We start from the raw sequence: 135,633 nt of genomic DNA on the forward strand, positions 1-135,633 counted from the left end.
TGAGTGTGCCTGCTGGTCCTTTCCTCAGCTTCCTCAGCGGGCACACCTCCTTAACCTCTTTGGGGGGCGCTTGTGTGTGCAAGTACGCTCTACCTTAGGTTTTGAGGCAGGGTTTCTCACTGAACTTGGAGCTCACTAATTCAGCTAGTCTGGCTGACCCGCAAGCTTCAGAGACCCTCCTACTCTCCCAGCCCATTCCAGCTCCAGGGTTAAAGATGAATGTGGCCTTGGGTGGCCTTGGGTGGAGATCCGCACTCAGATTCTCATGCTGGCATGGCTCATACTCGGCCAAACTGAGCTATCTCCCAGCACCCTCCCTCCTTGACCTGTGAGTGTTTACATTTAGTCCTTTCTCTGGACTTACAGGATTGTTGTAGGTTATGGCTGTTGGCCGAGGGTGTTGAGAGACCAGCGGCTATGGTCATCACAGTCAGGTTACTCGTTCTCTGAACTCCTATGCTGTACTCTATTGACGGCACTAATGCTGTGTCTCTGAAGAAAACTGACAAAATGTTCGGCCCTCCTAGGATGGCTCTCCACTGAGGTAAGCAAACACAAAGAAACATCGGCAAGCAACAGGTGAGCGGCACAGGATCAGAGTGTACTCCGTGTACCAGACGATCTCCTGTGTACGTTTGAGGGATGAGGGTTTACTCTGGCTCCTGGCTGAAGAAGGGGTACTGTCCATCATTGCAGGGAAGGCGTGGCTGAGGAACCCGAGGTCATGCTGCGTTCGGTGTCATTAAGATGAGAAATTGAGCAGAGTGCCGTCACTTGGCTCAGAGTCTCATTTTTATTAATTTCAGGACCCCAGCCCGCATAGTGGAGCTCATCTATATTTAAGGTGGGTTTTCTATGCCTAGATAAGATTTTCTGGAAGACACTCTCACAGACATGCCCAGAGGTATGGTTCCACAGTGACTCCAAACCCAGTCAGTTTGAGAACAGTGGGTAGACCACCATGAAAGATAATTTCCGCAGAGAATACTAGGTAGGGGAAGTGGACAGAGGATATCAGAGGGCACGGGTTCTGTGGACATCATTGGCTAGGATGCCTTGCTAGACCAGTGGTATTCAGACAAAGACTCGAAGCCTGTAAGGAAGTGAGTCAGCTGTGTATAGCGACAGAGGAAATCAATGCAAGCCTTGCCTTCTCTGTTCCTTGTAATGGCAGAACGAGCAGGGCCAGCACCCATGGCGCAATAGAGGAGGAGCAGATGAGACCAGAGAAGCCAAACCCTCACAGGAGCAACAGCCGCCTCAGCACCGGCCTGTGCTCAAAGTGTTACCCGTCACTCAAGGGAAAGAGGGCTCCCACGGGTAATCAGTGATTCTGGTGCTGCGGCAAGAGATGGACACTTTTGTCCTACTGGAAAGCAAGGATGCTTCACAGCCCTGGACTGTATCCAAAAGCCCTAAGTTAGGAGCCAATGGAAAGAGACTCCCTCTGTTCAAAGATGGAATAATTTGAGCATCTGCAATGGATTGAAATAAATCAAATATGTTAAAAATCCATGAGTTTATAATTATATCGGGGGAAAAAAATCATCTCATAGGTCACCTTTACAGGTTGCTAGGGAACCAACTCATTTCTCTGAAAACTAGCTTAAAAAGGGAAAGAAACAAGCATTTGTCTTTTCTATATGAGCGGTATTTTGGGGTAGCTAAACTGTTGTTGAGGGAAAGGTCTCCTTTTAGAAACAGTTCAGCTAGCAGATGAAGGAGGAATGGGAGGGGGGACCAGGAGGCCACGATTCTGCCACTGCTATCTCAGTGGATAGGAGAGCTGTCAATAGAAGGCAAAATCACTACAGGCTGATGGTGGCTCTGTGCTGGGTGGGCCAGGCTGGCAAGATCTGAACCCACTAACCAACCTTAATATTGGAAAGGCAAGACAGAAAAATAGCACGTGTCACTGAGGGGCTGCACCTGCAGGTCAGCCCACTCCCACCTGAGAAGTACTACCAGGAAAATCAAACCTAACAGATCAAGGCCCTAGACCGATTGGACATTTCAGGCAATCCAGGGCTTAAGGAAATGTGTTGAATGACACCATAGGGATGCAGTCAGCCGAATCTAGAATGCGGAAGCTCAACAGGACAAATGACCCAGTTTCTCCAACAAATAAATTGGAAAGGGAAAGAAAAGAAGGCAGGGAAGCGTGTGATGAAGAGAGACCCGGGGGACGTGATTAGCTACCCGCAGTGTGGGGCTTATGTGTGGATATTAATATAAACAAACAAAAAAAATGTACTGGACAAGGGGGATGGCGCAGTCAAAAGCATGGCTTACACACACAGAGGCCTGGATTCTATCGCCAGCACCCACAGAAAAAGTAGAGTGCAGCCGTGTGGGGTTGTAAGTCCAGGACTGGGAAGGAGGAGACAGCCTGAGGGTGTGGGTCAGCTACTCATGCCAATCATCAAGTTCCAGGCTCAGTGAAAGACCCTGTCTCAAAAATAATGTCTTAGTTAAGGTTCTATGGCCGTGAAGAGACACCATGACCACGGCAACTCTTATAAAGCAAAACATCTCATTGTGGTGGCTTGCTTACAGTTTCAGAGGTTTAGTACAATATCGTGACAGGGAGCCTGGTGGCGTGCAGACAGACCTAGTGCTGGCTACATCTTTATGAGAAGGCAACAGGAAGCCAATTGTGACACTGGGCGTAGCTTGAGCATAGAACTCAAAGCCCACCCTCACAGTGACACGCTTCTTCCAATAAGACCACACCCACTCTAACAAAGCCACACCTCCTAATAGTGTCACTCCCTATGAGCATATGGGGGTCAATCACATTTAAAGTACCACACTAAGGTATATAGCAAGTAAGGGAGATGCCTGACATCGACGCCCCCACAGACAGACATGCATACACACATGCATGCATGCATACAAAAGAACTGGGGACATTTTGTGCATTGATGGGAGTGAGTTTGCAGTCTTAAGGAAGTTTTAGTCATGGTAATGAGATTGCGGTTATATTTCTAATGGAGTCCTTGTTTTAGATACAATTTACAATGTGTGAAAGAAATAATATAACGTAGGTTGTCCATCTCCAAATGGTCCAACTGAGTCAACAGAGGAATGAGGGGTAAGGACTGGGAGGAACGGGAGAAGCCAGGTTTCCATGGTTGGTAACTATTGAGGTTAGTGACAGCCAGAAACACTATTTCCTATTTTGTATGTATTAGAAATGGTACATTATGTAAAGTTAGAAAAGAGAAACAGCAGCCTGTGGAAGGAGCCAACTACACACCGGAATCAGAGAGCAAGTTTTCCTATGATAAATCACATTAATGGTCCCTATCTTCCAGCTTCATGGTTTAACAGGTAGGTCATCTTTCAGCCCCACTTTTCTATGGGAAGCTACTAACTAAAGGTAGACCGTACAAGAACTGGAAAGGTAGTATTTCTTTCCACAGTCAGACGGCTGAAACGCTGGGATTTGCCTTGGAATTTGATTTGTTGACATGTAGATAGACTCTCCAGGTCTCTCAACAATGACCTAGTGTTGTGTGGCAACACTTTTCTTGGGGAGGCGCTACACACATGTAGTGGACTCACCCCAGATAGGGAACCCACAATAAGGAGCCCCCAACAGACCAAGGTACGGATATCACCTAAGTCCCGCTGTGCCGAGTTTTACTGTCTGGAGTCTTCTTTGCAGTTTGACTTGCTGAGAGCCACTCTCAGCAGACTTTTTATTGCTTACTTTGGGAGGGAGCGGCCTAGTGAATCTGATCAGTTTCAGGGACTTCCTGAAGCTGTTTTGAGTCACTACCTCCATACTTACAGAGCTTCCCTGCAGTAGGGGATGTTTTAATCCCAGAGGCAACTGTTAGATAAGGGACAAGGCACTGGATGAAGCCATGACATACAGGGCTTCTGTGTCATTCTTCTCCCTTTCCTAGTTCTTCCTGATGGATGTCCCCCACCCCACCACTGTCCTGCCTCAGGAGCAGCTACTTGCTCAGGCACGTAAGCTATGCACCACACAACTTCAGAGGACTGTAGGATGGCACTTCCTGGATTTGTGTGGGATAGCAGCACCTAACAGGAGTCCAGTCTTTGGTACCATCTCTATGTTTGGACCCCTCTGTCCATCATCAAGTTCCTGCTAAGGTTAGTGGGAAATGACGACCTTCAAATATTAGGTTTCCAAATTGATGCTTGTCTAGTGTTTCTAACACCAGTGTTCTGTAATGGCAGCATTTCTATATTGGAGTATGCTGACAAACCACTTGCAGAATTCAGTAATTTAGCAAAATAAAAAGGTTACTTCTGGTCTAGTACGGGGCTTGGGAAGAGTGGGCCTCTGGTCCCTTGTGCTTTTGAGTTCCTTCCAGCTAGCAACTCTGTGACCACTTGAAGTTTATCATTGGGTGCAAAGGAAGAAAGAATAGAAACTGTCATCAGCAGAGGGACCTCTAATGAGAGGTGGCAGACATCACTGCTGCCACAGTTCATCTGTGAGGGCAGGAAAGGGGTAGGTGCTCTGATGCTAACCAGCTGCCAGTCGGCCTGGGCTGCTCCAAGTGTGGGAACAGCACCGGATTCCATCGGAGGCAACACAACTCTGTCTAGAAGCCCCAACACCAACAGTAGGAATCCCGGCCTCTCGGAGAAGCAGGGAGCTGTGGTTTTGATATGAAGTGTCCTCGACAAAGGCTCATATATGGAGGACAGGTGGTGCTGTCGGTGGAGGTTGGTGTAGCTTTAGGGGATGAGATGTAGGCGGAGGAAGCAGGGCTGTCTATGTGGATCCTTGGGGATATTGTCTACTCCCCCCCGCCCCCCCTCCCGCTTTCTGCTCACCACAATGTGAACAGCCGGTTCCACCCCATGCCCCTGCCATGAAGTTCCTCCCAGCTGTACAGTGCCAAAGGGCTAAGCAACCACGAACTACAACCTCTGGAAGCCCAAGCCCTTCTTCCCTTGAATCGTTTCCTCCTGGAGTTTTGTTCTGGGCTGGAGGCCTTTCTGGAACTTCTGTAACTATGAGGAATTGTTCTCAGGGTGAGGCCATTTGGAGAGGAAATGGGCTTATCCTTTTCGCTAACCAGAGGCCCAGGGGATTTTAATCCGAGGGAGCAGATCTTCGGGTATGCTCCAAATTTTGGGGAGTCCATAAAATATTTTTTTTTGTCTGTGTACAATTTCCTTGGGAAGGGGGTCCACAATTTAGCACACTTAAAGAATCCAGGAAACATTCTTTCTAAAAACTCACAATGACATTTGCAGTAGTCAGGGCTTTTCCAGAGAAGCAGAGCTGGTAGGGTGTGTGCAGAGGAAGGCAGGTTGGAGGAGGAACTGGCTCACATGGTTAGGGAGACTGGCAAGTCCACGGTTTTCAGGGCATGCCAGCAGGCTGAAGACTCAGGAAGAGTCAATGTGGTGTTGTTCAAATCCAGAGGCCTTCCAGGCTGAGAAACTCCCTCCACTCCAGTGAAGATGGGTCTGAGTTCCTCCCAAGCCTTGGGCACCGTTATTAGGGAGGACCAGGTATGTGCTTAATTCTAGTCCACCAATTTAAATGTTAGTCCCTTTCAGACACCTTCACGGACACATCAAGAGTAATAGTTGACCGTGCATTTGCACAGTTCAGCTAAGTTGGTGTAAAAACATGTCTTAGGACCACTGAGGTTAGAAACTACCACTCTAAGAAAATGTCCCTACATGTGTGTCTCCAGTCCACCTCCACAGCTTTCAGGGGCTCTTAGCCAGGTCCTCTCCTAGCTTGCAGACCTTTGTGACATGCAGATTAAATTAAATCACTTTCTTCCTGCAATTTCCAAGTGTTCCACACTGAAAGAATTGGGGCAGGACTCCTCAACTCAGCTGTAGTGAACGTTAATGTTAAAGCATAATACGTCTCTGGGAGACTTTAGAAATTTACAAATAGTTTGGTAATGCTGAGGACTTGAATCTCTTTACCCACCTTGAACAAATAGTGTAATTGGTGAAGTTCTATTGTGATCATCTTACGGCCTGTTTCTCGTGTTCATCTCAGAGAAATTCCCCTGCAGATGAACTCTGCTGACCTCACAGCTTACACCTCTTGCTTTGCAACTCTCTGCAGGGAGGAAACTGCCAACCCCCCCCCCCCCCCCCCCGCCTCATTAGCTAAAGCTGTGAGCACACTACTCTGCTGTCATCCAGAGTAAAGTGTAGTTCAGCCAGGAGTCAGCACAGCGCAAATGTTCTCGTGTCGGGACTGTCCCCTAACTTGGGACTGTTCCCTAACTCGGGTTCCCCTTGCTTTCACTGCAAGCATTGCACAAGCAAACGTCAGAAGGAGGCAGGGGAAAACAGCGTCCTCCTTGTGGCTGATTTGAAGCCTGTCTCTGTTTGTCTTTGACGCCTGCTGTGCCCTAGCTCTTTCCTGGTTTTGTCTCCATCTTCCTTTACTTCACATACGCGAATGCTAATGGTTTGGTGCTGAAACTCTTCCCCTCCCTTCGGACAAGCTGATTTTCCTCTGCAGGAAAAGGCTGCCCATCATTCCGCAGTGCCCCCAGTCCATTTCCCATGCTGCACTGCTGCTTCCCTGCCTCAGAAAGAGAGGCCATTGGGTTGTGTCATTTGGAAAGATCTCAGTGGGCCAGCAATGCTGTGTTGGAATAAGATTAGACTACTCCCAGGTCGTGCCCACTGTTTCCGGTAGTTTCCTTGAAATGGTAATGAAATAGGCAAACAGCAGTTGTTCCTCTGGTGCTGGCCTCACACCTGAGCCCTGGGAGAAGTGTGATATTGCTGGTTATAGCAACTGCTTTCTTGTCTGGCCACAAACCTTCCTAGACTTCATGCGAAAGAAGTTAATAGGTTATATTACACTATAAAGGAAAATTATGTTATGAACTTTGCAGGTAAATGGATGGAACAAGAAAAGATTGTCCTGAATGAGGTAACCCAAACCCAGAAAGACAGTACCACATGCTCTTCTTCATCTGAGGCTTCCAGTTCCAAATCTTCAGATGTGAGCACGTGTCCTGGAGTCACTGAAAAACCCGGAGAGTAACAAGGGACCCTGGCCAGGGCAGTGGGACTGGGAAGCAATAGGGAGGAGACCAGCAGGGTACAGTGACCTGATGAGGGATATGGGACACAAAGGTGGGCTCTAATTAGGGGTGGTAGTGGGATAAATGCAGAAGGAAGGAAGAGGCTGTCTGAAAATGTCATAAGGAAGTGTACTATTAACTATCTTTTAAAAGCCTGTAATACACGCCATTCAATGTATAAATATACATATATAGTTTAAATGAACTTTTCTCATCTGGACTAACAATGCTTCCTCTAAGAACCATAGACCATCTAACAAAAACCCCAACACCCAAGCATGAGAAGCCTTCTTTTGAGGTGTTAGTTGGGGTTATTCAAGAGATTCCCCTCAAATTACAAGCTATTGCTGTTGCCCTTGATTGAACCCAGAGGTGGGAGGTAAGTCCCTATTGCTAACGACACCATGTCCTTCAGACATCCAGAGGTCCTTGAGATGGAACTGACTTAAAGACTCTTCCCTGAGGACTAGCTTTTATGATACCAGAAAATACCATGCAAGCTTCCAGATGAGAGAAGCAACCAACAGGCCTACCCAACTATGATGCCTCTGAGTCCTATGAATGGCAGAATAACCCAAGAGTGAGGTAGTGGCGTGTATACCTTGGGGGTAACCAACAGCTCTCGAATTACATAGACTTAAGGCCTGCTCAATGAGAGGAAAACCATGTGTAGTACTGGGAACCTAGTCAATCACCTTGGGCTAGTGAAGTCATGGATTTTGGAAGAGAACCTACAACGACCACTTTACTAAACCAGCATAATCCCTGATGTGGGATTCCCCTCCATGCTCTGACTATGTTTAATTAACACTGGTTAATGAAGAAGCTGCTTTGGCCTATGACAGGGCAGAATATAGCCAGGTTGGAAGAGACATATAGAGTAGGCAGAGTCAAGGAAACACCATGTAGCTGCTGAAGGAGAAAGATGCTGGAACCTACCGGTAGGCCACAACCTTGTGGTGATACACAGATTAATAGAAATGGGTTAATTTAAGATGTCAGAGATAGTTAATAAGAAGCCTGAGCTAATAGGCCAAGCTGTGTCTTAATTAATATAGTTTCTGTGTCATTATTCAGGTCTGGGTGACTGGGAAACCAAAGCGTAGTCTGAGTTTATACCTGACAACAATCTAAACATTTGTCCTTATACCTACAGATAAGTGTTGTCCTCATCTCTCATCAAGAAAACTTCTTTTCACAACAAAATGAGACCATTATAGAAAGCCACAAACAATCAAAATGCAGAGTTGTGGAGCCCAGTGTCAATCAACACATCGATGAAACACCCCTATCCCTAAGGCTCAGGGAAGATTGTGGAAGAGGGGACAGAAGGGTTGAAAGGGTCAGGAGATAAAGAGAGACTGCTGTGAATTGTCTCCTAGTAATCTCAGAAGCTACACCCTTTCGTTCTTATCAGTGTGACTGCTTAAACATGAGCTGACCAAGGACAGCAACAGACAGGCTAACATGGAAGGGTGAAAGCCCATGGGGCTTCAACCCTACACGAAGAACGACAGGCAACTAAGGAATGCCGGCAGTGGGAGACGCAGTCCTCCCCAGGGAAGAGCACTCCAACTGGTTATCCAGTACCAAATGGTCAGCCCTGCAAACATGCACACAGGTAACATTATACAGAATGAGCAGGTTGTAGTTCTCCATTTAGGAATGTGTGTGTCTGTACATATACATATATGTATATAACAACAATTAGTGGAAAAGAAGCCATGAACTGAAAAGAGAGCAAAGAGGGTTATGGAAAGGTTTGGAGGGATGAAAAGGAAGAAAGAAATAATATAATTAAATTATAATTTCAAAAAGTAAAGGAAATGATTAAAAAATGAATAAAGCTAATTTAAGAAAAGAAATTAGTAGATGAAGTCAAAGCCCGTTGAAACACAGACAGATTGCTTCAATCTAAAGTGAATCTTACTATCCACAGCATGTCTTTCCGGCACGTCTGATTTTCAAGGCACCCTGGAACTTTCTCTGTGGAGGGAGGGAAGAGGGCAGGGAAAGGGTTGGATTGAACAGCATGAGTCCCAAGCTCACTGTGCATCAGTTTCCCAGAGGAAATCTGGGAGAAATCTCTATCATGTGACTGTGAGCAGAGGTCTGAGAACTGGCATTTCTATGAGCTGCCTGGGTGTTGGGAATCGAACCTCCTCTGCAGGCACAGCGAAGGTTCTAAACCACTGAGACATTTCTTTAGCTGGGTCTGAATTTTTAGGAAAGCTGTTTTTCTTTCTACTAGTAGCTTTTATTGATTTTTAAATTTGATTTGTTCTTTTGGTTGTTTTTACTACTTTGCTGAACATTTAATGCAGGGCTCCAGCATGCTGGGTAAGTTCTGTAGCTATCCCCAACTTTGTTGTTGCTGTTTCTATTTTTGGCAAGCAGCGGTCTTCTTTTGGATCCTGGATATAATCTTTAAATGCCTTTCCTAGAAAAGCATGCATTTCTTGAGACTGAATTTCCCAAAAGTTACTTTGGTCTGCATTCTGACTTTGCCAGTTAGGAGGTGAGAAACTCCAGACAGTTGTTGAACCTCTCGGATCTTTATAGTCTACACCTTAGAAACTTACATCCTGGGGCTGGGGAGATATTCCAGTCATGACAATGCTCGCTGCTTTAGTATGTGAGCCTGAGTTTGAGCCACAGCACACACTTAAAAGCAAGGCATGGCAACACACCTTTGCATCTTTGGCACTTGAGAGGAAGAGACAGGAGAATCCCTGGAGATCATTGGGTAGCCAGCCTAGCTGAGTCAATGAGTACTAGGTTCATTGAGAGATTCTGTCTCAAAAAATAAGGTGGACATTAGCAGATAGTAAGACTCTATTGCTAGAGACACATTTTGGTTCCTGGACATAAAGAATTCAATCTGAACTGCCCTGAAAACATTTAATCTGCTGGCTAACTTTCATGGCGCCAGAAGGTGTTATGCAGTCTGCTGGGGGTGGGAGAGCCATGAATGTCTTACCCAGAGCTGGACCCTACATACCACAATACTAACCTACTAGGTGAGATCTGCCGTTGGGGCAACAGCGACATTACTATCACAGGAGTAACCAACCACTTTCTGCTTGACTATGAGGCCTGCTCTACAGAATGAAATGCGTGCCTTGAACTTAGAACAGAGTCTATGGCTGGATGGGCATAGCTCCAAGGGTGGGGGAACCTTCTGTTGTTGCTCTGTTAAATGTTCCTGTCACTAAGCTATCTTTTAAGTGTTTGTACGTATATACGTAAATTAGCGCTGCTCTCAATGTATGTCAGAGAGGCCTCTTTTGTAGTAGCACGGTTAATTCAGAGACCTGCAATCGGTCAAAGTGCTAAGAATAAATGACGATGAGTCCTCGTCTCTAAATAGGATGCTTACGTCAACCTTCCTTCCTCAGGGGCTCGGGGGACATCAAAGAAGAGCTGTCAAGTGGGGAGGCGTGCTCTGAAGTGCTCTCTTCTGGAGGGGATATGGCTGTGCCACTCTTGAGCTCTCTCCAGCTGTGGCTATCTGCGTATGATCAAGCAGTCAAAATCCAACAGTGGGTGGGGGAGGAGCTCGTGGGGCTCCTCTTCGAGCTGAGGAGCTGTTGGCAGTTGACTGCCACTGTGGGAGGGAGAGTTATTTTTCTTTCGAACTGTGGCCAGTAGGTTGCCCATGCTCCCGTGGATGGCCCCGCACCCAAGTGCCAATGAACTCTGCAAACTGAACACGGCTTACAAAAAAAGGAAGAGGACATGAAGTTGGCAGGGGAACATAGATTTGGAGGTGGGTTAAGGGAAGGTGAAGAAAGAATTGGGGGTGAATATGATCAAATACACTGTATACACACAGAATTCTTTTTTTTTTATATTTATTTATTTATTACGTATACAATATTCTGTCTGTGTGTCTGCATCAGATCTCATTTCAGATGGTTGTGAGCCACCATGTGGTTGCTGGGAATTGAACTCATGACCTTTGGAAGTGCAGGCAGTGCTCTTAACCTCTGAGCCATCTCTCCAGCCCCACACACAGAATTCTTATAAAATGACTACAAAATGTGAAAGTAAAATTAGCAATCAATATTAAGGTGGAGAGAAATCAAGGACATTAGTCAATGTCAACTTCTGCCTTCTACATATGTTCACCACACAAAGGATACATGTGCCACACACATATGCACAAATGTATGTGTGGAGGGAGACCTAGAAATAAAAAGAAGGTGCTGAGAACGGACCTCAGTTGGTAGAGCGTTTGCTTATCCTGTACCAATCCCTGGATTCCATCCTCAGTGTATACCTGAAATCTCAGTGCTGGGGGCAGTGGCAGGGGGAGCAGCAGTTCAAGGTCATCCTCTGCTACACAGTGGTCTTGAGAATAGCCCAGGCTGTGTGAGATTTTATCTACAAATTAATAAGGACTGGGAAGATGGCTTAGTGGGTAAAGTCACTTACTCATGTGCCATGGAGCCTCCGTTTGATCCCTAGATTCACAAGACAGAGGAGAGAACTGACCCTCAAAAGCTGCCCTGTGACTCCACATGGGTACTGGCACTGTGGCACACAAATCCTGCCACACACACACACACACACACAAAATAAAATAAAAAATAATAAAGTTATGGGGAAGAGTTGGTCCGTTGGATAGGAGCCTCCCTGTAAAAGCTAGAGAACTTGAATTCAGGTCCCCAATACCCATATTAAAAAGTGCCATGGCCACAATGATTACGACTCCAGCCTCGGGGAACTGAGACAGGACAGCCCCTGAGACTTGCTAATCGTGCAGCCTCGCCCAAATGGTAACTTCAGGTTCAGTCAGATTCCCTGGTTCAAAAAATAAGGTGGTGGCTGGGCATGGTGGTACCATGTACTCTGGAGGCAGAGGCAGGTGGCTCTCTATGAGTTCAAGGCCAGCCTGGCCTATGCAGTGAGTTCCAGGCTAGCCAGGGCTATGTAGAGAGACCCTATCTAGAAAACAAACAAGAAAAAACAACAACAAAATAAGTTGGAGTACAGGAAGAAGGAGCCTAATATATACTTCTGGCCTCTGCGCATGTTCCCATAGGTGTGTGGTAGCACACTCACACACAATTTAATGATAATGAGAAGAAGGAGAATTAAAATAGAAAAGAATGAGCCCTCTAGCTCACATGGTTGATGGAAGCTTTAAATTGGGTAATGTATTTAAACCATTATATTATCTGAGATAACATACATAAAGCCATGTACAACCATTGCTTCATAAAATAGGCTCAAAATTTAAAAAATACTGAAACTGACATTTAAAACTGTCTATTTTCCCCTTGCAAACCATCTTGAGAGGCTTTCCAAAGCCCTTCCTTTTCCCCTTAGCCTGCCTTGTTTGATGGAACTTCTGAATTCCTCCTGGTTCTTTCCTCATGACTCAGGTTCTTGTTTTGACCCTGAGTGACTGCACTGTCCACGAACCTAAGATGACCTAATGCGGGGCTTTCCTGATATCTAGCCTCTTGTCCCTCTGCCCACTACCATGCCCACATCCTCTAGTCACATGCTCATAATATCACTGAACACACTGAAGCAAAGCTAATTTATTCAGCTCCGTGGCCTGGGACCCCCTTCTGTGGTTCCCAGGTGTCTTCTGCAGAGTAACATGGTCTGGGTCCTACATGGCTGTGTAACTGGCACTTGGCATTTTGTGCGTATTCATTCAGACATGGGCATGCGTCCCCAGCTGAATGCTAAAAGTGCTGCTGATCTATTTTAGCTTTCCAAGACAGCCAAGGACAGAAACTGCATTCCTCCTTAGACCCGAGGATGAGTTTTAGTTTCCGCAAGGTCAGGAAAGTATCCCCTTTCTGGTGGGGTTTCAGCCCATCCTCTTCTCTTTGGGCCATGGATAGGGCTGTTCAGTTTTCTTTGACAGCAGGGTCATTTGATGCAGGCAGCCTGTGTACATGTACTTATTTACAACTTAGTATTGTGTGTGTGTGTGTGTTTGCAGATGTGTGCATGAACATGTGGAGGACAGATGTTGACATATGGGGTCTTCCTAAATCACTTAGTACTGTGTGTGTGTATGTGTGTGTTTGCAGATGTGTGGATGAACATGTGGGATCCAGATGTTGACATACGGGGTCTTCCCAAATCACTTAGTACTGTGTGTGTGTTTGTGGATGTGTGCATGAACATGCGGAGGCCAGGTGTTGACATATGGTGTCTTTCTAAATCACTCTCCACTTTATTTTTTGAGACAGATCCCCTTACTGAACTTGGAGCTTGTTGATTCGACTAGACCAGCTGGCTGTCAAGCCACAGGGTCCTCTGCTCTGGGATTACAGCTGTATCACTATACCAGGCTTTTTGTTGTTGTTGTTGTTGTTGTTGTTGTTGTTCTTAATGTGGATTTTGGGGGATCGACTCTGGGTCCTCATTCTTGGGCATCAAGCACTTTCTAGCTGCTCAGAGTTTGTTGTTAAAGACAGGACCTACATAGCCCTGGCTGGCCTGGAACTCTCTATGTAGATCAGGCTGGCCTCAACTCACAGAGATGCACTTGCCTTTTCTTTTCCAGTGCCAGGATTACAATCATGCACCACCATTGCCAGGCCTTCTCAGTATCTGAACACTGGGGAAGTCATTTCAAGTACCTCTACACATGAGTTTTGTCTCTGTTCGGGGATAATCCTCAGCCTGATAGATTGTTCTAGTTCTTCTCTGTAGCTATGATAAAAAAAATCTTGACTAGATGATGTGGGATGCCCTTTTGTATGCTGTGACTATGTTTTATTACCATTGATTAATAAAGAAGCTGATTTGACCAATAGGCAGGCAGAATAGAGCCAGGTGGGAAATCCAAACAGAGATACAGAGGGAAAGAAGGTGGAGTCAGTCGCCAAAGGAATAAGATACCAGAGCATTAATGGTAAACCACGGGGCATGTGGCAATACACAGATTATTAGAAATGGGTTAATTTATATGTAGAGCTAGCCAGTGAAAAGCCTGAGCCATCGGCCAAATAGTTTGTAGTTAATATTAAGCCCCAGAATGGTTATTTGGGAACTGGTAGGTGTGAGAGAAACATCCAGTTACTACAAAAAGCGATATAAAGGTAGAAGGTTGTCTTGGTCATTGTTCTCTTGCTTTGAAAGACACCGTGAATTCAGCAACTCTTTTTTTTTTTTATTTTTTATTTCGAGACAGGGTTTCTCTGTGGCTTTGGAGCCTGTCCTGGAATTACTCTGTAGACCAGGCTAGTCTTGAACTCACAGAGATCCGCCTGCCTCTGTCTCCCGAGTGCTGGGATTAAAGGTGTGCGCCACCATCACCCGGCTTCAGCAACTCTTATAAAAGAAAGTATTGAACTGGGAGCTTGGTTACATTTTCAGAGGGTTGGGCGTGATTGTCACATCGGGGAGCACACGATCATCATGGTGAGGAACATGGTGGCACACAGGCTGGCACGGTGCTGAGAAGTAGCCAAGAGCTACATCCTCATTCACTGGCAGCAGGAGAGAGAGAGAGAGAGAGAGAGAGAGAGAGAGAGAGAGAGGGACCAGGCCTGGGTAGGCCTTTGAACAAGGGCACTCCTAGTGACATAGCTCCTCCAACAAAGCCACATCTCATAATCCTTTCCAGACAGCTTATCAATTGTAGACCAAACAGATAGATATGGGAGCCTATGGGGCCAACCTCACCCAAACCACCCCAAAGGGCATATGTAGCTCACAATCATGCCTCCATCATTTTGGAGGCATTAAGGCAGGAACTTAAAACCCCCAGGCACAGCACATCCATAGTCAACAGCAAAGCTAGAATAAAAGCATCTTTTCTTGTTTGCCTTCAGCTATCTTTATCCTTTTTTTTTTTAAAGATTTATTTATTTATTATGTATACAGTGTTCTGCCTGTGTGCATACCTGCACCCCAGAAGAGGGCACCAGATCTCATTACAGATGGTTGTGAGCCACCATGTGGTTGCTGGGAATTGAACTCAGGACCTCCGGAAGAACAGTCCATGTTCTTAGCCGCTGAGCCATCTCTCCAGCCCCCTATCTTTATCCTTTTTATATGGTCCAAGACCTCTGTTTAGGGAATGGTACTACCCACAGTGGGTTGAACCTCCAACATCAATCGTCAATCAAGACAATCTCTCCTCAGACATGCCCATGGGCTAACCTGATCTAGATAATTCCTCTTTAAGACTCTCTTCCCAGGTGACTCTAGGTTGTGCCAAGTTGACAGCTCAAACACAGGCTGTATGTGTGTGGAAATGCGGTAAGGCCACTTCTGGGACTTCTCCTGGGAAGGAGCGTTGACATCCTCTGCTTTGATCCCACAGGCACTGCAGGAAGGGATGGCCTCTATGAAGCCTTCCCGAAGAATAAAGAGTACGCCTGAATGACATATGGGCTTTTCCCCTTGCAGAGTATAGCGGTGTGCCGCTGCTCCGTGTGCTGGAGACTGACAGCTCATATTTGTGTTTTGAATGGATGGAGGTACTATCTTGGGGAAGTTATGAAAATTCTAGGATGTGGTCCCTAGTTGGCAGATGTTTGTTACGAGGTGCTGTAGTTGACTATTTTTTTACTCTTTGGTCTTTGGGGGATACACCATCCAGCTCCCAAATAATCACATGGAGTCTTAGTCTTTCTTATGAATGCCTGGTCTTAGCTTGGCTTGTTTCTAACTAGCTTTTCTTAACTTAAATTGCCCCATCAGTCTTTTGCCTCTGGACTTTTACCTTCCTGTATACCTTTCTTCTCACTAAGTGGCTTGCTGTGTTGCTGGGTGGCCGGTCCCTGACATCCTCCTCTCCTTCCCTCGGTCCTCAGTCTCTCCTCCCCAGATTTCTCTTCCTACTTATTCTCTGTGCCTGCCAGCCTTACCTATCCTTTCTCCTTCCCTGCTATTGGCCATTTAGCTCTTTATTAGACCAATCAGGTGTTTTAGACAGGCAAAGTAACACAGTTTCACAGAGTTAAACAAATGCCACATCAAAGAATGCAGCACATCTTTGCATCATTAAACAAATGTTCCACAGTATAAATGAATGTGACAATCTTCAACTAATATTCCACAACAGGGTAGGCTCTTTAAGGTTATGCTTGGGCCCCTGATGTTCAGATATGTGAAGAGCTTTGGCCATAGGCTCCCTCTGCTATGAACTGGGCTGCCGCACCATGGCTTCTCTGCCAAGATCAACTAAACCCACTGAAACTATGATTAGATATTTTGGTAACGTCATGCAAGTGCGTCTAATATTATTAGCTTTCCAGTGGCTATTATTTCTTCAACTTTCATCCTTGTGGCCGGAACCCAGAAGTCTAAAACTACAACATACCTTTATTATTATTATGGTATGAGCACGCAAGTCAACCTCAGCTGATGAATTCATATGTACAACTTTTACAGTGTTTCTGGGGAAAGTTTTTCTTTCTGATGTCGGGAGGGGGCATAAGGAGACATCTTCCTCTTCCTATCTGTAGATATATGTATGCATATGTGGATATGATTCTTACAGTTGTGGCAATCTTCTTGTGACTCTGAGGGATAACTCTAAGGATAAGAACCAACTGGCTGGAGATGGTGCACTGATTTTTTTTTTTTTTTTTGGTCAACTTGACTCAAGCTACAGTCATCCGAGAAGAAGGAGTCTTGCCTGTGGAATCACCTCCATCAATTGGCCCATAGGCAAGTCTGAGGCATTGTTTTAAGACTAATGTTAGTAGACCTTGCTCACTGATTTCTGCCTTGAGTTCCTGCCCTGACTTCCTTTGATGGCAGACTAGATCCTGAGAGCTGTTAGCTGAAATAAACCCTTTCCTCCAAAGTTTTGAGTATGTATAAATATGCGAATGCATGAGTGTGACTGTGTATATGTGTGTATGAGTATGTATATATATGTGTGTGTGTGTGTGTGCATGTGTATGAGTGTGTGGATGTGTATACTAGTGTGTGAGTGTGTGAGAATGAGTGTGTCAGTGTGTGAGTATCTTTGTGAATATGTAGAAGCACGAGTGTGTGATTGTGTATATAAGTGTGTGAGAGAGTGTGTGTGTTTGTGTGTGTGTTTCCAGAGTCAATTAGTTCTGAGATAATGACTGAATTTATCCATTGATGAGTTTAGAGTATGATGGTATGAATGAGAGGTAGTAAAAAGGAAGAGATTCTAGGGGTCAGAGGAAGCGTGTCCCTGGGGCTGTATCTTGTCCTGTTCTAGGGTCAGAGGAAGTGTGTCGCTGGGGATGTATCTTGTCCTGTCGCCTTCTTGTAGCTCTTTCTTTCTTTCTTTCTTTCTTTCTTTCTTTCTTTCTTTCTTTCCTTCTTTCTTTCTTTCTTTCTTTCTTTCTTCTTTCTCCTTCCTTCCTTCCTTCCTTCCTTCCTTCCTTCCTTTCTTTTTCTATTTTCTGTCTCTAAGTGAGAACCCTTGCTACTGTACACCAATGCCATGATCTTATACCCAAGAACATGGAGGCAAGTGGTCATGGACTGAGTCCTTGGACACTCTGAGCCAAACAATTCTTCCAACTCCGTCATCAGAGTCAGGCATTTTGGCCGCAGTGATGAGGAAGGTAACTAACATGCTTAATAAATTTGGGGGGCTCATGAATTGTTTGGGGGGACTGCAAGGTCTGACATTAACCAAGTCTGGTGCCTTATGGGAAGAGGGTACCCGAGAATGATGGCACTTTGAGGTAAATAGGCAGGAAGTAGCTATGGCCCTGTCCCATCACCGTGACTTTTGCTTCTGATCCACAGCTGGAAAAGAAGCAGAATGCTCATGGTGGGGCTGAACAGGATGAGCCAGACCCAGGGGCTGGCTGTGAAGGGAAGACTGCTATCCAGGCTTAACGAAATGGGGATGAACAGATACTGACAGCCACCTTAGCAGGAGAGTGGGCGGTGTCTCTAGGGACAGGGCCTGAGGGCGGGTCTCCGCTACTAGAATGGAAGGCATGTCTAGAGTTAGAATAGGCTCCACAGAACTCTGACCACTGAAGCGTGGATGCCTGAACTCTGACTAGGAAAGTCCTGGGTCCAGATCCCAGGCTGGTGCCAACTATCACCCGTGATCAGAAGAAGGAAGCTGTGTTAAGTGGTATATTTGCACGTGAATATGATGGGTACCTACATAGTAAGTTTTCTGTCTGCCTTTGTTTCTTTCTATCTGTGCTGGCTAGTTTTATATCAATTTGACACAAGGTAGAATTATCTGAAAGAAGGGAACCTTACTTGAGAAAACGCCTCCATAAAATCTGGCTGTAAGGCCTTTTCTTTATTAGTGATTGATGGCAAAGTGTACAGCCCATTGTGGGTGGTGCCATCCTTGGGACCTGGGTTCTATGAGAAAGCAGGCTGAGCAAGCCAGAAGCAAGCCAGTAAGCAGCACCCCTCCATGGCTTCTGCATCAGCTCCTGCCTCTGAGTTCCTACCCTGTTTGAGTTCCTGTCCTGACTTCCTTCAGTGACGGACTACAATGTGGAAGCACAGGCGAATAAACCCTTTCCTCCCTAACTTGCTGTGCTTATGGTGTTTCATCACAGCAACAGTAGCCCTTACTAAGACACCCTCTTTATGTGTGCATGTCTTGGTCCGGTCTTTGTTGCTGTACGAAAATCCTTGAAGCTCAGCATAGTAGCACACAACTTTAATCCCAGCACTAGGGAGGCATCTCTTCGACTGAGGTATCTTCTCAGGTGAGTCTAGGTGGTGGCAAGTTGGCAATAAAAACTCACCTGGTTGGTATGTGTCTACCTGCTGCTCTTTTGGTCTTTCTACCACAAGGATTTTGTGTCCTGGGTTTGGGGAGGAAATCCTCCTGCAGCCGTCTTGAACATGAAGACACAGAGACAGAAGCAGAATCTTCACTTGGGGGATGGCAGACTGCCTAAGTGTGACGTTAGTGGTTCTATGAGCTTCATGCAAGGAGCCATAAGTCAGTCAGCACTTTCCCTGTTTGTGTGTTGGAGGTTGGGGCTATCCCAAGAGTTGCTGAGAGGATCTGGACTTCTTTTGGCGCTGACTGCCGACATTCCTAACCAGAGCGTGCCCTTCTGCCGGGGCTGCTCATTGAGCAGTTGGGCTACAATGCTCGCACTCCTCCCTCTCAGTTTTCGATGCTGATTCAAAGGAATGGATAAGGTGGGGTATAACTTATTTGGGTTTCACTTCCAAGAGAAACTGGGGGGTGGTGGCATGAGTTTTGCCTCCATGTTCTGAAATTCAAACCCAGACAGCTGACAGATTTCCTCTGTGCGAGTACAGACATTTGCTAAACATGTTCCAGAATTAAATGTCAGGAATGATTTGGGAATCAAGAATCTTCTTGGTCAATTAATGGGCTTAAGCTTGAGATCTAGTTTCTCGGAGACAATTTTTTTTATTTGATAGAAGGAAGAAACAAAAACATGCAGATATTCTCTACTACCATTTTATTAGTCAACTCATTAATTGTTTTAAAAGCAGTCTCATAATCCTTCTGCCTCCCCATCAGAGTGCTGTGATCGCAGGCATGAACAACCGTGTCCAATTTGTACGGTATTTTAAATGTGGTTTGATGGGGGGGGGGCGATGTCCAGCAGAGTTTGCTGAGCACTGAGGATCTAAAGGTAAAGTTCAGGTCTAAGTTGAATCTCAAAAGTTTTACTGGTTTGTTGTTTTGTTTTTGCTTGTTTTTGTAGTTTTTCCAAGACAGGGTTTCTCTGTGTAGCTTTGGAACTTGTCCTGGAACTAGCTCTGTAGACCCAGCTGGCCTTGAACTCACAGAGATCTACCTCCCTCTACCCCGTGAGTGCTGGGATTAAAGGTGTGTGCCACCACCGCCCGATCTCAAAAGTTTTAAATAGACTACTTTTTATTTATTCTTTAACAGTTTGAAACATAAACAATGAATCTTTACCACAGCAACCTCCAACTCTTCCCTTGTAGTCCCTGTAGTTACCGCACAACATGTCCCTCACCCTACTTCATGTCTTCTCTCTCTCCCTCTCTTCTTTCTTCTCTCTCTGTCTTAGAAGCCCCATTTAATCCAACCGTGCTTCCCTTTGATGCTGGCTTGAGCTTGTGTAGATGACCCTCGCAGCAGTGAGCTCAAGGGTGCAATGGCCGTGTTATGGCCAGAAGACAGCGCATCACAGCACTTCTCAACGTCTGTCACATATTCTGTCCCTTTGTTGTCAACGTCCCAGTTAGGGATGAGCACTCAGCCGTCACTTTTTCTTAGCACTTTGACTAGTTACGAGTCTTTGCTGCGCTTACCTGCTGATCGCTGGAGAGGAGCTTCTCTGGCCAAGGCTGGGAGCAGCCACTAATTTATGTGTACACACACAAACATCTGGAAGTCAGTTTGACAATAGGTCTGTTTAGAAAGACACAGCAATAGGTTCCCCTCTAGGGCTTTTGACTAGACTTACAGTACCAGGCAAGAATTCTTTCCCGTGGAGCAGACCTCAAAGTCAATCAAAGGTGGTTGGTGAGCGACCCCTAACATAACGGTCATGCCACTATTCCTCCAGTGAGCACATCTTGTCTGGCAGGTTGGTGCTGTACGGCGCAGAGGTCACCAGGGGGTGAGACTACTGCTCTTTTCTCTCCCGTTTACCTGTGTTGCACCGTCTGGCACCATGAAGGCTAGCCAGTGGGGACAAAGTGTTCAGGTCAGTCCCAGCTTGATTTTTCTATGTTCCATAAACAGCATGCGGTGCCTTCAGCAATAGGGTCTAATCATTTAATTCCTGGGGAGACCAGGAGCAATGGCAATAACCTATGTTATTTTGGGGGTTCCTGAAAAAGTTTGAATTTCTGACCTTTATTCATTTATAATTTATTAAGCAGTTAAAAATGCGTTGGGCATTATGCCAAACACTTCACAAGTATTCGTATTTCTATTTTATAGCTTGATTGAAACTTTGAAAGAGTGTCCATTGTTGAGAGTCTAAGAAAACATGAAGCAGGACAGAAAAGATGAGGTTCTTTCTGTCCCTATACCTGTGTTCTTTCTAGGGCGACCATAGAGACTGCTCTGCTGTCCAATACGGTGGGCATAATACGGAGGCTAGTGAACACTTGAAATGAAACTAGTATCTTGGAGGAGCTAATTTAATTTTAATTAATTTAAACATAGCTAGCCATAGCCGGGTACTAGCTGCCATAGTGCAGTGCAGAGAACATGCCATGCCTAGGGAGGCACATCTGAGCAAAGAGGGAGGGGAGGGCGGAGCAGCTGGAGAAAAAAAGTAACATTTTTTATCCATGTCAAAGCCACTTAACCTGCATACTTTAAAGGGAGAGCCTCAAAACTAGATGTTAGGTTGGCAAAATTTCTCCAGGAAAATGTTCATTGTCTGTTCACTCCAAGACGACCAATATGGCGATATTGACAGCCCAGACAGTGTGTGGAAGAACAGAGCAAATGTATGCAGACTCACTGCGGGCGCTGTTCCTTCAGTCCTTAGGTAGCTCCCCCCCACCTGGGAGGTCCCGTTCCCTCAAGTAGTACAGAGGACAGGAGTGTGTGCATAGTGAGGCTAGTCAAGCATCCTGCTTTGATTTTCATACTCAAAACAAGCTAAGAAAACAAATACAATGTAAAGAAACGTCGTCAGGAGCACTGTCAGGTCAGCGACAGGCAGGGGAGCAAAAGGGTCATTAACAGCGCAAGGCCCCACATCTGAGGCCTTGGAGGCGGTTATTTTCCAGAGTTGAAGGATTCCAGACCCGCTGGGGGCTAGATGAGGCAAAAATCTGATGAAGTTAAGGATGATGAGAGACACTGGAACCAGGGTACATAATGTGTGGGACAGATGCTGAAGTCACCAGGACAATGCCAAGAAGTGAAAATGAGCAAGTTAAACCTCAACCAGAAGGGATCCTGCTTTGGAATTTGCTTTTCTGTGACATTTGGTGGCAGCCCTCCCCCTGGGCAAAGCAATTCTTTTTTTTTGTTGTTTGTTTGTTTTTTTGTTGTTGTTTTATTCGAGACAGGGTTTCTCTGTGGCTTTGGAGCCTGTCCTGGAACTAGCTCTTGTAGACCAGGCTGGTCTCGAACTCACAGAGATCCGCCTGCCTCTGCCTCCCAAGTGCTGGGATTAAAGGCGTGCGCCACCACAGCCCGGCTTGGGCAAAGGAATTCTATGGCACTAGCGTAATCTTTGGTTTACCAGGGCACTAGGATTCTGTGCTCAAATAGTCAATCCCATCCTCAGTTCTTAGTCTCTCTGGGTAAACCCACACAGACACACTCAGAGGTGTGCCTCACCAACTTCCTGGGTGACACTAAGTCCAGGCTAGTTGACAAGATAAAATGCCCACAGGAAACACTGTTCTTGGGCTGCTGACTTGGTCACATCCAGGTCTACTCCAGCGGCATTCTGAAACAGAATCGTAAGTCAGGAAACTTAAATTCAAGCCCAATAAGGGGCATATTTGTCAGTTTCTGAAGTCACATTTTTATTTAAGTCTGTTAGATTGTTTCATAGCTTTTAAGCACGTAAACATGGTGTTCACTTGCTATCTTGCTTAGAGACCCGCAAACATCAGGAACATGTGAGAAAGGGAATCTTTCGTGGGCCTTGGGCTGCTTTCCCAATGCCTACCACACCACTGGGCTCATTGCTGTTTTATCATCTTTCTTTTCTGGCAAAGAAGAAGTCAGTTGGAGGCTGTAAACACGTGGCTCTATTACCTGGGGATTCTAGCCTTAGGGCACTGTCTGACACTTGGGAAGCACTCACTAAATGTGTCCTAGGTAAAGAGAGGTGGCAGAGGAGATAAAGCCCTCACAAAGGAAATCCTGGCAAATGATAAAGGAAACTGCGCTGTGGTGCACGTTTTCCTTCCAGTCAATCGAGAGTGGCAAACAAAAAAGTTCCACTACTGAAGACTGAGCTGTTATCGTCATGCTAACCACAGGTAAGTGTTTTTCCCACCTTTCTTTATTTTGTTTTGTTGTTTGTCTCCTTCAAATGAGTGATCGGAACAGGATCAAAGAAGACCAGTGAAAAATTTCAATTAATTTATTTTTTAAAAAAGAAAGAAATCAAAAGAGGAGAGTACAGTTAAAAATAGTTTTAAAAAATAAAATAGAGAAAAAAGAGAACAGTTTTTTGTTTTCCCTGAGAAAGCACTTCTGGCATCACACTCCAACAGGGCAAAGATGGTGTAAAATCTTTACATGGGCTTGTAGTCACCAACTGACCACACAACTGTCCACTCACAAAACAAATGCGGGTGACAGCTTGACCACTAAGGCCTTTCAGTTCCTAACCCTTGGCCCCCAGGTTCTTTCAGGTCTCTTTCTTTTGAAGATTATCTTAACTGAATTCTTTATGGTATATTTCTACCAGACTGACCCGGCTCATTTCCATCATCGGAGTATAACACTGCACACGGGCTGACATCTGCAGAGGATTCTGAAATGTATATTCTAATACATAAACAAAGTCCACCTGCTGAAAAAAAAAAGCTGTTATTGTTCCAAATTTCTCTCTATTATTTCTTCCATGACGCTAAAGGGAGAAGAAGGCAGAAGGCGAGCCGGAGTCTGCTGTCACAGGGCCTGATTATAGCCGGAAGGCTAGATTATGTGTTAAGGTGGACTGCGAGGCGCAGAACACAGGAAGGTTGCACAAGGATGTTTGGGAGAAATCAGGGCATGCTAGAACTCTGGTTTTTTCTTTTTCTTGAGAGAACTTACTAAGTACTGTGTTGATTTGGCAGATTCTTTTTTTCTCTTTTGGTTTTTTCAGACAGGGTTTCTCTGTGGCTTTGGAGCCTGTTCTGGAACTCGCTCTTGTAGACCAGGCTGGCCTTGAACTCACAGAGATCCGCCTGTTTCTGCCTCCCGAGTGCTGGGATTACAGGCGTACGCCACCACCTCCCGGCTTTGATCTGACAGATTCTTGAGACCAACAAAGTCTGTGCTTTGTTGAGCTTCTTAACGGTGCGAGCAAGGTAACCCAAGCATAAACACACACATCACACTGTCATGTATCTGGGGAGTGGAAATAGGCATGCTATTTATAAAACTGAGGCAGAGCAAGAGAAAAGGGTTTGGGGGTGGCTGCTATTTGAGGAGACCCCAAAGAAGCCAAAAGCGCAGAGCACGCGTGGCCGTTCTTTTTCTAATTTTCCAAGCGGTAGGGAGCAAGGTGCGCCCCCGGGAGCCCCGCCTCTCTTTCCCGATAGGCCGCAAGGTGCCATCGCCGGGGAAGCCCCGCCCACCACTCCGCCCAGAGGTGGGGCTTCGAGCCCGCGCTCGGAAAGCGCCGCGCCGAAAGCGCGCGCACAGCCCTCCCGGCATGCTCCTCGTCCTCTCCCGGCGTGGCTCAGACCAGCGCCGGGCATGCTGGGAACTGTAGTTCCCGCCCGCCGCCCCACGTCAGGGGTGGCGGTAAAAGCTGCTAGGTCGGGCTCCATTTCTAGCACATGACTAGCGGCGGTGGGGAGGCCCTATGGTGGGGTGAGGGCAGGGTCACCGCGACAGCCAGCAGGCCAGCGCCCCGGCCTCTCCCGGCGCGCGCCGCTCCTCAGCACCGCCCCCGCGCCGCGGCTACCTCGCGCTCCGGGCGTCACGGAGCGCGCGCTCCTCCCCCTCCGTCCCCTCCCGCTCGACTCGCCGCCGCCGCAGGAGCAGCCGCCGCCGGAGCCGCGCGCAGCCATGGCCGAGAACCCCGGCTTGGAGAACCACCGCATCAAGAGCTTCAAGAACAAGGGCCGCGATGTGGAGGCGAGTGTGCTCCGCGTCTGGCCGGGCCGGGCGGCCGGGAGGGGAGGGGCAGGGGCCCGTGACCGCTGGCTCTTGCCGGCTGGCGGTCAGTCGGAGTTGGCCGCCGCCTCGGGGCGCCGCGGCCCGGGCTGCAGCCGCCTTCTGAGCGGCCAGCGCGGACACCGGGGACCGCTGGGCGCTCGGCGCCGCCGCGCGGGCGCGGCCTGCTGTCGGAGGGGAAGGGATGTGGAGCCGAGGCGGGGTCCGCGGGCCGCGCGGGAGGACGGACCGGGATGCTGCCGCCCCGCGTGCCGACCGCACCGCCGGGGCCCGGCCGCCGCTCGCGTCCGCAGCCGGTGCAGCCTCCCGCGCTGCCGCACATGGAGCCTCCGTCCCAGCGCCTACCTTGTGCGAGCCGGGCCCAGGCGGGCGGTGGCAGCCCTCAGAGGGGGGTGGGGACCAGCCGGGTAACTGACTTGTTTGAGGGTGGTGGATGGGGGAGGGTAGGATGCGCCAAGACCATTTTCTTATATTCCAGTGCTGTCCTTTGAACCAGTCTTCCCGAGCTGTTGCAGCTCATACCCCTGTGACTGCTGGCATTTGGAGCGAGCTAAAGGTGGACAATAGTTTACCATCCATTGTGTTGAAGCTTTAAGAAGGAGGTTATGCAGACCTCTCTGATCTGGGGTTCTTTTTTTTTTCTTTTTCTTTTTTTTTTTTAAAGCTCTTGGAGTGGGAGCGTGACTAGTAGGGAAATAATTTCTTTGACCCGTTTTGCCGAAATGAATTGGGTACATCAATTCCTACGTCCTTGTGTATACCACATGCCACCAGGCTGGTAGATTTTCCAAGTGGTTGCAAAACTGTAAACATTCATTGTGGTCACTCAGTTAGCTGCTACTCAGCATGTTGCCATTGTCTCATTAAGGTGACATTAGCTGCTACTATTTGCAAACTCCGCTTATTGAGGTAGCGCTAGAGGTCTCTCTGCTCCTACTGAAACCGTGAAGTGTAATAGCACAAACTTCGCTGGGATTCGACCTCTTGATTTGATGGGGGGAATAGTTTTAAGCCCATACCCTCTTCTCTATTCTAATAGTAGGTAATATGATTTGTATAGTCCTGTAATTTTTGGTAAGAGGCTAGTAAATAACAGGGTTTGATTTAGTAGAGAAGCAGATGAAGCTGGGGCATTTCTCAGAGCTACAGAGTTAAGTATGAATTGGGAAAAACCTGGGGGAATATCTTGTGGAATTCCCATTTGAGTGAGACTGCATGTATCTCTCTGTCCTGATCACATTTAAGTTTCCTTTTTGAGAACTACTTCCAAACAAGTGAAACCTAGCAACTGGAACAGCCATCAGTCTCTCTCTTTTTTTAAATAAGACAGTTTTGATCTTTTTCCACCAGTAATTTCTGTGTTCACCAGTAATCTCTCTGGCCTTTTTGTTATTTGTTTGTTTGTTTTCTTTTTGAGACAGGGCCTCATTGCATGGCAGGCTGGTCAAGCATACAAAAATAATCCTGCCTCAGGCACCCCAATTGCTGGGATTTCAGGCATGGGCCACCACACCCAGTCCCACTGGTGATTTTTCTTGAAGCTGCCTTTTATTACTGTAAACAAAACCTGCATAGTTTGTGTGGATGCTCGTATTGCGTGTTCATTCTTTTCTCTTCTGGATGTTGGTGTAAATTTTTGTCATGATTTACTTCTAGTTTGTTTAGTGAGATACCTAGTAAGGCCTTTTGCATGGGGTAGCTCCATAGCATATAGCTGCTGCTTATCAGAAGGTAACCAGTGGCTTGTGGATGCATGAGGAAGACAGGAGAGTTGTCAAGCCATTCTGCCTGACTTTGCTCACATTACATATCCAAGGATATGTTAGTAAAACTAAGACATGAGATAGCAGGCATTCAAATGGTAGTTCTTTGTGTTAGACACTATGCTATACTAAGAGCTTGCTACCCCATTTAATCCTTATGAGTTAGGTGTGGCATTGTCCTTACTTTACTAGAGAAAAAAGTACTTTGACACAAAATGTCAGCATTTATGTAATGCGCTGGTCATGTCTGAGCATTTGCTAAATGACTCTGATGTAGGTGCCTATAATGCTTGGCCCTGCTCATACAAAAAGACCCAAGATTGAGCCTGTGCCTTGAGCTTACAGTCAGTTTGTGAGAAAACCCTACACTGGGTCAGGGAAGTTGGCTTCTAAACAGTGATGAGGTCTGGTTGATTCCTAATAGTAAATGGGAATGAACTGATCTGAAGAGTCAGAGAAGTCTGGGTGCAATCTCTGTAATCCCAGCACTTGGGACCAGGAGGCAGGAAGTTAGGAGTTCAAGGTCATCCTTGGCTACGTGACACCCTGCCTCAAAAAATAAATGAATAGCTGGGCAGTGGTGGCGCACGCCTTTAATCCCAGCACTTGGGAGGCAGAGGTAGGCGGATCTCTGTGAGTTCGAGGTCAGCCTGGTCTACAAGAGCTAGTTCCAGGACAGGCTCCAAAGCCAAAGAGAAACCCTGTCTCGAAAAAAGCAAAAAAAGCAAAAAAAAAAAAAAAAAAAAGTGAATGAATGAAGTAGAAGGGGTTAACTCTGGGAGGGGAAGGCAGGAGAAGGTAGGAGGCCTTTGGAATTTTAGAAGTACTAATTGAAAAGTCCCAGTTTATGCATTCAGCTGGTAAATAAGGAAAATAAGGCAGTTATGCAGGGATTGTGAGTGAGTAGACAGAGGGTTGTAGGGAGGTCTCAGACAGTCTGCCAAGAGGGCTTTGGAGAGACAAAATCCCAGAGATTATATCAATTTTGAGATGAGCAGATGAGGAATGAGTGAATAAAGTCCCAGGTGAGAAAGAGGTGTGATGACATTAGGGGGTGAACCTGAGACTTCTATATGGCCTCTTTTGGTCCGAGAATACACATGCCAGGTGTGTCCCTTGGAAGGTTTTACTTAGTAGGAAGATCTCAGAAATTTATTCAGGCAGAGACAGAGATGGTGCCGAGATGAGAGCAGTGGAAAAAGTACCGAGAGCAATGTGTAGAGTTGGTCTTGTCTGTGAGGAGAGATTTTCCAGAAACGAGGTCTGGACGATCCTCCTCAGCCCCCCCCCCCTTTCTCCTCTTCCTCATTCTTTTTCGCATGAAGTTCACAGAAGAGGATAATTGGGCCTGAGTGCACAGGTGGAGGTAGGGAACTTTTAATGACCTGAAGCTTGGGTAAGGGAGTCATATTTTTATAGCCAATCTAGAAAGATGTTGAAGTGGAAACAGGTCTGAATTTGGATCTCAGTACTAAACATTTTCATATAAAGCATTGACTCTAAAGCTTTTTTTTTTTTTTAAGAAAGTTGTTTTTTCTTTTCAAATATAGAAAGGTGTGCAAAACAGACATTCTGCTTAGTGAGTTCTCCTTTTTTTTTGTTTGTTTTTTTGAGGCAGGGTTTCTCTGTGGCTTTGGAGCCTGTCCTGGAACTTGCTCTTGTAGACCAGTCTGGCCTTGAACTCACAGAGATCAGCCTGCCTCTGCCTCTGCTGGGATTAAAGGCATGAGCCGCCACCACCACCCAGCGTGAGTTCTAAAATATAACATCCAGGGAACTGGAACCCATGTTAACCTTGTCTTGTTTATGCACTTCTCAAGGAGATGACTTCTGTTTTTGCATTGGAGTTTTTTTTTTTTTTCCCATAGCATACTTCTGGAAGTCAGAGGACAGCTTAAAGGAGTTTGTTCTTTTCTTCCATGGGTGTGTAGGGATCAAACTTAGGTTGCCAGGCTTGGTGGCAAGCTTCTTTACTCACTGAGCTGTCGGGATGGCATGGATATGACATTTTTATCAATAATTAATAATAACAAGTTAAGAAACTGATGGTTTGCTGGGCGGTGGTAGTGCACGCCTTTAATCCCACCACTCAGGCAGGAGGATCTCTGTGAGTTCAGGCCAACTTGGTCTATAAGAACTAGTTCCGGGACAGGCTCCAAAGCTACAGAGAAACCTTGTCCGAAAAACCAAAAAAAAAAAAAAACTAAAACAAACACAAACAAAAACCTGATGGTTTGAATGAAACTCATATATATGTTTGAATGGTTGGTCCCAGTTGGTGGAACTACTTAGGAAGGATTAGGAGGTGTTGGCTTGTTGGAGAGGATGTGTTACTTGAGGTAAGCTTTGAGGTGTCAAAAGCCCACCCCAGACCTAGTTGTTCTTCCTTCTTTGTGCCTGAAACTTGCGGATCAGATGTGAGCTCTCAACTGCCTGCCTGCCTCTGCACTCTGGGCCCTGATGGTCTTGGTTTAGCCCTCTGAAACTGTAAGCAAGCCCCCAATTAAAAGCTTTCTTTTGTAAATTACTTGGCTCATGAACTCGCCTCATAGCAACAGAACAGTAACTAAGACAGAAATCTTAATACTTAATGAGTGGTTATGATGTTAAGAGTTAATATGAATTATTATTTGGCCATGGCCATCCTGTATGTTGTCAGGGAACTTGAGGCCTGGGCTATCAGAGCACTGCGACTCTAAATCAGAAGGAAGTTTTGCTCAGCGTGCTCTCCTCCACTGATGGAAAGTACAGCTTGCCGTGAGTGAGCACGCCTGAAGGACTATATCATAGCATTTTTATTTTGGTGCTTTAAAACCTTGCTAATCACACACAATTTATTATTGAATTTCTTTGTCTTTTTTTCCTCTTGTAAGATTTTGTTCTTATTAAAAGCGAGATTGTTTTATCAAGGAAATGATAACCCATATTCTTGGGTTAGCAAACACTCAAACATTTATACTTTAGATTTAGTACCAAGGATAAAACACAGTTTTCATTTTCAAATTTAATTAACAATTCCAAGATTGTTTCTTTATCTGTAGACATTCTATTGGTAAGTCATTCTCTGTGACTTTGTTCATGCAATTCTATTATAACTCACTGGCTGTCCTTTGAGTTGGGTTTACTATGTAAGCTCTTCACTACTCAGACTCTTCCATCTGCCTCTAGAATCAATAAGATTGAACGGGCCCTTCAGAAGGTCCCCATAAAGTCTTTGCTGACTGGCCTGTGTTCTGTACTATTGTTTGCTATTTTCTAGTGCTTTCCTAAGTGAGTTTCTTTTCACTTGTCTGAAATAGAGTGCCATGATGTCCAACAGTCCAGTCTACGTGTATACTGTTTTAAAATATGTGAGCTCTGTTAAGATGCTTTGCAGTGTTGCTGGTCATGTGATTGGCAGGTAAAGTTTCATACATACTATTTGAGAAAATGGACTAAATAATAATACTTTTTAAAACTTTGTATTTAGGGATGAAAGACAGTATTGTAAAATCTGCTTTTTATACGTTTTTAAAAATTAAAACTTTAAATCCGGGCGGTGGTGGCGCACGCCTTTAATCCCAGCACTCGGGAGGCAGAGGCAGGCGGATCTCTGTGAGTTCGAGACCAGCCTGGTCTACAGAGCTAGTTCCAGGACAGGCTCCAAAACCACAGAGAAACCCTGTCTCGAAAAACCAAAAAAAAAAAAAAATTAAAACTTTAAAAAGATGTTGTAAATGTGTGTGTGTGTGTGTGTGTGTTTATGGCTATGTGCACATAAGTGCAGATACCCTCAGAATCCGTAAGAGGGCATTCGATGCCCTGGAGTTAAGAGTTACAGATATTTGTAGCTGCCTCCCATTGGTGCTGGAAACTGAACTCTCAGGCCAGAATAGTAAATGCTCTTCACCAGGGAGCCAGCTCTCCAGGCAGTCCCTTATTGTAAGGTAGTAATAATTTCTTTTGGAGCAAACTTAATCTATTTTGCTGTAATTTACTTCTGTAAAGTGAACAAAGTCATCCTTGAATGTGAACTAGAAGGAAGATTAGTACAAATTTCATACTAGTTCACATTTATTTTACTGGCACATTGATATTTAGCCTTTGTAAATAATAGCAATTGAACAGAGTGATTTTGGTATCCACCCATTCTCTTTTTTAGCTCTGTTTAACTACATTCAGTGCCTTGAAGGTGCTTAATTGCTCCAGCCTTCCTGGTATTTCTTTGTCCTTTACTTAATTTGCAACATGTGATGTTTTTCAGGAATTTCTGTCCTATGTCAGGCACCAGTTTCCTTGACTTTCCTAGTGGGGAGCATGCTTTTCCTAGTTCCTTCACCCTGGGCTTCATTTTGGCTTTGCCAGCTCCACTGCCTGTCTATCCATGGAGTTTAGGCATGTGTTGGGATCTGTCTTGAGTCTTCCTTTAGGAACAAGTTTTGTTTACACCAGCAGTGCATTTAGTGTTAGCCATCACTTCTCTGGGGCGGGGAGGGGATGGCAAGAGCAGGAGTGAAATCTATTTTAGTCCTCTGCTGGAGGGGCTCGTAGGGACACCTCAGCAGCTTCTCATGCTCAACGCGTGTAAAGCCATGTTCTTTCTTTGTGTTCTCATTGCCCTAGCTGTGACTAAATTTGAAACCTGAGACCCTTCTTGGACTCCTTCCTCACCTTCACCTTCAGTCAGATGCTAGTCAGTGTAGTATCACTCTCAGTGTGTCTGGATTTTAGCCTCACCGCTTTATTCTAACTGTGTCCCTGCACGCGGAGGCCTTACTGCCTGTCGCCTGGCAGTAAAACAGTTTCTCAAAGTGGTGCCCTTCCTCTAATTCACTAGGATCTTTCAGCAAGCCTGATGCTTTTTTCCTCCTCACTGCCCCTCCTCTTTCCCACCCCTTTAAGCTCGACAGCACTGAACTTCTTATATGCTTATACCTAATCTGGAGTCCTGTCCTCCCCTCTTTGCCAGGGCTGTTTCTATTCTCAGGGCTATTTGGCTGACTGAAATATCCTCTGCCTCCTGCTGATTGGCTAATCCCTGCTTCTTAAATACTTTAGATCATGGTACTTTTATTTGCTCCTGAGAGAATTTGCATATATCTTTGTTATTGTAGCAGTGGTAATATATTGAATTGTGTTTTGTCTGTTCTCCCAACTGGATTGTGAGTTTTTTGAGGGCACCACTCTGTATCTTCACTGTCTGCTTCATAATATGATTGGAACAAAGCAAGCACTAGAACAGTCTAATGGATACAGCCATTCTAGATACCACTGGCACTTCATTTCCCCAAAGTGTATGTATGTATGTATGTATATATTTAATTAATTTTCTGCATATGGGTATTTTTCTTGCATGTATGTCTGTGTACCAACTGTATTCCTGGTGCTTGAGGAGCCAGAAGAGGGTGTTGGATCTCCTGAAACTGGAGTTTACAGATGTTGTAGAATATGAGGTGCTAAAGCCCAGGCCCTCTGCAAGAGCAACTGATGCTCTTGACCACTGAACAGTCTTAACAGCCCTGCAAAATATATATGTGTGTTTGTGTTTGTATGGGGTCTTAAGGTTTTTTTGTTTTGTTTTATGTACAAAGATCCCTTGCTGCATAGATGGTTCTTAAATCATTCATTCAAGAAAGGTCAGTTAGTAAAATTAATGAAACTTGTCCTTTGTGTGCTGAAGAACCCACCACTGCTGGCACATGTCAACCCATATCCCCATCAGACCCTGATGGTTTGAGGAGACATCAAGAGTGAGAACCTTGGTCGAACTCCACAGGTGACTCTAGAGCTGCTAGTGACCATCTTTTTTTCAGACTGCCAACAAGGGAAAAGGCACAGTACAGTGTTGAACTGAGACTTTTAACCCTATACCATCTTTCCTTTCTACTTTGCCAATAAAATGCAAACATTTTAGTCTGACAGGTAAAGTATTTGGAGATTAAAACATGCACTTATTAGATAAGGATTGAGACACAGGCCTTTTGATACTGGCTTATTTTCACTTTGCATAATGTTTTCAAGATTCATGCATATTATAGCATGTATAAAAGTTTCCTGCTTTATTATCCCATTTTATGTATATACTGCATTATTTTTTGCCTGTCCCAGCAGTTCTCAACCTTTCACAGGCATTACCTAAGGCCATCAGAAAATGCAGGTATTTATATTATGACTCATAACAGTAGCAAAATTGCAGTTATGAAGTAGCAATGGAAATAATTTTATGGTTGGGGGTCAGAAGATTCTTAGCATTAGGAGAGTTGAGAGCTGTTGGTCTGTTCATTCTGTCAGTAAACACGGGTTGCTTCCACATTTGGCTGTTGTCTGCTCACCATTTTGCTTATTTTGGCCTTTTTTGTTTTATGTAGGGTCCTCGTGTATGTACCCAGATTGACTTTAAAATTGTATAGCCTAGGATGTTGAGCTGATATTTCTGCTTATTTAGTGCTGGGAATCAAACCCAGGACTTCCAGCATGCTAGGCAAGTACTCTGTTGACTGAGCTACATCTTCAACCTTACTGGGTTTTTTTTTTTTTGAGACAAGCTTTGTTGCGTAGCCTAGGCTGGTTTAGAACTTTAATTGATGCTTCTTCTTCTTGTAGTGCTGGTATTACAGGTGTGTGCACCCTTGTGCTCCCCACTGTTTAATTTGTTGGAAAAGGAGTAAAGGTCAGTGTTCTTACATTGTGTTGCACCATGGGAAATTATCATTTTTGCAGTTCAAAATAACCAAGTATCAGCAGTTTCATGTGGCTGAGCCTATTAGGTCCTGACACAGGTTTTTCTCATGGTGTAGTTTAGTTTGTTCTTCATATTCTGCACCATCCTCAGGATTTTCTGTAAACTGGAAGGAAGTTTAAATGGTTAGCCCAGATTAAGTTTGTTTGTGACACTGTAGCTTAGGTTGGCCTTGATCCTTCTGCCTGTTCTGAGTGTAGGAGTACAGGTGTTTATCAGCACTCCCAGTTCAGCTTTTTTTGTTGTTGTTAAAAAGTTTAATTGATGCTGTGTTTTAGAATATATGCTGAAAATGATATTGTTTGATATTGTTTATATGATAAAGAATCGTCACAAATATGAAAGTTACTATATATTTGCTGAAATGAATTTTAGTTAGGTGAGTCATGACATACTGGACAACACTTGAAGGAGAAAAAAGTAACTGACTTTAGCTATCAAGTAAAGAAGTTACAAAGTGTATTTCTAGAAAGCCTGGCTTCAGAGTCAGTGGCATTGTCTTGTGTAACTGACACCGTTCATAAGGCAAGATTATTTTGTTAGTACAAGGAGTGGCTGTAGCATCACTTCCATGTCTGTTCTTTTATCTTGAAGAAAAGGGGGTATTAAAATAGTTAGACACATAGATGTAAGTGTTATTTCTATGCTTTTGCCATAGTCTTTTCATGTCAGTTATGATATGGAATTATTCTGAAACAATGATTAAAAAGATGAAAAGTAATGATTTTTTTTCCTGATCCAGGGAGTTTCAGTCAGATACTGATGTTGATCAGGTGTTCAGTGCACAGCTTGCCAGGCTGAGACAGTGGTCTTGGCAAGTGGTGTCAGAGAGGAGAAAGGTAATGCTGAACTGTCAAGAGTTTCTGGGTTATAGAGTTCTTTATCTACCAGTTGTTCTTTCCTTTTGGAATAGCATGTCTCTGTCTTACACTGTTCTTTGTCCTCTTAGTTTTCTTGGTTCTTCTGAACATTCGTTATGTGTATAGCTATTAGGGTTTCCTTTTTATAAATAATGCCCTCAGCTTCTTAGATAAGTTAAGATTGGATGTTTCTATTCTTAGACCTGTGGAGTTGTTCTTCATCGTGTTTGGGTGCTGAGTTTCCTATTTTTGATATTGTCAGTGTGTTTTTCTGTAGTAGCCTTTTCTTCCCTTTTTATTTGATTCATAGTCCCTAGTGATTGTAAAGCAGATTTAATAATATTTAATGTTTCCCTGTGTTCCAGGCGGAGGGTTTGGCCATAAAGTTTATAAATATGAGGGACTGGAGAGATGGCCAATGGTAAGGCGCACTGCCCATCCAGAGGACCAGGGCGTGATTCTCTGCATCCATGTCACTTCTCACAACCTTATAACTCTAGTTCTAGAGAATTCAGTGCCCTCTTCTGGCTTCTGCAGGCACTACTTGCCTGTGGTTTGTGTGGGTTTGAAGGACTTCTTAGGGCACAGAACTGAGAAGGGTTTTAGGCAAACCTTAACAAGTCATTCCAATCTAAATACTCGACTATGAAGACAGTGAGTTCTGAAATCTAAATGGTCATATAGAAGTATCAAGTGTACAGCTGAAAATAATGTGTGCTGAAGAAGCTTTTTTACTTCTTCCTCTTAGTTAACTATTTGAATTCTGAACTGAGTTTGAGGGGTAAAATGTCGAAGATAAGGATAACCAGTAATTGTGGAGCACTTAACTGTGAGCAGAACACTTGGTTTGTAAGAATACTCTTAATTGTTACAAGAGTTTTGTTAGCTGGATAAAGAAAGTAAGTTAGGTAAATCGCTTAAAAAGATGACACTAGGAAGGGGCAAGACCCAGATTTCCAACTTCCCAGCTCCGCCCTTTAGCCATCCACCCAATCTGCCTCAGGGTTCTTAGTTGAAGAATGAGATTGATACAGGAACTATGGAAAGCAAAGAAACACTTTAATAGAAATGTGTTCTTAGTACAGTGGGTCCCTTAGGGAAAGCAACTATACAAACTGGCCTGGGCAAGTCAGGAAAGGCTTCATGAAGATGGCTTTGCTTAAGTTCAAGGTAGGTAAACATGTGGGTGTGTCAGTTGGTAGTAAGTGTTGGGTGGACCTGGAAGAGGTAACATGATGTATTTAGGGAACTAAAATAATGGAGTATTTCTTAAGTGTGGAGTGGTTAGAAAGTTGAATAGATAGGTGGAGCTAGATTGTGGAGACCTCTCCTCCCAGGAGTGAGTTGTGCATAGAGAACTGTTCTTTATTCTTTGGTTGCAGTTGAAGAGTTGTATTGGTGAGAACAAAAAGACAAGTTGGGAGTAATATACTTAGAAATATCATAGATGATCTGAGATAGCATTGGCATTGAGACTTAAAAGCAGGAAAAGTTATTAGCACTGTTTAGTGTATTTAACATTGTAGAACCAGCTTTTTCTGTAAAAAGCCATAATCTTTGAAGCCCAAATAATTTGCATTTTGGAGAGCTATATTTCATCTGTTGTGGCTACTCACCTCTGCCTTGAGCACAAAAGGAACAGTAGATAGTTGATAAATAAATGACTGTGTGGATGTATTCTGATAAAGCTACTGAATTTAATGGCTTTCTTTTATTTTCTTTCTTTAACAAAGTTATTTCTGGGACAGGGCTTGTAAACTTTTACCACACTGGGTATATAGGTATATAAAATAGATATACAAATAAAACATTTACTGATAGTCATAAAGAAATTTATTTTAAATCAGTTCTTGGTATACATGTAATTTTACCATATGTTAAAGACGAAACCGTTTTGCATTATAATGAGGTCGATGCATCAGTGCTGAGAATGACACTTCACATAAATATGTAGCATGAAATGGAAGTATATTTAAAGCTATTCAGAAACTGTTGGAAATTCTGTACTAAACCCAAGCCCCAAATCATTTGGTGGCTTTTGATGAAACTCAGACCAGTAGTTCATTCTGCAATTTTTAATTTAAAAAACTTAAATGTATTTATTTATTTAGAGAGAGAGTGTATGTGTCAGAAGACAGTTTACAGAAGTCAGTCCTATCTTTCCGTCGTGTGGGGCCTGGAATTGGACTCATTGGTCAGGCTTGGCAGTAAATGCCTTTACCTAGAAACTGTCTTACTGGCCCTTAAATATAATTCGCTGTCTTTTTGGATTTAATTTTTAATTCAAAAAAGGGTTTATGTGTATGAGCGTTTTGCCTGCATCTATGTTTGTGCGCCACATGTGTGCCTGGTGCCTGTGGAGGTCAGAAGGGGGCATTGGAAGCCTGGGAACTGGATTAATGATGGTTGTGAGCTGCCATGTGGGTGCAGGGCCCTCTGCAAGAAGAACAAGTGATCTTAACCACTGATCCAGCCCCCCCCCCATTATGTTTCTCTAGAACAGCAGAAGATATGTATACAGCTCTACGTTTATAGCGTATAGTAGTCTAGAACCTGAGCCTGAGGTGTTTCACGCATGTAATATTTCATGGAGTGCAGTGCACATGTGTTCAGACCTGGGACTGTAGTAAAGTCATGATGTGATATGGCTGAGCAAACCTCAAACACCTTGGGCTTATTAAAACATTTTTGGTTAGCTTTTTATCGCTGGACATTTGAAAACCTTTTATCATTGCTGTATTTCCTGTTACCTGAGAGAAATTCAGCTACAAGATCTCATATAAGGGCCCAAGCTTCAGATTATGAAGCTGGGCTACAATGTAGAGAATGTTCTAAAGGAGGTGGTGTTTGAAGAAAAGGTGCTTTGGGGAATGCAACCTAGGACCTTTCCAGAAGGTCCTAGGTGCTTTGGGGAATGCAACCTAGGACCTTTCCAGAAATGTTCCTTGATTTAGGGTATTGCAGTTTCTAATACAGGTTTTCAACTTTCCCATTATTTGAGAATGATACATACTTCAAATTTTAGTTACTCTTCCTGAGCTGATGATATGTGGCTGCTTAGCCATACGCACTGCCCTGGGTTGGCTGCACTTAACACTCTTGCCCTGAGTACTGACTCACACAATGGGTTTGCCCAGGTAGCTGTGTGGGAGGGAGTTTGAGGAGTAGTTGTACTGCTCTGTTCTGCTGTATTATTAATTATGGCAGTTATATTTTCTTTCACTTAGTTGTATCAGATTTAGCTAAATACATTTTCTAGTACATTGTTCGAATTGGTAAGACAGATTTGAAGTGTAAACTTCATATTTAGTTGAATTTTAAAAAATGGAACAACAGGAACATTGGTAGTTTAATGATCCAAGCCTCTTGCTTTTGTCACAAAGGTGAAAACTCAGGCCTTAGATACAGTTGTCACCCATCACCCAGTTGGCAGTGCTATTCCTAGTTGCAGAAAGCCAAAGCCAGTTTTGTTTTAGAAACTTTCAAAGAAATATAAAGTAAAGAGAATAGCAAGTTGAGCTTGTACATACATTGTGGATACCTTCACACAATGAACAATTGCAGTTCATAAACTATCTTATTTATAACCATACCTACTTCATACACATCTTCCTGGATGATTCTGAAGCTCAAACTGTTATTTTTTTGTGTGTGCATGTATGCATAGTCCTACATATGTGTGGAGATCAAAGATCAACTTTTGGAAGTCTGGTCTTTGGCCACCTTGTGGGATCTAGGTATTGAACTCAGGTCATCAGACTTGTGGGTAAGTGCTTTTACCTGGCATCTTGTATCTCGAATACATAAAAACTACAGTGCACCAATACAACATTAAACTAGTCAGTTAAAAACTGATTTGAATAGGACATTCCCCAAAGAAGGTAGGTAAATGGCCAACAAGCACAAGAAAAGATGAATGTTATTACGTTAGCAAACTAAACCAGCAGTGAGATGTACTGTAAACTAGGATGCTTGCAGTTAGATAATAATAAGCCTTTGGAAGATGCAGAAATCAGAACCTTCATACATGTGTAGTAGAATTATTAGCCATTCTGGAAAAAAGTTTAGTACTTCAAGGTGTTAATCAGAGTTTTGACCCAAGATTTTATTCCTGTGTATATGTAAAAGATAGGAAAGTGGACTAGAGAGATGGCTCAGTGGTTAAGAGCATTGGTTGCTCTTTCAGAGGACCTGGGTTCAATTCCAGCACCTACATGGCAGCTCACAATTGTCTGTAACTCCAGTTCCAGGGGATCTGATACCTTCACCAATGCACATAAAGTTGTTAAAAAAAAAAAAGATAGGAAAGCATGCAAAGGTAGTGGCAGCAAAGGTAGTGGCAGTATCAGTTTCAAAATGTCCCCTACCCGAAGAATGAGTAACTAGAGTGTAGTGACTATGCACGCCAAGTGCTGACACATTACGACGTAAAGGATTTCCACAGATACCAGGCTAGGGCTGAGATGACTGCGCAACATGAATACCTGAGTTTGGATCCCCAGAACTCATGTAAAAGCTAGGCTTATGGAATTGTGGAGACAGGCAGATCTGGAAGCTCATTGACCAATAGGACTAGCCACATTGGTAAAATAGAGTTTCAGTGAAAGATCTTGTCTCATAAAGCAAATGCGGAGGTTAATGAGTTGACTCAATGGATACAGGCACTTGCATCGAAACCCATATCTAGGTGGATGGAGAGTACCTACTCCATAGAGTTGCCCTCTGACCTATACATATATGCTGTGGCATTATGTATCCCCCTCATTATACATGCACACACAACAATAACAGATGTTTAAGTACTGAGTTTATTATCTTACTGTACTTAAAGGGGGGATCTCAGTGCTCAGGGGGAAGCAGAAAGGTGGGGAATTCAAGACCAGCCTGGGCAACACAGATGTACTGGCTAGTTTTATGTCAACTTGACACAAGCTAGAATCATCAGAGAGGAGGGAACCTTAATTGAGAAATTGCCTCCCTAAGATGGGCTGAAGGCAAGCCTGTAGGGCATTTTCTTAGTTAGTGATTGAGGGAGGCGAGCCCAGCCCACTGTGGGTGTCACCATCCCTGGGTTGTGATTCTACCTTCTATAACAAAGTGGGCTGAGAGGAGCAAGTCAGTAAAGCAGCACCCTCCATGGCCTCTGCATCAGTTCCACCTCTGCGTTTCTGCCCTGCATGAGTTCCTGTCCTGACTTCCTTCAATGATGGACTACAATGCAGAGATGTAAGACAAATAAACCCTTTCCTCCCCAGCTTGCTTTTTGGTTATGATGTCACAGCAATAGTAACCCTAATTAAGACAGCAGATAATAAAGGTGTTTCATTTTATGTAGTTAAAACGCATATGGAGTTCTGACTCCCAGTGACTATATAGTTTCTTAAAGTTTCCATCCCTCATATAACAAGACCTAGATAAAATATATTTATTTGAAACAGTTTAAAGCATTGGAGCATTAAACATCATGTTTAACCTTGAGTGGGTCCTTTTAAAAAGCAAATGGCTATTTGGTGAAATAAGTTGGTGGGGTTTTGTCTAGGGGTTCCGTATAATCCTGCTGCTCGGGGGCAGAGTACACAGTGTTACTGGCTTGAACTATAAAACTAGAGTTGTAGAGATAGGGCAGTGGAAATCCTGGAGGGTGCTGGAAAGGGAGCAAGTCCAAACATTTATGTATAAAATCTGCCACATCTGTCAGTCTGTAGTGCTGCGCGTGTAGTGCTCCTGGGTAAGCAGTGTTGTGTACACGGTGGATGCCAGGGCCTTTAGTGGTAGAAACTCCAGATAGGTTCATTTGCAGATGGCAGTCTATAATGAGACCTAGTATGAAAAGCCAGTACAGACATATAGTGACTAATTCAGGTATTTGATTATCCTACAAGAAGACAAACAATAGAACCTAAAAAAGCACAGCAGAATGTCTGTTTGGACTGCAGTTTCTTTTCATATAACTAAGACAGGTTGTCAGACTGTAAGAAGCAAGTCAGAGTAATACTTCCTAGTGCTGGGGCTTGAACCCAGGACCTCATACATACAGGGCAGCCACTAACAATTGAGCCCTGTCTCCAGGCAAAGTCAGCAGTTTCTTCATTTCTTTCTCTTTCTTTGCCCCTTTAGGAGTACAATCTCACTGTATAGCCCTGACTGACCCGGAAGTCACTATCTCAAACTTTTAGAGGTTTACCTGCCTATACCTCCTGAATGCTAGGATTAAAGGCTTGTGCCACCACACTAGGCCCTCAGCATTTTCAGTATAAGGTGAAAGAGGTCTGAAGGTTGAAACAGGTTCATTGTGGTGTGTACATTCTGGACCTTGCGTCAGGAGTTTGTATGTAAGCTACATGTATTTGATGTTGGTATTCATATTGTAAATGAGTACAAGGATAAGGTACAAGTTGAATGGTCTGTATAGATAGATATGCCCAACTGTACAGCAATTAGCATTTTAAAAATATGTTTATTAAAGAGCTTTTGTGGGGCTGGAGAGATGTCTCAACAGTCAAAGAGCACTTAACTGCCTAGAGGAGACCAGGGCTTGGCTCCTACATGGTGGCTCACAACTGCCTATAATTCTAGTTTCAGGGAATTCAGTGCCCTTATCTGGGCTCTACAGGCTTCTACACATACATATGCCATAAATGCTAATAAGAAATGCTATTTAAAAAAGTACTGTACTGGCTCAAAGATAATGATTGTAGTATCCTTGTTTCTTAACTGAGTACCCTGGTTCAAGGTCACATAGCTAGGGAGTGGTAGACCTAATCATGTTTTTTCATGTAGCATTGATTGATATTAGCTAAGTTAATATGTGTTAGTACTTGGCGTGGAAGTTGAACTAGTTCTGATTATGAAGACACTTGTCATATTTTAAAGTCATCCAAAAAATTGACTGCATCATAAATCTAGATCTTGTCCTAAACACCACCAAATTATAGCACTGGAAACAACAGAAATTGAGCCAGCAGCTCTCTTCAGACAAATTGGAGCAAAAGGCATTACTCTTTGCTGAGCCAATATTGAAGACCTATAATCCATGTTGGAGAGTCTGAGACAGGGAGGAAGGGTCACTGCATTTGAGGGTAGCCCAAGCTGTGTAGGGAGACCTTGCTTCAAAAACTCTACCCAGACCCCAGAAGACAGTGCTTTCTTTTTGTACATTCTCAAAGTTTTTCCAAAAGGCTTAACTTGACAATCATCAGGAGTCTATAAAAGTCTTAATCGGTTAAAACGAAGCATCATAGCAGACAGCTCTGATGATTTCCTGAGAGCTTTTGGTTTTTAAAGGTGTAGAGTCATGTTCGTAAATTCATTCATTACTTGAACACTCAGCTGAAGAATGATGTCATAAGGAATTGATTATGTGAAAGTGTCCAGAAATATACTGTGGGGTGCAGAAGGCCTTTGTGGTCTATTTCAGTGAGAATTCACACCACTTATGCTCCTCAATACCAGTCACCCCACTGTCACCATCTTCTTGCTGCTGAACTGTGGCATCTGTCCACTGTCAGGATTTTAATGTCTAAGAGAGCACTAGGTATATATCCTAGTTAGGATTTCTATGGCTGTGATGAACACCATGACCAAAAGCAAAGTTGGGGAGGAAGGGTTTATTTGGCTTACACTTTCACATCATAGTCCATCATTGAAGGAAGTCAGGACAGGATCTTAAGCAGGTCAGAAACCTGGAGGCAGGAACTGATTTAGAGACCGTGGAGGATGCTGCTCACTGGCTTGCTTCTCATGGCTTGCTCAGCCTGCTTTCTTATTGAACCAAGGATCAACATGGAAGGAGGCACCACCAACAATGGGCCCACCCCCCATCAATCACTAATTAAGAAAATGTTCTATAGCAGGGTCTTATGGAGGGAGGCATTTTCTCAATTGAGGTTCTTTCTTTTCAGATAACTCTAGCTTGTGTCAAGTTGACAGAAAACTAGCCTGCATGGTATGTGTGGTTTTTTTTTTTTTCAATTTGTCTCAGGTTTCATTCACTAATTTTATTTTCAAGTAGCTTTATTGAAGGATAATTAAAATAATGATAAACTGCCTGTTTGTCATATGTGTACATCATGAAGTAGTCACCAAATCAAGATGACAGGAATACTCTTAATTCTTTAGTTTTTATTTGTGTGTATGTGAGGTGGGAGGGGTAGGGACGAAGAGGGAGGCCAGAAATGGGAGTTAGATTCCACCCCTTATCTGAGGTATAAGCAATTATGAGCTACCTAATGTGGGTGCTGAGACTTGAACTCAGGTCCTCTATAAGAGCAGCAGGTGCTTTTACCACTGAGTCATCTCTGTGTTTCTAATAATCATAATCACACTTTGTACTTTTCTTTTTCTAATTTGATTAGCATTCTTGAATGAAATTATTTGACAGTGCTGCTCTAAGTTTAAATTCTTGAGACACAGAGTCCCTTATGAGGCACAGACTGTCTGGTGCCCAAGTAGTTTAGAAGAAGCTGTCAGATCCCCTGGAACTGGAATTGTTCTTAACTGCTGAGCCAGCTCCCCAACCCTTATTTACTAAAGGAATTCTACGTTCCTTTCCTCCCCACTCCCTCTTCCCCTCCCCCTCTTTTCTCTCCCTTTCTCTGTTTTCAGCTTCAGTTAGTATCTAAGTAGAGATGCAGTGGAGTTATAATAGATTGCAAATTGACATAGTTTCAGGTTTCTGATGAGATATTATTAACTGTATTCATCCCCGCTACATTTTTTTTTTTTATCTCCAGCAAACGTACCAAGGGACTTGATAGGAAAGGAGGCTTGAAGGTTGCTATTTGCTTTTTAATTTCTCGTTCTAAACAATACTTTTTGGATCAAAATGATGCTTATCTGAATATCTAGTTTGTTGCTTAACTGCAGGAATATGTTCTCAGAAATGCATTGCTAGGTAATGTTCTGAGAACTAGATGGTATGGCCAGTCACACTGTGTGGCTCATGAAGTGTGTGAGGGAAGCTGCTGGTGTGTAGAGCACACTCTTACAGTTGTTTTAGTCAGGGTTCTCAACAGGAACAGAATGAAGGCAGCTTCAAAATAGTGGCAAGAGAATCACACCCGATAGTTTCTCTGACCTTGAAGCTGGTGCCCCAGCAATCAGTTGTCCCACAGTAGCTGTCCCTCACTGGGAGGGCGCCGCTAGTTCCTCAGCCACAAGGCTGGTGCCCCGCAGTCTCAGTCTGGCTCCTGACGCTGGGAAGGTTCTCGGAGAGCTGCTGGAAATGCAGGTGTGAGAGCAGGGCCAGGATCAACAGCGGCAGCAACCACAGGGCAGATGAGCTCAGCTCAAGAGGGAAGGCCAGGTGAGGAGAAGGCAGATGAGCTTCCCGACAGACCCTTTTCATCAGGGTGATCAGAGTGGGCCTTTCCATGTCAGTCTGGACAGTTCTCAGGTGAGTAGTGAAAGTATAAATAAAAGGAGCACACTAAAAAAAAAAGTATAGTAAAATAAATTCATAGACCAGTAATCTACTTGTTTGTCATTGGTAAGTAAGTACCAGTTTACTTCACATAGTTGTATATACTATATCCGCCTGGCAGGGTGCTAGGTTTATTCACAGGAGCTAGCATCACCACAACCAAGTGAGTATGTATTATACTGTATCTTAGTTAGGTTTCCTGTTGCAGTGATAAAACACAGAACCAAAAGCAAGCTGGGGAGGAAGGGCTTTCACATCACAGTTCATCATTGAAGTCAGGGCAGGAACCTGGAGGTGGGAGCTGATGCAGAAGCCATGGAGGAGTACTGCTTACTAGCTTGCTCCTCATTGCTTGCTCAGTCTGCTTTCTTATGCAACCCAGGACCACCATCCTAGGGGGTGGCACCAACCTCAGTGGTCTAGGCCTTCCACATTAACCACTAATTACGGTTATGTCCAATAGGCTTGCCTAATAGCCTGCTCTTAATGGGGATATTTTCTCAGTTGAGGATTCCTCCTCTCAGATGCTTGTGTCAAGGTGACATAAAAACTAGCCAGTACACATCGTCACAGCAACATCACAGTTGCTACCTTGGCAGTAGCTGGATAGGATTTTTTTTGTTTCCCTTATGTTGTGGAGTGACCACCAGATATGTGGTGTGTTATTGTATGGTGTATGATTCTATATTCAGGCTGTTATGTATTTTGGTGTTTAGGTTCTTCATTTGCCTTTTGCTCTAATTATTATTAGAGGCTGAATGTTTCAAATTTTGTAGTTTCACTAGCACAAACAGAATGTAGACTGTTCTAAGCTCAAAGTTCAAAATATGAAACACACAAGGAGATAAATCTAAGTAGTATGCAGACACTGAAACTAAAATAGACCAGGCAGGTTTGTTAGAAATTAAAAACAAAATCACTAAGATTATGAAATGGGGTCTCAAATTGGAAATCCAGGTTGCAGCCTGTGGAGAACACAGAAGGGGTAATAAGCATTGATAATTACCTACTTCGTAAGAGTGACAGGTGCTCTTACTAATGTTTATCATTTTTCAGGAACACTTTTTGAATAGTTTAAAATCCCACTAAAATAGATGAGCTGAGAGGAGAATGATGAGTTCAGTTTGGAATACCATGGCATTTGTGGCCTTTTCTGAGTGGTGATCCAGGAGATACTTTAGCTCAGGTGAGAACTATAGACCTAAATTTGTTAAGGTTTTTGGGTTTGTGGCATACTCCTGAATCTGCTCGCATAAATGTAGCGGTTTATTTAAAGGAAGCTGCACTTGAAGGGACAGTTCGGGTCTGGATTCCGAAGATGTGAAATCTCCAGTCCATGTTCACAAATCTCTAGGGCCCAAAAGTAGATAATTGGTTTTATGATGTGGGGACTGACTGTTAAAGAACACATGGTGTCTTATATAGTGATGGTTATATTCTAAAATTGATAGTGGTGGTAGTTCAACTTAGTCAAGTACTAACAGGTACTAAATTTTGGTACTTAAGGTGGGTGGATTATATGGTTATGTGAATTATATTTCAAAGGAATTAAAGTGTTTTCATATTTTGACATGGATTAAACTCTGGAGACAATTATTTCTGTTTATTAGAAAATTAGCTAGATGTTTCCTATTAAATGTGTTTATAACTACCTAGAAAGTGTGTATATATAACTGCCCAATTCAGAATTTTTGAGTAAACACCCAGAATGTCTGAGGTTACTGACATTGAAAGGCTATATACCCTGGGATGAATTTTCAGGGCCTATGGGATTTTGATACAATTTAGGGAAGAACAACCTAGGTGGAGGAGGAGGAAGACCATAATGGAAGAAAGTCAGGTGTATGGTATTGTGGAAGTTAGAGAAATAAAAATTAGTGTGTAAATGATTTGAACAGAGTTTTGCAAACATCCAGCCCAAATAAGGATTGAAATCCTCGGCTACAAGGTTGTTGATGATCTTGGCAAGAATAGTGTTAGTGGAATTTTGGATAGAGTGAAAATGAAGACAGTGTAGATGGTTTTATAAAGAATTTTGATTAACGAAGACAGTAATCAGTAGAAAATTGGAGAATGGTATTTAATGGAAGAAACCTGGGAGTACTTAAGATGACGAGTGGTAAGGGTGACAAAAGAGAAGGGGTAATTCGTAAGTGCATGCACAGAGGGTATGTGTTGGAGTCAGGTAACCATCCTTTGCTCTTTGTTTTAGTGCACTGTTCAGTAGGATTTTGATGCTCTGCAATTTGGTGATGATTGTTTTATATATTTTGTGTGTTAACCTAGAGCCACAGGTTAATGTTTGATTCCTTAATTAGCAATATCAGCATCTTAAATTGATATATTTTTGTTTTGTTTTTTAGTTTTTATTTTTAAATTTTATGAACTTTTGGTTAAAAATAAAAAACCTGCAAATAAATAAAAACATCACACATGAAAGTTAACCAGACCAACTGGACAACTCAGTGAATAGTTAGAAAAGGCATTTGCAGTGGAAACTGTAGCTTCACATTAAATTTTATACTTTTAGTATTGAATATATTTTATGTACTTATCTACTTGTTTTGGCTTGTTTTTGGTTCTGAGATCTTTTTAAAAGCATGTTTTGATACTGCCCCAGTCTTGGTTCTTGAGAAACACGCTGGATTGGAGCCAGTAGTCTGTTTTAATAAGCCATAGGATTCTGGTATAGGCTGAAGTTTGAAAATTATTAATCCAAGTCAGGTGCAGCATAGGAAGATGACCCTGGAGAAGTGCTAATATTATCAGTGGGGGTTTGTTGTTATTATTTGTTTGTTTAGGGCCACACTCTGAACTGAATTATAATGGGTACTTATTAAGATTACTTTGTATTTTGATGGCTGTAGCATGTTGGTGTTTCTAGGCAAAAGCATTAGTGTATCACAATTTTTTATGCATTTCTTCTGAGAACCTGTGGGTATTGGGTATTGAACCCAGGGCAGTTGCATGTGCTAGGTAGGTGCCCTCCCACTGAGCTGTTCCCTCAGCCCAGTGTACAAGTTTAATAAAAGATGCATGGTGGTATATTAGTAATGTTTCCCCTTTAAACATTTAAAAGGTGTGTAATATTCCATACACAAAAATAGCATAGAAAATAATTCTGAAACAATAACAATAGATTTCTATCAATCCAACACCTAGTTTCAGAACGAGAACCAGTAAGCTAGCTGTATTTTTCTCTCTGTTACTATAGCTATGCTCTTCCAGAAGTAAACTCCCATCACAGTTTTTTAAAATTATTACTTTGGTCTCTAGATTTATCACATATGCCTCTATACTGAAATATAATATTGATTAATTTTGGTTTTTTTTCATAAAACTAATGTGAAGAAAAGGTTTATTCTCAGTTAAATAATTGTGTCACAGTTCATTAAATTTTGTTTTTATGTTTTTCTATTACATATCAGTGATGCATGCCCTCAAACTGTTTATATATGTCTTGTGGCACTCGTATGCAAGAGTTTAAGTAGAGTAGAGTGTCTTTTAGGGTGGTTTTTAGTGTTAACAAATTTTACCAGATTTTTACTGGGAAAAGGTTGTTTTGACAAATTTATCAGTTGTTTCACATCTTTGTGAACATTGAGATGTTATACTTGTTGAGATAATTCACACTATTAATTTATAGAGCTTTAATTCACGTACCGTTCAGTTCGCTCATTTATTGTTTGCTGCTCAGTGACTTTTGATGGATTGCAAGAGTTGTGAAAATGTCACAACTGACTTTCGAATGTTTTCACCATCACAGAAGACATCCCTTAGCACTCACCTGCCGTTTTCTGTCCCTCCTTCCCACATTTCCCCTTCCCCTGTAGTTAAGAAATATTAATCTTCCTGCCTGTAGATTGCCAGTTCAGATGGGATTGTTGTATGTGGCTCAAAGTTCTTAGATGTTACTAATATGTATTTTATTCCTTGTTGTTGTTACATAGTTAATGAATATAGTACATTGTATTTGTTGATCTGTTTTAGTTTCCCATAGTCCTTCTATACACATCTGCTTTTTTTATTTTTGTACTAGATAGCAAACACAGGGCTTTGCACAAGTAGGCAAGTGCTCTACCACGGAGCTGCAACACTAGACCTCTTTTTAACCATCCTGTAGGCAGCATCTCAGGTGGTTTTCATGTGTATTTATTTCTCTGATATGTTTGCTGGTCATTGTCTCCCTTTGGAGAAATGACTACCTAGCATATCTGCCATGCTTTCATAGTGTAATTTGTCTTTTTATTACTAAGTGTTAGCTTTAAAGACATATTGTCTCTTCTATTAGATTTATACAAACCTCCCAATATAAGGGAGTGGAATATAATTCTGTTGTGAGGTATATAATGTCAGATTGTGTTTGTGATGGTAGAAATTACTGATAACCATTGCCTGGACCTATGAATTTACTTAGTTGTGATGACATCAGAATTCTGTCATTGCTTCACAATTCTGAGTTTGAGGGTAACATCTTGTTCTTTCAGGAGGTTGATGCTTCATTGCCCTATGGCTTTTACTGCATTATAGAAGTAGCTTTGTCATGAATACTATGAAACATGAATGCTTGCTTGGCGGTCTTTCAAGGGCATCAACACAAGATGCAATAATTTTCTATCTGTCACTACTGGAGAAGAAGGCAATTTTGTGTTCTTATACAGTCTACAAAGCCAAGTTGAGTCTGGAAATTGTCTTTCACCTTCCTTTTCTCAAGTAAAATTTAAACACTCCATTTCTAGGTACAATGTTTAGGAGACAGTTGATAGGCCAAGGGACAAGTATAATGAGGCTATTATTAATTATTGAGGTACAGTTTTTATTCATGCAACTTGTGGACTATAGTATCAGTTTGATTTGTGGTTTGCTTACAGGTGTGTGACTCCTGCTGCAATCTGTATTTTTCTGAACTGGTTGATTTATTATTGTCAGTATAGATTCTTAGGCTGGGTTTGTCATTTTATTTTAAGTTGATACTCTCTTATTTTATTTTTTAACCACTTTCCATTAAGGGCTATTGCTTTTTAAAAGATAAAATTGTTAATAAACTGGACCAATAAAATATAAAATAAAATGTATAAAGCCCGCTCAGAAGCAAATGACTGCTTTTTTTGGATACAGTTTGTTTCACCCAAGCTCCTTTTAGGGTCCTTGCCCTTTGGTGCATGGATCTGTCCATGTACATTTGGTTTTTGTTTTTGTACTGGGAGTTTGTATTTTTGGTGTTTCCAGACAGGATTTCTCTGTGCAACTCTGACTGTTCTATAACTCACCCTGTAGACCTTTCTGGCCTTGAACTCATAGAGATCAAGCAGCCTCTGCCTGACTTCTTGAATGTGGCTTTCCCTTTCCTCCCCTTCCCTTCCCTGTTGTAAATTCTTAGCTGTTACCTCTTTAAATGTTGCTTTGTCAATGCCTTTATCTCTTTGGATCTTGAGTAAACAGGATATTGTAATTTACTAAACTTGCTAATTTCTTTTCTATATTTATCATTGTCTTTTATATTTACTAGTTATTGCTCCCTTTTTCTTTTCTTTCTGCTTATTCATTCTCTCTCATTTCCTTTCTCTTTTTTCCTCCTCTCTTCCCTTTTCACAGAATCTCAATAATCCACTTTGCACATGAATTTAGGATCCTCTCAATGCAGCTACCAGAGTGCTTGGATTACAGACATGTATCACTACATTGAACTTCTAATTGTTTCTTCTAACATTTTTTTTTACTTTTATTTCCTCCCTCCCTTCCTCCCTCCCTCCCTCCCCCTCCCCCCTCCCCCCCCCTCTGTGTGTGTGTGTATGTATCAGGGGGACAGTCAATAGTGTGGTTGTATCTTACCATGTGGGTCTCTGTGAGGGGTTTCAGCAGACCCCACAGCCAACAGTGTTGATCTGCATTAGGCAAGAATAAAGTCTGGTTCACCATTACTCAGTAGCTGGTATTGGTTCAAACTTGTGGAGTCTGACACCGGGCAGTTTATTTTACACATTTTTAAGTACAGTACAATTTGGAAAAAAGTTTTCTTGTGTAACACAATCCTCTTTACACATGAAAACTGGAGGCATAATTTCATTGAAATTTGTCTCAAAGTACATGTCAGCTCTTCCATAAAGATGGGTTCTGTAGATGGACTACATGTGTCACCTTAAGGGCCTAGGGGAGGATCTGGTGTGGCCTTGGTCATGTAGATGGTGCAGAGGTCATCAGGCTATATACCATCTCACGTCCTGTTTAGGGAAGTCTGGGGGAGCCAGATGTGGCCTTGGTCAGACAGGTAATGCAGAGTTCACTCATTCCCAGCCTTCTGGGTGAAAAACAGATTATACATCTCTTCTTCTGAAGAGGCAGCTCTGTGTGTTTAACATTCCTGGTTTCCCCAATGCTTATCTGTGAGCGCAGTGACCTCATGCTCTTACGGGTCCTAGGGATTGAATTTAGTTAGCAAATTTTATCTGTCAAGCCATCTCGTGCCCCTCTTCTGACTTACTTTAAAGTTAACAAAATATGTAAATAAATCACACCAAATCTATAGAAACTAATAGTTGATACTTTTGTGTTTTATTATTGTATTTCAGCATTTTTTGGTTCTTCTCTTTTTCAGAATTACTTCTGATCATTTCTTACACCCTGATATTAAGTTTGTTTATTTATTTATTCATTTTGAGGCAGGGTTTTTCTGTACCTTTGGATCCTGTCCTGGAACTTGCTCTGTAGACCATGCTAGACTAGAATTCACAGAGATCAGCCTGCCTCTGCCTCCTGAGTTTTGGGATTAAAGGTATGCGCCACCACTGCCCGGCACATCCTGATATTTTAAATTGTTTGTCTTTAAATTTTTGCTATAGTAATCAATTTACATTTTATAACTTAATTCTGGTATTTCAGATCTGAAAAGGATGAGCTTACATTCTCTTCCGGTTCTTGCCATTCATTCTTAATCTGATTATGGTTCTGTTTATTGTGGTTTATTTCCTAATGTCTAGGGACACGATTAATTTTTGGAGCCTACTTTTCTGTAGTAAACTCACACATCTGCTTGTGTAAGAAACAGCCTGCTGGGGCCATTTTGATTTCTGACTAAATAATTGTTTTACGGTTTAGCTCTGCAGTTTTCATCTGGGGTGGGACTTCGTTCCCAACATGCAATGGGTATTTATCATTAGCTTCCTTGTCACTTGATCTTAGGACTTTTCCTCAGGCTTAACCTGGTGCAGCAGCATATTACAGGCCCCACCCCACCAGACACAATGCAGTTGTTGTAGAAAAGCAGCCCTCTCCGAACTTTTTCCAAAAGTTACTAGTTTTATTATTATTATTATTGTTTGTTTGTTTGTTTGTTTGTTTTTCGAGACAGGGTTTCTCTGTGGTTTTGGAGCCTGTCCTGGAACTAGCTCTTGTAGACCAGGCTGGTCTCGAACTCACAGAGATCCGCCTGCCTCTGCCTCCCGAGTGCTGGGATTAAAGGCATGAGCCACCACCGCCTGGCACTAGTTTTATTATTAAGAAGATGATTTTACTTAAAATATAAGGCTTCTTAAAACTCACTGTAGTGGCATTGTCACACTTCCTTCTCCACACACGCCAATGTCAACCTAACAGCCAGTTGTTCTCAAGTCCAGTGTGGCTCTGACTGAAGCTGAAGGCCCATGAGGGGCAGCAAGGGAAAGGCAGGCATACCACTGTGAGTTCAAAGCGTAGGGAATGTGCTCAAAGGCAGAGAAGGAAGACTCCCCAGATGTTCTGCATGGATGCTCAGCTTATTGGCTGGTGCCCACCTATGTTGATGACAGATTTTTTTTTCACTCAGCTTGCCATCGTAGATGCTACTATCCTTTGAGACACCCTTACAGACATATACCAGACAGTTCATTGATGTCTAAATGCCAAGCCACCTGGAGAAGAATGAACTCAGTGCCTACTTAAACACTGATAATAATGAGGTTTGTTTGTTTTCTAGTTTTTTCGAGACAGGGTTTCTCTGTAGCTCTTTGGTGCCTGTCCTGGAAATACCTCTTGTAAACCAGGCTGGCCTCGAACTCACAGAGATCTGCCTGCCTCTGCCTCCCGAGTGCTGGGATTAAAGGCATGTGCTACCACTGCCAGGCTGTTTGTTTTTTTTAACCAGCTACCTGGCCATACCTTAATCTAATAAATTAACAACCAGATTTAACATCACCAGAATTGTACATGAGATGGTTAGTTTGAGGTCTGTTTTTTACATTGTTAATCAGCTTTCCTATACCACAATGAAGTACTTGAGATAGCTTCCAGGAGGAAAGGGTTATTTAGCTTACGGTTTCAAGATTGGAATTTATGGTCATTTGGGCCTGTGGCCACACAGTACATTATGTTGGGAGTGTATGGTGGAGGAAGCCCTGTTCATTCTTGGCAGTGGATAAGCAAAGAAAGTTGTTAGGGAGAGGTCACACCCTCAGTGTCCTATTTTTCTTCCACTAGGTTCTGCTTCTTAAAGACTTCGAACTTTTGAGTAATACCATAGGCTAGGGTCCTTTGGGGGATACTTATCCAAATCATGTCCATTAGCCTGAAGCCTTTTAATCTCATCATCTGACTTTTTTTTTTTAAAGATTTATTTATTTATTATGTGTACAGCATTCTATGTGTGCATGCATGCCAGAAGGGGGGCGCTAGGTCTCATCATAATGGCTGTGAGCCACCATGTGGTTGCTGGGAATTGAACTCAGAACCTCTGGAAGAGCAGTCAGTGTTCTTAACCACTGAGCCATCTCTCCAGCCCATCTTCTGACTTTCTTATGCATGTGTTACTGGTTTAGAACAATGTTCCATGGTACAGATGTGTCGCAGTTTAGGTGTGGAAAATAGTTTGTTGTTGCTTTTTTTGTTTGACTACTAGAAGTAGAGCTGTTTTAAACGTAGGGTATTGGTTTCTTATGAAAATAAGCTTCTTTCTACTGGGATGAATGCTTAGAAGTTTAGTGTCTGGGTCCTATGGTAGTTGATTGCCGTTTTCCCCACCTTGTGGTCCTGCACCCCACTGGATGGAGCAAAGTTAAGACAATAATCTGAGGTGTTTGTGTGATGGCTCATTTGATGTATATGTAGGGTTTGTGTGTGCACGTCTGTGTGTGTGCACGTGCGTGCACACGCAACTGTTCTAATGGAGGAAGACGATTCTCTTTTATATTTATTTGCTGTATCCCTTGAAGTGGTCTGTCATTGAACCTGGTGTATGTTGATTTTCAGCTTGTCTGCTGGCCAACAGGTGCCAGTGATCCTCCTGTCTCTACCACCCAATCCCCAATGCTGAGGTTACAGATGCAGGGACCCACTCCTGGCTTTTTATGTGGGTGCTGAGAATCTGAACTCATGTCGGCCTGCTGACACAGCATGCACTTTTATGCACTCAGGAGTCTCCTCAGCACCTGTTTGCTTTTTTTAACTAACATCACATTTGTTAATATGTTTTTGAGAAAGGTACATGCCCAGTGTCTGTGGCTCAGCTTTGTCAGGCTTATCATATGAACATCTATCGTAGGGCGCAGGAATTGGTTTTAGTTTTTTGTTGTTGTTGTTGTTTGTTTTGTTGTTTACTGCCATTTAAAATGTGCCTCTCTCTGAATCTCCAGTAAATTGTAGCTTGTGTAATCCTGAATATGTAAATTTTTCAAAGGGTAAAACTTTATTATAAATGCTGTTGTCTGTTTTTATTGCTAATGTAGAACTATAGTTTGTGTTTTTATTTTTTGTTTTGTGACTTCATTGAACGTACTAGTTAGATCCAGAAATTTCTCCATTTAAATCTGACAGGAAAACACTTAAATTACAAATTTAATTTAATGATGAAACTTAATTTCATCATTAGTTATAATATTGTTAACTTCTGTTGTTTAAGACATAGTAATTTGGTTTTCAGCTCAACCCAGGTAATCTAAATTAACAGATTTATATATTTCCAGTTATTCTTTTTCTTGTTATGTTACAGACCGTGTTACTGCCATTTTGATTTCCAGTATAAGAAGTTTGTGACCTCCTTTGTTTTTCTTTCTGTGTTTATTTTTTTCTGTGTTTTGTCACTTAATGCTGATTTTGCTTTTAGATAGATCGAGAACTGAATTTCATTGTTCTGCTTTTTTTCCAGTTTTATCAACTTTTATTCTTTTTAAAATTGTTTTTTATTTCATGTATAAGTGTTTTGCCTGCATATCTATGTTCACATGTGCACAGCGCTAGCAGATGCCAGAAGAGGGCATTGGATCCCCCTGGGCCTGGAGTTATAGATAGTTGTGAGCCCCTGTGTGGGTGCCAGGAATCAAATATGTTTTTTTTTTTGCAAGAACAATAAGTGTTCTTAACCACTGAACCATCAGTTTCTTTTCTTTGTTACTTCCTCCTTGTTTTGTCTGACCCCCAACCCCTAGTCTAGCAGTTCTTGCTTAAAAATAAATAAATAAATATGTATATAAATATATAAATAACGTATTTGTCTTTAAATCTGAAGGAGTCATTTGAGGTATATAATTGGAAGATTTTCAAAGTTCATCTTGCCAATTTCTGACTTGTTTGGGAAGTTAAATAGTGAGAAACTGAATTTAGCAGTCACATGAGATTGTAGGGGACATTTCATACTCAAACCATGGCATTCTGCTACTGGCTCTCCATAAATTTATGGTCAAATACATACAGCTCAACTTTGAAAGTCCCAAAATCTACAGTTTCAGCTTTGTTTAAGAATCCAGCCATTTCTGAGACTCAAGGCAATCTCTTAAATGTGAGTCCCTATAAATTAAAAAGAGATCAGGGTCAGTCTACAGTGACAGAGAATAAACACTCCTATTCCAAAGGGAGGAATGGAGACCTAACATGGAAAGACCAAGCCCAGTATCCCATGTCTGGCATCAGAACCTTTATGTGGGTCCCACTGGTCTTTAGGTGACCTCACTCTACACCTCTATTCCTTGCAGCACACACGGCCTCTTTTTTGGACCAGCTTCTCTGCAGACACCCTGTATTGCTGACATTTTCAGCACACTGGGGTCATCACTGAAATTTAGGCTTTACCTTAGTTTTACACAGTGGCCACACAGATTCTCCTTGCAGTGAATCTGCTCTTGCCACACATTGCTTGACCTCTTCTGAAACATTGGTGTAAGTCTTCATGACCCTTGAACCCTTATGTTTTTCATGCCTGCAAAATTGGACTCCGAGTTCTGCTGTGGCTGTAGTGGCCGCATGTCTTCATAGCTTAACCCAGGCAGTAGCGTTCTCCAGTCAGCCATTTTTTGAGCAGAGGACTCTTACAGAGGTATTCTCGTTTTTCAGACATTCTGCTGTCAAATGAGTTTTTCAAACAAATGTTTAGTTTTACAATGCTGAGTCTTTTATAGATGGGATGTTGCCATTAAAACACCATGGATGTGTAGTTGTTTTCAGAAACCAGAAGAGAGTTTGTATTCCTGGAGCTAGAGTTACAGGTGGCCATGAGCTGCCCAATATGCAAGCTAGGAACCAAATTTTCATCTTCTTAAGGATCAGCAAGTACTCTTAACCCATGAGCCAACTCTTAAGCCTGACAAAAACTATTTTTAATGTGTCATTACAGCATGCAGTTTCTTCTTTACTGCCCTTACCTCCTTAACATTTGCAGCAGCTTTGTCATGTCTGTCTGCCGCTTCTAACACCCTCTTTCTTATCAAATTGCACATTTTACATATTCTTCTCTGTTTTGTGCTTAGAGTTCTTGCTATAAAGCAGGCTAAAGGCAATGAACACCACCCATGCAGTAACCTGAATGCTAGGATATCTTGAAGTTTCCTCCTCCAAACAAATTGGTTCATTACTTTTGAATTCAGCCTCATTAAAATTCTTAGAATGTAACCAGATTTTTTTGCCCCCCAGAATGTAACATGGTTAGCCTTTGGCCTAGTTCCTATAGAATCTTTGTTTTCCAATGGAACTTCATGAACACAATGTTTACTGCCTCTGTTTCTGCTGGCATCATAATTTCTGACTTCCCTGGCTCCTAACAGAATGCGCTCTTGCTCCCTAGTACCTGTTTGTAAACTCTGTTACATTCCTCTTGCAAGCCAGTTCCAACAGCCTGTCTGCACTGCATGGGTTGTTACAGCAGCGGTGAGCACGTACCTGAAGGAAGTAACTTAAGGTGGCAGAACTTATTTTGATTCATAGATGGAGGAGATAGCGTCCATCGTGGTAGGGAAGAAGGTATGGTAGAAGAAGCACGTGGCAGCTGCTCATACAGGACAGGCTGTAATCAAGTACAAATTGCATGATACTTTGAAATATGAATCGTTAGAGATCACTTCATTGGTTATAAGCCTCGTCTGACTGCCTTAAACAAAACTATAACTTACTGGAAGAATGAGGTAGCTTGTGGATGAGGGTGTGGGCATTCTTGATTCTATGTCCATTTTCTTCCTAGGGAATTTAATGGCACCCCCTTGCTTAGAACCCAAGAGTTTACTACAGGTGATCGTTTCTGTGGTATTTATCAAGAGACAAGATAGGAGACAGTGAGGCAGTTTAGATTTCCTACGCAAAATATACAGAAGCGAGGACACAGCTCACACGCTCACCACCCCCTCAACCATCACCAACAATAGCAACAAAACATACACACATGAAATCTTGGGTGCAATTTGGATAGAATAGTAGTTCATTGATAGCCAATCTACTCCTCAGTTTATACAAATCAACCAATAGATGTTTGATAAAACAATGTCAGCCCCCACCCACTCCAAGACAGGGTCTCCCTGTTTAGCCCTGGCTGTCCTGGAACTCACTTTGTAGACCAGGCTGGCCTTGAACTCACAGGGATCCACCTGCCACTGCCTCCTGAGTGCTGGGATTAAAGACATGCACCACCATTGCCTGGCTCGATTGTCATCTTTTTAGCTAATTACAGTTCATTATTTAAAAATGAGTTGATCAGGTAGATGCAATGGCACAGGCTTATGATCTTAAACTTGGAAGGGAGCTGGAATAGGAGGAGTTTGAATTTTAAGGCCAGCCTGGGTTATGTAGTGAGATCCTGCCTCAAAAACAAACAGATTAAATAAATAATACATACGTCGGTTTTTAATTTTTAAGATTAAATTTGGGAGCTGAAGAGATGACTTAATAGTTAGGGGCTTTGGCTGCTCTTGCAGAAGATACAGGTTCAATTCCTGACATCACCTGGTGGCTCGCATTCTTCTGTAGTCCTAGGAGATTCAGTGCCCTCTTCTGGCCTCTGTGGGCACTGTATACATGTGATACAGTGACATATATTCAGGTAAACATACATATAAAATAAACCTCAAAAACTTTTAAGAAGATTAAGTTGATTCTTAAAAAGAAACAATTTGCATATTAGCAGTACTAATACTTTGATACTAATGTGCTCTTTATTTTTATTTGTAGACCATGCGAAGACACAGAAATGAAGTGACAGTTGAACTCCGGAAGGTAAGGGGAGTGTGCATCTCAAGAAATGAGTTAAGGTATTGTTCTGGTTGGGGATGTGATGCCTCATTCCTGTGATCACAACACTGGGGAAATAAAGGATGGAAGATTGAGGACAAGGGTCATCTACTACATAGCAAATTTAAGGTCAAGCTCGGCTACATGAGACCCTGTCTCAAAAAACTGGTACACAAAGCAAGGGGTAATTTTTTTCTATGTGAAAATTGTGTATAACTTGAATTATGAAAATACTTTGGCCAACCAGTAATCCCTAAAACCACTCAGTACAGCCACACCAGGGCTGCCAAGGTGGCTCAGCATATAGAGGCACTTTTTGTTCGGTAGAAGGAGAGAACCCTTTCCACAAGTTGTCCTAATTTTCACACATCCTTCATAGTACACGTTCTCACACACATACCGTATACAAACACACAGTAATACTAATAAATAAAAATTCATATAACTAGTTCATAATTCTATACAGTCAGCATCTATTTTGCTAAGGTTTGTTCTGGGTATTTTGAGAAACACTTTGTCACTGTTAAAATTCCACAACATTTAAGGAAGATGGTCTCGTAATCCTCTCTGGTCTGTATATGGTAGGTGCCCTCCCTATTTCCACGTCCTACAATAGGAGAAAACTTATTTGTTGCTAACTGAATGCAAGTGGTGTCAAGATTATTTTCTTTCATTTTATTTGGAAGAGTTTAGAGAGTTACCTTGATCTGAATAAGAATGGATCCCATAGGCTCATATTTTAATGCTTACGGGAGTGATACTAAGAAGTGTAGCCTTGTTGGAGGAAGTATGTCCCTGGGAGTGGGCTTTGGGGTTTCAAGTGCCCAAGCCAGGCCCAGTGGCTCTCTTCCTGCTGCCTGCTGATCCAAATGTAGAAGTCAGCTACCTCTCCAGCACCATGTCTGCCTGCACGCCTCCGTGCTTCCTGCCATGATAATAACAAATTAAACTTCTAAACTTTATGTCAGCCCCAATTAAATGGTTTCCTTTACAAGAGTTGCTGTGGTCATGCGGTCTCTTCACAGCAATAGATAGAATTTGACTAAGACAGTTATCTTCACCAGATTCTATTTTGATGTGAACCTATTTTATAGGAATTTAAATTGCCAACCAAGAAAGTATATTTATTTCTCTATATACTTGTGTTTTCTAAGAATATATTTGGAACTTACTTCAAATCTTGGTATCTTAAATTAGATCCTTTTTCTGGATTAACTCATTCCTAAAAGTCCTTTCTCTGTTAGATTAACATTATGAAGCTTTTCAGTCTTAAAGAAAACAGACATGTGTCTATATGTACTGTTTACCTGACTTCTGGTTCCTGTTATGTGAACCCTTGTTTCCATTTTATCTCCTTACTCTCTTCTCTTGTTAAGTCTGTATGCAAATGTTGTACAAATGATTCTCAGACATCTATACTTCTGGTTTCTCTCATGTGGACAGTTACATAGGAATTAAATATTTTAGCTCAAGTCATTAGCTGACAAATGACAAAACTTTTAACCATGATGCTTTAATATGTCCGAGTGTAAGTGTTCAAGGAATAATATTTTATAAGTTGAGAATCAACTTAAAACTTGTTACTGGTATTTCCCACTTTGATATATTATGTTAAACTCACGATCTGTTTTTGATGGTTGATCAGTTAGGTAAGCTAAAGTGAGACAAATTAAGGTCTTAGTGTAAGAAATCACTAAATGCCTCATTTGCCTGATCAGATTGATTGTTTGTATCAGTTAGTTGTTTCTCTTCTTAAAATGTTTCTTTTAAAAAATACTCTATATTGTAGATCAGTGAGGTGGCTCACCAGGTAAGGGCACTTGCACCAAGTTTGATAACTTGAGTTTGATCCCCAGAACCTATCTATATGTGGAAGGAGAGAACTAGCTCTCTCTCAGCCTGTCCTTTGACCTCCATCTGAGCACAATGGCATGTACACATACCCTCTACACACAGAGTATTACAAATTGAACTGAATGTGGTAGCCTACACCTGTAATCCTAGTGCTTGTAAGGTTGAGACAGAATTGCCATAAGTTCAAGGTTAGCCTTAGTTTGTGAAACACCTATCTCAGAAAACCTCAAAGGAATAAAACAACTGCCTTAGTGTTCTATTGTTGTAAAGAGACACTGTGACCATGGCAACTCATATTATAGTAAAGCATTTACTGGGGCTTGCTTACAGTTTCAGATGTTTAGTTCACTGTCAGCGTGGCAAGAAGCATAGGCACATAGGCAGACGTGGTGCTGAAAGCATTCTACATCCTGATATGCAGGAAGCAGGAAGAAGAGAGAGCCACTGGGTTTGACTTGGGCTTTAAAACCTCAAAGCCCACCCCCCACCCCCACTGACACACTTTCTCTATCAAGGCCACATCTTCTCTAACAAGGCTGCACCTCCTAATCCTTTCAAATGGTTCCACTCCTTAAACATTCAAATATATGAGCCTATGGGGGACATTTTTATTTAAACTACAACAACAGCCTTGCCTTGAACTTTCTCTATATTTGCAAGATATACAGGAAAAATTGTAAGATTATATTGGTTCGTTGGGCAAAGCATTTTGCAAAATCTAATGCCCATTTCTGGTTAAATGACTAAACACATGCAGAATGAGAGGAATTATCACATTTGATGAAGAGCAACCACAAACTTTGTACTTAGTGGTGAGAAGCTGAAATCTTTCCCTAAGATTTGTAGGCAAGTTATTATTCTTTCCCTAAGATTTGTAGGCAAGTTATCTATTCTTTCCCTAAGTTTTGTAGGCAAGGATCCATTCTCACTGCTGTTAATTATTATACTGTTAGAAGTTCTAATCGATGCCAGAAGAGAAGGAAGGTAAGAAGAAAAGCAAGGAAAAGATAGCTTTGTCCATGTCAAGACAGTCTGTATGGAGAAATCCTAAAATACTCACTTTTAAGGCTTCTGGGGCTGAGAAAGTAAATGCATTGGTAGTAGAGTGCTTACTAGCATGTAAGAAGCCCCATGTTCGATTCCAGCTCTACATAAACCAGTTGTGATGCCTACCAGTAATCCTAGCACTTTAGGGTAAGGATGTCGCAGCTACACAGCAAGTTTAAGGGTCAGCCTGTGAATATATGAGACCCTATCTGTAACTGGTCTTTGTACTGCCAGCTCATGAATAACGACACAGAGACTTTTTATTAAGTATGAAAGCTTGGTCTTAGCTTAGACTTGTCCCAACTATCTCTTGAAACTTAACCCATTTATATTAATCTATATTCTGCCACATGGCTAGTTACTTTTCTTCAGTACTATGCATCTTACTTCCTCCACATCTCCTTTGTGAATCTCCACCTTTCAGATCCTGCCCCAGAATTTCTGTCCCTCCCTGGAATCCCCTCCTATCTTCTCCTGCCTAACTATTGGCCATTCAGCTCTTTATTAAAGCAATCAGAAGGTACCTTAGGCCAGTGAGGTTAAACAGAAACACAACTTCACACAGTCTAATAAAAGATTATCCCAACACCTATCTCAAAAAAAATAGATATTAAAAGATCTAGACTGTAAATGAATTTGATAAGCATAACGTTTAGTTCATACAAGTAAAAATCAGTATAAATACTGACAGCATGCAGAAACAGGATTAAAAGCAGTACCATTTATAGTTACCCCAAAGAAATGAAAATATAGGAGGTGGCAAGATGGCTTAGTGGTTAAGGCATTTATTGGCAAGTCTGACTTTCAGGATGCAGATGGTGGAAGGAGAGAAGCAACTCCTGTGTATTGTCCTCTGATCTCCACACCTGTATTGGTGCACACACAGACAGACACACACAAATACATAATAAAAACATGTAGAAGTTCTATATACTGAAAACTATGACATGCTAATGAAAGGAAGGAAGATTTATGTAAACAGAGTTAAGTATACTATATTCAGACTGGAAACCTCAACACAGTGAAGATTCTATCTCATATTGATCTATTGGTTTAATACATTATCTAGCAAGAATTTTTATAGACACTGAAAAGCTTATTTTAAAATGTACTCTAGGATAGCTAATACAGTCTTGGCAAAAAAAAAAAAGGAAAAGGAAACAGGAATTGGTTTTCTCATTGTGGAAGCTTATAGTATATAGTGAATAGTAACCAATACTTTACTACTATCAGGGCAGTTCTACAGATTCATGGAACAGAGGTAAACTCTGAAATAGACCCAAGTCCCCTGTAGATTTCTTGCTTGCTTATGTATGTATTTAATGGTTCTGTGAATTGAACCTAGGTAGCACATGTTAAGCCTCTGCCACCAACCCATAGCCTTAGTCCCCAGCTGATTTTTGGTAATAGTACAAACCATTTCAATGGAAGATGGATACCCTTCTCATCAAGGGGCACCAAACAACTGAACACCCATATAGCACCTCAGGTTGTTGGAGTGGTGGCTCAGTGGTTAAGAGCACCAGCTGCTCTTCTAGATGATCTTGAGTCTCAGCACCCACGTGGTACATCATAGCCATCTGTAACTCCAGCCCCAGAACATTATTAGATGCCCTCTTCTGGCCTCTGGGAATCAGGCACATGCATGGTACATAAACATAATATGCAAACAAAACATTTATATAAATAATAATATTTTAAAAAACAACAAAAATGTACCTCAACCCAGACATCATACTATATGCAAAATTCAGACTCAGGTAATACATTTAAACACAAAAGTATAAAATTTGTAGAAAAAAATTAAGGAAATGTTCATAATCTAGGGCCAGACATAGACTTATGAGTGGGTTACAAAATCATAATCTATAAAAAGACAAGCTGTGGGTGAGTCTCTGGCCTTTCCATCCACACCTCCCCAACCTAATAGATCTAGCCCATTTCCCACATCCAGTACTGGCCACACCCGCTTGTTCTTGAAGCACCTTCTAGGCTTCCACTCAAACATGCCCTACCTGCTACCACCCTCAGGCCCCTTCTGCACCAAATCCAACCTTTTTACCCTGCCAGAACTTCCCTTCCTTTTCTAGGGTCTAGCAATAAAATGACTGCTAACGACATTCTGCTATACCCAAGCTTTCTCTTGCGGTTGATGGAGACAAATTCAGAGACCTACAACTGAACAGTGTGTATAAAGTGAGAGACTTTGAACATGTTGTCCTAAATGGGATGTCTTTGTCAAATACTTCCCTTCAGGTCTCATGAAACTTGGTGGAAGAATAGGCAGAAAGACTTTAAGAATCAGTGGGGATGGGAAATACCAAGGAAACAAGGCCTTCTAGACACAGCAGGATTGAAACACACATGAACTCAGACCATGGCAGCAGCTACAGGACCTGCATAGGTTTAAGTCAGATGGGGTTCTCAGTACTGAGAGTGGAAGCGGACAGAAGTTCCCATTCCTAACACAGAAAGCCATCTCCAATTGTTAACTGTTTGCCTAGTGCCCCCCAGATCTTTTGCTTATATTCTGTCATTTCCTATTTTTGTTTTAATGGAATGTGCTGTCCTGTGACAGGGATCTGTTTATATCCTAGAATAGTAGGAGTGATGGATGTAGTAAGATTCCTGAGAGATTTGGGCGTTTAACTTTTCAGGTGCTGAGAAGCTGAAGTGAACCAGGATGAAGATAGAAGGGATCAGGGTTAGAATAATTTGGGGAAACACCATGACCAAAGCAACTTGGGGGAAAGAGGGTTTATTTCATCTTCTAGCTTGTAGTCAGTCATGTAGGCAAGTTGGCAGGAACTGAAGTGGAGGCCATGGAGGAGGGAGGGCTGATAATTACTGGCTTGCACCTTGTGCTTGTTCCTCCTGCTTTCTTAGAGCACCTAGACTACCAGCCGAGGGTAGCGTTGCTAGCAGTGACTCTCCCATATCAACCATCAATCAAGACAATGCCTCTCACTTGCCTCCAGACAGATCTTATGGGGGTATTTTCTTAACTGAGAGTCCATCTACCTTGTGTCAAGTTGACAAAAGGGGGGAAAAAACTAGCCAGGATGATAGTTGTGTTGAAAGTTAATTTATTTAAACTTGTAAATGGAATTAATTTAGTTTTTGGGAAGCAATTTCAGGTTTGTAGTTTGAAACTTAAAATTGCAAGAAATACAAAATACAAAAACCACTGTACATGCTTGTGGCACATAGCTTCCTTGGATTGTTAGCACTTTTCCTTGTTTGCTTTCTTTATATATTAGACACACATGTATGTTTTCTTTGAACCAGCTACAAATAATGGCAGGATTTTCTATTACTTTTCGTATCCATAGAAAGAGACTTTTCTGTGTAATAGTACATTTATCAGGTTAACATAGGATTACATCTTCTAATCAATAGAGTCGACTCAGAATTTGCAAATTGTAAGTCAAAGAGCCTATCCAAGGTCACATACTGCGTTTCCTGTAGGACTGGTCCCCAGTCTTTCTCATCTTTAATGACTTCATGTTGGAAGCATGCAGGCTTATTATTGTTATTATTATTAAATGGTAGATTAGGGTTTTTCTGGTTTTTCTAAAGTTATTTAGTTTGATTAGGAATAATGCCAAGGGGATAATTGTTGTTTTTTTCTCTTTCCCTGCACCAGACCAGGGAGCACACAGAGTTAACTTGTCATTTACTGTTGGTAGCACGTTTTGTCATTTGGCCAAAAATATCATCTGAGATCTGCATGTATGGCTTAGTCGTAGAGTGCTTGCCCAGCATGTACAAAGCCCCAGGTTCTGTCCATAGTAACTGCCTCACACCAAATAAACATAACAGAACAAAAACCAGAGAGCGCCACCCACTGTTGTTTTCATTATACCTTCACATATATCCATCAGGGGCTTTGCCATCTGTGAGTACTGTAGTTTAAAAGGTAACTACTGTTGGTTATTTGTATAGTTACTAAGGAAGAATGATGACTATATAGACGTCATTGTGTTTGCATGTGCTGGCTTGTACATAGAGCAGAAGTTAGTGTTATGCACATGTGTATGTAGTTTTCATTTTTTATTCTGAATGTTGCCATGAATATTAAGGATATTTAAATAACTTTTCTTCAGAATCGAAAAGATCCACAAATATTGGGTACCAGAAGTTTATTCAAATTTTAAGTTAAAAATTTATTGCTGTTAAATAATACTTGAAATGGCATAGTTAACATTCTGAATAATTTGGGTGTCATGAAATGTAGGATAGGAAGAACTCTTGTTTGTAAAATACAGGTAGCAAGGGTTTAATCTGGGCTGGCAAGATGGTCAGTCAAAGTACCTGCAGCACAAGCCTGACCACCTTTATTCAATTCCTGGTATCCATAAGAGCAGAAGAGAAAACTGAATCCCAAAAGTGTTTCTCTGACCTCTTCCATATATGGCACTGTAACTAATTCATACGACATTTAATAATTTCTTATACCCCCCAACTTGCAACTAGGCATTGATACTTATCCTAAGATCTTCTTAATAAATTGCTTCAGGGAGCTGTTAGCAGTAGGTAGAGGAAAACTGCTTGATGCATAGTTCTGTACCTCAAGTACCCTTAGAGTGTTGGTCAGAACACTTGGTGCTTAAAGAGCTGGGGATGGAGATGACACAGAAACAGTGGAATTAAACAAGTTCATTAATTATTGTTAATTAATTCGGCACCAAATACAATTTTATTAACAACAGCCTTCATGAACTCTTAAACATTTATCTATTACCTTTCAGAACAAAAGAGATGAACACTTACTGAAAAAGAGAAATGTTCCCCAGGAAGAAAGCTTAGAAGATTCAGATGTCGATGCTGATTTTAAAGCAGTAAGTCTTGCCCTTGTTTTTTATAATGTGTCTGTAAATACTTTCGTCATAACCAGGGGATGTTATTTTAAATTTAACAAAAATCAGATAGTGATAATTACAAGGCATAGTAATTCATAACCAGATAGACTAATAGTTTTGTTAATATTCTCTGCTGAACTGTCTTTCTTTCTTTTTAAGCAAAATGTAACACTAGAAGCTATATTGCAGGTAAGTTATTAATTTAATACTACCATCCTGAAATGGTTTGAAATAAGTTTTTTTAAATAAATGTCTAAAATATACACTTGTTGTTGCAGAATGCTACAAGTGATAACCCTGTGGTCCAGTTGAGTGCTGTCCAGGCAGCAAGGTAAGAGCTGACCTTATGGTGTTGGAGCTGACTGTGCAGACGCGGGGGAGTATATTTATGTTCATAGTTTGAGAGCTACAACAAATATTAATCTTATATTTCTTTTTATAGGAAACTATTATCCAGTGACAGAAATCCACCAATTGATGACCTAATAAAATCTGGGATTTTACCAATTCTAGTGAAATGTCTAGAAAGGGATGATAAGTAAGTCTGGATTTGTCTGCTCACTTTTTCCAGTTAACTTAAATTTAAAATTGGTATTTTACTAAATGGTTTGGTGGTGGTTTGCTCTCACTGAGCTTGGATTTATTTTGTTTTGAGGTACTGTAGAAAAAACTCAGGCCTTGAGCAGGTGCTATATATTCTTTATATATATAGCAAGTGCTATATTCTTTAAATTGTCATACATTTTCATGTCATTTTCTTATTCTCTGATGGTATTTAAACATCACAAATAGTATTTGAGTCACCATTTGCTTATGATTCTATATATAGATTAGCCTCATGACTAGTCAGCATGAATGGTGTCCAGAACCATGTGGCTCTTCCTTACCCTGGGAATAGACCCGCAGATCACCGATCCTCTGGGTAGTACTCTCCAGCCATGGTTAGTTGTCCTGTATCATGCAAGGGAGCGCTGCTTACCCAGAAGAGAAGGGAGGGCAGTCCATTTGTACATAGACATTTCTCAGGGCTGTGCATTAAGCTCCTTCAGTTTGAATTAACTTGGTTTGAACCCCATAACTCTTTAAAACAAATACTATTTTGCATCTAGAACATATGGCCTGAAAAAGTTATTTTGCTAAATATCCAAGAAAGTTTAGTTGATTAAATAAAAATAAAAGTGCTGCCGATAAGGACTTTTTGTATTTGCAAACACCTTATGCTTCCACAGTAGCTGCAATCCTCCCTCTGCCTCTAGGCCTTAACTGTGTCTGTTAATGCGATGAAGATAACCTCAGCAAACATTAAAATGCAATGATGGTGCTATAGGGAATGAAAACAAAGCCACTTCCCTTTAGATTAACTTGACAAAGAGTAAGCCCAAATTTCTATTTCCATTATTCTTCTTGTGTCTTTCATCTATCTGTACACTGTGGTTACTGGCCCATCTGTGTAATCTACCTCTTGTATGGGTCTGATTTGTCCCTGTTGCCTGTCTGATCTATATGTGTCTGAGTATGTCCCTGTCTATATGTGTCCTGAGTATGCTGACTTTTGCTCTGTATTGGTCAGCACAGAAAACAGGGCGTTGAGAAAGGGATGGGGAATTCAACTAACTCAGACAAACAATACTGCAAACACATGATCAAGCTATATCCACAAATTGTTTTCAGCATTTATGGTGAATATTTGTCATATGAGGTTGCTTCTATATCTGTTTGGTGTTTTCAGCAAGTGATACCACACACACACACACAATTCTGGGTCAGGAGCATGGAGGAATACTAAGATTAAAGCTATGCATTAGCTTAAGTTGTAAAAGTTGCTGATTGCACGAACAATCCAAGGCCTAGTAAGGCTAGTTACATTGTTCTCTTAAAGGCAAATTAAATTTAAAGACGCAGAACTCCTAGAAGGCTAGCTGGTTAAGTACAGCATCTTAAGTGATCTCAGGGGGGATTATCAATTGAGCTGTGAGGTCTGGAAAGTCTCAGTCTCTTTGGGATTAAGAGATACTTTGATTAAGATGTGTCACTATACTTAACACCTTAAAAAAACTACCGTATATTTTCCATAGCAGAGAGTAAAGATAACTTTTATTCCAGCTGTTTAAAGGATTAAATTCCGTCTTACATCTGCCAGCAAGGCTCCTTTTTTGTTCTTGGTTCCTGGCTCTGATCCTTCCATTCCTGTCTATTTGATATAGCCTTTGGCATAGGTTTGTGTGAATGTGTCTAGGAAACAAACAAACAAAAAATAGGACAAATTAAACAACTTAATGAATAATTTCAGAGCCATCGCCCAAGTCATGAATAGAAAATTGCCAGTGCTTTTAGATAATGACTTTATGGTTTCTCATGGAAAGCTGTGTTACAGTGTAAAAGGCATGTTAGACGTCAGAGCCATATAGATCCTGGTCTAAATCTGGCTTGGTGTTGACCAGAATCCAACTGACTTTTGAGCCTCAGTCATCCCATTCGTAAAAATTAGGTGACTGTGAGAAAATGTACATAATTTAAACAAAATATTCTACATTGTTTATTTGCTTCATTCAGCTGTTTTTATATCTTTTCTCTCTCTTCTTTTCCCCATATGACTCTTTAGAAGACTTTCCTTGGCCTTGAAATTTTACTTTTTGTATCTTCCCGTTTTCCATTCATGCCCCCGTTTCCAGTGTTTCCTAAGTTCTCCACAGGAGTTTGCTAACTCCTCCCATTCTAGTTAGGGAAGTGTAGATTGTTTGTTGCTTCCTGTTACAGCATTCTGTTACCGTCCCTTCCCAGTCTGCCTTTCCTACCTTCTCATTCCCTGCTTTCTGCCAGAATTGATCCGGTCAACTCTGTCTGCTCCGTTTTCTTTTTGTTCTTTATGACACGTAACGGGTATTTTCCATCTGCGCTGCTGCTAAAGTTGATCATTTGTTTTCCTTACTTCCATGTTTGTATAGAGATTTTTCTTCTCATTCCCTAGTTTTGAGCTCATTTCTTTTTTATTTTATATTTTTGACTATGTGCCTTCCTATTCCACTATTTCTGACATTATATTCTTCTATCTATCTTTGTTACTTCTTTTTAACAGACCTCTCCTGTAGTAGCCTTTAACCTCTTTTATCCATTTTACATGCTGTTGACTCTGACCCCCATCCTCACACACCCCTACTGGATCCTTATACCAGGCAGGCAGTACTCTGCCACTGGACTGTATCTCTAGCTGTTTCTTCTGTTTTTACTTTTGAGTTGTAGTTTTGTTCATTGACCTGGGTGGGCCATTTTGAATTTGCTCTGTAGCTCAGGCAGTCCGTGAACTTATCATCTCTCCCTCCCCCTCTCTTGCTTGTATCTAAAATTGCACCTGTTTTTATTTTTTTCCATTACTTTCCTTTCTTCTGTTTGTCAGTCTCTCTCTCTCTCTCTCTCTCTCTCTCTCTCTCTCTCTCTCTCTCTCTCTCTCTCTCTCCTTCCTTTCCTTTCTTTCCTTTCTTTCTACAGGGTACAGGGTCTTCACTGTGTAGCCCTGGCTCACTTGGAGCTTACTATGTGGACCAGGCTAGCTTCCAATTCACAAAGTTACACTTGTCTCCCAAATGCTGGGATTAAAGGTGTGTGTCACTATGCCTGGCTTTACTCTTCTCAGCAGAATAAATTTCAAGTTGTGAACCCTAGAATATTTGAGATACACACCATATCCCACCAACATTTACGTGATCACAGTTTTATTTTTGTTCGTCCTTAACTTGAGCTTTCTAGCCCCATTTTTTGTTGTCTATACATATCATCCTGCTCATGATTCCCTTTTTAGCGTAGAGTCAGTGCCTGCCGATTAAATTAAAATTTACAATAGTGAATTTTATTTTTACTTTGTTAGATCTTCCATGACTGTCTCAAATTATAATGTTTTAGCTATAGAACTATGCAGGCTTTAATAACTACAGTTAGTAATGTAACCCAAATGATAGTGTACTCAGGTGAGGGTCCTAGTTGTGAGTAGTCTGGAGGGTGCAGCTGGTATTGACCTGATGTGAGAACTTTGGCTAGTACAGTGGTAGTGAGTTACTCTCTAAGGCAAGGAATGTTGAGGAAGAGTCATGAGACATAATTGGCTAAGTATTGCAACCATCAGTGGACATAAAGAAGGCAGGTTTGTAGTAACTGAGAAGCAGTCAGATGCTTAGGTAGAGGTGGCAGCCAGTGATGAATATATCAAGTGAAATTGAAAGATCGGATATGGTGCTTGTGTAGATTTGAGGCTTATAAGTTAAGGTGATAAGTTCGATGTCTAAAAGGATTATTTTGTTTTTTAACAGTCCTTCATTACAGTTTGAAGCTGCGTGGGCACTAACTAATATAGCATCAGGAACCTCTGCACAGACTCAAGCTGTTGTACAGTCTAGTAAGTCAAATCTTTTTCTTTAATGATGACAGAGGGTTTTATACTAAAGACTGAATTTCATCTTAGAATATTTTGAAGTTACAGTATGAGTTTTTATGTTACTTTAATGATTTCTTTTCCTTCAGTATTAAACTGTCATAAAATAATTCTTACTTTGGACTCAAAAAGAAAATGGACTATTATCTTTCAGGGTGGAGACTATCCCCTAATAAGGACTGAAAAGTCTTGTTTTAAATACTACCTTCTGAGTGTGCTGAGTAGCTTAAGCCTTTTCATGTTATGGCATATACTTTTTTTGTGGGGTGGGCAGGGTAGGGTCTTGCTGTGTAGCCAGGTCTGTCTTTGAGCTTTCTGTATAGTCCCCAGCTGACCTTACACTCAGGATACTCCTGCTTTAGTGTTCTAAGTTCTGGGATTACAGGTGTTACACCTGGTTTATATATACTAGTTAAAAAATTGTTTTTGAATTGTAAGATAGGTCTGTATCATGAATACTGGTATTGGGGTTCAACCTAAAAACCAGAAAAGCATAAACAGCCAAGCCACTAAAAGTCTTACCTTTACCAAGGCTGGGTAACCGCAGATTTATTACCTCTAGTGCTGGGATTAAGGGCACCACCTGGATTTGTTTTTGCATTGATCTTGTGTAGTCTAGGGTGGCCTTGAACTCAGAGATTCATCTGACTTTATGTCTCCAAAATCCTGGAACTAAGGGTGTGTGTCACCGTTGCCTGACCTCTAGTGGCTTTAGCTTTGCCTCTGGTCATAAATAATATGCCACTACACACATCCTCACTGTGTAGTCTTTGCTAACTTGAAACTTGTTATATAGACCAGGGTGGCCTTAAAGAAATCAACCTGCCTCTGCCTCCTGAGTGCTGGGAGTGAAGACATGCGCCATCACTGCCTGGCTATGAACAAGTTTTTAATAGAAACTAGGAGGTAAGGTTAACTACAGCGTTTGATTTTCATTATAAACCATTTATCAGTGGCAGAAATAATTTTTAAAAAGCTCCTCATGGAGTTCACCATGTGTCCCCAGATCTACACCTAGATGAAATGGAGAGAGAAAGCATGCATATGGTGATTGGTGCACAGGTGACAGGTGTTCACAGAAGCATCAGTCATAATGATTCAGAAGTTCTCTATTAATGCATCAATAAAATGTGTGCAACAGAATACTGTTTAACAGTCTAGAAGAATAAAGCATCAGTACCCGTAACATCAGAGGTGCACTTGAAAGTCACATAGTGGGGGCTGGAGAGATGGCTTAGTGGTTAAGAGCATTGCCTGCTCTTCCAAAGGTCCTAAGTTCATTCCCAGCAACTGCATGTGTTCACAACCATCTGTAATGAGATTTAGTGCCCTCTTCTGGCCTGCCGGGATACATGCTGGCAGAACACTGTATACGTAATAAATAAATCTTTAAAAAAAAGAAGAAGATAAAGAAAGTCACATAATGAAAGAAATCAGTGTGTGTGATTCTCTGAAATGTCCAGAGTAGAGAAATGTATAAACAGAAAAGGCAACTATTTAATGTTTGCCTGGTTCTGGGGTTCTGAATAATAGAAGAGTAAATGGTTAGTGATTGCTAGAGATCGGAGAACTCTTCGAGGGTTGATGAACATATAGTTCTGCAAAAGTACTAAAAAGTAATATATACTTACCAGTGATACATTCTTTTAAAGTATGAATTTTTTTTTTAACAAAAAGGCCTAGTAAGTTTTAGTAGTGTACAGGTAAAGCCTAAATATCCTGGAGCTGGCACAAGAGTAGAAAGTTTAAGAAAAGGTGAACTTATCTTGAGGTTGGTTATGGTGATAATGTATAGGGTTTAATGGAATAAGAAATTTAGAGACTAGAGAGGTGTTAAGATCACTGTCTGCTCTCCCAGGGAATCCTTTCCCAGCACCCACATGCATAGTCGCTCGCAGCAATCTTTAACTCCAGTTCTAGGGCATCAGACACCCTCTTCTGGCTTCCACAGACACTTGTGGTACACAGATATACATGTACGCCAAACACCCATACACATAAAAATAAAAATAGAAATAATAAGAAATAATGGTTATTTTACATTTACTTGGTAAATCTGGTTAGTTGGTTCTGAGGAATTTTATTGAAAATAAGTATGATGATTTCAGGATACATGTTTGGGATGGGAACTTAAAAAATTAAATATAGGGAAGATTTTGTGCTTTTTTTTTTTAAGTTGATGGCATAGTAGTATGCTTTGGGCTCTGTTTGGTACTCTATTGTTCAAGTATTGCCAGGTTAAAAGTACTGAAATTAGTTATTTTTATGTATCCTTGCCCTGTTTATACAGTGAACTGTAGTTGGACAACTATAATGTGTCTGACCTGTGACTGCTTTATTAACTTGCTTGGGTAGAAATCTGTGACCACGTCAGATAACTGAGTTTTTATTACACACAGATGCAGTGCCCCTTTTTCTGCGACTCCTCCATTCCCCACATCAGAATGTCTGTGAACAAGCGGTGTGGGCTTTGGGAAACATTATAGGTAAGCTGAATTTGGGTTTGAAAAGGCTTTAGTTGAGAATCTTAAATTAACTTTTTTTCCTACATTGGCATAGCCATTACACACTATGTTTCCTCTGAATTTCCTATGAGTTGACTGTATTCATAAACATTTGTAAGGTGGTTCTTAAGTGTAAAAGGAATATATAATTTGTGTTGGTAGTGGTTAAATTTGTGTTCCCCAAATCAAAATCATGGAAAGCAGCATTTGATGTCTGACTAATGGTGAGGAAACATAGAGCATCAGTGTCCCAACATGAGCCATTGCACACATTTCAGACTTTCCCATCCTGATTGTTAATTTTTTTAAATACAATTTTCATTTCTGTAGGTGATGGTCCTCAATGTAGAGATTATGTCATATCACTGGGAGTTGTCAAACCTCTTCTGTCCTTCATCAATCCCTCCATTCCCATCACCTTCCTTCGGAACGTCACATGGGTCATTGTCAATCTCTGCAGGAATAAGGATCCCCCACCGCCTATGGAGACAGTTCAGGAGGTAAATGCAGAATTGTAAAGGCGAGATGGTTTATCTCCCTGATTATGCTTTAGGTATTCATGCACAGGGAATATAATGAGCATATACTGATTTTATTGAAGATTCTTCTGTTTTTAAGTATAACATACCATATGTCAGAGTTAAGTGCTATACAGTAGCAAGAAGAATGCCAGTCCATTTAGTGTATTTTTTCATGACTGTTTCCATGAAGAGAAAACATAAGTTCAAATAAGTGGGGAGGGGTGAAGTCCTGTTTTGCTGTACTACTTTATGGATTTAATGCTAAGAAATATGCAAATAATTTGAGCTAATTTGCATTCAGTCCTTTGATTTCTGAAAAAAAATGATGCTCTTAGAAATGTGCTCTACTTTAAAATTTAAAAATCCTTTAAAACCTTTATTGGCTTGACTGTTTAGAGAGTCACTGACTCTGTATCTTTGTAATCTGTGTCTTTATCTAGTGTCTGTTCTTAGTGTGAGTGCCTAACAGCCATTACTCAGTTGCTCTAGGTTTGTAGAAGATCTGTTAGACCCAGGGGTCAGCAAACAAACCCTATACCTTGCACTGGTTGTAATTGTTTGTTTTTGTTTCTTGAGACAGGGTTTCTCTTTGTAACAGTCCTAGCTCTTGTAGACCAGGCTGGTCTCAAACTCACAGAGATCCACCTGCCTCTGCCTCCTAAGTGCTGGGATTAAAGGCGTGCGCCACCACTGCCCAGCTAGTTGTAATTTTCCTGACTAAAGTTAGTGTTTTACTCAAGCATCTTAGACAGTGATGACTGAAAGGAAATTTCTTGTAACCATCAATGTATGCTGTATGCCAACATCTCCATTCTTCTCACCTGACATCTATGCCATAAATAAGGTTTCTGAAAATAATTGACTTTCTTTTAAGGAGTATTAATATTTATTAGATTTATTTGGATCTTTTAGTTAAACATTTGAAATACATTTTTGATTTTCAAATTGAATTTATTAAATTAGATATTCAAACAAATTTCACACTTTAAGTAGTTACTGTTTTTTGTGTCATTATTTGTTTTTATAAAGACATTTCCATCAACTAGCATGACTGTTTATCTTCTTTCCTCAGATTTTGCCAGCTTTATGTGTTCTCATATACCACACAGACATAAATGTAAGTAAAGTGGTGTCACTGTGGGGTTTGTCTCTTGATGCTACCAGAAGGGTTTTCTAAAAGCAGTGCTAAAGAATAGTGGGGCGGGGGGTGGAGAATGAGAGTAATTTTAAATCAGATTGATGTAATATTTGTTGGTCCCTAAAGTAATTAAGAACAGCAATCTCTTTCTGTGGTTTCACTTTCCAGAGTTTTAGTCACCTGTAGTCAGTTGCAGTCTTAAAATATTAAATGAACAACTTCAGAATAATTTATTAATATATTTAAAATAATTTTGTAGTATATGCCTTCTTTGCTCTATTTTATCATTAGTTTTTGTCAATTTATTAATCTGCCTAATTTGTGAATTAAACTATCTAATATCTATGAATAAGAAAACACATGCATCTATATATGTAAGTATTTCTGTGCTGTGCTGTGCTGTAGCACAGTGGGCATCCATGTGGGTATTTATTATAGCTTGTCCCCACGAGGGTCTGCTGTAGTGAGTTTTAAAGTGCAGTTATGTTGTCGGAGGCTGCCCTGACTTGAAATAATCACACAGAAACTATATTATTTGCAATACTGTTTGGCCAGTAGCTTAAGCGTATTTCTGACTAATTCTTATATCTTAAAATAACCCATTCCTCTTATTTTGTATTTTACCATGAGGCTTGTGGCCTACTAGCAAGGTTTCAGTCGGTGGTTCTTTCTCTTCTGGCTGCTACGTGGCTTCTCACTGACTTCTCCTATTCTCTCTCTATATCTCTTTTAGCCTTGCTATGTTCTGCTAAGTCATTGGCTGAAAGCAGCTTCTTTATTAATCAGTAAAAGCAGCACATATACAGAAGGACTTCCCACACCACAACTATAAAATGGTAAAAATTTTATGAACCATTATGGTCATACAATAAATAATTGCCATGACAGAATTGAAGCTAGGTCCGTGATCTATATACCATGATCTCACACACAGCATGGTATAAAAAGAAACAAGAAAGTATAATAGAGAAATAACCAGAGTGCTAACTATGGAAGTCCATATGATTTTATTTGGCAACTTTAAAAGTAACACCAAGGAAATAACATATGCAGTGAACAATATAAGAGCCAGGTGTGGTGGTTTGCACCTGTAATCCTTCTGCTTGGGAGGGAAAGCCTGAGTTACCTGAGATCTTATCCCAAAAGAAAACAAAACCCACAACAAAATGAAGTGCTTCTAACATTGTAAGTACAAGGTAATTATGGCAGGAATGGTCAAGATGATGCCTATCTTTGGTTTAAAATGTATAGAAGACTATTTTTTTTTTTTGCACTTGTCATAATATGTGTCAACTTGTTTAATTTATAAAGTTCTATGAGATGCTATTTCTGTCTAAGTTATAGAGTTGACTAGTAGGTTTTGTTTTTGTTTGTTTTTGTTTTTGTCAGGTTGAGCATCATTTCAGGAACACCAGGAAGGGTATTGAGAGCTTGACTACCTTGAGGGTTTAGAGAGTACAAGTAGACAGTGACTCAAAAGTTTGATGGGAGTTTATCTGCAGTCTTGGGTCCTGTGTTTAGAAACTTTGGGCTTTGTATGGGTAATGAGTGAGGCTTATAGAAGGCTTTCAGATGGATAAGTGAGAATTGATACTTGTAACAGCTAAGAAAATGTATGACTTACAGTAGGGAAGTTTTATGTAAGCAGAGCTATTTTCTTAAAATAGATTTGAAGTTGATGAAAACTTGAACACAGCTAATAAGCACAGCAAAGAAAAGGAAAGTGACCAGAATTATTGAACTTTCTCTGTGAGAGTATTTTCCAGCATAGATTAAAAATTTGCAGATTAAAAACCACAGAGAAACCCTGTCTTGGAAAAAAAAAAATCTGCAGATTATGAGGGACTGATTAAAAACCTGGACATTGAATAAGATTTCATAGGAAAGGCTGTATTTTAGAAAGTGCTAAAATTCAGCCCGAAATTCTTTGTTTGAAGTTTAGAAGCAAGGGAGGAAAAACCAACAAAGTGGTATAAGTATAACAGATATTAGATCACAGACCCTGTGGCTGTCTCCCTCTCTCCCAGAAATCTGCTGTCCACTTCTTAGCCCAAAGGACTGACAGACACCTGCTATGTCTCAGGCCTGGAGTGAAAGTAAACCTCCTACTGGCCACCCCAGTGGGAAGTTGGTAAGAAAGCAGCCCTTAGCACCCTTTGCTAGCAACTGCAAGAGAAGCTTGTGGTCCTGTCCAGTGCCTGCCTGCCTGTGTGCACAGGCCCCACCAAAGTGGGTCACATGATAGGAAGTCTGTCCACTCTCTGGCAACCTATAAGAATCAGAAACTCCCTTTTTAAGGCTCCATGCTTCAGAACCCCTGTCATTGTCCTTTAACTCTCCTACTGAGACTCTTTTGGGAACTAAAGCGGGGAGGCTGCCTTTGTTCAAGGTCCCATCATGATCGCCTGTGCTCTGTCCCTTCTAATGCATTCCCACTTCAAGGCCCAATCATGTGTGCATGCACGCGTGCGTGCGCGCACACACACCATTTGTGGTTGTGAAGCTTTCTTGTTCTCTTTCCTACTTAGCAAAACTAGTTCTGAAAGACATTTTTATGTTGGCTCCTTTCATGAACCTGCTATTTTTTTCCCTTTAAATCAGAGCAATAAACACATAAAATTTGAATTGATAAAGGTAGAGATCAAACAGATTATAGATTATACAGGGCCTTGGATAAAATATTAAGACTCATAGTCTTTTTATATTGGTGATAGCAAAATTAGGAATAAGTGGTTGACATTATTCTGGATTCATAGTTCACATTTTGTAAAGAAAGTACAGATTTTAGGGAATTACAGAGTTAAAGGCAGATTGGTAGTGCATTTTTGGTAGACACAGGAGAAAATCAGCCAATGCTAGAGCTGAGGATTGGGAAATATGAAAGTGGGAGACTTTAAATATGCTTAGATTGAAAGTTTGCTGCATCTGATATGTGTGATGAGAGAAAAGAAATGAGGAATACCAGGTTTCTTACTTATATTTTAGGATGCATGTGGCAACACACAACTATCACAGAAGAGGTCCACGGCACCAGGATGTGTGAGATGGTAACTAGTGAGAACGAAGGCAGTCAGATGGGATTATGGAAAGTTAGATGGGTTTATACCATTAGTAGTCTGTTATGAGGCATCAGAAATCAAACCGCACCTACCGTGGAAGATCACAGGACAATCCAGAGAGCCAGTTTGTGTGTTTGCTGTTTATGTGTTTTGTCGCTGGAAGTTAATTTGCAATTGTAATGCCAGAGTATCTGGCTTTCTCACCTGTTTGAATGTGTTCATGGACAATGTAGTGTCACATAACATCTCACACCAGCCTAGCCTCTTTTACTAGTAATGTAAGGAGATTTGTCAATTTTAGCAAATCATTTATGTGCCAAGACTTGGTATTTAGTGACAGGGGACTTGGGGGCCCCAAAGACCAATTCACGCTTGATGACTTAGTAGAATGACTCATGACTTAGAAAGCTGTTTACACTCATGCTTGTCATTACTCATCAAAGGATACACCAGGATACAAAGTTCAATATAGGTTACAAATATAGAGCCCCTGTTGCTGTTTCTTTGTTGGTTTGATCTCCTGGTTACTGAAAGTAGTATGTTAAATTTCCTAATTGCTAGGTATTGGTGGCAGATGCCTGTAATCCCAACACTGGGAACTAAAGGGAGGAGGATAAGGAATTTAAGGCCAGCTTTAGAGACCCTGTCTACAAAAACAGTAACAGGCAGGGCAGTGGTGCCTCACACATTTAATCCCAGCACTCAGGAGGCAGAGACAGGTAGATCTCAGAGTTCAAGAGCAGCCTGGTCTACAGAGAGAGTTATAGGACAGCCACAGTGGTTACACAGAAAGCCCTGTCTCAACAAACCAAAAAAGAAAGAAAAAAAAAGTAACAGAACAAACTTCTCCTGCTTTTTGAGATAGTCTTCTTGTATATTATCTATTTTATAATGGCAGTTGCAGTATTATTTGGTGAATAGACATTTGTATCTATTAATTTCATGTCATAAAGTATCTTTTGCATTGATTCTTAGCTAAATTCTACTGTTCTCTTACCAGAATTGCAGCCTCTCCTTTCTTTTTCTTGTTTATTTGGTATAGGTATGCCCTTAGTTTTATTTTTAGTCTCTACTACTTTACTTTAGTTATGTCTCATATAGATTGTAAAGTTGGTTTTTATTTAAGAAGCTAATTGAGGGCTCCTCGCAGGATGTTGTTGCGTAGTTGTAAAGTGCTTGCCTAGTGCAGACAAAGCCCTGTGTGCAACCCTAACACAACAGAGCTATAATCCTATAATCATCTTATATTTAATATGCTTATAATATATGCTTTATTCTAGTAGCTATTTGTATATTTACTTCTTTTTAAATACCTTTCCTTTATTCCATTTGCCTGTGCAGTGATCAATGAGCTTATTCTTTTTGCTTCATCTCTCCGTTTTTGCATCTATAGATTTAAGTTGATTGCACAGTTGGGGGCATTTTCTTCCATTATGCACATTTTTCTTCAGCTCTACCTTTTTTTTAAAAAAATAAATAGCTTAAATATTTTATTTGTCTGCAGCTAAGGTTGTTAACCCTTATAACGAAAATATACGAAGAATAATGTTATAGTTTTTGGTTAGAATTTAAGTCAGACATTCATTAATAAGGAATCTTCAAATGTAAATACCCCAGAAATGTCTATAAGCCATCTGGTCTAATAACTGTCTTTGAATATCACTTTACTTCGGAAGGTTTTGGCAAACAGTTGAATGAAAGCTCAAGAGTTTTCCAAAATTAGTCGTAATTAATAAAACTATTCTGTATTCAAAACTAAAACAGTTTTTATAAAACTTTCCTTTCCAAAACAACAGTAAAGGAAACAAGGCATTTTGTAAAGTGTGGTCCTGAACAATCACAGTAAAAATAAATGTATACCTACCTCCCACCTCCTCAACACAGAGGTGGCTCGCAGTCCTGGGACTCTTGATCCTCAGATGTCAGCTTTGTTGTTATACTGCGAGCTCCTTGGCTTTGCTCCTTTCAGGTTTTTGGGTTTTTGGTTTTTTTTTTATTGTTATTGTTTCTTAATGTCTTTGTGTTCTGTTGCTGTGAAGAGACACCACGACCACAGCAACTCTTTAAATGGAAAACAATTAATTGAGGCCTGCTTACAGTTTTGAGGTTTAGTCCATTGTCAGCATGGTGGGGAACATAGTGGCGTGCAGGTAAACATGGTGCTAAAGAAGAATCCTCAGGTGGCAGTATGAAAGAGACACGGGCCTGACTTAGGCTTTTGAAACCCCGAAACCCACCCTCACTGACTTTGTTCCTCCAACAAGGTCACACCCACTCCAACAAAGCCATACCTCCTAATCCTTCAAAAGCATTGCCATTCCCTGATAACTAATCATTCAGATATACGATCTTATGGGGGGAACCATTCTTTTTCAAGCCATCACAATCCACTCTGGCCCCATAAGCTGTAGCCGTATCATGATGTGAAAATGCATTCAATTCAGCTTCAAAAGTTTTTAAGTCTCAACACTGTTTAAAAGTTTAAAGTTCAGCTATGTGTTGGTGGCACATGCTTTTAACCCCAGCACTCAGGAGGCAAAGGCAGGTGGGTGTCTGAGTTCAAAGCTAGCCTGGTCTACAGAGCTATTTCCAGGACAGCCAGGGCAACACAGAAATCCTGTCTCAAAAAACAAAAAAAAAAAAGGTAGATCCTGTACTTAACAACACAGAGGAAAGGGACTACAATGAGGAAATACCGTACAACACAAGAATGAAAACCAGTAGAGCAAACTCCAAATTCTGCATTTCCATGCCTGATGAGCTCTTCAGAACTCCAACTCTTTCCACCTTTGTTGACTACAACACTCCTCTCTCTTGGGCTGGTTCCACATCCAGTCTTAAGCTTTCTTCAGCAGGTATCCCGTGGCTCTGACATTTCTAACATCTTGGGGTCTCCAAGGCAATCCCTACTTCACCTTCACAGCTTTACACAATGGCTTTCATGAAGGAACACCACTGCCACACACTTGGCTTCAGCAGATTTCAGATTCCACAACCCATATTTTGTATCCTTGATACTAAGGCCAGAAGCACATGGCCAAAGCTGCCAAGATCTGTTGCTTATTGGGGCTGGAGCTTGGTCCCCTTGTCTAGCTTTCTGTTTTCAGTGGTTTCCTTCACTTAAGGTTTTCCTTAATTCCCTTGTCACAAGTTGGAAGCTTAGCTGGATGGGGTCTTGCCCGGAGGTCACCATTTCCTTTATTCTATTTAGCATTGGACTTTAAACTTTTTATCTCCTTGAAAACACCGGACTTAGCTCCATTTCTTGGTGCCTTTTTCTCTTCAAACTGTACATTTTTTTTTTTATTTCTCCTTGTTCAGCTTGCTTGTTCAACATCTACGTAAGATTGAACACTAATAACAACACAGCACAGTCAATACTAGGCTATCTTGAAATCGCCTCTGCAAATGCCATTAATCAAAAAGTCTTTAGTTTACTGTCAGGCAGATTAGGGGTGGGGTGGGGTGGGCAAGGGCAGAAAACAGCCACACTCTTTGCCAAAATACTGCCGGTATGGTCTCAAGACCACTTATTAACATTCCTCTCTTCTGAAACCTCTTGGGCCAGGCTGTCATCTACATTGCTCTCAGCACCATCTTCCCTGCTCTTACTAGTTTGGCCTGTTAAGCCCCACTTAAAGCTTTCACCTGCTTTCCTAATCCAGAGTCCACATTCTGCCAATAAACTGCATGGCAGGCCTGTCACAGCAACACCCCAGTTTTGGTACAGTTTCTGTGTTAATTGCTGAGAACAGACATCAAAAGCACAGCAACTCTTACAAAAGAAAGCATTTAATCGGGGCTTGCTTACAGTTTTGAAGTTTAATCCATTGTCACCATGGTGGGGAGCATGGTAGCCTGCAGGTAGGCATGGTGCTGGCGCAGTAGCTGAGAACTTGCATTCTGATCCCCATACATGAGACAGAAGAGAAAGATACTAGCCTGGCTTGGGCTTTTGAAACTTCAGAGCCCATCTCCAATAACACACTTTTTCCAGTATGACACACCTATTCCAACAAAGCCATACTTCCTAGTTCTTCTAAAACAGTTCCACCCCCGAATGACGAAATATTCAAATATATGAGCCTATGGGAGTCATTATATTCAAACCATACTTAGAATATATGGTTTCTTTTGGTGTTGCTCTTGAGTTCCTTCTGATTTTTTTCCTCCGTAATGCGCCCCGACAGTCTCTGTTTTAAACATGCATAATTGTACCTCTTCCGTTCCTTCTCATTCTTTATTCTTTTCATCTCACACAGGTTTGGAATGAGTCCAGATCCAAATTAGTATTTGTTTTCTTCTCATAGGTAATTTGGAATTGTGTTCTCGTGATTCTTAGTAATGCTAAAGGTATAAGTTATGTGTAGTTTTATCTGCTCCTCTGACTTGTCCGCATGCCTTCTTAAAGGATATGTGCATTCAGGTAGCTGCTTTTGAAAACTTCAGGCAAAAGGTGTCTTTAATTTGGATACTTAGTAGAAAGGCCTCTGGATTTCAGATGGGTTAAGAGTGGTGCTTTTGCTGCTGTGAGGACACCAAGGAGAACCATACACTACCTCTGTGTACTGAATCAGTTCACCAGATCCTGGAGGCTGGTACCCTGTTTGGTCTTGTTCTTGTAGTTGAAAACTTCAGATGGATGAGGATGTGGCTTAATTTGGGTTTTGGGTCTCATGCAGCCTAGGCTGCTCACACTCACTGTGTAGCTGAGGGTGGCTTTTCCTCCTGCTCCTTTGGTTACATTTCCCACGTATTGTGATCACACACGTGTGCCATTACACTCAGCACTACGTGATTGTGTTTCATGCTTTTCATTCGAGGGCCTTTGTCAAGGTTCAGGTGCTGAATCATTCCTTAGCCTGTTCACTTTAGTAGTTGGAAAAATTGTATTGGCAGATTATTTTGGGGTCTTCTAGATTTGAAGCAGCGTAGTGTTTTGGCCTCAGGCTTGTGTATGAGATAGATCACAATTATTTTTGTGCCAAATTTTTGGGCTCAGGGAAAATTTTATGCTTGGTTAACAATTTTTATTTATTTTATGTTTGTGTATGAATGCTGTACCTGTGTGGAGATCAGAGGATGACTTTCTCTAGTTGGTTCTCTTCCACCTTTATGTTGGTTTCGGGGACCAAACTCAGGTCACCAGGATAACTTGCAAACTCTTTGCTTGCTAAGCTATCTTGCCAACACATTATTTCTATTTTTTATCTATCTGGTACATAAAGTCAGAAATTGGAAACAAGCATCCTAAACTTCTGTCTCATGTTTATGAAAAGTGATCGCAGGTAAGCCCTGAGATAAAGATTACACTTATATCAGTCATGTACACGGATGTCTTTCCCACCAAGTTAAAACAGAAAACTCCTTACTTTTGTGTTACAACTCCTGGAATAGCTTTTTTCTGTTTGTACTTGTTATAGATTCTTGTAGACACTGTTTGGGCTCTGTCATACCTGACAGATGGCGGAAATGAGCAGATACAGATGGTTATTGATTCGGGGGTTGTACCATTCCTCGTGCCCCTTCTGAGCCACCAGGAAGTGAAAGTTCAAGTAAGTATTTTCTTTTTTATTGTATAAAATTCTTTTTATGACCAGTTTTTCTACAGCCAATGTTGAGTTAAGTCCAGCAGCATGCACTTCAGGATTGCCCTAGTTTATCTCCTGAACCCACATTTGTTCATTTGAAATAATTTTTCAGTTTTTCAGTTACATAAGCCATTAAACATAGACCTGCATACATTCCATTATGATTTCAAATAGAAAGACGTGAAACTGTTGGTCTCCACAAATAGCTTTTTCTTCTAGTATCCTGTTAGGAGACAGCATAGCGCCTGTCTGATGCCCACGCTCTCCTCCGTCCTCTCTGTCACAGCTCCTTTTCCTTCTCACTTAAGCTTTCCGTCTGCCTCTCTCAGCTCTCTGTCTCTGGGTAGTTTTCAGAGCCTTCCAACTGCAAACCCCGACTCTGTTCTGATTAGGGTCGGCATTTAGTTCTGCTCCTCATGCTTCTCTGCCGAGGTGTTTTTCTCCCTACAAATGCATGCTGACCCCGGGTAACATTAAGTATTAAATGAGAACACAAATGTGTGCTGACTCAGGACCATGTTAAAATCTGTGGTGCTGCTTTGGTCATAAGAACAACTGTTTTTAAAGAAAGGACTTGATGATTTTTAGTTTCCACTGTTTTAAAAACTTTTTTTTTAGATGCTTTATATTTGTGTGGTTTTGAGGGCAGAGCATGGTTTTGGTTTTCTTTTATTTTCAAGACAAGGTTTCCTCTGTTTAGCCCAGGCTGTCCTAGAACTCACTCTGTAGACCAGGCTGGTCTCAAATTCACAGATCCTCTTGCTTCTGCCTCCCAAGTGCCCAGATTAAAGGTGTGTGCCATAGCTGCTAGGCCTAAAAACCTTTTTCTTACAAATTTTCACCTAATTTTTGTGGAGTTCTATAATTTTCCATAGGAAATGGTTGTTTAAAAGTCCTTGCTAGTTTGGTTCTGGCTTTGCTATAGGGATGATATAAACGTTCATCATTTGCTCCTGACATCCTCAGAGTTATGAAAACTACAGAGATGACAATTTCATTATAAACATACTTAAAACATTTTCTCCCGTCTCTAGACTGCAGCACTCAGAGCAGTTGGGAACATAGTGACCGGCACTGACGAGCAGACCCAGGTGGTTCTTAACTGCGATGTCCTGTCCCACTTCCCAAACCTCTTATCACACCCGAAAGAGAAAATAAATAAGGTAAAGGCACACACTGCCTTTCTTCTGTCTGTGGTTGTTTCCTTGTTGCTGTTACGATGTGTTTTCTCACTCAGGGTTATGGCACTCAAGATGAGGATGGTTGTAAGTGAATCTTTAAAACTGTTTTAGTTTCTGTTTCCTTTAGTTGTACTATCATCACAATAAAATTATTTTGGACTATGTGCTTATAGGTTGAGCAGTATCATTAAATTAGTAACCAGTATGCAAAAACATATAATCTCTCACTAAAATAACTGGTAATTTTAAAACAGTTAAGTTATTCCCCTACAAAATTAGAATAGACCTAATTCTAAAGGTGTCATGCCTTCTATCAAAGATGATAAAAATTTACTTTCAAAAGTTTCAGATTTATTTAAAAATTTATTATTAGTTGTATAGTAGATAATTATTTAAGAGTTTAATGGCTTATTTCACATACCATGTTTTTTTATTGATTTTATTGAACTATACATTTTTCTTTTCTCCCCTCCCCTCAACCCTCTTCCATTGTCCCCATGCTCCCAATTTACTCAGGAGATCTTGTCTTTTTCTACTTTCCATATAGATTAGATCAATGTATATCTGTCTCTCTTAGGGTCCTCATTGTTCTCTGAGCTTATGATTTGTAGGCTGGTTTTCTTTGCTTTATGTCTAAAAGCCACTTGTGAGTGAGTACATATGTTTTTCTGGGTCTGGTAACCTCACTCAAAATGATGCTTTCTAGCTCCATCCATTTGCCTGAAAATTTAAAGATATCATTTTTTTCTGCTGTGTAGAACTCCATTGTGTAAATGTACCACATTTTCCTTATCCATTCTTCGGTCAAGGGGCATTTTAGGTGTTTCCAGGTTCTGATTATGACAAACAATGCTGCTATGATCATAGTTGAGCACATATCCTTGTAGTACAATTGAGAAAAAAAAAAGTGGTATTGCTGGGTCTTGAGGAAGGTTGACTCCTAATTTTCTGAGAAATCATCATAATGATATACAAAGGTGCTGTACCAACTTGCACTCCCACCAGCAATACCCCACATCCTCTCCAGCATAAGTTTTCATCAGTGTTTTTGATCTTGGCCCTTCTTACAGGAGTAAGATGGAATCTCAGAGTTGTTTTGATTTGCATTTCTCTGATGACTAAGGATGTGGAGCATTTCCTTAAGTGTCTTTCAGCCATTTTGGATTCCTCTGTTGAGAGTTCCCTATTTTGGTCTCTACCCCATTTTTTTAAATTGGATTATTTGTTCTTTTGATCACCAATTTCTTGAGTTCTTTGTATATTTCGGAGATCAGTCCTCTGTTCGATGTGGGGTTAGTGAAGTGGGCTGTTATTTTGTCTTGTTGACCACATCCTTTGCTTTACAAAAGCTTCTCAGTTTTAGGAGGTTCCAGTTATTGTTTCTCTCGGTGTCTGTGCTGCTGGGGTTATATTTAGAAAGTGGTCTCCTGTGTCAGTGCATTCAAGTGTACTTCCTACTTTCTCTTCTGTGAGGTTCAGTGTGGCTGGCTTTAGGTTGAGGTCTTTGATCTATTTGGAATTGAGTTTTGTGCATGGTGATAGATATGGGTTTATTTACATTCTTCTACATGTTGATATCCAGTTATGCCAGCACCATTTGTTAAATATGCTTTTTTTTCCATTTTATATTTTTTTTGCTTCTTTGTCAAAAATCAGGTGTTTGTAGGTGTGTGGATTAATATCTGGGTCTTTGATTCTGTTTCATTGGTCCTCCTGTCTGTTTTTATGCCAATACCAGGCTGCAGATCTATAGTAGAGTTTGAAGTCAGGAATTATGATGCCTCTAGAAGTTTTTTTTCCTTTTGTACACAATTGTTTTGCCTATCCTATACCATGTTCCAAAGTTCATTTAATACAATGTATTAGAGCTCTCTCTCTCTCTCTCTCTCTCTCTCTCTCTCTCTGTGTGTGTGTGTGTGTGTGTGTGTGTGTGTGTGTGTGTGTGTGTGAAGAACCAAAGTTAACATCAGGTATCTTCCTTAGTTACTTTCTACATGTATTTTTTTCCTTTCTTTTTAAAATTTGTTTTTATTGAACTGTACATTTTCTCTGCTCCCCTCCCTTCCTCTCTCCTCCCTCTACATGTATTTTTTAAAATTACTTTTACATTAGTTCTGTGTCTTTGTCAGTGTACGGGCGGATGGGTATGTGCATCTGGCATCAGCTCTCTCTGGAACTGGAGGCACTGGCGGTTGTCAGCCACCCAGCGTGGCTCCGAGGAGCTGAACTCTGATTCTGGAGAAGAGCAGTCCATGTTCTTTGTCTTGGAGCCATCTCTCCAGCTCCTCCACCTTGTATTTTGAGTCAGGGTCTCTCATTGGACATGGGCACCACAGACCTTTTCTCTCTGCCTCGGTTGTGCTCCAGGTAGAGATGCCACTGAGCCCAACTTTTACCTGGATGCTAGAGATCCGTCAGATGTTCATGCTTGCATGGCAAGCCCTTCCCCAATGCAGCCACCTCCCAGAGCCCTGACTTGATTTGCTTTTATGGCTGAATAAGCCTTTCTGTTCGTATGTATGCGCCACATTTTCCTCATTTGCCTGTTGGCTGACACTGGGGTTGTTCATACCTCATGTCTGTTGTAATTAATGCTACAGAAAACACTGACATCTCAGGGACTGTTTCAGTCCTTGGTTTGATTTCCTTTCTGACATACTGGAAGTTGCTGAGTCATGGCAATTGTGTGGTAGCTTTTTGAGGAACCTTCAGACTTTCACTAATGGCTGTACTTGACTGTATATTAGGGTTTTGCTTTCTCTGCAGCTGTGAGTACAGACGCTTGTCACCATGCATCTTGACACAGGTGCTGAGCATCAGGACCTCGGCGCCTTACCCAGTGATCCTTCTCCCCCGCCTCATGCTTTCCAATAAACTACAGCTCTTTAATACAAGTAGTGTTGACAAGGATTTGGAAACTCCATTCTTCTGGCCTGCCTTTCAAAAAGAGAATGAAGTGTACCCCCTAGGCTAAAGATTTGGGTCTGTTTTATTTGTTGCCGCATCACCATTGCCTAGAACAATACGTAGCTTTAGCTAGGCTTACAGATTATTGAATAAATAATGGTTTAAGTGGACACAGAAGTATTAGGGATGGAAGCTTCTTTTCCCTTTAATGAAATGGGAGGTCTGAGCTGGCTAAATCACACGTAAAAATGCTATCCATGTAAACCTGACAACCTGAGTTTGATTTCTGGAACTGCATGATGGAGGGAAGTACCGACCTGCACATGCACACCATGGCATGCATGGGCACATCGTGTACTTCTTTACAAACACTAGACTCACGTAAAATGATAGTAAGTAAAAGAAAATGGAGGCCTTAACCAGTCACGTTTTAGACACGGTCACTTTAACCCTACTCAGGAGATTTTGTTATCAAATATTTCTAATATTAAAAAGAGAAAAATACAGATAATAAATGTAGTTTTTCCAATAAAACTGACCCATATTTTGTTCACTACAGGAAGCAGTTTGGTTCCTTTCCAATATAACAGCAGGCAATCAGCAGCAAGTTCAAGCTGTAATAGATGCTGGATTAATCCCCATGATCATTCACCAGCTTGCTAAGGTCAGTCATATCATTAATACATTGTTTACCTTAATTTATTACAACCCAGACTTTTGGATAAAGAATTTATTTCACGAATTTGTTTTTACTCTCCAGGGGGACTTCGGAACACAAAAGGAAGCTGCTTGGGCAATTAGCAACTTAACGATAAGTGGCAGAAAAGATCAAGTGAGTTTGAAAAAATGTACCTGGTCACTGTTACTAACTGCAGCAAGGACACGTCTTTCTTATTCTTAGAAGTTACTGAACATTTTTGTCTACTGCAGTTTCTAGAGGGAAAGAGAATTCATAAAATCTTTCTTCTTTTGTATTGTCTAGGTGGAGTACCTTGTACAACAGAATGTAATACCACCATTCTGTAACTTACTGTCGGTGAAAGACTCTCAGGTGGTTCAGGTGGTTCTGGATGGTCTTAAAAACATCCTGATAATGGCTGGTGATGAAGCAAGCACAATAGCCGAAATAATAGAAGAATGCGGAGGTGAGTAGGTGAACATTGGCGTTCTAAAAATACTAGTTCCTCTCAGCTCAACTTACTAGAAAATTACTACAGGCTCATTGTTATTAAGTGACCAGAGTATTTTCCTGGTCTTATTCAGCATATTAGCATTCATTGCTGAAGGATTGTCACAAAAGAATACAGTAGTTCATGCTTTAGAAATACTGGTCATGAAGTCAATTTTCCTGGAGGTTGATGGATTTTAGGAAATACTCATTATTACATTGGTTTGTTTTCCATCGCCATACCAGAAATATGTGAGGCTAAGTGCTTAGAAAAGCAAGGTTTCTTTAGCTGGGGACTGTGGAAAGTGAAAGTGTAAGACAGAATGGTTTTTGAATTTGTGTAATGTACGGATACGTGTGCCTCTAGGAAAGTCCTTGACTGGAGCAGCAGGACAGAACACATAAGAGAAAATACAAGACAGATCCAGGGTCAGACTCAGTGTTTTGCAATAACGTACAGTGTAAGATAAAGCTAAGGATGGTTCTGCAAGAGCTTTACTAACTCTTCTAAGGCCAGATCCCCAAAATCAAACCTTCAGTAGGCACCGTTACTTAATGGTCCTTAAAGTCCTCCCAACAACACAGTTCTGAGGATCATACCACACACAGCATTCATTTTGAAGTCACAGTGTACAATGTTAAGCCTGGTGGACTACTCGAGTAGGTAAAAGCTTTCTTTACTCCATTCTCAAACTCTAGACAAAGCAAACACATTATTTTTATGTTATACATAGTACCATGTGTCTGGGTAGACCCTTCTTTGGGAAGTGGTTGCCCAATTGTGTGTGTCTTGTTTGAATTCCAAAAGTTGGAAAGACTTTTAGGATTGTTACAAAAGCCTGTTGAAGTTAATAGGACTGAAGTCATTTATTTAGTATTATAATTTCTGGTAAGGACATAATGAAATACATATTTAAAAATTCTGTTCTTAAAAAGTACCTGTTCTGTATGTACTAAAGTATCTAGACGTTGCTATAAAACTATAAACAATGATTTGTTTGTTTGCATTTTTGTTAGCTTTGTAGTTTACCCAGCTTATGCTTTAGAGAATATAAATGCCTCACAGATCAATAAAAACAGAAAGGTATGTGAGAGTTTTGTTCAAGATCATGTAAATAGTTTCGATACAAGCAAATTCATGTTCATGCTTTTATTAAGATATCTTTTAAGATAAAAATTAATTTCATAGTCAAGTTCATAACCCAGTAATTTTGAATAGCTTAGACAATTCTTTCTTTAATGTTAAAGTTATGTTTGTTCCTGTTGGAATAATAATCACAATGTGTAATATCGTCTTATAAAACATTTTCATTTATTAGTGTTGACACCTATTTCTCCATATTCTGATTTGTATATAATATTTTAAAAGTCAAAAAAAAGTATTTTAAAAGTCAACTGATTTAATATGTAAAAAATGTTATCTCCTGGATGAATACTAAGGTTTTAAATACATAAAGTTGTGCACATGGTACATGAAGTCTGTGGATCAATGGAACTATAAAAGACACTCTCCATTGCGCACAGGTGTGCACACCTGTATGCAGCACTCGATAGAAGCAGGGACCTCAAGTTCAAGTCCAGAGTTGACTACACAGTCCTGTCTCATAAAACCTGAGAAGGAGATGAGTGATGAATACTTCCTTTTTCTGCTGTTCATGTCTGTGGAACATAACCTGTTCACTTCGTTGTTGTTTTTTCGAGACAGGTTTTCTCTATGTAACTTTGTCTGTCCTGGAACTCGCTCTGTAGACCAGACTGACCTCAAACTCACAGAGGCACCTTCCTCTGCCTCCCATGTGGTGGGCTTAAAGGCATGCGCCACCACTGCCTGACTTACTCCCTTTTTGAAATGCAGTGTTTTTGATGTAAAGATTCCATCAGTTTAGTTCTAAAAACCTACACTCAGAAAACTGTGGAAGAGCTATCATGACTACATTGAAACCTTTTGGGAGGTTTTCTGATCTTGTACTGTCATTAACTTGCCATGCACCAAGAAGCAAACCCTGTCATCTCTGTCAGATGGAATGTTTTGGTGATTGAGTTGGGTTTTTGTTTGTTTGTTTGTTTGTTTGTTTTTGGTTTGTGAGACCAGGGAATATCAAATATTTTTAAGGGGAAAGGAATTAATCTGCTGATGGTTGGGTTTTTGCGTGTTCTTTCAGACTGTTACTTTTTTTTTAAAGATTTATTTTATGTACCTATGTGCACATCTTTATTCCAGAAGAGGGCATCAGATCCCACTATGGATGGTTGTGCTTCACAATGTGGTTGATAGGAATTTACCCAGGTCCTCAGGAAGAGCAGCCAGTGCTCTTCACTGGTGAGCCACCTCTCCAGATCTTAGACTGTCATATTTGAGTGAGAAAAGACATACTCTGAGGTTCATAGAGCTTTTCTGTAACTAGATTATGCAGATTGCTACCACCTTAATTATTCTTATATTCTTTTGTCAGGTTTGGAGAAAATTGAAGTTTTGCAGCAACATGAAAATGAAGACATATATAAATTAGCATTTGAAATCATAGATCAATATTTCTCTGGTGATGATGTAAGTAAATATTAAAATACAGATGTCTGCATGTAATGGGCATTTACTTAGAATTTTTCTCTTATTCTTTTTATTTATTTTTTTTAAAAATATTTATTATGTATACAATATTCTTTCTGTGTGTGTGCCTGAAGGCCAGAAGAGGGCACCAGACCTCATTACAGATGGTTGTGAGCCACCATGTGGTTGCTGGGAATTGAACTTAGGACCTTTGGAAGAGCAGGCAATGCTCTTAACCGCTGAGCCATCTCTCCAGCCACCTTTCTCTTATTCTTAATGTGCATGAAATTTGTTTTGTTTTCTGTTAGATACTCCACTAATCACTTTCTTAAACATTTTATTCACAATTTCACTATAAGGAAAAATTATAAAAGCATTTCTTGTTCCAGTTTTATAATCTATTAACTGGAAAGAAATAATTCTGGAAATGACACTCACGTGAAGTGATATGGAAACTTATTAAGCCAAGCACCTTTTAAAAATTATTCAATTGTGTTTGTTTAATATATCATGAAATTATCACTAATTTACCTGGATATTTTTAGGCAGTTAAAATATTCATTTGGAGTTTTCTCTTTGTTTTTATAGATTGATGAAGACCCCAGCCTCATTCCTGAAGCAACACAAGGAGGTACTTACAACTTTGATCCAACAGCCAACCTCCAGACAAAGGAATTCAATTTCTAAGATCCATTAAGTGCAGCATCGTTCATTCAATACAAACACCACCAGATGGCCACCACGCGATAAGACAGCAAGCAGCAGAAGGCTCCCAGCACTCTTGCCTCTTCGTTTTGATGCTTCTAAAGCAAGCCATGTCTCAGTCACTTTGCAGTTGCCAAAAGTCACTCTCACATGGACTGTAAATGCATATGCATGATTTCCTGAACTGTTTTAGAATTCTCCTTAACAATCTCAACTACCCTATTTTTCCATGTTCCCTGGTGCCACATGCTGACAACTGCAGTCTCCAGTTAGAATTCTCCATAGTGGTGACGTATCAGCTGCCCGCTGGTACTCCTTTGGAAAAAGGTGCACTGTGGATCAAGACACTTTGGTATGATGTATATTCGTGTTGGAAGACTACAGAGGTGCAGTGTGATCTGAGCCTCCATCATTGTCCTCCACAAACATATTTTCATATTCTTATGTGGAAGAATTAAAGTACAAGCCAAATGACTTTCACTGGTGGAACTGACACACAAAAGTAATAACTTAAAAACAAGAAACTTGGTTATTGATTTAAAAAGATAAGTTTTTTAAAACTGTACTTCACCTACCATTAATTGATGTGTTTATTATCTGCCTCAGAAGCCAGGGTTGGAGCAAGAGCTTTAGATATCAATGGTAATGCTTTCGCCATTATACCTAATTTTTGAGAACAGCAAACCCTAATTGACCACTCACTCAGCCTGTGTGTTCCTGCTGTTTTGAATAATCAGATGCTGTGCATGGTCTCTACCTGAGCTGCAACCTGTTACAGACTTGAACTTCTGTTAAGTTGAAAGCAAGAGTCCCTGACTACAAAAAAAATACGTCAATAAATAAATAAGTCAAAACAGGAATGGAAAAGGTCTAAAATACTCATTGGTAATGTTTTAAGATAGTCTTGCTTTCAGCTTCCAGGAGTTATTTTTTTTGTTGTTGTTTTAATTTGATAATTGGATATGGTTGATTTATATTGGGTTTAAACTGTGGAGCTTTCATGTTTACTGTAATTTAGTCTTAAAACATTTTTTACTTAGTAACCAGTACTTTTGATAAAGTGGTGGCAACCAACCAGCAACTCTTTAGAAGTGTTCCAAGACTTCATTCTTGAGGATCGGGGAGCTCATTCCGATCCCACTCAGAGCATCCGCACGTTAAAGAGAAAGCCAGGATCTGTGTAGAGGAATGATGTGCAGTCATTTAACTCAGCCCGATTTGCAGAGCTCTTTCATCTGTAAAATCTGGTATTACTATGTAAAGTCATTGCTTTTGGCAAATTGTCTGACACAGATATTGATGAATGAATATGGATTTGCAATTTTTTTAAACTAAATAATTTGTGCTGTCACAGAAAAAATGGTTTTGTTGCTCTTGTTCACTGGGTATAATTTCCCAATACATTGATGTGAAGGGATAGAAATCTAAACTAAGTTAGTTTTCAGATGGGGGGCGTGTCTACTGTGACGAAGAGGAGCCGGATGCCATCAGAGCTTTGTGAGCCAGCTGGGGTGTTTTCCCTGAAAGACAACACAGCAGGTGTGCTTCATTACAGACGTGTGTATCTGCCAAGGTGGAGCCACTTTAAAGAGTGAGCTTTGTCTTGTATCCAAAATGGATACAAGCGTATGTTTAAACTGCAAGATTTTTACTTGCTAGAGAATCTGTTTTAATATAGTGGTTTGGCCTCTGATTATTTATAGGTTTTATAAATTTTAGAATCAATTTCTCTTTAAGGTGGCTCAGATTTTTCAACTCTTGTGCACATAAAATTGAGTTGAAGTTCATTGTGCCTTTTTTTCTTTACCCAAATTTTGAGTTAAAGCTTCATATGGTAACTGCATCCTGTTCAAACACTTGTCTAAATTTTGAAACTGTGTAGTGTTCACTAAAAGTAGGAATAACAAAGAATGAATTAAGGTCACAAACTTTGGTGAAACCCTTAAAGTCCAAATCTTCTTGATGTTGTGAATTGTCCCCCTTCAGGTTTAGTTTCTTCTGGACTCTCCCTACTTAACTGACAGTTACCTTCTAACAGTTACCTTCTAAAATTTGCACACATTGAGATGAAAATTGGGCCTCTACTGTGATGATCCCTATTTCCTCTCGCGTCCTAAGTGCAAACTAATCTTTAACAGTAGCATCAAGCAGTGCAGACTTGTGCATCTGCTTGATTCAGTTTGCCGTGACCTTACCAGGCCTGAATTGAAATCGCACCATTTCGTAGACAAAGGAACTGAGTGTATTGCTGCACTTTTAAGTTTTCAAAACAGTGTTTTAAAATTGCATTGTTTTTATTTTTTTTAAAACTCAGTTTAAAAATAACTAAAATGTTCTTTCAAAAGAGGCATCTAAACGTGTTCCTAATTTTGTATATGGGCTTAGGTTTTTGTAACCAATAAAAAAGCTGCTATCAAATACGATAAAACATTGAAAGATTTATTTCTAAAAATAATTGTTTAGCTTGTTTTCTGTGTGGTTAAGTTTAGCTTTGGAAATATCTTCAAGTGCCAGCCACAGTGATGGTAAAGCATTAGTGATTGCCGTTGTTTTTTGATGTCTTCTTTCTACCACAACAGTGATCAACCAGTAGCTACCCTAGAGAATATTTTGTGGCACATCAGAAGTACCAACGTGTATCATTCCCTAAGCCGTCAAAACAGTAACCCGTGATCCAGGGGCTTCAAACCTCAGAAACGGGTGCAGATCTGTCGGCGAGAAGTCAAGTCAATCCCAGCTGTCTGTTCCAGGCTGTCTTCCACTCTCAGCCTGGAAAGGGTTCCTTCCTGGCTTCTGATGGTGACTGGCAATCCTTGGCTCATAGATAGGTTCATCCTGTCATTCTCTGCCAATCTGTGTGTACTGGAAAACTGTAATTTAGGGGGAAAACCATTATTTGGAAAAATAGTGTGGTTACGATTTTGATGCAACAAACTAGCCATTCAGAGTAAGGCTGCCCAAGCTATGAAAGCACGTAATTGTAACAGAAAGTAGTCATTGAAGTAACCCTAAAAGTGTTCCCTGTCGGGGTAGAAGTGTAGCTCAGAATGAAACAAAGAAGCAGCTGGACTTTTGAGCATAGAGATATTCTTCTGTATGCTGCCACTTCAGACTACCTCTAAAAGATGTGTAAGAAAATCAATGTGATGATGTGATCTTTCTATCGCTTCCTTCTGAGGTGCCTTCTCTTTAGGGCATTCGTTGTTACAGGTAAACAACAGCACCTGGCTTTCAGATAGCCTTCCTGTGACTTTTTTTTTAAACACTTTTTGACCTATAACTTTTAAACTTCTGGAAAACTTAACTCTTGGAGGGAATGGGGGTGTGTAATTTATATTTGTTAACCTGATTCTTAATTCAACTGGCTTAAAAAGTGCTCATGAACCCACCTTGAAGCTTCAAAGAAAACTTTTCATGCAAACGCAAAAGACTGGGACCGCAAGACTCGGAAATGTATGTAGAAACCAGTCATCAAGGGGTGTTCGGGAAAACGGTTGTGGGAATACAGTCTGTCCCCATGATTTCTTAGCTCAACCGGTAGTGCAGCTCATTTCAGCCCGTTTCTAGCTGTTGGGTAATTGATTGTTGAGGTGTTCTCCTGTGCACTATGAGATGATTAGCCTCGTCTGTGGCTTATACTCACTAAGTCCTAGTTAGCACCTCCTGCTCTTCCAGTCCAGACACCTGAACATGACATTCCTAAATGTCTCCTGGGGCCCGACTTCCATCCTTGTACACTGTTGGTTTAAGTCAACTCCTGTGTAAAAGGCCCAGCTGAGACTGTGTGTGAACAGTTGTAGGCTGTTCTCAGAGGTCAGCAATTCCAGTGAGTTAGTGTTGGCCCCAAGGCAGCATAGTTTGAAAACTGTTTCATGATCATCACTTCCTAAGTCACACCGAATTTTGTTCCCTTGCAAAGCTTACAAGGGTATTGAATAATACAGGAGAGAAGTAGAGATGGAGTGGCATGCTCCAGACCCTGAGTACACATTCCAGAACCATTAAATAAAGTGGGTACCAGTGCTAAGGAATGGTAGGTATCCTCTGCATGCCCCGGCATTCCCTTAAAAATCACCGTCTACCTTTTGAATGGCTCCCTTCCCAATGACGGAGTCCAAAGACAAAACCTTGTTAAGCTGAAAAATAAGGAATGTCTTCATGGGGTAGCAGTTTTTACTAGTTTTATGCAGCTGTGAACCTGTGTTCCAGAGCATACATTTATACCCATGTGTTATTTTGAGGCAGCCGTTTTATGGGATAAGATTGAGAGGTAATGAGTCACTTCAAAGGAGCTTAGTCTGCTGTGTTGGCTGCTGTTGCTATAGAGCTCCCTCCTATCCCTGAACAAACTCATTTCTCTTAAATGGCTGTCGTTACAAGTGTGATTAGAACTAGTGCTTGAGTTTTTTCAGAGAGCAGAAGAGACTGAGCTGTTTTTACAAGATCCCCTCACACACACACCAGAGCACCCATGCATTGGCCCCGTCCTGGTTGTAAATGTTTTATTGAGCCTGGTTCCTGTCAACTTAAACAGACTGTGTACCCCAAACAATGAGTAGTGTAACCAGCTTCTGGCTATTGTGGAATGGTAGCTTTCATCCTCTCAAACCTTAATTCTAGTGTGGGAAGAGAGTTTCAGTCATTTTCCAAATCTCTTAGACTTGGAGTGAACAGCCTGAACTTCATTTGCCCTATCACATATGCATCTGCCTGTCTGAAATTTAAATTTCATACTATTCTTATTCCAATTTTCCTTATATTCTTTTAACTCTATCTGTGCCTTTACAGTAATTTTTTTCTTAATGGTTTTGACTAAGCCTTTAGAAACACTAAGATATTTATTGAGCATCCTATCTCATGCCAGGCACTATGCTAGGGCATAGGATAAACAACTGTCAGGAAGAGGCCTGCTCAGAAAGGCTAGCGAGCATTCCCTAAAGGTCGGCTGTGCTTTTGATTAGTGCAGTCCTCTTGACCTGGTGAAGAAGATCTGTCCAGCTGTATTTTCTCCAAACTGTGAGGCAAGAACAGGGGTTGACTGGGCAGTTTCACTGAAAAATGTGGAGGTGAGAAAACTACACAGGCATTGTGGGGTGCACAAAAGGGTGTGCAAGGTTGTGATGAGGATCAGCGGAGAGAGGGGTAAGTAGGGTCAGCAAGGGGCTGATGGGGCAGGTGACACAGCCTGGTGGTCAGCCCTAGGATTTCTGTACAGTAGGATTTCTGAGCAGTAGGAAATTGGCACAAAGGGGACAAAGGAAGATGGTGTTTGGGGCTGAGGAGATAGTTCACAGGTTAAGAGCACTTGTTAGTCTTGCAGAGGACCCACATTGCAGTTTACAGGTGTCCATAACTCCATCACCAGTGGATCAGTGCCATCTTCTGACCTCTGGGACTGGCAGGCCCAAGACCTACCCTAACCCATTTATGTACACAGAAGATGAATTCTAATAAGGACAGCTAGTTGGTAGCCGAGTCTTTCAGCTTTAGTCATTTCAGGATAATTGGTCAGTTTAGTACAGGTGAGACGTGAAAGATGGAGAACGAGGGTCAGAGGTGCCTGGCAGCTGTATACACTAGGCTGGTGATGCCCGAGAGGTGCAGTCTGCGGAGAGAAGTATTGAGAATGATTCTCAGATTCTGGCTGGTTCTAGATAGGAGGGAATGGAATTAACTTGGGGCACAGGAAAGAATCAGACCTTGATGTGCAAAGTGAAGTAAGTTGGTTTGAAGTGTAGGAAGGACTGATCAGGAAGTCACAGATCAAAGGGAGCTGTTGCAGCATGGTGGTGAAGGCAGAAGCCAGAAGATTGCAGAGCAGGGGTGGATTCTGACGGCTCTTAATCTAAGCTCCACAATGTTTCTATTTCTTAAATTGTACATGTGTATGAGAGGGCTGTGCTGCAGAGGCCAGAAGAGGTCATTGGGTCCCCTGGAGCAGGAGTTAGAGGTGGTTGATGAGGTGGCAACTGAACTCAGACCCTCTGAAAGGGCAGGGGCCACCTCCAGCTTTTTCATCTAGAAGACAGGTTAGTTCCTAAGTGCATGGCTTTTCTTGCTGCTGTGATAAAAAGTACTGACAGAAGCAATCTAAGGGAGAGGGATTTACTTTGGCTCCCAGTTTGTGGAGGCAGGAGCTAGAGGCTAGTGGCATGCACAGTCAGGAGGCAGAGTGAAGCATGCCAGCGCCTTGCATTTCTTTCTCGGTGCAGAGCCCATCCTATGGAATAGCGCCTTCCCGGCGTCACTAAACTAATCCAGAGAATGCTTGATAGGCATGCTCAGAGAGGCTGGGCTCTCTGTTGACCTTAGAGCCTGTCAGTGTGGTTGAGAAATGCACTGACCATACTAAAGAGTCATTAGTTTTCTGTTACTAGTCTGGCAGGATTGCCTCTGCCCCCTCAGTCAGCAGTTCTTAGACAGCTGGTATGTGCCAGATCTGCAATAGGTGTCAGGTATCTCCTACCAGACAGACCAGTCACAGTCCCTGTCTCGTGGAGTTTATGTTCTAGTGCGGGGGAGGAGCAATACACAGTAAAGAGATAATTTCTGCAGATACGGAAAAATCCACCCTCCTAGCCAACCATTTTTTAAGGCATATAGCTCCGTGGTGCTTAGCGTGTTCACACTGCCGTGAGACCAGCCTACAGAAGTGTCCTGTGTTGCAAAGTTGGAATTGATTCCATTAAGCACCTGCCCTCCCCTCTTTCCCAAAATCTGCCCCCACCCAGAAACCTGGAAGTGTAGTGGGTGCTAGGCAAGTGTTGTGTTGTTGAGGCCCATCCCCAGCAGAGGCATACAGCACCTGACTTTTGTGGGTTAAATATTAGAAATAGGGTCAGTCAGCTGTATGGGATTTAAAAACCCTGCAAGGGAGCCTAGGTCGGGGTGGTAGCATGGTGATACTCCTGTCTTTGCTGCCCTCAGGATGTCAGGGCAGGAGGATAACCTTGAGTTCGACCTGCCTGGGCTGCATACTGGTTTCCATTTTACCTTGAGCTAAATAGCTAGGCAGTCTCAAACAAACGAGCGATGGTTGAAAGGCCTGTAATGACTGTGAAGATCTTTGCTTAGGCCTCCTCAGAACCTTTGTTTTCAAGATTTCTGTCTCCGGACGAAATCTCCACCGTCTGGACTTTCACTCAGTGGCTTAATCTTTTGAACCTTGTTAGACGTCAGACTTCATATATCTTGTGGAAGCGGTTAAGCATGTAAAACATGATCCTAGGTCCAGGAACCATCGAGTCAGAGTCAGCTGCCCAGGCTGGCCAAGCCAGCTTTGCGGGCAGGCCCCTTGGAGGCCCGCCCACGAGAAGCTCCGCCCCCGGGAGCCCGTCACCACCCCGCAGGGTCCCTCCCACGCAAAGCTCCGCCCGCTCGCGAGAAGCTCCGCCCATAGGAACCCGCCCACGAGAAGTCCCTCCTGCTTCCCTCCTACCTGCGTGCACGGATCTCCAAGAGAAGCTCAGTCTGTGGGAAGCCCCGCCCACGACACTCGCTGCCTAGCTTGCAGAGCTGTGGGCTGTTTTGGGAACCTGTGAACGAGGAGTGGGCGCTGAGCATGGCGACGGGCTCCTCCTTGCTGCTTTGCTCGGCGCTGCTGGCCGCGGGGTGCGCGCTGGGCCTGCGCCTGGGCCGCGGGCGGAGCGCGGTGGAACGTGGGGTGCTCGCCTGGCTCTGTTACGATGCCCTGGTGCATTTCGTGCTGGTAAGCGTTGCCGCCTTGCCAACTGCCTGGGTTCCGCCCACGGGAGGAAGTTTGGGAACCTGCTGATGTCCCGGGAGGCCAAAGGGCGCCCCCTTTGCCGAGGCTGATTTCCTGGTTCAAACCGAGCCCTTCTTCCCAGGTGCGCCTGGTCTTCTATCAAAGGTATCCCCTGAGAATTGCTAGAGGAATTTCACCTCCTCCACCCCTCTCCCAACACCATTCATCTTGGTTTATCTTTTCTGTGTCAGATATATCCAGAAATCCATTTCTTGTAGCTTTCCTAATTCTGTAGAATATAAGTTTTTCAAGTATGTCCCTACGAGTTTCTGAATTTCTCTGATGTCTGTTAAGAGATCTTTTCATCTCTAATTTTATTAATTTAGGTCTTCTGTCTTTTGGTTATTTTGGCTAGGGATTTGTCAATCTTGCTAATCTTTTCAAAGAATCAGCTTTCTCTTTTATTGATTCTTTTGTTTTTTATTTTATTAATTTCTCCCTCGGTTTTAATTATTTCTTCCAATCAATCTCCTGTTTTGGAATTTGCCTTATTACTGTTTTTTTTTTTTCAAATTCTTGAGGTGCATCATTAAGTTATTTATTCGAACTATTTCTGATTTTTTTTTAAATGTAGGTGCTAAGAACTTTCACTCTTAGTACTGCTTTTATTTCATCCCACAAGCTTGGTATTTTTCATTTTCATGTAATTCTGAGATCATGTTTTAAAATTTCCTTGATTTATTCAACTACCTACTCATTCACAAATCTGTTGTTGTGTGTGCATTTCTGGTCTTATGCACTCAAGATACAACTAGAAAGCAGTCAGATTCTGTGTCAGGGTGTAACCTGAATGGCTTCTAGGTCAGCTTCTCGAAGAGGCCTTACATCCCTGTGGTATAGGAACGCAGCCTTCTCCTCCTATTACTACACTCCTGGACTCTCATGAACCTGGTTTCCACTCTCATTGTTTCTCACAGTATTCTGCTCTTCTAAACTTTTGCCAGACTGGCCTATTAAATGTTGCTTAGAGCATTCTAGGGCTTTTCTAGCCCAAACTTTCAAACCATCCACATTCTTCTTACAATCCATTTCCAAAGGCCCAAGAACTGCATGGTCAGGTTATCAAGTTCCTGTATTAGTTACTTGTGTTATTGCTGCAACAAAATCCTGGCTGGAGAAATTTTAGGAAGGAAGGGTTTGCTCTGACTCACAGTGAAGGGGCCGTGGTCCGCTGTGGTGGGGAAGGTTTGGCAAGAGCCGGGGCAGCTGCACACCTAGGGTCCACAGTCAGAAACTTCAGCCCATGCCCCAGCTGACGGCATGGTACCACCCACATTAGACAGTCCCTGACAGGGCATTGTTTCCATGGTGATTCGAGATCCCATCAAGTTGACAGTCCAGATTAACCATAATGTGTCCTTAATATTCACCTAGAATAAAGTGAATAACTTTATTTTTTTCATTTATTTAATTGGATGGATTGGGGGATTGTGCACCCGCCACAGGATCACATCTGGAGAGCGGTGCACAGGATCACATCTGGAGAGCGGTGGACAACTTGCAGTCACTTCTGTTTTTCCCACTATTGGGTTTACGGTTCAAACTTTGGGCCTCAGTTGGCTGAAGGGCCTTTGTCCACTGAGCCATCCCTCTGGTCCCTCACCCCACTTCATAAATAGCCAATGTGACTATACATAGATAGTACTAATGAAATCTACTCCCCTCAAGTTTTTAAAAATATAATCTTAAATACCCCCTTTTAAAAAAAAATAAAATAAAATCTGGCCTTCCCTCCAGCTAATGTGAAGTTAAAGTCCATAGTCTTGAAATACAAAGAAGACATGGTGTTTGGCAATGGTTTGGGTCAATGAGCATTTCCAATTTAATGTGTCAATACCAGGTGTTTACAAAGATGAAATTCCTTCTTTCCCAGTAATTTCCTAATAATTTTCTGCAGAGACTAGAGCAAGGTTCTTTCCCTCGAAGCCTTTGTTTAAAGAGTTGATCTTTAAGCTACAGAGTCTCCCAAAAAACAAGAGAGGTAAAACAGTACAGTGTGTACATCTGTCACCCCAGCGCTGGGGAGGGAGGCAGAAACCAAAGCCATCTTTGGTTACATAGTCAGCTCAAGGACAACTTGGGGCACATGATGTCCTGTCTCAAAAACAAGCAAATGTGTCCCACTTAAAGAAAAACATAGTGATAATAACATTCCAGAAATATATAAAGGTGTAAAGATTCGCAAAATATATACTTGTATGTCCACAACCCTGTTTAAGTTGACTAGGTAACATTCATGCTACTTGGAGGTGTGGTCTGTGTAGAAATGGTCTGTCTCCGCCCCCACCATGCCCCACCACCTCTCCAGATATAAAGGAAATGCCTCCAAATAGCCTTTGATTGCCTGCTGGGAAGGGCTCCTTTGTGATCACCCTGCCCCTGCCCTAGTTCTTCCCATCTGAGGTATTCTTTTCTCCATATATGGACGTGATCACTGACAAGCCCATGCCAATTGGTTGGTACTTTAATCTCTCCGAAATTAAGACAAATCTTGCACATCCTAATGGGCATTTTGCAGTTACTAACAGTGCTTTTGCCCGGTGTCTTTAGAGATCAGTGGGGAGGACAGGAATTAGCAGTGAGGCCTGTAAAGTACTTGCCTGGATTAGCTTTGGTTAGCAGCTGGCTGCAAATGGAGCCTGATAGGCAAGGGTATCCAAAAATATGGGATGAGTCGATGCTACGAGGTAGAGCCTTGAGAACCAAAAACTTTGCCCTTGGTACTCAGGCTACCCTCATTGCCTCTTAGACCTCCCAGGTATAACATGGTATAGTTGTAGTATAGTCACCCGTGTTCCTGTTCAAATCCTTCCCACCATGTAACAGCCTTGCTCATTATTTGTCACCCCAGTCCCCTCACACAGAGGGGGCTCTACTCAGCTCTAGGAGCTTCTGAATCCAGTCAGGTTGATAATTGTGATTACTCAGTACACTCTGGTTGGACACTTGAGGTGAACTGCCTGTGGGATGCATAGCTTGAACCTTTGAGCTGAACTGCCTTTGGGGCTGCATGGCTTGAACCGCTGTCCCAGTTTATCAGGGCTGTGGTTTATCAGAAAGGTTCTGGCAGCAGCGTCTTTCTCCTTCATCAGCTACATGGCATCTCTTAGACACCTACTCTCTCTATATATCTTTTCCAACTTGGCTCTATTCTGTCCTGCCATAGGCCAAAGCAACTTTATTCCTTAACCAGTAAAAGCAACACATATACAGAAGAACATCCCACATCATCTCCCCTTTTCTGTCTAATTAAAAAAGGAAGGTTTTAACTTTAAAATAGTAAAAATACATAAAACAGGAATCAAGCAAGAATTACAGTTACAGTATTTAGTCTATTTGTATTTGGCAAAATAAGGAAAATACTCTATCATTTATCATATCTTTACGAGTCTAAAGTTTTCTATCTAATTTATCCTTTATTATAACTAAGGAAAACTATAATTATAATTATCTAGTCTATATCCACCAAAGACCCCAGAAGGATATGATATTACCTGAGTAAACAGGAAGTGCATTGTAAGCAACTTCCAAAGTTCTAGAATTGACAGAGATATCTCACTATCCGAACAGTCACCCAGAGTTCTTCTGTAATGTTGGGGCATCCATCTTTAGCCTACAGGCCCATAATATCTGGCAGACTTTTCAGTGAAGCAGGAAATTTGAAGATCTTTTCTGCCTTATAATGGTAAAGTTCATTAGTTGCTTTCTTTTGTGTCTTACAAAATGTCTGGCAGGTTTTTTTCTGTGAAACAGGAACCTTAAAGTACCATTCTGTATTTTGGAAAGTTCAGCAGTCATTTTTCTGTGGGTCCTGAATCCCCAGTTCATACAGCATACCATCAAGCAGTCTAGGCAAGAGCAGTTTCTTGCCCAAATGACTAGCCTTGTCACATTGAAGGCAAATTCCATAGCAAGTTTCTTCAATGCCCATCAACCTTTCTGAAGTAATTGGTGCTGCCAGAAGCAGACATATTTCATTGTCTAGAAAAGTCTAAGTTCTTAAAACATTTTAAATGCCATATTCCATAGGTCTTTGAAGTGTTAAAGATTATCTAACTGAAATATATCTCTGTATATCTAGTAAACCTAACTAACATGACTATAAGTTTGACTATTATAAATGACTACCTATTAACCTGCAATTTTTAATTATAGATTCCATTTTTAAATGAGATGTCTAAACACAATACCTTAAACAAGAGTAGAAATATACATATATACAGTGTAACAAAATAGCCCTTAAATCTGTATCAATAGACCAAGATTCATACCAATGGAAAATGTTCATCTCTATATCATATCTCCTCCTTTTTTAAGAAATTGACTGTGTCCGTTAATCACTTATAATTAACTTCCTTTAAATGAAAACAAACATTTATAAACAATCATTTTGGGATTTTTTCTCAAAAAAAAATAGTTTTTCCCAAACTGCTCCTGCTGTTTGTTGGGCGAGGTACTTTTAAGGTTCATGAAGACCTTTTGGGTGGGTCTTGTTCCATCAAACCACATTAGTGTGGAAAGAATCCAGAGGTTCTCATCTTCTGTAGAAACAAAAGCAGAACCTCTTTTCCAAAGCAGCATATTCTTAGACCCAAATTTTGAAGTCAAGATACCTTTATGTTGGTTTTACTTAGTAGCCCCCAGAATCAAATGTCTCTCTGCAGTCAAAAAATTCAAAGAAAACACAATAATATGCATAATCCAGACTTTCTGTGTATTCTTCACCTCTACGTGGCTTTTTTATTCCCTTGCTTTTTAAGATTTATTATCCTTACTCCTTTAATCTATGACTGTCTGTACTCTTTCTTCTCTCTCATAAGCCCATTACAGTTATTCAACACTGTGACCCATTCAGAGGCCTTTGTGTGTGTGTGTGTGAATCTGTCTTTATTGAGTACCTGTAATAATCTGACAAAGAACACCACCCCCCCTTTTTTAATGAAATGCTAAGCAGACATGACTAGGACCAACTCCATGGCCCTGCCTGTTGGCTCCGCTCCATCCAAATTGGTAGAGTTATGTTCACTGCCTCTGCCAGCTGTGCTCACTGCCCCAGCTCCAGGCACGCAGTCAGTCTATGTCTCCATTAAGCAACTAGTAGCATGCTGCTCACAAACCCATTTAAGTGCAGGACCTCCAAAAAGAGCTAGAGTTCCTGCTGCCAGCACAAATCAGGAAACCTTCCCTTAAAGAAGCTGTGCAGTTTTTTGCTGCTATTGCTGAGTCAGGAAGCCCGCTCTTAAAGGAGCTGCACCTCTGCTTGCTGCCAGCAAACAGAACCTATCTAAAAAAATATGGCTACCAAGAAACTGCACATGGCTTCCATTTTTGAGTGTCTAGAAGCTCTCTTTTTTTCCCTTAAGCTTTTATTAGGTCTTATGTGGATTCATGCCCCAGATGGTGTACACCATTTTGTAAATGAAGAGTGCTTGTTCATTTCCTGGCCACACAGAAACTATATGAATTACAGCACTGCTTGGCCAATAGCTTAGGTATATTCCTACCTAGCTCTTATATCTTAAATTAACCCATTTTTATTAATCTGTGTATTGTAACAAGGCTGTGGTTTACTGGCAAGGTTCCAGCCATGGCGACTTTCTCCTTCAGCAGCTAAATGATGTCTTCTAGACTCTACCTATTCTCTATATCTCTTTCAGCCTGGCTATATTCTGTCCTGACATAGTAGGCCAAAGCAGCTTTATTCATTAACCATAAGAGTAACACATATACAGAAGGACATCCCACAGCATTGGTGTGTGTGTGTGTGTGTGTGTGTGTGTGTGTGTACATGCTGATTAACTCTTGGCCACCCATTCTTTTTTGTTGCTATTACATTTATTTATTATTTATTTACTTATTTGGAGGAGCATGTGTGTTTGCCACAGCATGCATGTGGAGGTCAGAGGACAGTTTGCAATCCTTGGTTTTCTTCTTTTACCATGGAAACCCTGGGGAGCAAGCTCGTCAGACTTGGCAGCAAATGCCTTTATCCACTGAGCCACCTTCCTGGAGTCCCATGACTTCTTCCCTCTGTTTCTCAGTCTGTATTGCAGAGGGCAAAGATGTCATTGACCAGCTAGTCTTGTCAGGTGACTACTTTCCACCAACTGTCCATCTGGGAGTTACCTCCTTGAGGGTTGGTATGTCCTGTCTTCTTTGGTCCAGTCACCTGTGTCCTCCATAGCTGTTGTGGAGAATGCCCTCATAGGATCATCTGTTTGCTCCACAGTTGGTGGAACTGTTTGGGAAGGATTAGGAGATATACCCTTGTTGGAGGAGGTACGTCACTGGAGGCTTTGAGGTTTCAAAGCCCACACTATTCCCAGTTAGTTCTCCAACCTGCCTTAAGCATTTGGATCCAGTTGTAAACCCTCAGTTTCTGCTGCAGCACCATGCCTATCTGCTGCCATGTTCCATGCCATGATTGCCATGGACTCTAACCTTCTAGAACCCTGGTCCCTCAAGTTAATTTTTTTAATAAGTTGCCTTGGTCATGGTATTTTGTCATGGCAATAGAAAACTAAGACAGATGACATACTGGAAGCTGGATGGGCTCATGCCAAGCATAGCACATACTACATAGATGTGTCCCAGGAGCACCAGGTGCAGGGACAGAAGGTGATAGCAGAACTAAGTTTAATCCTCAGGACTCACATGCTAGAAGGAGAAAACTGACTGCACAAATTGTGCTCCAGCTTCCATGTGTGTACTGTGACACACGTACACACAGCCAAAAAGATGTCATAAATGTAATAAATAATAAATGTAATGAAGAAAGAGGTGGTAGCAGCTAGGTCTGAGGAACCGTCTCAAGTTCCTAGTGGTTCCATTGGTCCTGGAAGCCAGGATCTTCCTGACACGCCTACTTGTTTGAGAGCTTTAGTGAGCACCATTTCTCGAGCTGGAGCAGCCCTATTTGTAGAAGTCTTTTGATACGGAATTGAAATTGACCTCTGATGGCTTCTCTTTGCCAGGCCCAGCCCAGCATTCACTTGTAACCAAGGGTAGTGAGGTCATGTGTCTACAGGTTGCTAGCTGGCCACTCCTCTTGTCCTCCCCCATTCCTGCCGGCTGTAGGTTCCTCTTTACACATTGGATTGGTGGGCATAGTGGCACACACCTTTAGTGCCAACACTCAGGAGTCCCAGGTAGGCAGATGTCTGTGAGTTCAAGCCCAGCCTGGTCTACATAGTGAGTTCTAGAACAGCCAAGGCTATATAGTGAGACTCTGTCCTGTGAAAAAACCAATAAAATAAGGTAAGCTCAGGGTCAGTTGTTAAGAGTATTCGTTCACTGTTTGGGTTGGTAGCTCTGGGGATGGAGGGAAGGATGTGAGGTGTGAGGAAGAACAGATGTGCTCTTGAACCCTGTGCTGTGCTTTGCCTGCTGGGAAGGCACAGGCAGCCCCCCCCCCCCACAGTAAACCCTTCCAGTAATGAGGAAGAGAAGGAAGGATGGAAACTCCCTTCTCTGTTTCCTTATCCATCTTCCTAGTTTGCTTGCTGTTGCTGTGATGTTCTGACCAAAAGCAGCGGGGAGAAAAGGGTTTATTTCACCGTCTGCCTCCAGGCCACAGTCCACCTGCGAGGGAAATCAGGCAGGGGTCATGGCGGAAGGAAGGCTACTTTGCTAGCTTTTCTATACTTCCCCTCCACCTACCTGGCAAGATGGTTCCACGCGCAGTAAGCTGGCCTCCTGTGGCAAGCTGGGCTTTCCCACATCAATCAAGACAACTCTTGGGCTAGGGAATTCCTCTGTTGAAACTCCTTCAGATGATTGTGACAGCTGAAGCTGACTAGCATCCATTTTTAAAAGATGTATTTATTATGTATATTATGTATGCATGTACACTTCCGTGCCAGAAGAGGGCACTAGATCTCATTACAGATAATTAGGAGCCATCATGTAGTTGCTGGGAATTGAACTCAGGACCTCTGGAAGAGCAGTCAGTGCGTTTAACCTCTGAGCCATCTCTCCAGCCTTGAGTAGCATCCTTAAAACATGGAAATAATCATTCTCTTCAAAGGGTGCTGTAAACCCAGGAGTCATGTGACTCACTCTTAAAAGCTCAGTGTTTGAGACAGGGGGATTTTGAGATGGAGGCTAGCGCACACCACAAATTCAGACCCTGCCTCAAAACAAACAAACAAACAAACAAACAAACAACCTGTTATAAGGATTAAATACCGTTTGTGATTTCAAGCAGCGTTTCTCAAACTTGACCACGTACACAAATCACCCTGGGATTGGCTGAGATTCTGCACTGGTGACAAACTCCCATGTGAGATCTGTGATTCCTGGACCAGGGCTGCAAGGACACAGAGTGCCTGGCATTTCCCCAGCCTCTGCCTGCATCCTTCACCAACTTCCCTCTGCCCTTTTCATCCTGTTCATGTACCAGACAGCATAATCCCCATGTCCAGTCACAGTGATCCTCAAGGCTTCCTGACTGGTCCTTAGCCTGAGAACGGCTGTCTCAGCAGAAATGAGGATTCTCTTAAGAGGACAGAGGTTCCCATGTCCTAAATCCAACACTAAGCCCAGTATCCCGGGTGCAGTAGAATTAGTGTGACTGACACCAGGGTTAGCAGGAGCCATCACTATCCACTGGTAATGTCAGGTGACATCCGTCTGCTGGGGCTGGGAAAGACTCCATCAAAGGGGAGTGGTCATTTCAATAGGAAAATGGCAGCTGTCACTAGACTAAAGTCAGTAAAGCCTGGGGGAGGGGCTGCTGAAGCTGGTCCTCCCTTGAATGGTGATGCAGGCTGTTGCCATGACAACCCCAGTGTGATGAGGCTGAGACACTTGGTCGGATCTGAAAGTACTGACAGGTGTCACCAGGGTTAGTGTGCGCTCCATTCCCACTCCACCTCACTCTCCACTCCTAATGCGGAGTGCTACATTGTTTTCTGAGTCTTCATTCAAATACTTTTCAAGCAAAAAAGAGAAAAACCAAAAAACGCCAAGATGTTTTACATACAAATTGGCCTCATTTTATGTTTTTGTTTTTTAGTCTCGGTAAAGCCACTTCTTTCATCTCTTTGAGGACTAAATGAGTGCACGCACCACTTCTTGTACAATTGTTATTCAATCCTAGATCACAGTAGCATCCTGGCAAGACACTGGCTTCTTTTGACTCCCAGTTTCTGGAAATCTATAAAGTACATTGTTAAAAGCCACAAGTCTGAATACCTGAAAAGAAAAAGGAGGCAGAGTTTTGTTAACTTCGTCTGCCAACGTCCATTTAAAGTGGCTTTGCAAGCTGCTCAGTTAGACAGAGTTAGCTCATTCCTGTTTTAGCTTTGCAATAGGAACTATCTCGGTTTTTATGTTGTTGTTTTGTTTTTTGGCCAAATATCTTGATATTCAGAACCTTACTTATTTTTAAATAAGCAAACTTGGCCACCTTATGCAGACCTCATTGGACAGAAATATGCCATCTACAACCTGAGACAGGGATGGACATTTTGATGACTGGCCATTTTCCATCTGGGCATGTGTGGGGAGCAGAAGAAGCCCTGAGTGAATGTGTGTTAGTGACATGGCCATGTCAAGGACTCCAGTGCCTCAGACCCATGAAAATGGCAAAGTCTTCCCCTGGGTCAAACTCAGGGAATTAGCACAGCCTCCCTGTGGTCCATGTGTGAGTGTTGACAGAGTGTACAGAATGCATTGACTACACTGCCAGATGTGTGTGTGTGTGTGTGTGTGTGTGTTGTCTTTGTTCATTCCCCCATCACCCCAGTCCAGCTAATGGGACTAAGCTGTGCAGGAAGTGGTTGGCATGGGTAATGTTTTGGTTTGGTTATTTTTATTTTTACCCCTTTGGGATTTTCATACACTATATTTTTTTTTATAACATTCTTTCCTGTCTTCCAACTCCTCCCATCTCCTCCAGGCTCCATCCCTACCCACCCAACTTCTTGTTCTTTCTCACTGGTTTCATCCCTGGATAACATTGATAATGACTTCTCTCACTTGGTTGTGTGCACAGCACCTTCTAGCACCATGGACACTAGCCAGTAGTGGTGAAGCTTCTAGTTGAGCACCAGCCTGACTTCTCCATGTTCTGTGCCAAAAGTATGTAGTGTCTCCCTGCAGCATGGCCTTACTGTAGGCTGTGGGTGGTAACCAGCAGCTCTGGCAATAGTCTGTAGAGTATGGTGGGCCTTTAAGTCCTCTTTGGCCAGTGAATCCAAAGATGCCAGTCTCTATAACTGGGATCTTTACATAGTACCATTTGATGTCTAGTTAGAGTATTGTCTTCTCCATTGCATATTGACTCCATTTAATGTTTTTTATGTATGCATGTGTTTTAGGAAGCTTCTACAGTAGTAGGTTTCTGTGTGGGTTTTTTGGTATTATTACCATGTGTGTATATGTGTATCTACCATGGCGCTTCTGTGGAAATCTGAGGACAACTTTGTGGCCTTGGTTCTCCTTCCATCTCTATGTGGGTTCTAGGCTCAAACAGGTTTCCCAGCTTGTACAGGAAGTGCCTTGACCTGATAAATCATTTTGTCAGCCTGATTTCTGAGACAGGGTCTCATTATGTAGCTCAGGTTAGCCTGGAATTGGAGATCCTCCTGGTTCAGCCTGGTTCTGAGATTAAAGGTGTATACTATCATTTTGCCCAGCTAGATTTTTTAAATGTATTTTTATGTATATGGGTGCTCTTTCTGCATTTGGAGGAGGGAATCAGATCTCATTATAGATAACTGTGGGCTGCCATATGGTTATTGGGACTTGAACTCAGGACCTCTGGAAGAGCAGCCTGTTCTCTTAACCATTCTGAATGTCTCTCTAGCACCCACTTCTTGTATGCTAGGTATTTCAGCTGATGTAAGATAGAGTCTCAGTGTAGTTCAGATTTACTTTTCCCTGATGGCTAAAGGTGTTGAAGATTTTGTCGCATGCTTGTGGCCCTTTGAACTTTGGGAAATGCTGTTTGCTTGTCCATTTGCTTATTGATTCATTGATTTGTTTTGGTGTTAAAATTGTTATTAATCTTTTGGTTATTTTTAAGTTCTCTTATACTTTGGCTCTTAATCTGAAAGGCTGGATATGGAGCGTGTGTTATGATGAAAAACTAGTAAAGCTAGGAACTTTGGGTGCTGCTCATGACAAGGTCCATGCGTATTTGAAGTTTTAGGCCTAAAATAACTTGAAGGGGCAGAAAAAAGCAACTTTGCAGTTCATTGACACAAAGTGGATTCATGTCAGGAGCCCTGTAGGCCCCTGGGAAATCACACTAGGTGTTTTCTGTTGTAGTTCCTGTGTAGTTAGATCAGGGGTCCTCAGGAATCTTTAGAACCCAGGTCACTGGTCTCCTTCTGTGTCCAGATTCTGCCTCCAGTGTCTTGCTCAGTGTGTTGTTGGGGAGTCTGTGGGCATTAGGGTAGCTGCTGCAGTGGACCTGTGCTGACTTATTTGTGTTTCTCCAAGTTCTTCCAGTGTAAGAACAGGTCAGGCCGAAGTCACAGAAACTTCCAGAGATATCATCTGAAAGAGGTGACATCTAATGGGAAGGTCATTGAGGGATATGGTAGCCCTCATGGGACCCATTGACAGTTCACACAAGAGGATTGCTGTAAAAAGAACCAAGCCTGGTTTGAGATGTTGTTTCTTCTCCACATAGACTCCACCACTCTCCATCCACCCCAGGCTGGGTCATCCAGACCCTCACGCCCTGAAATGGTGAGCTGAGGGACCCCTTCCTCTGAAGTCAGCCCTTCTTGGAGGAGCTGCTGTGGCAATGGATGCCTGGCTAGTGTGGTTGTTGGGAAGGTTTACCAGCCTTAGGGTTGCTCTGAAGGAAAGGAGAGGGTTTCTTAGCCCTCCCTGTTACCTTGAGGGAGGATCTCACAGTTGCTCACAGTTGGTGCCTTCTCCCTCGGCCTCAGTGATTACACCTTTGTGAGATGACAGTGTACTGTACACCTTTGTGAGATGACAGTGTACTCTACACCTTTGTGAGATGACAGTGTACTGTACACCTTTGCAAGATGACAGTGTACTCTACACCTTTGCGAGATGACAGTGTACTCTACACCTTTGCGAGATGACAGTGTACTCTACACCTTGGGTGCAGGTTGATGCAGTCTGCTAATCTTCTGTTTGAGACAAGATCTCATGTGTCCCAGGCTAGTCTAGAACTCACCAGAAAGCTAAGGCTAGCCCTACTGTCCTGATCTTCTTGCCTCCACCTCCTAATGCAGTGGTCCTCAACCTTCCTGACGCTGAGACCCTTTAATACAGTTCCTCGTGTTGTGCTTACCCCAACAATAAAATTATTTCATTGCTACTTCAATAATGTAATTTTGCTACTGTTACGAATTGTAATGTAAGTGTGGTGTGTGTGTGTGTGTGTGTGTGTGTGTGAGAGAGAGAGAGAGAGAGAGAGAGAGAGAGAGAGAGAGAGAAAGAGAGAGAGAGAGAGATCAACTGAGATCAACTGGTAGGTTTGGTGCCCAGTCCAGTGATCAAGAGTACAAGTTAAGAGTTCTTGCAGAGGACTCAAACTGGGCTCCTAGCAACCACCTAAATGTTCACTTCGGGGGACCCAGTGCTCTCTTCTGACCTCCTAGGCACCTGTACTCACTTGTACTAACATGTATACAGACAGACACATGCATATGATTATATATAAAATATGTCTTAAAACCCTATAGCTGCTCTTGGTTTCGCTGGGTAGTAGGGACGGAACGATGGTTCTTGTGCACGCCAGACAAGTGATCTGCATCTACGCTGCGTCCTCAGTCTGGACACTTTAGATTCTGTTTTTCCCTTTCTTTCTTCCTTTCTTTCATTCTTGTTCTTTCTCATCCCCTATTCTTTTCTTCCTTCTCTGGCTGGCCCATAACTCACAGTGTAGACTACACTGGCATTGATTTCTGTGCAGGTTTTTTCCTACCATGCCTGGCCTAAATCTCCTGTCAAGAAAATGCGTTTTAGATTGACTCAGACAAAGCACATTTACTAATTAGGTGACCCAGAAAGAGAGTCAAGAAAAGATAGCATAGACGCGCGCCCGAGCCTGTGTTAGCAGAAAAGATAGCATAGACCCGCGTCCGAGCCCATGTTAGCAGAGATTAGGGCGGGAAAGGGGCTGAATGACAGTCATGAGATAATGTGAAAGTCAGAGAAGGACAGACAGTCAGAAACTGTGGGATGGACAGACATCTCTCATTAGTAAGTCCTAGCCCACATACGGAGCAAACTAATACAGCGTGATTTTTGACACAAATGACACAGGGTCAAGACACTGGGTCAGTAAAGAAAAAGATCCATGGTCCCCTGCAGTGGACACCACCCCTACAAGCACGGTAGGAATGGCTCAAGTGGCTTTTCCGGTTTTAGAAACCACCGACAGATAAAACAGAGAAGGCAACTATATATGCTTGCAGAACCAGGATAGGAATTTAATCCATCTGCAGTGTCTTCCATGATAGCGACCAAAATGGACAGAAGTCGGCCATTGGACGTGGGAATGAGAGCGTAGAAGCATCCTGTGCTCTTAGCAAGGGGCACACACCACACAGATGAGTGGACAGATGCTTTCAGTCCATTCCAAAAGTCACAGATTTGCGCAAGAAGAGAGCTTCATTGTTGTCTGACAGAGTAAGCCCCAGATTTACTGCTGGGAGGACTGGGAGGGACTGATGTCAATGAATAACAGTACAGGGTGAATGGTCTAAAGAAGTAGGTAGCTCCCAGAAGTGGTAAAACATGGTACTCAAGCGAGTAGAGGAGGGGCAGAGAGTGCCAATGTCATATGAAGCTGTTGGGGCAGGCAGAGATTGCTGTTTGATTTTTGGAAGCTTGAGTAAAGAAACCCTTCCATGACTAGGGAATACTAGATACTTGCAGACATTTTGATCACTAAATGTCCAAAGAAAACCTTTGTGAATTTTCCCCCAGACAGCATAGGGAGGGCCTCAACTCTGCTATTGACATTTGCTGGCCACATGTATTTTATTTTTAAGGTTAAAAATTGAACTATTGCTAGTCTTTTTGAAGATTTAAGATCTTTGGAATAATCTAAAGTTAATTTTTATTTTGTACAACAGTCTAGCACTCTCCGTGAAATTTTCACATTTATTCTACATAAGAGCAGACCTCTGGTTTGATAAGAGCACACCTCTGGTTTGATAATGCCAGTCATTAAAAAGTAACATTTATTATTAAGTTTGGTCATGCTCATATCTCTGGTTAGCCTCCAGAGATGCTGTGGTCCTCAAGGCCTTGGACCAAATGTGAACACCTTACAGAGGGGGAGGGGGAGCTGCTGCCATGCAGTGCCTTGTGTCTGCCGTGCCCTGTGGTGGTGAGGCTAAACAGAGCCTGTCTCCCTTTTCTTCCCTCTAGGAAGGTGCTTTCGTCTACTTGTCTTTAGTAGGAAATGTTGCAGATTCCCAAGGCTTGATTGCATCTTTATGTAAGTAATTAAAAACGTTTACATTTGAAATGTCTGAGGAGATTAATTGCAAGAATGGCTGTGATGAACCGAATGCCTGTATCTTAGATTGTACGATTCCATTGACCTGTCCTGTCCAGAACAGGTGAATCTGTAGAGACAGACAGCAAATTAGTGGTTGCCCAGGGCTGGGGATGATAGTCAGATTGTGGGCAGGAAGATGGGTGACTGCTAATGGGTGAGGGTTCTCGTTTGCTAGTTTCTCAGTTAGACTGCATCTCAATCTGCCCTTGATTGTATGTCTATACCTGTCTTCTAAATAATTCTCCAAATCCCTCCTTGTTGGGGACCAGCCTTGACAAAAATACCTCTTCCAGAGTGGAGGCGTGGGGATTTAGAAATATAGTAAAGAATACGAAGACACGAATGAAAATAATAAAACCCAGAAACATATAGGATAGTATTTGGAGGGAATTTCAGTGAGTACTAAAATTTCGCCCGTGTTTAATTTCCAGCTGGTTAATACGCCCCTTGCCCCAAAAGGTAGGAGTAAAACAAAAGACTGCGTTCACACACAAATTGAAAGTCACAGGGTACATTCATTGCTCAAGTCCTTGATTCACACCCTAGACCAAACACTCTGTAGGCAAACCACTCCCTGGGTGAAATCCCAAGTTATTTCCATAAAGGGAACTGGAACTTAGTTGGATCCTTAGACTTTTGTTTTAGGTGGAAACCAACTACTTCCCTATTTCAGGAGCAGGACCTGTTGACAATGGCCTTGAAAGAGGAGAACTCTCTGATTTACAACTAGGTGGGACCTTTGTTAGAAGCACAATAACCTTCAATGAATTAGAAACAAGTCCCAAACTCTCTGACCTTTGGCCTCTTTGGGCCTCCAAACTTCCTTGTTGTAAGGAGGCCACTTTTCATTTCCTGGCTGCCCAGACTCCTGAAATAACCACACAGAAACTGTATTAATTAAATCACTGCTTGGCCAATTACCTAAGCGTATTGCTAGCTAGCTCTTACATCTAGAATTAATACATCTCCATTATTTTATATTTTACCACAAGGCTTGAGGCCTACTGGCCAGGTTTCAACATGTCTGTCTCTGGCTGCAGCTCCATGGCTTTCCCTGACTTTGCCTTCTTCCTCCCAGCATTCAGTTTAGTTTTCCCCACCTAGCTAAGTTCTGCCCTATCAGGCCAAGCCAGTTTCTTTATTAACCAATGGTGTTCACAGCATACAGAGGAGAATCCCACATTACCTCCTACCCTATAGAGCTATCAAGTAGTTTTGCAATCTTTTTTACACTCAGTGTAAATTGACCAACACTTAGACAACTAATATTGACTTTCTCATATGTTCTATACCAGTGTGGTTAAGTCAGTGAGCCAGGCGCCAGCATCTCTTAGTGCTTTCAGGTTTGGCATCTGCAATTCTGCACTGTCTGCTGTGTGTCTTTGTTTTTTCTTATTTTCTTTATTTTGTTATTCTACTCTGCTTTTATCTTCATGTATTTATTAAGCATCTGTGTGTATGGTATTTGCAAGTATATGTGGGAATGTGTTTCAAGTTCTTATTTCTTTTGTGGTTTTTATTTTTTTAAAGATATTTTACCTACCTTCAGGTGAACTGCCCTTTTATTTTGACAGTGCCTCCATCTTTAGGTAAACTGCCTTTTATTTTGAAAGTGAATGCTCAAGAGCAGCTGCTGATCCAGAGGGTCCTGGCCAGGACCTCCCAGAGACTGGCTATGGCTTCAGGCTGTAGGCTACCCTCATCCCCACCAGATGGCAGAGCAGGCAGCAGTGGTGGGACTCAAAGCCTCCTCCAGCCATTGCCTCTTTTCCCTCTGAACCGCTGCCTCCTGCCGTTGTCAGTCACAAATAAATGGAAGTGATCACATCATGATTTTTAACCCTGGTGTGGGACCCTTGGTTGTTCAGGGTTAGCAAGGTGGGTGGTGGGTAGAGTCCAGCAGCAAAGGACCAGAGGTTCACATACGGTATGGTGGACCCCAGGGCCACCGTCGGGTCATCTGTCTGCCTTCTCTGCAATATCCAGACAGTCCTCAGCTTTTCACACTTCCCTCCTGCTACAGACGTTCTGCCTTCTGGCTTGGGGCCAGGACAAACAGTAAAATCTGGAAGCCACCCCAATATTTCCATAGATAAGAGTCACCAGCCATCAGCCCTCCTTCTTTGTTTTTTGTTTGTTTGTTTGCTTATTTGAGACAGGGTTTCTCTGTAGCTTTGGAGCCAGCCCTGGAACTAGCTCTGTAGACCAGGCTGGCCTCGAATTCAGAGATCCACCTACCTCTGCCTCACAAGTGCTGGGATTAAAGGCTTGGGCCACCACCACCTGGCACCATCAGCCCTCTTGACTGTGGAGACCAGACCCTGCTTGTTCCTGTGGAGTGGACCATGGAGTTGTCAGATGAGCCCTTCACATTCTCTTAAGGGATCGGCTCACCCCATCCTGTGCCTTCCAAGCCCACCAGCATGGCCCTGCAAGTTCACTGTCTTCCCAGATGCAGCCCTCATAGGGTCCTGCATGATTCAGTGGCCTGCTCCCTGGGCTGTGAACAGATGTCATGGTGACAGCACAGTGAAGGGGAGGTGACCACTCGAACATCTCCCTGGGTCTCATTTTACAATCTAAGCATTACGTTTGTCCTTCCCAGTCACGTACATACAGACCTATGGCTACATTCTTAAGGCCCAGCAGAGACAACCCCTCTAATGCTCAGAAAATACCATTGAATAAGCAGCTGAAGAGATGCCTTGGTGATTAAAGATACTGGCTGCTCTTCCAGAGGGTCTGGGTCCATTCCTAGCACCCACATGGCGGCTCGCAAACATCTGTAACTCCAATCCCAGGGGATCTGCACCTTCTCCTGTCATCCACAAGCACCAGGCATGCACGGGGTGCACGCACATACATGCAGACAAAACACCCATATGCATAAGATAAATAATCTTTAAAAAGAATGAGTAGAGATGGCGGCGTGCAGTTACTTCTGTTTTTAATGTCTAAGCATTCTCTAATGTCTTCCCTCAAAAAACTGACATTTTATGTGAATAATTTTCCTAGATTTGGAATACTTCAGTTAGTTCATTTTACCTCTTGTTTATATTTAGGGAAATTTTGTCTTTTCAATACTGCCTTGCTTCCTGGTTACTATAGTTATTTCTGAAAATGGCAGATGATTCACCAGGGTCGTGATTGATAGTGTGTGTGGCCTTATATGGAGGCTCTTCACCTGTGTGATTCTTCTCTTAGGAGGGCCTTTCTTGAGAGACCTTAGTAGCTGGTCCCAGGGTCCTTTCTCTGGGTCTGTGGGAGAACTTCCTGCTGCTCTGTTCAGTTAGACACTGGAGCTCAGTTCTGAGCAGTTATGCCTTCTCAGTGTCACACAGGAGCACGCCTGAGAGGAGAGCGAGCTAGAGACGTCCACTGCTTTACTCCCGTCATTTGAGAGGCCGAGGTCAGCATGTGCTGTTGTTACCAGTTAAAAAAATAGCCAGGGCGCTCACTTTGACAGCACATAAACTATCATGGGAACCACACAGCGAAGATTAGCCTGCCCACTGTTCAAGGATCAATGAAAATTCATAAAGCAGTCCATAAAAATTAGCAAAATAATTAGGGGTTGGAAGGATGGCTCAGTGGTTAAGAGCACTTGCTGGTCTTACAGAGGACTAAGTTCAGTTCCCAGCACTCATACTGGGCAGTTCACAGTTGCCTACAACTCCAGTTGCGGGGTACCCAGCACCCTCTTTTGGACATCCATATACACGTCTATATACTCTCTCTCTCTCTTTAATTATCTTTTAAAAATACTAATAACAATTAAAGCGGGGAAAAATTGTCTCTAAAGTAGAAGACCCTCTTCTCAAACTGGGGAAAGACTTCCTGACTCATGGTGCATTCTAGAAGAAACATTCTGACCATGGGTCTGGAAAGATTCTTGAATATAACTGCTTTCCAGTTACTACCTGGCAGGGTGGGGTGGCTGTTGCTGCTGAACACTGTCCATTTCGGGGTTCACTCTGAAGTTCAGGCTGCGTCATCTGAGGCCTTCAGCACTCAGTCTTCAGCTGGCAGGTGTGTCGGGTGTCTTCAGGAGGCCGAGGTGGGCTATCTCAAGCTCAAGGCTGGCCTGGGTGGAATGGCAGAAACTTCTCTCTAGTAAAACTAAGTAAACATTCAAAAATCACAAAATGGGATGTTGAAGACAGGGTCTCACAGAGGTCTACCCACTTCTGCCTCCTAAGTGCAGGGATTAAAGCCATGGGACACCATATCCAGGTACGAATATGTTTTGTTATATAAGATCTATTTGTTTTTATGTGCACAAATGTTTCTCCTGAACGTATGTGTATATATGTGCACCACATGCCTGCTACCCGCAGAAGCCAGAAGCGGGAGGGCATCAGAGCACCGAGAACTGCAGTTACAGGGGGTGGCAGCCTCCAGGTGGGTGCTGGAACGGAACCTGGGCCCTCTGCAGTAGTAGTAAGTGCCCTTAGTCACTGTGCTCTCTCCAGTCCCTCAGAATGTGTTCTGAGAAATATTTCCTTATAATTTCCCACATCTAAATTACACTTGAAACTATATTTGAAGTAAGTGTAATGTATTCAAAAGATTGTAAATTTTTAAAATTAAATGTGTGTGTGTGTGTGTGTGAACACCCCGTGGGAGGTCAGTGTTCTTCTCTACCCTGTGGGTCCTTGGGGTGGAACACAGCTTGTGAGACTTGGCAGCAGGCGCCTTTACCCACTGAGCCATCCTGCCTGCCTTTTTTCACGCATGTGTACCTTACTTTCTGTTCCTGTGGCTGTGATAAAATGACAGAAGCCACTTGAAGGAGAAGGGTTTGCCCAGCTCACAGCTCAGGGGCAGTCCCTCACGGCCTGGAAGTCGCTGTGGTGGGAGTTTGCAGGAGCTGGACCCTTCACAACCACAGTCGGGAACAGAGAGCCATGGACGCAGGCATACGATGCTCAGCTTGCTCTCTCAGCCCCCACACAGTCCAGGATTCCCTGCCCAGGGAGTGGTGCCACCAACAATGGGCAGGATCCCCACCTCCATTGGTGATAGCAAAGCGGCCCCAGCCCCAGACGCCCATCTCCCATGTGATCCTAGGTTGTAATAAGTAACAGTCAATACTACTGTGCCAGGCTCTCTTTTGGGCCACCAATCAGTTCCCAAAACATGACACAGAAACTTCTTATTAGTTATGAATGTTTGGCCTTATCTTAGCTCTTATTTTAATCTGTTTTTCTTTATCTTTCTTTTCACCTGAGGACTTTTTGCCTTTCTTTCTGTTTTTCTGTGTATCTTACTTTTCTGCTGTCTTTGTCTGGTTTTCTGGCCTCTGCTGCCTGGCTTCTGGCCCCAGGCGTGCACCCTTGGTTCTCCCCAGGCTCCTCTTTCTCCTCTCCTCTTGAATTCTATTTTTTTCTCTCTACCTTCCAACCTTGCCTATCCCTCTTCTGACTAACTATTGACCATTCATCTTTTTATTAGACCAATCAGGTGCAATTAGGCAGGCACAGTGAAACAAATGCTACATGTCTCTTGCATAATTAAACAAATGCAGTGTACCCAAATGTAACACATCTTTATATATTAACAAAGGCAGCAGAAACAAATGTAACAACCTTTACATAGTTAAAGTAATAGTCTACAGCATAAACATATATAACATATCTTTGCCCAGTTAAAATAATATTCCACAATACACTGTGAGGTAGGTGTGCGTGCGGTAGGTGTGCGCCCATGCCTGTGCACATTAGAGGACAACCTCAGGTAGCCGCAAGAGTGGCATCCACCTCCTGCCACACAAGGTATCTCTTTGGCTTGGAGCTCACTGATAAGGCTCATTGCTAATTGCTGGCCTGATGGGTCAGCAAGCTTCATGTGTCTTCATTTTACCAGTGCTGAGAATGCAAGTGTGTGTCGCCTGCTTGACAATTTTACATGAGTGCTGGGGATTGAACTCAGGTCCTCATGTTTCTGATGTCAGAGCTTTACCAACTGAACTGTCTCCTCAGGTTCTAGAACCATCATTATTAAATATTGTGTTTGCAAAATTTGACTTTGTTGAACTAATATAAAATTCTGCAACTTGTAACCAAGAGGGCCAAGGGTAGAGGCACATACATGGATGTGCTTGTGTTTTACAAGTAGAGTAGTTCTCTGCCTTAGGTCAAGGGTGAGGGGCACAGTAGTCCCAGCCCTCCCTTGCCCTCCACAGGCATTGAGAAAGTTGTAAGACAGTGGTCATTCTCATTAACTGGCGTAAAAAGGCTTACTAGCCATAGAGCAGTGGACTAGGAGAGAGGACCCAGAAACAGACCCACGCAACGGCACAGCTCCCAGATGTAGGGCAAACTGACATAAACACACATTGGGAAAGAGATTCCAACCTCTTCAGCAATAGTACGAGGACTGGATAGTCCATGAGGAAGAGTGGGACTAGCCCCTCTCCCACACTGTATAAAAACCAACTCCAGGCGGATCAAGGACCTTAATGTGAGGCCTGAAATGCTAAACTGATAGAGAGAAATGTAAGGAAAACACTTGAAGATATCGGCACAGGCAAGGATTTTCTGAACAAAAATCCAATAACACAGGAAATAATAGCAAGTATTGGCAAATGGGATTGTGGGAAGTTGAAAGATTCCTACTCAGTAAGGAATGAGGAGAGCCCACAGAAGGAAAGATGATCTTTACCAACTATACATCTGTCCCAGATTAATACCTATTATCTATAAGAACTCAAAAATTATCAGGAGAGCCAGACAGACCTACACAAAGAAACCCTGTCTCGAAAAACAAACAAACAAATTAAGCGGCAAAACCAAATCATCCAATCAATAAATAGGCAAGGACCACATTTCCGCAAATAGAGATTAGAAGGCATACATGGCATGGAAGTAGAAAGGGGCCATTTAGGGGAGAAAAGAGAGCAGCAGAGGGGGTGAGGGGCGGCGCGCATGGATAAACAGAATAAACACACAGGCTTGTCTAAAATTGTCATGATGCGGCCCATTTGTCCTCTGCCCAAAAGATTAACAACACAGAATGTTTGCCAGCTGAGAGACTAAACACAGGTATTTTGTCTTTAGGGAGAGAATACGGCAAGGCTGATGCAAGATGGCTGTATTTTGACCCAACCATTGTGTCTTTGGAAATTCTGACTGTTGTCTTGGATGGGATTCTGGCATTGGTTCTCATTTACGCCATAGTCAAGGAGAAATATTACAGGTAAGTTCACTGCCATCCAGCGGGAAGGGAGGGACATTAGCTGCCCAGTGCCCGCGCAACGTTTGGATGCAGTTGCAAGTGTGTTTACCCGCAAGACAGGAGCTTTACCTAAGACTTCAGGATGTAAAGCTTTGTCATGAAATCTCTGATTTGAGAGAGTCCTCCAGCTTTTAATCCCCTCTCCTCACCACTTTCACAGATAATTAGCAGTGATTTTTCTTGACTGCTTTAACATTGTTTTGACTCCATGGCCACATTTGCAGACACATTACAAATTTACATGCGTGTTGCCTCCAGCACTGATAATATGTGCATGACCTGTGTCAGCCACAGGTAATGAAGACCCTTCACCTGCATAGTCCATTAACTCCCCGCAGTGCCCTCTGAGGAAGGACAGTTGTCACCTTTACAACAGATGAAACTGGCTGGGGTTAAGTTCATGTCCAGGTCTCTTTGAGGGTCAGCGGTGACCTCACTAAATCCTGAGAGTGGTACAGGGCACTCAAGTGTCCTGAGAACTCTAAATGCTGGGAGGGGCAGCGCTGCTTCTGCAAGCAAGGATGGTGTCTTTGCTCTCTAGGCTGGCTTGGCCCATCAAAGAAGCACCCACCCAGGAGCCCACAAGTTTCTGTAGTAAAGCCTGTTGGTGCTGCCCTAATAAAAGATGCCACAATTCAGAGTCCCAAGCTGTACCTGCTTCATGTCGTGTGTTCTCCCACAGGCATTTCATACAGATCACCTTGTGTGTGTGTGAACTCTACGGTGGCTGGATGACCTTCTTCCCTGAGTGGCTTGTTGGAAGCCCCAACCTCAACACCGAGAGCTGGCTCTACTTTTGGGTCTACTTGCTGTTTTTTAATGGCTTGTGGGTTCTGATCCCGGGACTGCTGCTGTGGCAGTCATGGATGGAGCTGAAGGAGACACATTACCAAAGGGTCCACTTAGAGAAAAAGCGCTTGTAAATTCTCAAAACGTTCCATGTGAAGTTCTGCTTTGTGAGTCAGAATTGATCAGATATTACAATAAATACTTTCTTTTTCAGTGTTGTTCCAAACAGCCATTACAGATGGGTTGGAAGGTGGCAACTTTGCTGTTTGTAATATAACGAAAAGAGGGGCTGTAGCGTGTGGTGCTTGCCTGGCACTCACAAGGCCCTGAGTTGTACTCTCAGCAACAGAAGAGGGTGGCGGGTAAGTTTTCACTTGTAATAAAATCACATTTAGCCGGGCGGTGGTGGCGCACGTCTTTAATCCCAGCACTCGGGAGGCAGAGGCAGGCGGATCTCTGTGAGTTCGAGTCCAGCCTGGTCTACAAGAGCTAGTTCCAGGACAGGAACCAAAAGCTACGGAGAAACCCTGTCTCGAAAATCCAAAAAAAAAAAAAAAAAAAAAAAAAAAATCACATTTAACTCGATGCTCTTATGACTTGCATAATTTTTATCCATATAAGTAAACGAGTATTGCAGAATAGTGTAAGGAGTATTATACATTTTTATTCCAAAATTACATTTTCCTTCAGCTTTTATTCTTCTCAGTGGTCTTTTTGGGTTAGTGGTTTAAACCTAGAAGTAAAAGGAATGATTCTGTTTTGTACTTATATTTTTTCAAATTTGTGCACCAGGAGAAAACAGCATTAGTACCTGGAGTAGTGGTGTCTGTGTGTACTTGGCAAGCTAAGGCAGTTCATGGGTTTGAGGCCAGTCTGGTTGACATAGTGTAGATCCTATCTCAAAAAAAAGAAAGAAAGAAAGAAAGAAAGAAAGAAAGAAAGAAAGAAAGAAAGAAAGAAAGAAAAGAAAAGAAAGAAAAGAAAGGGTGAAAGGATGTTTTTTTGTTTTGTTTTGTTTGTTTGTTTGTTTGTTTTTTTGAGAAATTGTTTCTTTGTGTAGCCCTGACTGTCCTGGTACTCAGTTTGTAGTCCAGCCTTGTCTTGAACTCATAGAGATATTCCTGCTTCTGCCTCTGAGCACTGGGATTAAAGGTGTATGCCACCTTTACACACAATATTACAAGAGCCAGTTCCAGGATAGGCCCAAAAGCTACAGAGAAACCCTTTCTCGTAAAACAAAAAAATAAAATAAAATAAATTCCAATAGATTTGGCACAGTGCAATTTGTGCCTTAACAGTCGGGGTGACTGAGAGAAGTAGAATACAAACTTGGTATCTGTGTTCTGTACTAAGATGGGGCAGCACCGTGTTCTTTTTCAGCGTGCTGGAATCAGTGGGTCCCAGGTATTGAATCCAGGTTGTCAGGCTTGACACTTTTGCCCTCTGAGCCATTTCACCGACTCCTCAAATGTGGCTTTATGCTCGGTGAGCTTTTGTGGAGGGGACATCCAAAAGCAAGACCAAGAAGTGGGTAGTCCCAGAATTGTCCTGTTGGTCATACCACACCTCCTGTGGCAGAGTCCTCTCTGTGGGTTGGAAGTCATCTCTAGAAGTTGTACCTTGTAACTCAGAGATTTGACCCCTAGATATAAATCTCATAGACCTCACGGAATGTCTGATGTGGGCACCAGAAATGGTGGTTGGTTTTCACCACAAGTGTTTGGAAGCAGATGTTCATTCTCTGATGGGTACACAGTGACTAGATGTTCACTCTATGATGGGTACACATAGTGAACCAGATGTTCACTCTATGATGGGTACACACAGTGAACCAGATGTTCTCTCTATGATGGGTACACAGTGAACCAGATGTTCACTCTATCATGGGTACACAGTGAGCCAGATGTTCACTATGATGGGCACACACAGTGAAGCAGATGTTCACTCTATAATGGGTACACGCTGTGAACCAGATGTTCACTCTATGATGGGTACACGGTGAAGCAGATGTTCACTCTATGGTGGGTATACAGTGAACCAAGTGCAATGAAAACAAAGAAGAAACTGATGCTCATTACACCACAAGGTGGGAAGACCATGCCAAGAAAAAGCAGAGTGTGCAATTTCACATATGTAAATTTCACACAAGTTGACTAACCTGTACCAGAGATGCTTAGGGGCAGAGCTATTCCCTAGCTGTGGGACTGTGTGTGTGTGAATTGCATGGGGCTGCACAGTGAAACCTCCTGGTCTGAAGATCTAAGATGAACCACATTGGGGCTGATACATTAAGGATACTCGGACTGAACTGATGGCTGTTGTGCAATAATCTTTTGTACACAGTGAAGATGTGTCCCTCTGATTGATTTAATAAAAAGGTCAATAGCTAGGCAGGATATCTAGGCATGGGACACTGGGAAGAAGGACAGAGATGCCAGGAGATATGGAGCAAGCAGGATGTACAATACAGAGATGAGGTAATAAAGCCATGAGGCAGAAAGTTAATGAGTTACTTTAAGTATTAAGAGCTAGAAAAAAGCCTAAACTATCAGCCAAGGTTTCATAATTAATAAGTCTCCATGTCATTATTGGCGGGCTGATGATCCTAACAAAAAATCCGCCAACAGACTCCAGTGGAGGCTGCCTTTGGGGAGAGTCACAAGGGCATCTGAGACACTGAAAACAGCTATTCCCGCTGGAGTGGAAATTACAGTGTGATAGTCCATTAGGGTGTACACTCGGGAATTATATGCTTCTCGGTACATGTGTCATAGGAAGTTAGAAAAGTTGATTTAATCTTCTAATTTGTTTTTTAAGACAGGGTCTCTTTGTGTGGCTATGACTAGACTGTACCACACAGGACAGCTGCAGATTCTGTGATAGCTGGATGTCAACTCTCCTGGGAGTTCACTGAATGTTGAATGGAAGGGAAACAGCAGTCTGGGGCTCCCACAAGGATCGGGGGACAGACACATCCCACTGCCAAGTGTGGGCAGATCTAATTTTACAAGAGCAACTTGGTGTCTTGGCCTAACGGATCACTGACACACAGAGGAGAGCAAGCTGAGGGAGAACGTCACCGAATCCAAGATGGATTTGCCCCCACATTTAACAGTAAAGCACAGTTTGCTTTTTTCAATTGATGAATTGTAATTTTGTTAGCATAGATGTTTTTTTTTCTTTTGAAAGTCAGTACCTACACTGCTGGCCTTTTAGCATCAGTGTAAGGCAATACCTTCAAAGGCCGCGTATCCACACCTCCATCATCTCAGGAGTCTAGACCTGGCTCGGAGTTGGCTCAGTTGGTAGAGTGTCACATAAGCATAAGTGTTAGTTCATTCCCGGCTGCTCAGCCCCGAAATAACCACACAGATACTGTAGTAATTACATCACTGCTTGACTTATTAGTTTATGCATATTTCTACCTCACTTTTATCTCTCTAATTAACCCATTTCTATTATTTTATATTTTACTGTGAGGCTTGTGGCCTACCAGCAAGGTTCTAGCTGACGGCTTTCATCTTTCTCTTCTGGCGGCTCCATGGTATCTTCTTGACTCTGCCTTCTTTCTCCCAGCATTCAATTTAGTTTTCCATGCCTAGCTCTGTTCTGCCCTGTTATAGTTCCAAGGCAATTTCTTTATTAACCAGTGGTAATCACAGCACACAAAGGGGACTCCTACATCACATGAGGGCCTTGGTTCTCAAGCCCCAGCAACCATGTAAAAACCAGGCATGGCAGGACACTACTGGAGTTGTAACCCTGGAGAGCCAAAAACAGACGAATCTTAGGACTTGCTAAGGAGTCAGACTCGTAGACTTGGTGAGATGTGTGTTTAGCAAGAGACATGATGGAAAGCAGCTGAGGACATTAAACATCAACTGTACAGACAAATATACACATAAGTATGGACATGTTGCACACACAGACATAAAAATAAAATCTAAAGGCTGGAAAGTTGACTCAGTGGGTAAGAGTACTTGCTCTTGAAGAGGACCAGGGTTTGATTCCCAGCATCCACACAGTGTCTCATAACTCTCTGTAACTCCAGTCCCAGGAATGCCCAGTGCCTTCTTCAGATGCCAGGCACACAGTTGCATAGACATGCATGCACGCTTTAATCATCTAGACATACAATGAATAAATAAAACACGGAAATTTTACATTTTGCTTGGGAATCAGTTGCCCTGTGCTTGACTTCTCATCATATCTGTTGTGTGGAGGCCAAAGAAACTAGGAACCATGGGAGTGGAAGAAGCAGGTTTGAGGTTGTGGGAGAGGGAAGGGTAATTAGAACACGTGGGGCATGAAGGCTGAAGGAGGAAAGAGGAACCGTGGGGAAGAAGACAAATGAGGGCAAAGTATGTTTCAAGGTGTCAAAATAAAACCCATTGCTTGGTTTTTTTTTTTTTTTCATTAAAACATAAATCCTGGGCTTGAGATGTAGCTCAGTTGGTAAGGGCTTGCTTAGCACGCTGCCTAATTTTATGCTAACTTGGCACAAGCTAAAGCCATCTGAGAGGGGGGAGCCCCAATTGAGAAAATAAGATGGGGCAACAGGCAGGCCTGTAGGACATTTTCTTAATTAGTGATTCATGTGGACGAGCCCATCCCATTGTGTTGGTGCCACCCCTGGGCTGGTGGTCCTGGGTTCTGTAAGAAAGCAGGCTGAGCAAGCCACGATGAGCAAGCCAGGAAGCAGCGCCCTCCATGGCCTCTGCCTCAGTCCCGCCTCCAGGCTCCTGCCCTGCTTGAGTTCCTACTCTGACTTCCTTCAGTAATGGACTATGATGTGGTGGTATAACCAATACCCAAAGTCTCTGCACGATTGGGCAGTCCTTGGGTAGCCCAGAGGAGTTCTGGTGGGGATCCAGTGATGATGGTGTACCAGAAACCAGAGCCCTTGATCCAGACCAACCACTCATTGCTATGAACATTTGCTTCTAAAGCTGATTGGACAAAAGGGTGTATCCTGTGGCATACTGCTCCCGATACCACCAGGACAAATGAGGAGATACTGGAGAGAAGGGGAAGGAGGAGAGGCCAAGAGGTTTTTTTCTGTTGTTTTGTTTTAATTTCTTGGGATTTTTTTGTGCTTATTTTTGTTTATTTTATTTTGGTTTGATTTTTTAAAATTTTTCCTTTGAGGGTACTGCAGGGGTAAGGGAAGGCAATAGGGGAACTGGAAGGTGAGTGGAATTATGGTGCATGAAATTCCCAAAGAATCAATAAAGAAATTATGTTAACATAAAAAAAATCTATAAAGAGATTAATTGGGCAAAGTCTCAGATAAGCAGCTTAGCTGCTTTACTTCCCTGACTTCTCACGCCCTAAAGTACCAGGCAGTGCATGCCAGGCATTGGTGGACAAAGGCACCACCCTCCTCCACCCACTGTTTAATTGGAGACTGCATCTTCTTCATGAAGCACATCTGGACATCCCTGCAGATCGCATATATAATTCATTTCTCACCTTTGCTTCACTGTAGGAAGCAATCACACCCATTAGTTAAACCTAAGAAGTTAATAGTCGAGGCAACCCAATATATTATGCTTCCTGGATGAACTTCCTTCAAGACTTGTTTTATTACAAGGGCTTGGCTGTGATGGCGGAGAGCTGACACCCTGAGTTCCAGTTCTGCAATAAAAAATCCCAGAACTAAAACAGGTAGATGTGCAATGCTGAGAATGGAAAGTTAGAAGAGTTAAAAGAAAAAAAATCAAAACAGTCTGGGTATTGGGAATGTGTATCTGTGGGTTGAGCTATCCAGAGGCTGGGGCAGAAGGACCTTTTGAGCCCAGCTGAGATCAGTTGGATGACATAGTAAGACCCTGTCTCAGTGGAGAAAGAAGGGGAAGGGTGGAGGAGAGAGAGCATGACTCTGACCAGAGAGAATCTGGACAACAAACTTGGGTTCAGTCTCCTAAAGATTTTCCTGGGTGTGTATTAACATTTGGGACATTACTATCCTCTGGCCCTTGTCATCTGTTCCCCACTGTGCAGCTGCAGCTCCCCGTGTTATATGAAATCTATCTGTGGATGGTGTGAAGGAGCCTTCACTTCTGAGAAATGTGTGCGCACAGCAGGGGCCGGGTGGTATCAATGATCCTTGACTTGTGAAGTCAGTTTCCTCAGATGTTTATGTGATGTGGAGTAAGCAGACTGAGCTGTAAAGTATTTAGAGGGCCTCTTTTCAACTCTGAGAGTCTCCAGTATGCCCATCATGCTGCAAAGTTAGGTCCTGGTTTCATCCCTTCTCCCTGAATCCTTACTTTGTCCATATCTCCAAGCCCTTGTCTCTGTCACTTAAGTGGCCCTGGGGAACATTCAATAGTAATTTTTCTCACCCACTTTTCCAGTGACACAGAAGCCTTCTGAGTCCACACATGGAATCCTAGATTTGTGTTGCTTAAAGGGGTCTTTTAAAAAATCCTGTTTATGAACAGGGAAACTGAGGCACGCAAGGGTTAGAGGACCAATGGACTAGGTCAAATTTCACTTAATGGCTCCTTCCAGCAAGGTGTGATAGAACATAGTTAATTAGATCCTTCCTGCAGGCATGGTAGAACTTAGGTAATTAGATCATCAGAAGGCTGAGGCGGGAAAGCTCCAGTTTGATCCAGCTAGGCTACAGGGCAGGACTGCGCCTCCAAGACAACAGCAGCAGCAGCAGCAGCAGCAACATGGTCTTTCTACTCCAACAGTGAGTCTCACACAGATCACTAGAGATGCTCCCAAGGACATGAAAGGTTTAAAAATCTCAGAGCGGAGGCATTGTGCACTAAAAATAACCTGTGTGTCTTCTTTAATTTTCTATTACCACGAGAAAACACCCTGACCAAGGTAACACATAGAAGGAAGGATTTAATTGGGGCTCTTGGTCCATGGCCAGCATGTGCTGTCAGGTGTGATGCTGGAGCAGTAGCTGAGAGCTTGTATGATCCACAAGAGACAGAGAGAAGACAGCACATTGGGAATGGCCTTGACTTCTGAAACCTTAAAGCCAGCCCCCAGTGACACATCCCCAACAAGGTCACATCTCCTAATCCTTCCCAAACAGTTCCACCATCAGGGACCAAGCATTCAAACGTACAGGCCCAGGGGGCCATTCTCCTTCAAACCACCACTCCAAGTAATTTCTGATCACGTGGGTCCTCTCATTATACATGAATATAATGTATATACATGAATAGCTCTTAATTTTATCACTTGACTTGTTGCTTATATACTGTTCTGTTTTTTATATTTTACTGATTGGACCATGCAGTTGAGTGACAGCAGTTACTTGTACTTTTGTTGTTGTTTGAGACAAGGGTTTCTCTGTGTACTTATTGTCCTGTAATTCTCTCTGTAGACCAGGCTGGACTCAAACTAAGGGATCTGCCTGTCTCCGCTTCTGGTGTGCTGGGATCAAAGGCAAGCGCCATAACAGCTGGCCTGACAACAGTTAGTTATAATACTTTGCTTTTCTAGAACATTCTCAGGGGTCCTCACATTTTCAAATATAATCTGTACTTCCTGTGTCAAGCCCCCACAAATGTCTTTGTTGATGAAGCCTTTTGCTTAAGCCTTTTCCATTAAAATTTCTTCCTTTGCTCCTAATTTCTTGTCTGTGGTCCTGTGTTAAGACTGCAAGTGAATTGACCTTTGACATCTCTTGGGTTGTGTTTTTGTTGAGTGGGATTTAATTAGAACTGGAAGCAGTTAGCAGTTTTCTCCCACGTGCCCCTGAGTGCCCAGGGCAAGCCAGAGCTGTTTCCATTAATCCACTTTCTGTCCAGGGATCTCACCACAGATCCTTGTGTTCCATGTTAATAGTGACATCTGCTGGCTGCAGGTTAACAAGACAGTACGGTGGTAACTTGTGGTTGTGCTGACTTTATTCTACAGTACAACAGTTGCCTCTTGTGGCCTCATCCACTTCTTTCTTTGGAGCCTTCTTCCCCAGTAGCCCTCTCCCAGATTGCCCCACACCCAGCTGGCACCTTGGCTCCAGAAACTTCAAGCCGGTCCTGCTGGCTGTGGGCATTGCATTCCCTGCCCATAGCTTTTTCCTAGGCAGTAGGGAAAGCTGCTGGTAGCAGCTTGGTGGGAAGACGTGAATTTGACCCCCCTGGGGTTGTGCCCTCGGCCACAGTGAGCCTGATCTGACTGAGATTCTGGGGTTAGAAGGCAGATGATTGACTGTCTCCCTGGGCAGCAGGTGGCAGGGTATTTTTAGCCTTTGGAGTCTTTAGGGAAAGGCCAGGGTGAGGGTAGAAGGGCAGCGACATCCAAGGACACTGGTTCTTCCAAGACCTGAGTTCAAAAATCTCCAGAGACTGGGCCTTTCCCCAGCACCTCACAGGCTCTTGGGTTCTGGGTACAGGTTGCCCACTGTGAAAGCCACACACTCATCCAGTCATTGGCCATTTCCATGTCTTAGGCAGTTAGTAAGTGGGGGAGGGAAAGTGGCGGCTTTGGGATACCAACCTGGCAGGCATCCAATGAAAGACTGACTGTGGTCAGTGCCCAGGTTCAGATCTGTTCCTCTTCAGAGCTCTTCTGTTCCCGGTACTGCCCAGCCCTCAGCCCATGAACCCCGAGGACGACAATCTTATTCTATCTTCCAAAGAACAAGAAGATGAGAGCTGAGAGGCCTGCCTGAGGCCAGGGGTGAGGGAGGTGGATCTGAGGCACCACAGCCACAGGGTTAGGGCCTGGCTGTGTGCTCAGTGGTACGAGTTTGGAGCTGTCTGCCAGTGAGACCCTGCAAGAGGCCTGATTCGCTGGTTCTAAGCCTTCTCCAGAATGGTTGGTCCAGTGCTTGGCATGTGCTCCCTGGAGGATGGGCACAGCAAACCCCTCACTGCGCTGGGCTTTCCCATTGAAGCTCATGCAGTTATTTGGCCTTCACTCAGCCCTCCATCAACACTGTCTTCCTGTGAAGGGAAACTCAGAACAGCTGTAAGGGGAGGTGGTCTGTGGCTCCCTGATCCAGCCAGCAGAGGACCAGGCACAGTCCTAAGTCTGGAGGAGAGAATCCCTAACTGGGAGAGCCTTCTTCCCTGGTCCTGGCTCTTCTGAGTGCCCCCAACTTAACCGTATCTGAAGAGACTTTATGGTGCTCCCAAGAGAGTCACCTTCATCATCACTTCTGTGGGCACCAAGAGACATGCTGTGCCCAGGCAGGAGGCTCCCATTCCTGTTGTGCAGCCCTGAAGTACAGACACCAGCAAGACTGAGGAGTTCCTGGTGCCCTACCAGGTACTCACAGTTGGCTGAGAATCCCAGTGTGCAACACAGGCAGGTGAGAATCATTTGTCAAATTAAGTGCCTACATCAAGAATTGAAACCCAACACTCGAAGATGATCTAGAGAGGGTCCTGAAGACCTTGAAGGTTTCCGACACTCACTTGACACCCTCCCTCTCAGAAGAAGTGGATGAGGCCAGCGATGAGGTGAAGGTGAAGGCAGCTTTCAAGGGAATTCTGGGTAACAGTCAGCTTATCCTGGCAGACTGCCACCTGTTGTCAAAATGCCACATGGTGTAGGTAGTGCTTCGAAAACACGAGGCCTTATGCTGGAAGACTTTCCTCTTCCTGTTCAGATAACAGGGAGATAGAGGTGGCCCATGATTAACGGTTGAAGGCCCAACCCTGAAGGGTCTCAGTGACTACTTTTCCCACTTTGAGTTCCCCACAAAGTACCTGGGTGGCTTCTCCCAGCCAGGATATCCTGGTGAAATAGTATATCATTTCTAATCAATGGATATACTCTGACATGGCCAATGGGCAAAGACCCTGGGCTCTTATGCCCAGCTAGAAAGCTGATATTGGGGTAAAATATAAGGGGTGAGAAGATTTTTACCATGGAATAAGGTCAGTAGGTAATGCATTTTAGTACTATGGAATGAAAGCATGCTGGGTTTGCAGGGCAAGGGCAGAAGTTGCTAGAACTACGGGTAGAAAGGTAGCACTTCAGAGAAGGGCACGTTGGAGAGCAGAAGATAAGAACAGGAAAGTCCCTGTGTCGGGCTGGTGAGATGCTCAGCTGTTAAGAACACGTGCGGCTTCAGTTAAGTTCAGCTTCCTCTATGTGTGCTGGGGATCCACGCTTAGGACCTCTTTCTTCTGGGACAGACTTTACCCATTGAGCCATCTTGCCAGCCTTCCGTGTTAGCGTCTTAAGGAGTCTGTCCTTGATTCAGGCGAGTGGCACTTCCTCAGCTGGATGGAGAAGTATCCAGTCCAGGAACCCCACTAGAGGCCATAGAACCTGGAAACTGAAGTGTAAGCCCCTGGGGAGAGCGAGCACAAGACAGGCAGTCACCTCCAACCAGCTGGATAGAGCATTGGTGATTGGTGGTGAAGGCGTCAAAATACAAGAGCCAGGTCCAGGGCTGAAGCTCAAAGTGCTTGCTTAGCAACAAAGCAAAGAGAAAACAAAACCCAGATCCTTTTCCTGCCAACGCCAGCCCCTCGTGCTACATCCCTCATCTAGAAAGTGCTGTCAGTTCTCTGGTCCAGTGTTCTGTTCTCATGGAGTCTCAGGGTCATGATCAACACCGCATCATCTCCCCTAACCATCTTACCGAGACTGTGACCATCCTCATATGGGAAGCTCTGATATGTCCTGCACTGGAGAAACCTGGTTTATGTCAGTCAACCCAGCATCTCCCAAGCTTCTGGGAACCTGAAACCCGCTTCCCAAGTCACTTCATGTCCGTCAGCACTGCTATGTCATGGGTTTTACGGAACCAGGCCAGGATGGTGTCAGCTGCTTTGACTTGAGGCTGCACTCTGCCCCAGCTGGCATGGAGTTGGACTGACCCCTGCTGGCATGGAACTTGAGCCCATCTCCTCCCGAGCCAGCCCAGTCTGGCCCATGTGCTCAGCCTGTGCCCCCTCCACAGTGGCTGCCATTCAGTCCCCACTCGTTTGCTATGACTGCAGGGAAATGAATCCCTCAGGTGTTCCCATCACAGCCATCCTCACTGTCATTCCAGAACGACATGATGAAGCCATGCTCACCTTCCAGCCAAGACCCTCAGGACAGTGTCTCCTCGCTCCCTGTTTTCCCTCCTGGGAAGACAAGAGTTAACTTTCCTTCCTTCTCTACCACAAACTTCTCTCCTTCCCTTCTCCCCAAGGGGGTATTTGGTTAAATGAATAGTTAGTGTTTATGTTCTTAGACTATGCAAATGTTGTTTACAACAAGCTATTTAGGGTACTGTGGTTATAATTCTTTTTAGTGAAATTCTCTCCCCGCAGGTTGCAGGTTACAATTCTCTCTCTCTCTCTCTCTCTCTCTCTCTCTCTCTCTCTCTCTCTCTCACACACACACACACACACACACATACACTTTTCTACGTGCATTTCTATAATACGGCTCCAAACTCTCACTACTGAACATTTGTGCTCAGCGAGGAGGCATGTATAAGGTTCATTCTCAGGATTGGAAAAAAAGAAATCACCTAAGTTGGTGGCTTTATAATCACAGTTATAATCCCAGCTCTTTGGATACGGAGACAGGGTAGTCTATAGAATGAGACCCTATCTCAAAAATCAAAGTAAGATTAGAGATGGCTCAATGGTTAAGAGCCCTGGCTAATCATGATGCTCAGAATCCAGGTTCGGTTCCCAGCACACACACACACACACACACACACACACACACACACACACACATGGCCACTCACAACCATATATAACTCCAGTTCCAGGGGTCCCTGTGCCCTCTTCTAGTCTCTGTGGCCATGTGGTAGACATCCATACATGCAAGCAAACACACACATTTTAGAAATAAATATTAAAAATCAAACTGAAAATTTACTGGTATAATTAAATGAGTAGGTGTTTGGTAGGTTAGAAACCTCTGAGGAAACATTAGTTCCTAGGTTCCCATCCACACTGGTTGCTTTGGGGCCTCTCCATAGCGTTGTTCTGGAAACACATTGACTTTCTCTAGTGTTGACTACAGTGTTCCCTGAATCTCCGTCTTCAGCTTGGTTTATTCTTTGAGGAAGTGAGGGAGCATGTTACTTCCATGTCTGAGAACTGCCATTGTCCTGTCATCACATGTGACTTCCATGTCTGAGGACTGCCACTGTCCTGTCCTCACATGTGACTTTCCATGTCTGAGAACTGTATTGTCCCATCATCACATGTGACCTCCATGTCTGAGGACTGCCACTGTCCTGTCCTCACAGTGGATGAATAGTTTGACTGGGTATAAAATTGTAGGGCAAAAGTAATTCTCCCTAAGCTCACTGTGGTGTATGTATTATCTGAAAGTGGTTTTACACTCACAGAGAAGCATAGAGTTGTGTAGAGTTTTGCCCTATGACTTTATCCAGTTCTCCTTCATGCTGGTGTCTCACACAGACACAGTATGTCTTGCAGTAGGAAATTAACTTCATGGCCAGTGGTTTCCTCCTACACCAGCTATGTGCCGCTAGGGTCTCCACAAATGTCATCCTGTTCTTCCAGGATTCTATGCTGCATCTAACTGTTGTGTCCTCTATTTTGGGCTAAGGCTTCAGTCTTTCTGTTTTAGGCTTGGGGCAAGGACACTCCAAGAAGCATGCCTTTCTCTGGGCATCAAGTCAGGGAGCATGAAGCTCGTGGACTTGTTATTGGAGAGAATGAGAATTCCTGTACAGAAGCTGTGTCTGCAAACCAAATGACTGATGAAAACTCAGTGGTGGGAAGAGCCTGGCATGGTGTAGGTCCACAGCCTAGCTGTAGTTTCTCTTGGGACACCTGTCACTGACTAAATAGCCATTCCTTACCCGGCCCTGTATCAGATTTAATATCCCATGACTAACAGACATAGCCAGACCTAATACCTGACAGACACCTTCAGCACACACTAGCAAAACCTTTGTATCCCACCAACTGAAGGGCTTAGAGTGTTGTCAGGCACAATCCAAGGCCTATAGCAGTTTCCGAAGCTGACTATAACCCACCAACTTGATGTACCCATCAATATGTTTGAAAACCATCCTGATTTATGGCTGTGTTCCTTTATCATAAAAAGTTCATGAAATTGCTACCTTCCTGGAGCATAGTATTTTGGAAGATTGAAATCTATGTTTTTGCCCCCTGGTCATTCATATTTTAGCTCCAAAATAAACCATGTCTTTTATTCCTTTGAGGTGAGAGCTGTTTCTTCTTTTTTCTTTTTCTTTTATCTTTCATTCTTTTTTTTCCTGTTTTTTTTTTAATTGATGCTGGTGATGCTGACCTGTCCACATAGTTAAGTGATTTCTGCATTTTTCCCACTATAATTTTGTTACAGAGAAAAATAGTGCACAGGTTTCCCCATCTTGTGTTTTTGCTGAGACCACTTAGGTTCCAAAATTTTATCTCCTTGATGGAGAAACCCATGGAAAACTACCCACCTCTATTCTAGGAACCTGAGGTCAAGATGCCCCAGCTAACTTAGCTTCTGTTAAACTGCTTGCTTGTCCAGACTGCCCCTTCAAGTAACTGTTTATCTTAGTATCTGTTAAACTATTACAGCTACAGGGCGAGATACCAGGGTATGGTCTTGCCTTTTAAAATCTTTTACCCTAAACACTTGACATTATACTTGGGTCCTGAATACCTGGGTGTAGTTCCAGCCAGTTGGAATAAAGATTTCCAGTTGGCTATAAACTGTGTCTGAGTGGTCATGTCTGGTGGGCTCCCCTTAAACATTTGTTTTCTACTTGTTTGTTTGTTTTTTTTCACATAGGCCCAAATAGCCCAGGCTAGTCTCAAATTTTCACCATATAATTTAAGCATCCATTGATGAAGCTAACCTACAGCAGTGATTGCTAGAATATTCTAGGGCGATTTTCTGTTCCTCTCCTTATTTTTACACTTATGAACTGAAATTCTCTTGTAAGGTGGAGCTGTCCCTTCCCTTTATGGACTTAGTCACTCAATTATTGACGAGCATTGACTCAGAATCAATTACAATATAGGCTTACTGCTTACATTGTCCCTAGAATTTTGCAGGCCTTCTATACCATCCTCTGGAGTTCAGTGTCGTTGCTATAGAGAACCTTGCTGTCATTTTGATATTTACATATCTCTCTGCATGAAAAATGAAAGTGGAAAAGGGGAAAGCACTGTGTGAACTCTGTGGATGTGACCAGGGCTTGTCATCTGAGGACAGTGCTGACCTTCTACTGGTCAGCAGCTCAGTCCTGGTGTGGGGCACACGTGCTTTCTGTCACACGTGAGAGCTAAGTCAGAGAGGTCCCCGCAGCCTCTGCTCAGTTCACGAACTTCCTCTCAATCTCCAGTTCCTTATGTGTCTCCACCATGTTCATCGGCTAAGGCCACCCGAGAAGAAATAACAACATTCTGCTCAGCACAGGGGCAGCTGCTGCTGGAGTGAGAGGAGAGGGCGGGCTGAGGTCATCTCCGCCTCCACTCTCCACTGCCTCTGGTTTTGATCGCACTTCGGTCCTTCCTGTGGCAAGTCCCGAGACCTCCTGATTTTAGAGCCTAAGTCCTGTGTCACGTGAAAGTGTGGACTCTGGAGACAGGCCTCTGAAGCACAAATGACGTGTGTGACTCACTCTGAGTTCTGTGCACTGTCTCTAAACCAGAGTAGAAACTTCTTCAGTCTGGGCACATTAGAGGGGTTGATGCTGCCTCCCTCGGACTGGTGAGTGCTGGAGAGGAAACCTGCCAAGCTGCACAGACGGACACAGTGTTGACTCTTTGCCCTGTGAACTGTTTGCACATGCCGTGGTTTCAATGTTCACCTCAAACGTGTGGGTCTCTCTTCTGCTTTTTGGCTTTTATGAAATTTTGTTTCATTTTTTTCTTCCATTCTTCTTTTCTTTCT

At 42.4% G+C, this 135,633-nt stretch overlaps 2 protein-coding genes across 3 annotated transcripts; both read left to right on the forward strand.

The window, feature by feature from the left end:
• The first annotated feature begins 24,407 nt into the window (after positions 1-24,407).
• Kpna3 (karyopherin subunit alpha 3) lies at positions 24,408-92,936 on the forward strand. Of its 2 annotated transcripts, none has more exons than XM_057785999.1 (17): positions 24,408-24,750; positions 56,947-56,991; positions 64,659-64,748; positions 64,929-64,958; positions 65,048-65,100; positions 65,212-65,307; positions 69,071-69,156; positions 71,592-71,678; positions 72,027-72,196; positions 73,290-73,334; positions 81,838-81,969; positions 83,040-83,168; positions 86,653-86,757; positions 86,854-86,925; positions 87,076-87,238; positions 89,715-89,809; positions 90,398-92,936. In XM_057785999.1, exons 1-17 carry the CDS (start codon positions 24,682-24,684, stop codon positions 90,494-90,496), a joined length of 1,566 nt encoding a protein of 521 aa, XP_057641982.1. In that variant the 5' UTR covers positions 24,408-24,681; the 3' UTR covers positions 90,497-92,936. The 2 variants fall into 2 exon arrangements, with proteins under 2 accessions (XP_057641982.1, XP_057641983.1); XM_057786000.1 differs by lacking the exon at positions 24,408-24,750 and adding an exon at positions 56,795-56,818.
• A 4,610-nt stretch (positions 92,937-97,546) lies between these two features.
• Ebpl (EBP like) lies at positions 97,547-121,044 on the forward strand. The gene is made up of 5 exons (XM_057786701.1): positions 97,547-97,561; positions 97,914-98,222; positions 112,650-112,719; positions 119,841-119,979; positions 120,701-121,044. Exons 1-5 carry the CDS (start codon positions 97,547-97,549, stop codon positions 120,939-120,941), a joined length of 774 nt encoding a protein of 257 aa, XP_057642684.1. The 3' UTR covers positions 120,942-121,044.
• The last annotated feature ends 14,589 nt before the right edge of the window (positions 121,045-135,633 follow it).

The sequence above is a fragment of the Chionomys nivalis genome, chromosome 12 (assembly GCF_950005125.1).
Source record: "Chionomys nivalis chromosome 12, mChiNiv1.1, whole genome shotgun sequence".
Taxonomy (NCBI): Eukaryota; Metazoa; Chordata; class Mammalia; order Rodentia; family Cricetidae; genus Chionomys; species Chionomys nivalis.

Excerpts from the sequence above, each read along its gene's own strand:
- Kpna3 (XM_057785999.1), top strand. The coding sequence starts at position 24,682 with ATGGCCGAGAACCCCGGCTTGGAGAACCACCGCATCAAGAGCTTCAAG. Across the intron at positions 86,758-86,853 it reads TCATTCACCAGCTTGCTAAG|GGGGACTTCGGAACACAAAA; the intron begins GTCAGTCATATC and ends TTTACTCTCCAG. Across the intron at positions 89,810-90,397 it reads AATATTTCTCTGGTGATGAT|ATTGATGAAGACCCCAGCCT; the intron begins GTAAGTAAATAT and ends TTGTTTTTATAG.
- Ebpl (XM_057786701.1), top strand. Across the intron at positions 112,720-119,840 it reads AGGCTTGATTGCATCTTTAT|GGAGAGAATACGGCAAGGCT; the intron begins GTAAGTAATTAA and ends TTTTGTCTTTAG. Across the intron at positions 119,980-120,700 it reads GTCAAGGAGAAATATTACAG|GCATTTCATACAGATCACCT; the intron begins GTAAGTTCACTG and ends GTTCTCCCACAG.